The sequence below is a fragment of the Melanaphis sacchari genome, unplaced genomic scaffold (assembly GCF_002803265.2).
Source record: "Melanaphis sacchari strain LSU unplaced genomic scaffold, SCAv2.0 Contig487_pilon_pilon, whole genome shotgun sequence".
Classification (NCBI taxonomy): Eukaryota; Metazoa; Arthropoda; class Insecta; order Hemiptera; family Aphididae; genus Melanaphis; species Melanaphis sacchari.
The window spans coordinates 84721-228899 of NW_020271324.1; the positions used below are offsets into that span (position 1 = coordinate 84721).

Here is a 144179-nt window from a genome sequence, read left to right on the forward strand (position 1 = left end):
CTTGCGGCCTAGTTTATAATATAGTAAGAGTATAATCTAGTGTATTTTTTTTAATATTATGTAATATGGCATAATATTATAGTAATATATCACGGCAAAAACTAAAAAAAATTAGCTATACCTAATATTGTTAAATATCACGTTAAGAAACAATTTTAAAATATTCACTCTACGTCTTGAACTAAAGAGTTATTAGTGTGATTTTAATTAATTTAAATACATTTCATAATATATTATTATCTATTCAACAGTTTTTATCGAATGGGTAGTCGGAATCGTTTTTTCCGAAAGAATGACACACAGAATAAACTACGCACACATAACACATATTACTATTAGAGATCGGATTAATATTATCTTAATATTCTTTAGAAATTTCAAATTTATGACGTTTAAATTTATTTTATTTTATTTACAATAAAAAATAACTAATGCATAAATGGTACATAGACAAATAAAGAATAATTTAATTACCAATTATTTTTTCGGAAAATATTTTCAAAAATAAAAACATTGTTTTTAATGCTGAAGTATTCTCTAACGTTTTGAATATTATCAATATACATCAATACTAATTTCTGAAACATGCTTTTTTATGCAGAATAAAATTGGTTCTTTCACCTACTGTTTTTTATGAATCGTAAATATATAACTCATTCCCGTTCATTTAAATAGAAATAAATATATAAAATCATAAAAATCCAACTTTTAATTATTATTTATAAATACATGACTATGTATGTATATCTGTATAAGTTGCTATTATGATCACAACTTGTTTGATCGCACATTCCACTCAAATATTTCTCCGCTTTGACTGCTATATCATAGTTCTGCATTTCTTGTTAGTTTTATGTACTCCTTTATTATGACATATTTAAAAATAGATCAATCTAAAGTGGATATGACATAAGCCAGAAGAGATGTGCCGATTGAACAATTACGGTTTTTATGAAATCATACTTTTATTTATTTTGTTATGATAATATATTATAGGTACAGAAAGTGTAACAGCTCGATTGTCTGTGTTGATATTTATTTTTTTCCTAATTGATACTTTTGAAATATGATGTTGGACAATACTTTGGCACAGTATCGAGATTTACTATGGTTAAAATTTTATACCATAGTTATCTTCAAAGAAGAATTATTTATTATATTTTAAAGTTCAAAAGTAAAATAATATAGAAACTGTAGTCGTTTATTAGTTATTATTTAAATTTGAATAACCAAACATTAAAGATAAATAAACGCTTAATAGTGTATGCTATGGTTTTATTAACTTAACTTATTTTCTCTACGCAAAGTTAAAATCAATTTTTTATACATTTTTTCGTATTTATATATCCAATCAAATTAATTTCAAATTTTCATATTACACAGGAATACACTTTTGTTCACTAGGTATCATTCATAAAATTAAAAGATTGTAGAATATTGTTAATACTATAAGTAAAATAAAATAAAATGATTGAAAAGAATTTCATTTTTTATTTTTTTTATTTATTTTTTACATTATTACTAACCAAAGGAAAAAATTAAGTGACCATACATAATAAATACATTAATGATCTGCACGAGATTTAAAAAGAAAATCACGAATTGTAGTCGTTTCAATTTATATTTACATAAATTTTATTTTATAACTGCATTTATTATACATTTAAATATACATATTGGTATTTTAAACAGTTATACTACTTGTTTTTTTTTTTTTTTTATCTACACTTATGCGCTTAATGTCATATGATTTTTACTCATACTTAAGTAATGGCTTTTGATTATTTGTTTTTACACGCAACTTTTTAGACAAGGCCAATTTGAGAAGAACCTTGAAATCATATAAACTACCGAACTGGTAATACCAGTTTGTCACCTACCTAAAATATATTTCTACCTATAAATGTGTAAATTTACATTAACTATTAAATAACTTATTAATTGATTTATGATTCATTATAATTAATGATAATATACCGGCTGACATTAGACATTATAATAACAAAATAACAATGTGTTAGCGTTTATTCAACTCTCAATTAAGATATCAAATTCGTATTATTAATTAATAAAAGTTCTCAAACTTTAACAATACTAATAATTAGGTTATAATTACTCATAAACATATTACAATAAGTTGTTTGGGAGTTCGGGTTAGGATTTACAAACTCGCGCTGTCAAAATAATGCTACATTCATAATATAATTTTAAATGCACAAAATGCAGTACCTTAAATAACCCTTGTTTGGTTCAAATTATGTCACTAAATAACTTATTCATTTTTTTTTCAAGTAATTTATGTTCTCTTCAAATAATATAGAAAATAGTAAATTTAAATTATAATAAATAAATGTCGTACGTACTGTACTCTGTAGTATTTGTAATAATTAATTAAAATATATGTTACGTTGTTCATTTATTTGATCTCATCTTCGATCTTCAACACATAATTTTCAGTAGATATCGGATAATACGCCAAATCATTAATTTAGGATCTACTCCTTATAAAGATAACCATTCAATATCTTTTTATTTTAATAATTTTGAAATCGACTCAAGTAATCAACTTGATATAAACTGAACTGTGAAATATATCATTATATCACACGCGGTAGAAGACCATATATGTGGTTGAATAATGTTTTAATAAACAATTTTATTTATTTATACGAGCAATACATAGTAAACATTGTAAATATCGTAATTATTAATAAACAATGATCAATTTTGTACTACCATATCGTCCAATCACCGGCGATCGTGTAGCATGAGTTGTAAGTTATTATAATTTATTACTGAAATAATCTAATATTTACTCATATTAATTAATTTTCACAGTTAATATACTTCGGAGTTTTACGTCAAGATATTTGCATGTTATTATTTACCTGCAGTATTTGTTGGAGAAGCTCGATTTTCCGAATGCCGATTGGCAATATTAATATCATGTTCAATGAAATATCTGTTTATATATAAAAAAAAAAAAAACCAAGTGAATCAACAAAAATTTGTACGACGTCAAATAATATAGTAGTTGACGGCAACAAGGCTACTTTATTATATAGGTATACGGAGTACCGACGATGAATCGTTGCGATAAATAACTGTGAGTCTGTAGAGTACTTTGATAACCACGGATAATTGAATAATTCAATTAAACGACTGTGTGTATGTGTCCGTACGACACTGTGTATTATACTCCGAGCGATGACAATAAAACGCACTCTGATATTGTACGCGTGGTGTAGATTAAAAGGGTTCTACACGTGGAGCACCGACCGAAAAAAAAATATCGGATTTGTATCCCGTCCTCTGCACTCGTGTTCAGATTTCAAATTTCGGTGGACGACAAAAATAAATAAATTACTCGTCATAACGTCAATGTCGGCCATACGTTTAACTGTTTTTGGTATTTTTTGCGAATTATTCCGCTACGACGGTCTAATGGAAAATGCATATTATTTGCCACCGGGATCGCTGGGTACGCAAAAGTCGACGGCGAAACGTATAAAGTCACATTAATTAGCAAGAAATAATACTATACAATGCATAATGGAAACAATTATTGTTAGTAATGCACGGATAAATATTATTTTATAAAATGCATCTTCTTTGCAATGAGATTTCACGTTTCGTCTGTGAGTAATATTACCAAATAACATTTTAAAACAATAATACAATAATTATGATTTACGCGGAGTACAGAATAAAATAAATATTAAATATACATTACTAACATTTTAAATCGAATCCTTGGAAAGAAACAATAAAATACAAGGTATTATATACGCAACGGCGTTATTTAAATATATTTTATCAATTTTTATTAAATATAAATAACAATTAAAAGGAATAATTATATATATGTTCAAATAGTAATACACAATAGTATAATGATCGTTCGTATAATCTTTGTTCGCATTTCGGAGGAGATGTACACACGAATAAAGCTTATAATATTATGTATAAATATAATTATATAATATCATAATATAACGTACGTTATACAGACATAATTTATGTACACCGAAAATAATAATAATAATAATCAACACAAATTGTTTATCAACAAAAAATAATTTAGACAAAATTAAAAAAAAAAAAGGTGGAAATGTCATGGGGGAATGTTTTGTTCGTCGTATAGCCACAATACTGTTTAAGTACAATCGTATAGTTTATAATACATATAGAGATAATAATTATTCAAATGATAATACATATGTATATAGTTTACATAAAAAAGAACGCATCGCGTATTATTTACAAATCGCTGGATTTGTTTGAGCGCGACAAACTTACGTTTTGTTCGAACAAAGGTATACATGTTAATAATAATTGTAAGACAAAACGACCATCGACGAAGCGTGGAAGTTTTGTAATGGGAAAAATTTTGATCAAAATAAAAAAAAAAAAAATTAATCAAAAACAAAATAATAATAATATAGGAAGTAATTTTAATGTAATTTGTTCGTTAGAAGTCTTTAATGCCTCACGTGACTGTCCTCGGTGGCCAACGTCGCGTTATAGTTTTCAAATTGCCACATTTGCCTGGGCAGCATTAAGTCACATTCTTCCATGAGCAGCTTGTCTTTAGTGCTATTAATGGCCAGACACTTTCTACTACTACCGTGTCGTAGTTGTTTAGTCTACAAAAATGTCCAAAAAAATACATGATTGAAACATTTTAACAGTGAAATTTAAAATTTTTAAATAGAGTATAGATAATTTAATCTATTAAATTTTTATGAACTTTATATTAGAGAAACAAGAGAAATTAAGAATTGAAAAATCAATTTGACATTTTTTTGCCCTTAACTTTAAAACGCTTAATTAAATTTAATGCAAACCTTAGCAATTTCTAAGAATCGTATTAACACCGTTTCATCTAAATATTTGTATTATTTAAATCACGTTATTACTATCTACTGTCAAACATGTACTAGTCTTTTAAAATAACTTTGTATTTCATTTTTTTTTTTTGTATGAATAAAAAGTCAATTCCTTTATTCTTTGAATACTTTCGTTTTCAACAAAGATAAAAATAAATTATGCTTGTATGAATAAAAACAAATATTGGTACAAATACAACAAAGTAGTGCATATTGATATTATACATCCCCGCCCAAAACAAAAAAAAACTGTTATTTATAAGTTTATAGAACTACTGGTAAAAATAATGCTATAGCTGTTTGATCAATTCTCAGCTTTTATTATTACTATTATTTTTTTTCTTACTAATGTTTGTATATTCACCTATTTTAAACCTGCTCCTTTTTTTTTTTTTCACACGATCAAATAATTATCAATCCGTTAAGGGACCATAAATAAAAAATTTCACTGAATTTTAATACTCATCAAGAAAATGTGGGCATATTATCGATTAAATTAAACAAAATTTAGTCCGTAAACAAGCCGTAACATATAGGTCATCAAAAATGATAAAAGAAACAATTTTTTTCTGATACTAATATAATATATAAAATAATATTCAAAGTATAATTAAATTCATGGGTATTGTAGTATGCTATAATGTATGCTGTATTTATAAAATTGTTCATTAATACTCACTTTATGATTGTAGTTCCAATATTGGTTGCCCTTAGACCCATGGCATGGATATAAGATTACGTCACTACCAGCGTAGTCCAAGCACGACTCGTCCCTCCTGATCTCGCCGATCTTACTTAGCATCCAGTACTAAAGGTATTTAGCATAAAACAAAAAAATTAGTATAATCAGTCAAGTTGCGCGTGAGGCGGTGATGACATTATTTGAAAAGGTCAGCCGAGCACGGTAAAACCAACATCCAGGGAAAAATATTTTCAGACAAATAAAATTACTCGTACTTACGTATCATATATTTATGATATACATACACGCGTCAATATTATATAAATATATATAATATACATTATTTTCACGTGTGTACGTTAGTATGAAGTTAAATACAAAGTAGGTACCTACACAGGAGGAAGATGGTAATATTATTATGAGGAACAAGCATGCATTTGTGTATTAGTCAAATATTATAATAGCTTTTAAAATTAGGTACTGTATTTTTATTTTTAGAACATTAATTTTGTAAGAACCATGATTTAATCGAACAATGTCAGATCGCATGCATAACGCGCTCGTGCAGTGCAGTTTATTAAATGCGTTACAAAAAACTACCATTTTTTACTATATACGAAGTAGGAATTATAACACTAATTCGAGTACGAAGAAATTGTAGGTATTAATTATTATCGTTGTGTCATTTTAAATCATGTGGTTTTTGTTAGAACTTGAAAAATAAGTATTAGTTTTCGCGCACCTATCGACGATATGCTGTGCTTGTAATGGTACAAAATAATTCATCAGCGTTCTCAACTTAATTTTTTTTTCAGTTGTTAATATAAATTCTGATTTTTAGAAATTTTAAGTACGTTTAATACAATATTTAAAAGTACCTATATGGACTTTTTATACCATTTAATGAGTTAAAAATACAAATTTATTATTTTCAAACAAGAACTAACCTTTTTTACTAAAAATTATGCGGATAAAATTTTTTATAATGTTGATACGTATATAATCTAAATTAAAATTTGAACTAGTCATTTCTGAGATATTTAATTGTATATTAGTATTTACAATAATATTCCTTAAAAATAGTTCTATAATATTATGAACTAGATGTAAATGATGTAATTTTGTATTTAGTATTGATTATATTTAGACAATATTCATAAATTATAAAATGTTATTCGATTAATATTAATTACACAAAATTACACGACATTATTAGGAAACTACTCGTTTGAATTTTTATTTAAATTTAATATATAAAAAAAAACCATGTAGGTACCAAATAATTTACAACAAAAAAAGTTGATTATCATTTGTAAAAAGTTTTTATACGAGAGGATAGTCAGATTTTGAGTAAAAAACGAATTTGGAAGTAAATATTTAGCTGTATATTGAAATAAGATAGCATTATATTCTTAAAATATTATCTATAAATATTTAATATCATCTTACATCTGTACCTTCCATAGAAATGGCCGATAGTACAAACTACAATGAATATATTGAAATCATTCTACGATCACTGATTGTCGTGCATGAACATAAAAAAATATTACCATCTAAGAGTATGTTTTCATTACGTCATCGTTAAATGGCGCGATTGCCACCCTCTTTCATTAAAAGTCCAACGATTTTTGAAATGCTCTTACAACTATAGTGACAGTACGTAATGCGATATTGCGTTTGGGACAGGTTGGATGTACGAGCGGATAGAGTAAAATAAAAAAAAAAAAATAGAAAATCAAACAATAACATCACAAAATTTAAAAATGTGAATAAAACGACAGCGAATGCATACAAGATATAATTTTGTTTAAAACAAGAACTCTTTATCAGTTGAATTTTTTCTAGAATATTTATCTACATATATGTTTTAGTTAATAAAAACCACAAAGCACTCATTTTTTTTCTGTTTTTAATCATTAAAGTTAATATAAACATATATTTATTTATTAACGTTAATTAATGTTCTCTATTTTTTATTTTGATGTAGAACGTCATGCACATTATTCATTTTAAGTGAAGACATTGTCCATTTAATATTTACTCCAATTGTTGATTACCACAACTTTTCATAACACATCATTAAGTTGGAAAATATAAAAAAAAAAAAATAAATAAATACATAAATAAAATATTTTGCTTCAAAAATAAAATTAAAAAGTTAAAATTTTCATTTTAAAATATATATATAACTAATATGAGCCTATTTAAATCTACTATACCAATAATTTTGGTTTCATATAACTTTTAATCTTTCTTAAGTCAAAAAACAATGTAAAATAATATCCTGTATGCGTTAGCTTCAATCTTAAACCGTGGAAAGTATGTGGCAATGTATATATTTATATAGGCATATATACAACATACTAGCAAATGGATCGATGGGTTTTGATACCAAATTATAACGAGAGTAGAAATAGCGCGCGAGTTTAATCCGAAAACATTTTTAGATATTATTATTATAAAATGCACTGCACACTAGCGCAAACATTGCTGTGTGATAGGATTTAATTTTTTGCTCTCAAAATTGAAGCTTATTTTAATTTTTCGAATTACCAGCACCAACAGCTGATGTTATGCGATAATGTTTTAGCAAATATATATGCAGACTATACGCATAACAAATCGTTAATCGATCTAATCGGTATTTATTTTTTATATACCGTGAGTATGTGATTTTTTTTACCTGATTGCCACCTTGTTGGTGGCACTGCCACAAATTGACGGGCTTGTTGGCATCGCCTTTCGAGTCTACGCACATATTCGACACAATGTTTTTTATCTAAAATGTGGGGTTAAAAAATAAAACAAAACAAAATAATATGAATACAAGCAAAATAGAAATGGAAGAACGCGTAATTTTACGTTCGAACCAAGCGCGAATGTCGTGTATTGTAAGTGTACATGAGTTTGGTTATATAGTTATAGGTTAAAGTCATTACTCATCATAATTCATGATACATATAAGGTATAATTTGTGTGTTTATACTGAAAAAATCTTTACTACACATGCACAGTGCACAGGATTCACCTAACGTTTATTCCGTTAAAAACAAAAACGGATTGTCATCACTCCGAAACGAAAGTGTAAATAGGACGCGCAAAAGACAGGAAAACTTTACGACAGGAGGTGTTGATTCGTATTGTACCGGCTTGACCTCGGCAGTCATGTATGCAAAATTGCAAAACAATCCTCCGCCGTAAAAATGAGATAATATTCCCACCTGATTGCCACCCATTTTGTGACAGGGATATAGTCCGGCCGGTTTGTTGAGGTCTGTCTTTCTGGCCGGTGAGTCCAGACAAGTTTTGTTGCCGTACCCTAAATTGCGCACCTGATTCCCAATACACAAATTTAAATACAATACATTTAAAATATTACATACAATTAATATAGATTATATTATATTATACCAGACGTGTATCAATGATGTTAAATAATAGCGAGATATTTCACTACCTAGAAAATAGTTGTTGTTGTACAATTTTTAAATAATTTGATTGAATTTACGAAACATATGTTTAAAATAAACATGTCGAATTAATAATCGCATAGGAATAATTATTAGTATTATGTTTTTTACTTTTTAGTTTACTAATAATAATCATATTTAATCGTTGTAGTTGGTTAAACAAATGTTATTTTACTGCAGATTAATGATTTACTACAATCATTTATTCTATTAAGTCGGTAATTATTTAAAGTAGCTGAAGTAATTTATTTATTAATATTTTCAACGTTTATTTAAAAAGTGAATATTTTCATTTAAAACAATTTAATTGCATCAATTTGTTTCAAAATATTTGTACAACATTCGATATGGTCTGCAGGGATTCGTTTTATGTTTTGTTTGTTACGTTATACACGATTAGGTATGTAAAACATAAAAACGTTTAATAAAAATGAAAGTCAGATATAAGTAATTCGATATTTGAAAACGGTTTACTTACTGAAGGATGAAAAATATTGTTATTTATGTGTCTATATTTGGTATATAAAGTATATTGTGATGGGTTTGAATTATTTGTAATTATTATATAATTTCGTTTATGTATTTTCAATATTTGTTATGTTAAATAAACACGAAGTTTATAAAAATAAATTTAGTTAGAATAAAAGTTTGAAAATGTTTTATCTGATGAAAAAAAATCTACTTAGAAAACAGTCGGACAGTAATTGTTTTCTGTGGGTCAATAAAATAAAACACATATGAAATAGTATTTTCCAATCAAAGAAAATAAGAAAATATAACTGGGATCTAAGAAATTCGTAAGATAAACTTATTTCCCTAAAAACTTTTAAGTGTGCATGAGAGATGATGACTGTGACCTAAGTATAACCTCAGTCTTGAACACGATGTTTGTTTTTTTACCTCTCCAGACGCTACAGCATCGCCTGGTATGAAAAGTTCTGGATATATGTTTTCCAAATACCATTTGAATGACTTGCACTTCAATTTTCTTCTAAGTTCTTTGCGAGAAGTTATGTCACCGTAATCACCCTGTGTTAAATAAAAACATGTATTTTATATAATACAAAAATAGTAAAATATATTCATTTGGAATAAGTATAGTACAATAATTATTAGTTGATTGAACGTATTTATTTCCAAAGTCGATTTAAAATTAATAATACGTGTAAATAACAGTTTTAGCGTGTTCGCTTTATTAAACAAGGTTATTCAATTATTCGAAATCAAACTACACGGCTGTGGTTGTAAAAATCGTTTAAAAGACGAAGAAGTTGTACGAGTATTTTAATGTTTATTTATATTGTTTTTCTCGAATATAATTTAATGTATAGCCAATTAATATATTTATGCTTTAAATAGTGATGAATAAATTAAGTGTTGTTGATTTATTCAAAGTTAAAGCGCACGGCGAGTGAATATCTCTCAGGCAGATTTTTTTAATTCAACAACAAAAATAATATTATTGTAATCGACTAACGCTACGTCAAATCAATGATGTACTAAATTATGACAAAGACCATTTATCGACCAGGGAATAATAATAGGATATTGTTATTTGAAAAATTCAATTTTATATATCTTTCAATAATATTCATGGCACAACGACTTTATTTTGACGTTGAGTAATAACCACAGAAACCAACTAAAATATATTATTTGATGTAAACTTTATATATCAAGATATATCTAGCTATAGAGCTAGGTAATAAATTAATAGCAATTACTTCAAACGTCTGAGTTCTGTGATTTTTATGTTATATTGTATATATCAGTTCATATAAAAACTTTGTATAGCAACTTTAAGTGTTTTTGTACGTTTTTTTTAATTTTTTTTTTAATATTCTATGTATTTTTGAATACAAGTATGCTGCTCTTAAGTGGAGAGTTGTGTTAATTAAATTTGATTATTTTAATCATTTTTAACTCAAAAATACAAAATGATCAATAAAATAGAGTGCATATATTAAACTTTTTTTTTTATTATAATTAATTATATATAAATTATTACCTGTTTATAACAAAATATTTCTTTAAAATGTAATACTTTGAATTCATTTTTTGCATGAACATTTTTAGTTTTAAAGTTAAATTATTTTGTCAGCACTGAAGACTACTATCTAAACATTAGAATACTAAATTGATAGAGACTTCATAAAATTTAAATTCCATTTTCACCAGATTTTTGATATGATATTATTTTAATGACCTTTATACACCGTAAATGCATTACCGTCAACAATATAAATAGGTATATAGTTATCGAAAATTGTCGATAATGAAATAAAACGATTTCCAGAAGAAAAGGTACGAAATTTCATAATGATTACGAGTTAAACTAAAAAAATTTTTATATTTGCTAAATTTCTTACCAGATCATTGCCAATCCGTTCGTAATAGTACTTAGCGTAATCATCCATCCACACTTCGGCTAGACGGATGGAGTTCTTTTTCAAAACGTTGACACCCGTCCGCCACTTGTAAGGCGATCTTTTTCTGAATATATGACCGACATGTGAACATGGCACTATCTCCAACGTACCACCGCACATCCACGTCTGCGTCACATAAAAATACCATAAAATCGCTTAATAATGAGTACCATAGTTTTGCAATAAAATAGTTTGACGATTAATCACAAATTGTACAAATTATCCATATAGCAAAATAATATTTTTAAAACATAAATTAATTGTAAAAAAGAAAATTAAAATATTTTATTTTACTTGTCACAACATTTCAAAATATTCTGAAAACATAAATTGTAGCAAAATATTCTTACATTGTTTTCGTGTACGCGTATCTTGAGCACGATTATACAGTCATATTGAAATACTTCAGTTCAAAGGATAAATTTAGGGAAGGGGAGGGCGAAATTTTCTTCTGGTGTTTTTTGAGAAGATAAAATCATAGAAGGAAAAGAGGATGTGAGGTGGCGAAAGTAAATAAATGGTTCATGAGTGAACCTATATTTGAATACGTTGTTCTTTCAATGCCAGTATTTCGATTTACTATCCTATTTCTAAAATATTATTATTTTTTGTACCTCCTCACCTAGTATTTTTGCTTAGTGCCATTTTTTATCTTTCCATAGAAATAAAATAAAAGGAAAATGGATTGTTAATTAAACGACACTGTTGCATAAACATTTTGTGTGTTAAATTGAAATTTAAATACACGCGTGTCTCTAGGAATAGTTCAGAAATAATAAATTATGTAGGTAATAGATTATGCTATTCTAATTAGTTTTCATAATCCTAAAGTCGTCTGTATGGTGAAGATCATACTAGAGTACCCGCCATACTAAATATAATTTTCGTTAAACATACCTTGAATGATAGCTCTAAGTTTTCACCTCCCCATATGTCGAAACCACTATCATAAGTACCGAGTCGCTCAAAGAACTTTTTGTCGATGGCAAACAGGCCACCTGCCATTGTTGGTGACCATACTGGTTCCGCAGCATTCTTGTGACGCTTTTTTTCTCTGTCTGGTACGACGTGCCAATTGAACTGGAAACAAATTTAAAATGTTACAATACATTTTTTATATTATAAAAAATATTTTTTACATAATCGTCGAAATTTACAGTTATTAAAATATATCTTACAGTAATAATACAATTGTATGCGATGTAGTATAATTGCATAAGTACAATTTAATTATTTATAGTATCTATTTATACTATTTTATAATATACTATATTATACTCTTATCTAATAAAAAAAATATACTAAAATAAAATAACACTTTTAAATTTTTTTATTGATCTGCTCAAATTTTGTACTACGTTACATTGCGGTGTTGTAACTTGTATTGCATACAATTAAATATTAAATATATTCAAATATTCATTTCGAGTGTCTGAGTAACTATAAGTGAAATATGTAGAACTTATAGTTCATTTATGTGTATGTGTGTGAATATACGCGAAGAAAAATGTTGGAAAAAAGCAGCAACCCACGCTGTAAAATGTGTACACATAGAAATAAAATGCTTAAAATATTACGTTATTTTCTTCCTATAATGTATAAGTACATACAAGTGGCGATAGTCGAGGGGATGTTACATGTATATTTAATAATATGTACCTAAATATCAACGTTATAACTTGTAGGTTCGGTCAATGGATCAATGAATTGTTCATGTTTTGTTATTATTAATACATTCACTATAGTATATGTTCTTAAAAATATTTTTTTATATATTTTTTGGTGTACTTAAAAATATATCCTTTGATTTCGTGCGTGCTGCTGATGTCTGGTTTTGTTGTGTATAAGTAAGTTCAATATTATATGTTATCGATATTTTGGTATACTCGCAGAACGTCTGTGTGCGTCAGAACAAGACATTATAAATCTTATGCGTGGAGACTTGATTGCACATGAAACAAATGTAACTAGTATGCGCATTAATTAATTATTGTAATTATTGAGGTTTTGACGCTCACGTTTTTTTTGAAAAAAAAAATAACTTATTTCAATTTTAATTTTTATCTATACAAGAATGAAAAATATCGCAAATTTGGTCGAACATTGAATAAAACGAAAAATAAGTGATAACAGATTGGAAAGATTTTCATTAAAAATTAAATTATCAATAACGTTAATTTCTAAGGGTTTTAAAACGTAATAATATGATATTAAAGGAAATAAACTATTCAAGATAATCCGCTTATTTTAGATATATTATTATAATAATATTCCAAATTGAATGTACGTGTTCAAGTCATTATTATACAAACAGTGAACAAGGAACCAACTCAATATGTTTGTATAGAGAAGCTACCAAAGTGCGCATCCGTGAGTATGGTGGTGCAAATTTAAATGAAAAAACTGAGGGTGCTGAAGCACTTTTAATATTATTCTCTTTTCAGTTTTAAGAAAAATATGTATCACTTCATTCATATTAATTGTGTTTGTTAAGTAATTATTTATTATCATTGTTAATAATAAAACTATATTAATAGTATAGTACATTGGGTTTTAACTCTCTAAAAATACACCAAGCGCTGTTTTCGTTGAACGACGTTCAAGTAGGTGTTATCGCTACCGCTACGTTAACATGAAATAATCTTAATTTAAATTTTTCACTTTGATTTAATATTTTTATAAGAAGTATTAAAAGTTGTTTTATTATCGGCTGTATGCAGTATACACAAATACTTCATCACACGATTACATGAAATAATAAAATAAAAACTCTGTTTTTTTAAACATTCCGACTATTAAAATTTAAATTGACATGAAAAAATTTAGGGTAATAATTTTAAAATTGGGGGTGCTAAGTACCTCCCCCTAATTGCACTTATGCTAGTATATGTGTGTTTTAGCAAGATATATAGAATCATTAAAGTTGTACTACAGTCATAAACCCTGATATTTCTGGAGCAATATTAATATTTGATTGCTTTCTTTATATAACATATGTTTTCCGAGCAACATTGTTTTTATACTAATAGTTTTAAAATCTGTATATTTTAAAAGATGACTGAATTGTTTTTTGGTTGTTATCAACGTGAAAGTAAAATTATCAAGATTTTTACTTGTCATTTGATATATTACATAATATAATTTGAACTGTTTGAATAAAAAATAGTATTCAGAAAAATAAACACTAAATCTTTTAACCAAATGCTGTTTTATTGCATTTCAAGTTACGATGAAATGACTTCATAACGACTCCGTGATATTAATCATAATTTAAAATGTATTCGCAAACACTTTGATCGGTCGAATACACGGTATTTAAAACGAATTAATAGTTTGTGCGACGAAATACTTAACAAAATATTGTTTATGAGTTATCATATAGTTGAAAAATATCGACAACGGAAATACTTTCATTTCGTTATACGCAGACCGGATTCGTTTTCAAGGAAAATAAATTGCGTATTTTATTATGGTAGATTCACTATACACGTCGCTCCTTGGCTGCTAAATATATAGTGGTGAGTTTGTGAAACTTATATGCTTATACATATTACATTGAGGTGGTACTTGTTATGGTGCGGACAAATACATCCCCACAAAGGTAAAGTCCACGAGAAGAGACTCTATTATGTACACAATACATGCGCCATTTCACACACACACGTGCCCAACATACACACACGCATTCACACCGTTAAACGAGTTGTTGTAGATGTTTGTTCGTGTTTAATGGGACGAAACATGGGGCGATATTGTTGGTGCACCCGCGATCACTTATATATTATACGCGGAGTAAGTAAAATTTATTGCCAATGATCAATTTTCGACTTATCGAGCAGTACACCGTCGCCGTCGTCATTAGCTATACGGCAATTTGTCGGCTTTTGCGGAAAAATAAATTACACTCGAGTCATTCATCTCGAATGTCGCGAAAGATGAAGAGGAGAAGTTAAGCTACTTATACCACGTACACTCGCATAGTCGCGCATATATATATATATATATATATATAGAGAAAATTATATTTTTATTTAATATAATATAGATACATAATGTACGTAAAAAATAATGATTACGCTGTCACACGCGTTAGGTTACAATACAAGATGATTTAAATAATATTACGTTACAAAATTGTAAATGATGGTTGAATAAAATTATTATATATAATCTCACCAGCTATAACTATGTACTTATAGTTGAGTTGTGAAATTAACGTGACATTATATATTATATTTGTGTGTATTAGGTCCTTGGGGAAAGATTTCGATTGATAAACAGACCATGATAACTATAAAAGTAATAATTTGCGAAGAATCAATCGCTATTATTATAATAATATAATAGTAGGACTTGCACTTACTCAAGTTTTCAACGTGAAATAAAATAAGCAAATAATAACGATATCGCTACTGTTCAGCGGCATCATATTATTACTACGATCTATCATGTGTTCAAAATATTACACGTATAATATTAAATTCGTGTCCACTGGGTAATATATTTTGCCATTTAAATTAAAATATTTTACCTGAAAAAACTAATCGTATAAAAATATTACACCGGTAACCATGGTGTAATCAATCCTTTTCACAAATAATAATATTACTTCACCAAATACATCCACGTGTTTGGGCTAAAATCTCAATTATTGATTGATGGTTAAATTATATAAGGAATAATTTATTCTTGTTGTTAAATCTATACCGAATTTAAAATTCATAAATATCATTAAATACAAATTTTTTAAGTTTGTCACTACCCATATGAATCGATAAAATATAATAATAAGTTGAGACTTATAAAAATAAAGCCAAACAAAATAAATTATGAAAAATTATTGCATTTTTATTTACGAAATAAAATTTATTTCATTGATTAGTATTTTTCATAATCAAATTTGTTTTACTTTTACACAAATATTATATTATTTTCATCCATTAGTTTTACCAATTTTAATGAATGTTTGTTTATTGTAGCTTATCAATTTTAAATTTTAATCACTGTTTTTTTTTTCTTAACATTGTTTGTTCTTAAAAAAATATTATCTGTAAGCCTAACTAAAGTCGTTTAGTTATACTCAATTAGTAAAAACTAGAATGGAGCCAGCCAAAGACGTGTAGGGTTGTTAGTACGTACTTTGAAAAGTTTTTGGTGAAGTATAATTCATATTGCACGACCAGTGAGCGCGAGTTCTACACGATCCGTCGAGTACATGTCATGTATTACATAGAACTTAAGAGCATTCTCTCGTTTGTAGACGGCCTTACAACTGACGAATGACAATAATACGAGTATTTCATTATAACGAGGTACAATTATAATTATCCGAGATAATAAATGTGTATTATATTTTTTCTTTCAGACAAACATTATTTAGTGTTTGCAAATACATGTTAAAAATAATACGTGCAAACGTGTGTGAGTGTGTGTGTATTGTTTATATATATGCATGATGTATGTATATACAATTTATTATGTGATTATACTAAACATTACAAAGCATATTATATTTCATTAGTTTTTAATTGTGGAATAACTTTTTTAATATATAAACTATATATCTACAATATTTTGTAAAACCTTGTGATTTCTGAATAATATGAATTTAAAAAATATGTATACCCATGAGAGATTATGATTTACCGATAGGTCAACTGATAGTAATAAATTGCTTGAATATATAGTTCATACACTGCACAATTGGCAAAGAGGTGATTAAAATACAATACTTCTTAGGTTTATTAAATATTGTTATCAAGTGTTCAGTGTTTTTTGCATCATAGAAAAGACTAAACATAAGTTTTTAAATTTATTCTATAAAAAAATGTTTGATATAGTAGGTATATATTAAAATATTATTTACTAAATAGTAGCTATGACGTGTTATCGTGAAGAAAACTTACGATAAAAATGTCTCTAAATTGCCTAATTGAAATACTGTATAACCGTAATTTTTATACTGAAATAATGCATTAAAATAAAACACAACATGTGCTCTACAGTTATGGGTTACAATCGTTAATAGTTATCGGGAAAACGAATCTAATATGGGATGAACATTTCACATCGAAAGACGTTTTAATCATTTTAACGTATTTTATAAATAGTTGTATTTTTTTTTTTTTTTTTACGAGAAACGTACTTAATATATTATACAACTACTTGTGTGTATTGTTTATGTAACAAGTTAAACAATATTATAATTTGTTGACATTTTAAACAGAAAAATGCTTCACAATTGCTTCAATCGTACAAATAGTTAATGTTCAAAATTTTAAACAACGTATTTTCAAATGGTATGCTTTAATATTTCTTATGAAATATTTCGTGGATTAAAATTCAGTTGTGGTTTTAAAATTATTTTAAAGAACAAAGGTTAAATTTGATGGGGAAAAAAGTTTAAAAATATGATAATTTTTAAAATAGAAATGCATCTATCTCACATACTTGACATTATTTTATTATTATACAAGAGATAATTTTACACAATATATTTAACTTTGTATAACTTTAAAAATGTCATAATTTGTATACATGAATTAATATGTGCAGAAAATTGTACTATTAAAATGTAAAATAATTACTTTATAGTACTAATCTGTATTGTATTATATTCAAACTAAGTAAATCGAGTATAATAATTTGACGTAAAATATATATTTTTAAATAAATTTATACGATTATAAAAAGTAATGTTTATCAACACCCACACATATATAATAATAAGGTGATTAAATGATCGAAAATAATATATACATTATTATCAGTAATTCATACCTATCCAATTTACTAGCAAGTACCACAAAAAAAAAAATGATTTTTTTTTTCATGTTGAAATGATATTCAAATAATAATTTAATCTTAAATACTTTTTATGTTTTTGTGCATGAGTATATATTTTTTTTTTATAGTGCATTTATATGTAGTCATTGTTCGACGAAGAAAAAAGAAAAACAGTAATTTTAGATGGTTTAGCTATGTCAAAAGAAGAAAAGGGATAATGAACATGTAAAAACATAAGTATTTATATACATACTCTATATATGTTATATCGTATACATAATACATGTTTGTAAAGAAAAACCGTAATAAAGATAAATTTGGAAGGAAGCTGCAGTGGATAGTAAAAAAGAAGATTGAGATATATGTGTATTATATATTATGTCTAATACGGAGACCACAGTTAGCTGAATGTGAGTGCATGGATATGACAAGATAAAAAACTTGTAGATTTCTAGTGCTAATAGGATAAAAACGATCGTTTTAAATTTTTTTTTATCTTAGATCAATAATTTGAAAACAGAATAAAAACAACTATAAAAGAAATTCTAATTTATCTTTACTTGAACGGAATAGTTTATAATCAGTAAAGTAATATTAGTATATTATTTATTAATTTAATACTTAAATGCTATTTAATAAACATTATTTTTCTAACATAACTATGCACTTTTATATATAGTATAGACTAAGATAAAAATAAATATTTACATTAAATTATATTTATTTAAATAACGGTAATTTAAATGTATACACTTTGGAAGTTTTCTTAGAATGTTGGTGATTCGAAAATTAAGATTTATTAAAATACTTATGAAACACAAACATTATATACTCGGAAGGTGCGGTATATGAGTAGACTCGAATTGGTTAGAAAAAAAAATACTAACCACAAGCTTCCAACTAAAACCGCCGACACTTATTGGTCCATTATGGAAATGATAACGTAACGTTTTGTCGTCGATCGAGTCAATCACGGGACACACTACGGTAGTCGGATTCCTCATGATTCGGTCCAGCAACGGTTCTAGCCATCCTGATGATTAACAATATTATTTAAAACCCAAAACAATATTAGTTTAAGTCGCACACATAGATCGACATAAGCGCAATTTTTTGCTCAAAGTTTGATAATGGACAAAGTCATATACCATACGTGTCATTATTAATTATACACATGGGTGTACACAATTTTTTACAAAATCGTTCCCTTTGTCATTAAGCTCCTGCATTGAAGCGTATAACCAATTCCTGGTGTACACTAATCACTATAAAAAATTCAATGCAGATTCGCTGTATTATAATAAATTCAGTAGCAAACGTAATGTGTATGAATATAGTAAACATAGGCAAATGCGAAACGAAGGGATGTTAAAAAAAATACGTTTTACGACCAATGCCGTTTGAATAGAATTAGCTTTACCATTGTTAGGAGAATTAGATGGTTGGTAAAATGATTACGACTGTAATAACATAATAAAATAATTAAGCCGGTTAATTGATTTAAGATAGTAGGTTAAATTCACGTTAGTATATAAAAGTTTTAAAAAAACTTCCACACATCCAACCATGGTTAGTAGTTTTATACCAGGTATATTTAAGTACACGTATACACGAACTGTGCAGAACCACAGACAAACACACACACACACACAAAAGCAAATACCAGCGTGTGAATCGTTTGCAATTTTGGACCATTTACGCTGTACACAATATAAAACTATGCGTTTATATTATAAACAGCCTGTTAAATATTATGTACAGTGCAATGCAGTTCACGTTTTCAAGTGATTTTATACGATAAACCGAAGTGTATACGCGGGATACGTATATTGTATTATTGTAATACTAATAGCGCCAATGGCGGATGTGATTTATGGACACAGTTAAAAACAGACTGTGATTTTCTCGTGACACGCCGTGCGTATCATGTCATAATATTGTATTATAATAATATTATTTAGTGTACCCAGGGAGCGTTTACCGGGGAGACGATTGTGGAGCGTGAGTGAATTATTGCGACAGCGGCGGAAGACTCACCCGGAAATGGCCGGTTGTCGCGAAAAAAAAAATAATAAAATAACAATGTAGGCTTTGGTGCGTGTAAAAATGTGCTAGTGATTGAAAAGCAAGCGAAAATTACTGCTTAAAATACACATCAAAGAAATTAAAAAAAAAAAAAAATTATAACTAACGTCATATAGACGTCGTATTAGTAGGGGGGGGGGGAACAACAGACAAATTAATTTTTATAGAATTTTAAAGTTATTTAACAATAAGTATCTAAAATAACGTGTACATAGTGAATCTACCTATAATTATATAAACGTTCAAAAATATAATTGTGCAATATATTAAATGCATTTAAAAAAAGAAAGACATAGTCTTACATTATAATGTACAATCTATACCTATTAAATATTATCTGATTAAAAAAAAAAAATAAATATATTTTCAAAAGTTGAAAATTCATCTATATCTCACCATCACACTCAGCAAGTACTATAGACGTCCCTCTGCCGGTGGACGACGTTATTACTATAACAACCCAATTACGAGTTACTATGATAATATTATTTTGATGACATCCACAATATTATTCTATTGTCACGGCGATTGGATCGCGATGGCACCTATTATATATAATATATAGGTATATAGGTATTCATATAATAACATATTATGTATTCATACATAAAACGGAATATACATATGTACGCATTGTACTGTACATTTGTCGGTAATTTCTCATCCTCAGCCAATCGATTCACCCACTAACACGACACATCGTAGAGACCGGGAACACACACTATCATATTATAATAATATATATATTATTATGATATTATACATGGGAAAATGCGCATGCCATTCCGTCTCAGCGGTTTAGATATTATATTATATTAATATCGGTCATACGAGCGCGCGTCAATAACCGTTCTCTTCGTAACGTCATGTGACATGTACCTACGAGTGAGTAATAATACCGCGCATAAATAAATTGTGTATATACGGTGATAATAATAATACCTAACATTAATGCATATTACGTATACAAGTTACACACAGGCGATGGGTAAGGGGCATAGAGAACGGGAAAAAAACTCAATGCCCCAAAGCGCTTTAGAATATTTCTTACTGGGAAACATACAAATCTAAAATCGATATGTGCGAGAGGGGTTTTATTTAGAACTAAAAACAATACGTTCATTATTTTGTTTTGACTTTTTTTCAGTCCGTGAGATCTTTTCTTTTGTAATATCATCATAGTTGTGTACTTTCATATATTATTACAGCATATATTGCAAAAAAAACTCGCCCGTAAAAATATTTCGATAAAATCATTGTCAAAAATATAACATACAATAATTTAAAATGGAGTTGTGCAAACGTCTGGTCACGTATAGATTTAAGTATATAAAATTGCAGACTCGGACGACTTTTCGGGGTAAACACTGCATAAATGTATGATCAAAAGTATGTCCGCCGTTAGGCCCATAACTATAGCGATCGATCTAAACGATGATGATGATTTTATTATACGAAACCACTACACCAATAGTGCTCTGCCCGACGGTGTAGCAGGTAGGTAGTAGACAAAATGTGTCCCATCGTCGTCGTGTCGAAAATCGTCTTCTCGGGTAGGCTCGTACAACGATACAAAATCCGGCGTCGCGACCTCGCGCCGAACGGATATTAAATTTTAACTATCCGCCTTTGCGGACGGCGTTTGACGCGCATTCGCCGAAAATATTAAAACACAAGCGCACAATATATATTATTATATTATAGTCGGCGTGGCGTACGCGATAAACACATGCATCGTCGCTCATCTCTTTTGTATTTTGCGTATAAAACTTAACGACCGTAAAAACGTACACGAGCGTCAAACAAAATATTATTATGCGATTTTCGCGATCTCTACCCACATACACACACACACATAATGGTATTATCTGCAGTATAACACGATGCGATGTGTAATATGTTTACATCTCTGTGTATGTGTTATTCTTATGTGGGCCGGCTGTGTTCACGGCAGTGTTCCTGGGCGATTTAGCAATATCAAACTGTTGTCAGGCTAAGAGTCGTTGGTGGCGAAGACCTGAGGCATAACGGCTGCAGACAGCTGTGGTCCGCGTTTTAGCAATAAACGCACACGCCGCCATCGCGTTGTACTTTTTGCACGGCCCGCAGTGAGCGTACTACACGCCATACGTGCATAATACACGTAATATCGTCGTATAAACACAATTGTTTCCCTCTTCCGCCGACCGCTTTACGACCTGCAGTTCAGAGCCGTTCCCAGGATACACACGTAGTGCACACACAGTTTTCTACCCATCCCGACTGGAGAGTTTTCGAAAGCGGCGATGTTATATTTTATTCAGATACACAAAGTGCGCACATGGATATCACAACAAGTTAATAATAGCGAATTGGAATCCGACGCTCGTGGCTATGTACACCATACACACACACACACATGTAAAACGGCTACATTATTATACTCTGCACATGTCCGCGTGATATTCTTTCGGTGAAAATTCGCGAAATTAAAACTTTTATTGTGCGTTTGTTGAAATTGCTGCATAATTTTACTGAATGGCCGCTACATGCAAAACAGAATAATATTATGATTTATAATATTACACGGACGTATAATATTGTGCATGTTGGTACAGTCTCACGCAGTGCGAGGGCGTACATTATCATTACTTTCGTATGTATGGTATACTACTGTTATACATGCGTATATATGTATATATGAAACAGTCATCCAGGGTCAGGTCAGGTGTGACTCAGCCCTCCACAACAAAATACACTACGGGTACGCCGCCACCGCCACAATCGTCATTCATACATGGCGACGTCAGTATAATATTTTATTATTCCAAGCACGTTTCAAGAAATAGCGATTATGTTTTGCTGCAGTTATTACCTAACCACTTTTGTATTGCATTTCTGATGCATCACAATGTAGTTACGTCGTGTACATGTATATACGTATATGCGTTTTATTTAGAGTTACATGATTATTTTCAAACTTAATTTTCACTGGATACAATTTGATACACTGTGACCCTTCTAAACTGTAGAGGGTTATTTAAATTCCGTCACTCGAGGATGTATATGATGTTTAACATTTGTTGAGATTTCTTCTTCTGGGCTATAGTTTCACAAGTCGTCACAGTAATACCAATAGCTCATACGGTCCACTCAAATCGAAACAAGTTTTCAATTATCAATTTTGTTTGAAAAGACATAACAAACACCAATAAAATTAGCATAAAAACTCGTGGAATTTGGAATACCAATGTTTTATAATGAAATTAGACAATCGTGAGAAATAACATGATACTGAAATTTCAAAAAGTATTTTGTCTAGACCGCTGAAATCAGACAACGTTAACAAACGATGAAAATAAAATCTCGTTTTTCTTCCAGTAACCTGTCGTCAACGTCGTCAACAGCATTATAATTTTTTTTTATATAATTTGTTATTATTCCACTGTTGTCAAAAACTCGGTGATTGAACGTTTTGCTGAACGTTTCGCATTGACAAGGTCAGAGTCGTAAATATTTTAAAAGAAAAAACATATATATATATATTTATAAAAAAATAAAAAATATCGCTTCAGCGGGAATTGTGCCGTATAAAACCATGGCATCACGTACAAATCGTCAAACGACGATGCGAGAAATCCCTGCGGTCGATCCTGCACAGCTCGCCTGCGTTGCCGTCATCTTGCGGGCCTGATATAAAGTCCATTACGGTCCAGTGGATCTACGCAGCAGGTATAAAATATATATTTACAGTGAACGAGAAGATATCCGTGAGCATCTGTATACATATAAAATATGGTTTCAGAGAATTTCTGTTGGTCTTGTTGTTATTCTATACATACATATATAGGTATGTATGCGATTAGAACCCTGAGCCGAATAACTGACGATTGTTTATTGGCGAAACGAGACGATTTCCAATGTCTGTTTTTATTGTACCCCAACCTATGGTCTTCTCCGCGGCTTATATTTTTATTATCTATCCGACCCCAGTCGCAGTGCTGCGTGTTTAATGGATCGCGTGATTTTTATACGCAGAAAGGTCGCCGTATCAGACTATATTTAATATTATGATATTATTATTATCCTCATTGTGAACTACAAACAATCAACAAGGAATCGTGCAAGTCTCGAGCGTTGGCCCCATAATAGGTCTACGATGCGAAAAATCTCGACTATAACAAACGCGACGAAGTATAATTTGTTTTCATATAAAAATGATTTCGATTCATCTCCTGACAGTTCCTCTAATGGATTCTGTTATACAGTTTTACCACCGTTACCGTGTCTGAATAAGATAACATCAAACGAGTGCACATTTTTTCAGAAGTTTCGAGAACGATTTAAAAATAAATAAAGATAAAGGGAGATTCAAAATAGTCTTAACATATTAAAACGACATGCCATCATATAATTAAACATACAAGTTTCAACTTGAGTAAAAATTATTATTGAACTATAGAACGTGCACAGATTATACCTTAAAAAACTCCGTTTAAATGTGTCTACGACCTATCATATTTTTCATATAAAATGATCATAATGTTACATTGATTATACAATATATATATATATATTACATATACATATTAATATAATTTATATATATATATATATCATATGAACCATACAATTTAAAAATAAATAATCCAAAAAAATACAAAATTATTATAAAATCAAATTAGTTAATAATGGATAATGATTTTGTGATTGTAATGTAGAAAAACAATTTAAATAAGTCTTCAATGTCAAGTTCTGTAACCGTAAATACAAATTGTTTTCAAGCAGACTATTTATATACAATATTTAATTTTTAATTACATATAAATTCTTAATTACATGTTGTAGTTATAAGTTTAAAATACACTTTACGTTAGGGTAGATTTTCCAAAATTTGTCAGTAAAAATATTCAATATTACTTAAAGTGTATTTCCGTTTGGTTTATCTATATAGTACACCGGCTATATTGCTTAAGACTCACAATAACGTGTGCACATTGAACCATGGTTAAAGTCAAAGGTATGTTAAATCATAATATATAACATCAGTTCAATTTTTTTTTTAAATATTAAATATCAAAGTAAATAAATAAGAAACAATACATTATTATTACTATTTTTGCTATTATTTCTAAATGTTAATAATGATTGTGTATGATAGTGCATTTTAAATGTTAATATTTTATTGATATATATGTATGAATGCAGAGTCAAACACATTGAAACTAATTTAATCTAAGTTGATTCAATAACTTAATAAAATGAATGGTCAAAAATAATAGAACAATTTAGTATTTCTTAGATAAATATAAATAAAAATTGTAGTTATCACTACCTATTTAGATAAAAATGGGACTTGTATAAAAAAATTCTTTGATCAAACAACTATTTTAAGAATCTTTTTTTTTTTGACTAGAGAGAATTTCATGGATAATTATTCTTTTTGAAATACGAGTATAGTAATAAAAATCATTAAATAAATGCATTAAGTCATTATAATCTAAATCCATTTTAAATTATATATTTTTAGATTATTAACATAGAGTAATTTATGTATTGGTTTTCAATGATAAGTGTTTTACATTTGTCTATCTTCATTTTTCAGTACAGTAAAAGTACGCGAGACTTTGAGGATGGTTTTTGATAAAAAGTTAACAGTAGAGGATTTTAGGGAGGTCGAGGGGCTCGTCCCTTCTTTGACAGTTATATAATATTTGTAGTTGTAACACTATGAGTTAATAATATTATTAATTATTGTTTCAACTTTATTTATAGATTATAAATATTAATTGTAAATTAAATAATACATTTCAATTTTTAAAAAGAAAAAAAATTGGATTTACGCTTTAAATCAAAGCCTAACATCAAATACTAAATATTGTATTTATAAAATTAATTTAAATAATTTTGGTCTATCTACTTACTCTTCAAAAACATCTTAGTTCCGCCTCTAAAAGTAAGATTTTGTTGGTATATCAGAGTGAAAAAAAAAATTCTATTAGATTCCAAAATAATGGTGAAAACGAAAACAAAATTTAAAAAAATCTGGTATATGCAGGTACGCTATTATCAATATTCGATAAAAACGATTTTGTTATTTAGTCGAAATTAAAACATGAATAACTGCAGGTACTTGAAATGTTTTTTTTTTTAATATTTAGTTGTATTTATTACTATATATTAGACATAAAACAATTTTAAAAATATTTTAAGTTCTTTTAAGTCATTTGCAAATATTTTACTTTTTTCGCAGTTATTAAAAAGATTGAAACTTAAATAAAAGGTTCTTCAATCGTTATTCATATAACAATTAAAAGATATCCGAAATACTTTGTAAACATTTTGCATTACATTTCAAAATTAATTGAATTTTTACTTTTAATAAATTATAATTATGAAATATTGAATATAGATTTTTAATAAATTGTTCTTATATTATTCTAAAACTACATTAATTTTTTATAGCTATTTAAAGCTGTAAACACGATAAGGAGAAAATCAGTAGTTTATTATAACTGAAACAGCTATTTTTAGTTTTAACTTTGGTAAATTGAATAATTAAACGAATAATGATTTTAATTGAAAATAAATTATATTATTAAAGACACTTCTAACTTTTTATCATTATATTTTTTACTTTATACATAATGACATTTTCAAAATATTTAAACTAATAATTTTAATTTTTTATAAAACTATATGTATTTAATACAAAATTCAATGTTTTCATAACATATTAAAATTATTGTTGATCCATTAGATTATAAAAACTAACAGCCGTTACTTAAATTTAAAAAAATATTACGTTTTAATGTTTGATTATCATACACAATTTGTCAAAAATAATAAAAAAAAATAAATTATTGGATTTATTTAAAATATAAATAAGCTATTATTTTTATTTGATAATAGCGATGAAGATATTTAAATTTATATTTTACTAAATTTACATAACTGTAAACTAGGCAAACATAAATTATACACACATACTGATTGTCATCTTGGCATTAGTTCAAAATCAGATATATAAAAAAAAAAAAATTAAAAATCTTCTTAGTTGTGGTTTACAAGACTTTTTTAAATAATTTTTAGTAAAATAAATGATGAGGTATTTGTGTTTTATTTTGGAAATACATTAGTTGCGAAATTTCTGTAAAATATAAGTTATACAATTTTAGGAAACAACGAAAAATTAATCTCTTTAATATTGAAAAAATAAATAATTTTAATTACACATTTGTTATCCCCAGTTAATTTAGTATTTATTTGGTGTTTATACCAGTATAATTGAAATTAACATAAATTAGTTTTTAAAAGCGTACCTACAGTATTATTCATGATCTGGTAAACATTTAGGTGTCCAAAGTCTAATGGACTTAACGTTGTAGGCTAATGTCGTTTTTATTATTTACACTTTTAAAATATTGCAGATGGGGGAGGGGGGGGGGGGGTTAAGTGAAAAATAAGAAGGCAAATTGTGAATAAACGATGGTTTTAATTATACAATACTAAAGCGAGCACAAATAGAATGGTGTTTACAAAACAAGTTGACAATATTATACAGTGTATCTAATTTTGATGTATATGGTTTTTTGTTTTCAATTGATAGATTGATAACATGGAATTAAAAAAAAAAAAAAAAAAAAAAAAATACTTGTTTCTTTATTCTAAACTGCCAACTTTTTTATAAAAATTTTAAAATGTTTAAGTAAACAGTTGTACTAAAATCAAAACCAACTTTTTTTTTTTAATAGTAACGACTATATTTTTAATGGATTTTTATAATATTTTTTTTATTTGAAAATGTTTATGTTTAAAATCATACATTTTTGTTCTTTTGTTCACTGGCTTATTTAGTATGAGATCATAAACTTTAATAAATTGATTAATACATTTAATTTAAATTAATTTTTTTTTAGAGTAAAATATATATTTTTAATTATCTTTTAATGCAATTCCACACTTTTTTATAAACTTAAATTGAAAATCTTAACAGACACGCAAAAATATTTTTTTTTTTTGAGATATTTGGTTATAAAACTGTTGAGTGTATTTTAGTATACAATTATAAAATAAGTAGGTCTACATTTACTTTTATTGTATAACCATAAAACATCGATTAATTTAAAGTTTATAAAAAGGTATGGAATTGCATTAAACAATAGTTAAAAAATTTATTTAGCTCTAGAAATAAAATTAATTTAAACAATATTTATTAATCAATTTACTAAAGTTTAGGATCCCGTATTAAATAAGCCAATGAACCAAAATGCATGATTTGAACTTCAAAATTTTCAAATATCCGTTAAAAATATGGTTGTTTTAATTTGAAAATAAAATTGATTTTGATATCAGTACAACTGCCTGCTTAAACATTTCAAAACTGCTATACAAAATTGACCGTTTAAAATAAAGTAATATGGCTTTTTCTTTTTTTTTTTTTTAAATTTCATATTATTGAATTTTAATTATTAAAATAAACCCCGCATACAATGATATAAAATACACCCAGTATATTTCGTTTGTGCGATAGGTATTATATACATTGTGAGTGCATAATAATAATTAACATTAACGAGACAGCGAATTTTTAATTTCTATATTTCTTTTTTTTTGTTCTGAATTAAGTAAAGAGCACATTAAGCGGTCGTAAATGTTTATTTATTTTATTTTTTAAACCGTTAATAAAATCCATGACAAAAGCATAGAGGAATAAAGAAACGAACTATTGCGTACCGCGTCGGCATGGAATCAAAACAATTCAAGTGTAAGCTTCTGTGTAGCTTCTGCCTATATCGTAGTATACAAAGTAAACTCAAGCATTGACCATGCGAATGTTTTGAGCGTATATATACTGCGATACCGATTTTTCTTACCTAATTGCTAAGTCTTGTTCCGAGGACTTAAATGGGTAAAACACAATGCAATGGAATGAAATCAAAATGAAAAAATCATTACTGAAATAAAACATTATTTTTTCGTTTTCTTATTAAAAGAAATAACCTTCAATTACCTATGTCATTGTGATTTATAGTCAATATATATTATTATTGTAATCAAAACTGGCAATAAACAGTCGTTTACATGTTTTTATATGAGATTTAATGCTTATTTTTTGCTAGCAAAAAAGAGTTGTAAATTTGTATCATATAACCATGGTAAAGTTTTATCAATTTTTGGTTTTTGTGTGCTCTATACTTTTTTGTCTTAGTTTCACTAATATTTTTATACAATTTGTTTTTACAAAGATACACAAACATTCTCGTTTCTTTTTAATAAAAATTTTTTCGGAAAATTCTTTTAAAGTAATATAATACAATAAATGAAAATAATAAATACGAACGATTTAAAACACGTTATAAGTTATATAACTATAGCGATGCAGTGGTCACAGGTATATGAAATATTAAACTACATAGTAACAGAATTAAAAAAAAAAAAAAAAGAAAAGTTAACAAATAATATCCATAGAGTATTATACATGGATTTTTTTTTTTTAATAAACTAAAAAGAAACTACACCAACTACAGCAGAATTTAATTGTCACTAGAAAGATATGCTATACATATATATGCATTACTTCACCGGAAACATATACATATTATATAAATTATTATACATTTCAAAAAATAAAAACTTGGGGTTTTTAATTTTTACCACTTTTACACCCCGGTGCAATCATTTTGAGAATTCGGGTCATCATTATAAAAGCTCTAGAGATTGTTTGAATAGTGAAGAGTCGTATTATTATAATATATATACAACTAAAGGTACAAAAACGTTGAGTTCAATTTTTTCGTTTTTCATTTGTATTCTATAGCACAGTACTACAGTACTATGGCCATAATAAACCAACGAAGGATGATAAACACTTATTTTGTTTCGAATGGTTTATTTGTGAAACAAAGACATAAACAAAATAACCATTATCACAATCAAACGACTATAAAACCGCGTGTCGTCTACTACCTGATGACGTGACTTTTTTGCACAAAACTTTATTTGACAGCATTACTGTGATTTGCTACAACTCGACAAACAATATAATTTCGTGCGCTCATCAAAACAATAATAGGTGTCCTTTACACGTATATACTAAACAGTATCTATAATAATTTACACATTAATACAAAAAGAAAATAGTTCACTAACCATGCGAATATTATACATAAATCTTGTTCTTAAGTTAGATTTGCAGTGTCAACGAATGAATGCAGAGCCGGATTAAGGCGGGATAGAGAAAGAATTTGCACGTTTGGTGAAATTGTTTAAAGTATTAAGCTTATTATGTATGTTTATTGAATAAAAATTATCATTTATATTTTGATTGCGGGAAAAAATACCTACATTGGTCAGCAACATTTCTGAATATAGTAAAAATATCTGGTTAGGTGGTCGAACAGTGATATTCGTAATATACAAATATATATATATATACATATTTCGATCGAGGTTGTAGTAGATAGAGAAACGTAAAAATACCTACATGAGAAAAATTGAAAGACAAAAACAATGGGAAATCGCAATTTTATACATGGAAAACGAACATAAGTTTGATTACGTGGATGTGAGAGAACAAAATCAAACCAAAACTGACAATCAGTAAGCTTTGTAAGCTTTGCTGTGAAATGCACGGGACTCGAATTCACGTCTAAATGATAATAATTATGTTGTATACATACATAACAACCATGAAGTTATTAATTTAATGCGTTAAAACGACCACCCGTTGTCCTCTTATAACCAGACCTGTGCTATTATATATTTTATGACCATCGATGACGCACATACAGGGTGCAGGAGCCTTAGCACAAACCAAGTTTAAAATTATTTAATTCAGTTTATCTAATATTGATTTATTAATATTGAACTGTAGAAGCAATATACGATGTGGAATATTATTTTATAATTATTATTATAATTTTACTAAGTTAGTTTTGCGTTTGTAGTATTTAAATAAATTTTAAACAAAGCAATATTTGAATATCACTACGACGAGGGAGGTCAATTTAAACTTAAATAGAAGATTTTAATGAGAGTTTAGAATTGGTTAATCCTATTGAAAATGTTATAAATAAAAATAAAAATTACAGTTCAACTTGAGTATAAACTGTATAAGGTACATAACGCTGTAGCCATATAGACTTTTATAATTTTACAAGCAATTTAAGGAAGTTTGTATCCTGAAAATGATTTAAGAAATTGGTCAAGCCTATGTACATATTATAGTATCTAAAATTAATAACATAACTGTAGCCTGCACACGTTGGACAGTATCTCAAATCGAAGAAAAAAAAGCAACAATATATGTATACGCACTATATTACAGACACTGGCTACATACGCCCACAACCTACACGTTGGTTGCCAGGACGATGTTTAACGTGCACGCAGGGGGTTATTTCAACATTTCCCCGAAAACCTCGTCGTAGGTGTATCGCCCGAAAAGACCAAGATAATAATTATTCGCGGTCCACGTTATCAGGTATCCCGCAGCGCAGACTACCTATGGCAAAAACGCTCGCGACAAATTTGTTTGGCAAACACTATCGTGTCGAGTTTAGGCATATACAGAGGGATTCACTAAGTATGATCACCCTTTTTTCTTCTTCAATATTTTAATTATTTAAAACCTAGATTTTGGTATTTTTAAACAATATATTTTCAAATTTTTAATATTTTTGCACTATTTAAAGTGAAAACAGTGAATATCAAAACAATGACTCTTTAAATTATTTAAAATGAAAAAGAGAGATTCTAATTTAAAAACAAAAATTTGTACCAACTTCTATTGACTAAAGAATCCTCCTTAAGTAGTACAAAATTTCATGAACTCAAAAATATGGTATTTAATAATAACAAAAAAAAAAAAAAAAATTGAAAAAATTAGAATTTTTCATTACTAAAGAAAGAAAATGGAGTGAGCATGTATGATGAATCACTCTGTATACACACATATGCACCACGATACACAATTATACTAATATATGCATGAACGTATACATATCTATTATCTAAATTCTACACATCTATGAAGTATTAGGATATTTTTGGGTCGGTATGACCAACGCGTGACCGGAGACAGAATCGAAGAAACCTGATGTAAAAGCTGTGCCGATTTATTTAGCGATAATTAATTGCGAATTTTCGAATAAGACAGCGCGATGTTACGATTATATGTTGTTGTTAAACGATGTAAACTGGGGGAATTTCCCATTTTCCACATGCGAATCATTCGAGATCATTAACCACGGAGACGGTCGGAGTTCACGTAAATGCGTGCATTTACACAATAACTACGATTTAGAAAACCCTATATAGATATAGCCAACCACTGCTGTTTTGATAAATAATACGAAACAGATGGCTGTGATATCGTACGTCATGTTATTTATTTAGCGGCTTTGTATTGTACATGATTTTATATATATATATATTCTGAGATAACTGGTTTACGCAATATTATTTGCTAAATTTCCTTCAATTTATATCCGTGTACGCAGTGATGCATGTTATTTTATTTTAATCAAATAAGACGTTTTTGTTTATGACCACAAGCGTTTAATTATATCCAACATTTCCGGCTCGTCAACCAGTATATAGTGGCGAAGTCGGTGCTCCACCGATGATAATAATCTGTCTACAATACAAATTCGTGATATTTTAAACAATATATCCGACTCGAGTACCAAAATGCTAAAATATGAGCATACGTATTATCAATAATAATCAATCAAATATTTAGTAATTTTTTTTTTTTAGGTGCAATGGCTGGAAACAGGTTAATTCATTTGTATTTTACTATACAGATAATCACATCAACGCGCAAGTTGAAAATAGTTATAAATGTATATATATTTTTTTTTCTTTCAGTAATTCTATGCTATATAATTTTATTTTATTTTTTAATTTTATAGCATAAAATTCTGTAAGGAAAAACTTTGGTTTGGTTAACGTAATTCCTCATCAGAAGATTCGATTTTCCACCTTGTCAGACTTAGTTTTTTTTGTTAAAAACTCGTTGAAACGTATAATATCTTATAACAATATCTATGTTCATTCGTTTACTTATATGTTACAAACATTTAGCTTACAGATTTTTAATTAATTTATACACATTTCAATCTCCAATTTTAAAATCATCGCATTTATAATAATTTGGTTGATGCTTTAGTATATTATATGTAAATAATTATTGAATTGATAAAATTAGCGATATTACTATGCTAAATAATTATTATATATACTTTGAAAACGTGTTTAATATAATAAAAATGATAGTATAAGTATAAACATTTTAAAATTAACAAACAAATATCGATGTCATCAAACAATAGAGTAATACAGTATTAGTATAGGATTTAGACCTTTATTAAATTAATAGGCGTTTCCTAATTATTGTTTTAAAAATTGTCAATGTGTATATTTTTGATACGTTAGTAGCCTATCAATCGAATTAAAAGTAAGTACGTATATATTATATATCATATATATGTACATAATATATTATATTCATGAATTAGTTTACATTACGTGGAAAGTCAATTTAAGTATGTAAGCCTATACTTAATATAATGGACTTTACATTTCAAAAGACTCTAGTGGATTTCCTATAATAAGCCCGTACTTGAAATTAGGTGCTTAAAAAAGGTCCTATTTGATTTTAATTAACGCGAGCGCTAAAAGGAACAAAGACAACTTTTTTTTTCAAAAGACGTAATATCCGCAAAGCTAAGCGAATATTTATACAGGGGTATACCAGTGGGAGAGAGTCGTCTACAAAAGCTTTATTCAGTTTTATATATATAACATAATAATAAAAATAATAATAATAGTAATCATGATCACACAATATCTATTATACGTATTATAATATGCCGTAAAAAACATCAACCACGGTCGAGTGGCCGCAATAATTCAAAAAGTCTATCTCGACTTCTAAAATAATACATAGAAAACTATTGTACACTGCATTTAATATATACGTCCTTTAATATATTGTCTTTGAACTTAATAACGTTTACTTTTTTTTTTTTTTTGAATTTAATAAATAATTAGGTTTATTCTCATACCTGCAAGTTCCAATCGAATCCTCCCACGTTCACGCCGCCGGCGTCTCTGTAATGGAATTCCAGCGACGAGTCGTCGATTACGTCAATCACCGGACACACGACAGTCGACGCTTCGCGGGCAATTCGGTCCAACAATGGCTCAAGCCATCCTGAGAAATAAAAACAACAATAGCCACCAGTGTCACAAACAAGCGCACGCTTCATTCGCACGTGAACGTTTACGGATATCATAATGTATCCGTCTATTAGTATTACTATTAACATTAAATAACACCAAACAAGAGAATAAACAATTGTGACGAAGTGTTATGCTTCATCGTAGAACATTGTTTAAGTCATTTTAATTGAAAATTTCGAGAAATATATACCTAGTTTAAAATATTGATTCAAAAAATGTTACATTGTAGAAATATATATTACTTATATATAAGACCTTTTTCGAAATGTATAAAATTTTATATTTAAAAAAAAAATTAGGGAAGTGTTAAATGTAAGTAGGGTAGTCAACCTTATTATTATATTACAGACTTGCTGAACAATATTAAAATAAATGGTTAAATATTATACAAATTTAAGTGATGAAGTTTGTTGATTATTGAAATAATTTAATCGTTCTCTTGAATACAAAGTTTTTAAAAACATTAATATACACGCAATTTCTAAAGTATAGTTCATAAAATGAAAAACTTAAACTATGTGAAAATATTAGTAATTATACACCAAAAATGTATTAATAAATTAAAATAAATACAATGTTATTCAGAATGGGAAAACGTGAATTCGAAGATAAAAATAAAATAAAGAAGTCAAATAACATATTTGTTTGTGCTTAAGAAATTCAAACAGCGATAGCTGTCGTTAAAAAATACAATTTACCGTTGATATTAGAATTGATGAAATTTTAGTTGAAAAATAAAAAATGGAGACAAAAAAAAAAAAAAAACAATAAACAGAAGCCGTGGTTAAACAAATAAATATCTAAGTGACCACGAAGACGTTAGACCGCGCCTGATGGTACATAATACGATAAATATATGGTGTAAGCAAAGCTGCTGCCAAGTAATATGCCATTCACAATATCACACACGACAATACCTCGAATGAGTGTAAAAGCGATTTCGAATAAAAAAAAATAATAAAAGCCCATTTACTTGATATTATATAATATGAAGGTATATGTTATAATGATAAGCTGCAACAACGGACGTGCACGGGGGTCACATATTATAGAAATACACACACGCACACACATATATATATATATATATATATATATATGCAATAAACGACATAACATGCGATAGGCACATACGCATTTCGAAACAATTCGGACGAATAATGATTATTACGGGCTGCCGGCTGCATTATATTTCCCGGTCAGTACGAAATAATAATAATATTAATATAATGTACATCACGCGACGATATTAAAATTTATTGTTTTAAGCTCAGATATATTCGATCTGAGATTGTCGCTCGCATTTTTGTTATTGGCTGCTAAATTTTCGCGTAAATTACCGTTTCGAAAATCCGTAAGTATCCAAGACGAAATTAAATATAATATAATTATAAAAAACACAACATGGTGGTATTCTTACAAGTATATAATATAATTGTATACCGTTTTATATTTGCGCGGCCGACGAGACTTACCTTCGGTACACTCGCAATGAGAGTCGAGATAAGTGAGAACGGGTGCAGATGCGTACCTCGCACCCATCAACCTGGCTCGTATAAGTCCTTCTCTTTTTTTGGCGCGGACGATTTTTATTTTTGGATAGTTTTCCGAATACTCCTCAAGTTGGGTTTTGAGATGAGCTGAGGAAAAAATAAAATTCATAAACCATTAATGTCATTATATTATAATAATATAATAGATATATACATATTATTTCCAGGGACGGTGTTTACTTATAGTCATCATCGACAATATTATTTTCATATTTAAAATATTTTATTTCTACATTTTATAGGTTTACACAGCGATAGTGCCGCACCAGGATCTTCTTCCGAATAATTTACGTTCGCAGATAATTTATCTGAATAGTGAGACAGTGTATAGAGTCAAACATTACGTAAATATACGTTTGAAGGATGTTCTAGACACGAAAATCATACGGCATGACGAATTAATGACTGTCTGTCGTGATTTCATCAGCGCCTTGTGTGTATAGTGTTGTTAGTATGTGCATGTTAAACACGCGCTACGCTACTATTCAATAACCGGTGGAAATGCTCCGACGTGTAATTGAGTAATTCGATTTAGTGTACATTAATTATTTGAAATATGAAATTAATTATGCAAGACGTGCGCGGTTATCGCTAACACGAAATTTCCTATCAATATACCAAACACAGTTGTATCGATTTTGGAAGACACGGATTTAAATATCAATATATAACATCTAAAAGCAAATGTATCCAAACGATATCGGACAGGTATACGTATTTTGTATATTGGTATAATAATTATTATACTACGTATATAGTAGATGGCCGTAGCATAAATAGCTATAATGTATCACCTATTTACGGACGGTTTCAAATACTGACAAACGCCTATAAATCTTGGAAATTATTTCATTCACTCGGCCATATGAGAAATCAATGGACTTGACACTGCGTTTTTATTTCGTTATAAACTAAAAATTTCATTATACGAACGTTATAATCGGTTCAAATATTTGATGTAAATAAATCCACAGTAATACCGAAAAATTAAAAGATTAATAAATATTCTAAAACTCGGGGAACACAATAAATGGCTTTTAATTTTTTTCTCCAAAATTTCGGATACTAACTTGAACTGTATTACACAACAACGTTCGTGCAATTAATTTGAATAGAGGTACGCAAGTAATATATGATATTAAATATTATATAACATAAATATATTTATAACGTATTATTGCGTATATACTTTGCCACATTGCCACGAGAATAATTTCACTATTAAAATGTTGGTGGGTCGCATTGTATTATTATTCGCAGTGAAAGTACGTCGAATTTATATACTACACCACACATAAACATATAATATATGGGACATAGGTAGGCGGAATTGGTACACTGCTAATTATTCCGCAAATGTTAAATGGCTATGTTCGATTGATGAAAAATGCGTCTGTTAACGAAACACTGTGATTACAGCATTGTTCAGGTACATTGATTGCGATGCTTAGCAATCACGACAACGCTATAAATCAACAGTTATATATAAACGGTCGTGTGAGCAAAAACATCTTTAGCGCAAGGGACATGATATATTAAGTGTTAACAATGCAAAGTGATGTTTTACAATTCCCGTAAACAATGAACGTGCACAAGTGTGCACGTAGAAATCAGCCCATTTACATTGTTTGCATGGGTACATGCGTTCGTTCAAATTGAATTAATTTTTTTACCACCTACCTATTACCGTTTGTTTGATCAACACAAATAATAATTTGTGAGCTCGAATTATGTTTTCGATAAATCTGTAAATCCAATTTTTGGACAGTGCATTTTTCCTCGCTCGTTGTTTATTATTAATAAAAGACCTTTAATAAACAGCAATAGGTTTAAAGGTAAATATTATGTAAGTATTTTATATTTTTAGTTGTTTTTCTTATTACAATTTTGATCATAATAAATAATATATTTTAGATAAAATAAATAAATCTAAATAAATCGTTGATTCGTCAAAGCGTGAATAAGTACCGCATAAAATATAACAATGTGGATTAGATTATAAGATATAATTTGTGATAAGTACCAGTGGGTGAAATGAAGTATATATTATATTTAATAAGGCCAACTATAAATAATATGTATTGCTGACCACCGGAGATTGATATTCTGATCGCACGGCTATGTGGTAATATATATATTATTATTACAACGTCGTCGGAACATCGAATCGGTCATTCAGTTTGACTAATTGCTGAGTTATGACTGCGTCGTGATGACTAGAAGTAGAGCGTCATTGGATGACCTATCACTATTGTACATTACCATGCGACAAAATCCATGTTATAGGATACAATATATTGTTTTATCCTTCATTCCACTACCACCCGACCAACGACATGGTATGGGACGCTGGGTTATAGCTCACTCATACTCCGGAACGCGTTACCGCCCATTAAGTTTGTCCAAAGGTCAGATTTATGTTTGGTATTTCCTCTCTCTTGAAAATTTACCCGTGAATAAGACGTATCCGGCAACAACAGCAGCAGCCCGGGATTAATTGGGTCGAAAGCCTTTTAATGACCGGAAGCGGACATGTCCGTCTAAGATCGGCGAGAGAAAATCAAAAGGCCAAATTTATAGGAGGTTGGTGTGAACCTCTTTACCCGCTGCCGTTGGTTAGGTTATGTTAGGTATGTACGCACGCGTGCACACATATACCTACAAGCGCGGCGCACGTTTGTAATTGACAGCGTTCCACCAATCATGGTAGCCATTTTGGGTCGTTTCAACGTTAGTATTATTATTATTATTATTATTGTATATAAAATATATGAACCACATCACCTGTAATGAATTTATAAGGACATAGTCGAGAAAATTGTACAATCAGAAATGATGTTTGTGTTGTTATACAGAAATTATAAGCTAACTACATAGATTAAGGCAAATTTTGTTATGCGAATCTCGAATGCATGCAATTTTTCACACGTGACCGGTAAGAAAATTAACGTATTAATTATGCGCATTGACAATATAATAAAAATTATGTGTTTAATAGAAACATGCTGTACGATAGAACTTTGTTTTATTTTGTTCTTCCTCCAACGCCATTAGCTTATTTGTATGTATAATGTACTTATTATAAACAGCGTATTAACCATCAACGTAGTTGGTCCTTTATATTAAAAACGTCTATGTATATAAATATATATATATATAGAATATGGATTCTTTATAATATATTTCCCTAACTGTATTTGAATATTTGATGAAAATTAATAATTCGAGTTATAAAATATTCACATATATTAACTTTATAAAACAGCTATATCCAAGTTTATGAAAAGAATTTTTATTTTTTAGTAAACCAAAAACTATTATAATTTATAACATACATAATGGCATGATGGCTGACGACAAATATATTATATTTATCTTATGATATCGTATTTCAAATATATTAATGGGAAAAAAAGTTATTGACGTGGACAAAAACGGTGAGACACGCTGTGTACATAGTATAGGTTCTTGCGTTAAAATTGTTGGAAATATAATGATGTAGATTTTTTTATATATTTATATAGTATACACTATACAGGTATATATAAGGTTCATAGAATATATCAAACATAAATATCCACGTATCGACTCTGTAGGAAACGAAAGAAAAACATAAAACTCGCAGAGACCTTCGTTTCCCGCGCCACCACCCAGATACTCCGAATATTCAATAACGTTTGCGATATTGATCAGTCTATCTTTTAATAATTGTAAAATGTTGAAAAACGTTCACGACTGTTATTTATTTGTCGTATTCATCGCCATAATTATAGATACCTACACTTATTTTTCTCTTTTTTATTTTTTATATTTCTATTTTACTTTTAATGAAAATCGAATTTCGTCGTGGACTTTCTGCTGCATAGTATACAGGTAACTATGTATATATCTGCAGATTTAGAAAAATATAAACGAAGTTCTCGAGGTTTATATAGGCCTATTTTTTTATTATCTATCCCGTTGGTTTTAAAAATACTACTCTGAAAATTAACAATTTTTAATCTCTTTAAAATTATTGTTTCAGGAAATTATTGATTCTTCGAAACTACCTGTTTAGGAAAATAGTTTGTATCGATTCCGCCGGCTACTTTTTATAATATTTACACATCGATTCCGCTGGACATTATTTATTCTCTCCCCTTGAATATGTATTTTAAAATATATAGTAGTGGTTCAAATTTTTTTAGTTTATGTCATCCTAAAAATAAAAACAAATGAATTGCGCTTCTTATGAATACATAAAAAATTTATAGTATTTAATTACAAAAATATTTTTATTGTTATAACAAAATAAATCAACAATAAATGTTATTACATTTCTATTTATAGTACTACAAAATTTTTAATTTTTATGAAAAAAAAAAAACAATAACTATTAATATTAATATTTAATCTTAATGTTCACAATGGATCAAACGCTGGTTGGATATAGTAACTTTCCAAAAATGTCCGAACTAAGTATAATTTTACAATACAACTGTATTCAATTATTATTCATTTAAAAATATCATTATTTACCACGCACCTTGCGCCTTCCTTGTCAAGTGCTTGCGTCTCCCAAGGGAGGCACACCTCACAGTTCGAGAACCGCTGATATACAGTATATAATAATATAATATGTATAAAATGATAGTAATTGTATATTTCAAAACTAAAATGTATATCCTAATTAATATGTGTATGTGAATATATTATAAAATATTAAAATTTATAATCTAATTAATATAAATATAATAAAATGTAACTACTTTTGGTAATATTTGGACACATGTTTTAAATAAGTGATCTTAGAAATATTATTATCGTTCAAATTAAAGACAACTTTTTAATACATTATGTTGGACTATATTTTTTAAAATACGTTTACAAGAGAGGGATAAACAGTAGTCGGCGGAATTAATAGCCGAAAAAATCAATAAGTAAATTTTATGATGGGATCGATATAGGCCCTATTACTACAACTACGATTGACTAATTACTTATCAATATTTAGATCGTTTTTAAACTTACTTTAATCTGTAGAATAATAGATATAAACAGATAGTAGTCAATTACCGATTACGCGTTAGACGAGCAAAATGAAATGGGATACTCAGTATTTATAGAAGAAATGGACCATTTCATATACAAACATTAAAATCACGGTATATTTCTTAAATGCCAATATAAGAGAACGATCGATTGCTAATCAAACAATGACTAAAACCGCTTAACCCGCAAATAGAAAAATACAATTTTAATTTATGAAAACCAACAACATACACCCGTTTACGACACGACTAAAGCGTGTCATAATAAAAATAATGGATGTATATTTAAAAGTGCATTATTTCGACATCGTCAAGGTTAAATGACGGAATATCGATGCAGTGTAGAATGCAGTTTTATCGTATTGCGTATTACGATCTTAACCTTTTATATTATCATCATCATCATTACACGAGCAGCACGTCGTTGCATTGACCGCCAAGTACACTGATGATCTTAGATGGTAAAAGTAATAGTCGTCTGTATAAATGGATATACTGTACAGTACATACTGGGCACTAAGGTAGTAGTATAGTATATTATACATATAGTAATTCTGCGAGGAATACATGAGTGCACTGCAATTGCCTACTCTGGGCGCCGTCTTACGTGTTATCATAATGATAATATTATAATGTCATTATTTAACACTCTAAACACGCACAGCCGTCTCCCGCCGCAGGACTGTTTTCAGTTTTCGTCGCATCGGCGAAACGCCAAGTCTGTATTAATATATTATTTTGCGAATGCGCAGTTTATGGAGGTGGAGAGGTTAATACGTAGCCCGCGACAATAATTCGCCTAACGCATACGTAATTTTAGAGAACTGAAGGAACGGGACTTCAGAATTGAGGTCACGCCTGCTCAAAGACGAACATAGAAAGATAAAAAAAAAAGTCGCTAAAACAAAAAAAAAATAATAATAATAACGCAAGCCCTACGACACATACGCCTTTGTAAAGAACTAATTAAAAATATGTTTTTTATGCGTACCTACACGGAACAACTTAAAATTGCGTTACAAAAAAAAATGCAGAATATAATTTATCAAAAGACCAAATTTAATTGTCTCCTTCATTGTAAAATATAATAATTGGTGTCACAGAATTTCCCAAAACATGATATTTTTTCCTAAACCTAACTTGCAATGTAAAATCATAATAAAATAGATAATTATAATAATTTTATAATGATATTTGCTCATGTTTACACAAACTAAAATGAAATTATATGAAAAAAAAAATACTACTAATAAACGTTTATAAAAAACTCAGTTTATTAAGAAATTTTAGCTAATTTTTATTTAACGAATAAAAATTTCAGAAACGAGTTATTTAAAACTGATAAAAATATACCTCCAAAAATAATGTTCTGACATACGTAAAACATATTTTTATGTTTATATTATAAAATTTACCGTGACTTTAAAGATTATAACAAAGCATAATTTGACCCATATTTGAAAGTACAAATACTTTCATAGACATAAATATGAAATTTAATTGAATATGAAAAAAATAAGTATAATAAATTGAATGTTAATATTTAATTAAAACTATTTCTTTACTTTCATTTTTTAACAATTGTAATAAATTAAAAATACTATACGAAATTAATGTTACTGAACTATGTAAAAACTTTAAAATGTTATTTTTTAATCTTTATGATTTATACGCGTTATTTTTAAATTTAAATTAAAATGAATCGCGCGTCGCCACCGTTGCATATATATAATATTTGTTCTTATACCCTTGAAGCACGGCAGTTCGATACGGAATAATCCAAAAAGAATTTAACTATACCTATATACATTATAATATGTTCGTGTTCAGCATATATAGTTATATGTCACATAGACTATTGCATTCACGTAAACAGTAAAATTAGTTTGGGATTTTTTTTTTTTTATTATTTGTTTTTCGAAATAATTTACCGATAAAAATAATATAACAACGTAACTCGTTTATAATCTTTAAATAATAATAACTTTGGTGGTATGCGGTCTACGCACCGTTATTATAATATAATTTACCACCATCGTCTTAACGTCACATAAGTGTATATACACATTTCACGTTCGAAGAAATATATGTATAATACCGTGGTCTATATAGAATAAAATGTTTGTATTGTGACTCACGCATATCAGAAAAGTCGTCGACTAGAATGATTTCCCGTATGAGATGTTCCGGCGATCTATCCAGTATGGAATGCACTGTTCGCAGCAAGACGGACCACGCTTCGTTATGAAAACACACGATCACAGATGTCTGGGGTAAATTGTCCAAATATCTGCCTGGTTTTTTGCACCTAAAATACGGAAATAACGACGTTAGTTAACAATGTTAACATGAATATGATATTCACTATACATATATATTTATGTGGTATGTTATTGTTATTATATGCAAAGCGAATTATTATTTTATATAGATGTTTGTATACAACGTTATTCTAATCGGGCAACGTCTCTTCCACTCCAACCGCATCAGTCCACCAGTGTTTACCCCTGCATCAGCTTCATATAGCTGTTTTTGCCCGGCTAATGATTCCCAAAGCAATGAATATCAATTACATGTGTATCGCACGGACGTCACGTCATTAACTGACATATTAGGTCACAGCTTTTCATTATTGTATTATTTATTCCTTATACAAACACGTGCATACCACACGTTCACATATCATAAAATAACCTATGACATCAATAGAACCGTGGTTACGGTATAGTGTTCATTGTGTAAATTGATCCCTGACGATAACCGTTGTGACCTACATAATATGTGTACTATACTATAGGTACCTACGCCTATATGAGTACACACACGACATCATACGTTTCATTATTAAGTATATGATAATTGATAATATTATATACATATATATTGTATATGTTAGTTATATGAGTAAACACCGATTTTACAATGTTTATTAAATCAGTATTGCTAGTTAGCAGTGATCAGAGAGTGGATAAAACAATGTCGGGTCTTTGGTGAAAAAAGGCATCTACGTCCAAATAACTTTAACATTAAAGTTTTGTAAGCATGGGTTACCCCCTAAAAAAAAATACGTTTATTTATTATATGGAACTATATATGGCAGGTCATATATCACACGTGGGATTCAGTGAGAACCGCCTTTTTTCTAGAGGTTGAACAATGAACTACTAATTCACAGAGATCGATATCGAACGAACTATAATACGTAAACTATATTTATGCGCGCCCGTGTGTACACCGTAATCGCGTGGGGTCCAAAGTTAATAAACGGAAATTTGTAAAAGGTCCCAGGGTATGTGTTTAAAAGAGGGACTAGCATAGGGAAAAAAACAAAACGCTTTTCAACCGGTGGCTTTTTGATTTATTGCCGGATCCCGTCGAATTAGCCACCACGTTTAAATGCATGGATAAAAACAAAAAAAAAAAGCCGAATTAAACGAGAGAGGGTGATAGAAGGTAAATGCTGGACCTTTGTATTATGTGCGAACTCGAACGAGGTGAAAAAGGCTATTATTTTGAATTGCGCGACGTCAAAAGCATGCACAACAGGTGGCTTTTTGTGCATACGGTGCCCGGTGTTCGGGATGCTGAAGAAAAGTGTTTTAAAAAAAAAATTTGCAGTGTAGTCAAAATATTATTATTTAAAAATTGAATTAAGTTTTTTGTTGTTGTTATTTTAATAATAAAATATAAAAATTAAAAGAATTGGACACAACGCATAAGCTACTAGGCATATATTTACGAAATTAAATCAATAAATAGGTAATAAGAAACATATTATTGTATAAGGTATCATAAAAACACTGAAATGTATGATGATAACGTAATGGAAATACAAGTAGGTATTCCAAGTACTTACAAGTACTAGCACAATAATTTACCCTTTATGTACTATATTGACACAATAATGGTACTTGAAATGAATATTTCATAAAATAAATTGTTAGCAGATTTATTAGAAAACTATATCTGATATATACAAGTCAAACAATAATTAATAATATAATAATTGTTCAAAATTTGAAATTTGTGAATTTGAATAATTCAGCGGTTATAGATAATTTAAACAAAATAAATACACTCATGCGATTAATTATATTCTCTTTGATGAGCGAATACGCGTGTTTACGATGTTCAGTACTTATACAATATTCGAAAATAACATTGTTTTTATGCATTGTTATCAAACAAAGATAGGTATCTATATACCAACGATGTTAAATGTACTTGTATAATGTATATGACTCATCTTCGAAAATGTTAGTAATTCATATTTTACGTATGGTTTACAAATCAAAATAAATTCAACGTAAGCTTTATATTCAATTTAAATATTTTAATGCATTTTACAGTTTTTTTTTTTTTAATTTATTCTCTTTTTTAATAATTTTTGCTGTCCTGAATATCGAGCCTTTATATACCTTTAATTTGAAATATTGAAAATTGAAAGATATCTCAACATTAATTTGTTATACAGAATGTTATTATATTTTTTTAAACGTAATTTCAAACAACTGAGGATAAAATTAAATAAACTTCTACTATAAAAAGCATATCAAAAATATATAAGATTTATTATTTTTCAACATAATCGCCATGCATTTTTATATAATTTTAATTATTTTTTTAAATTTCTTTGTCTGAATGCATTCTTTTTTTTAAAAAACACATTTTTAGATTCAATAAGAAGTAGACATTTGACTGTTCTAGGCTTTGTCTTTTAGGTGTAAAGGAGTAAAACAACCCAACCAAATTGGTTAAAAAGTATACCTATATGTTATGATTTAATGAAAAAAATAATTACCTACGATTTCATACCGCACATCACATTATATTTTGTATTATTTATAATTATAACCAATATACCTATCTACAAATGTATATTTATAAGCATCTTACAAATATATTATTTCTAAATTTAAACTTATCTTTTTTCTTAAAATTAGAACAAGCAGTTATATTATTTTTATTAAAAAAATAATGACAATAAATAAAAAATAAAAATAAAAATTTAAATCTTTTTTCAAACGAAGATATAAAATTATATGCATAATTTATTATTAAATAGAATTACCTATTAAAGAGAAAAATGCTAAATAATTTAAAAATACTTATTTTATATGTTATGTAACGCTGATAAAAACATATTACTTATAACATGTACTTATAATATACCCATCATATTATATAATATATTTATTTATTCTACTTGAGAATAGTAAATTTATACTTAGTTTGATTCGGGTAAAATGTACACGTAGTAGACAGTAGACACCTAACAACATAATAATATTATATAATCTAGGTCAGGACAGTAGGCTAATAATATACATAATAAATCTATATAGCGTGTTTTTACTTTTTAACACACATATAGTGTTAATATGCACATCGAAACAACAATGATTATCGTGAAGATCACAAAATCGTTTTGATTTCAGGGTCAGTAGAAACAATGAGCAACTCTACGAATGCATTGTTTCAACCGTTATTACAACACCATCGACCTTATATTATCACGAATCGGCCGGATCCGATTGTGCATATGACGCGGCATTCGGCAATCGTGAGCGAGATGATTATTCGTCTAATACATGTGCATATACAGTATGTTTACATCCGAACCATATAATATAACATCATACTAATAGAGACAATGCTTACGTCTGCTGGCCTTTAAAACGGAATCAAATTATATTCGCAGCGGCGAAGGCCGCGGTTGTTCACGGTTTACGAAAACGGGTCGATAAATGCTTTACATTAGTCCGCCCCGCACGCTACCGCCACCGAAGTTTTGCTGACGGTTGGAGTGTGACATGCAGAGGTACCACGTGATAACGAATTGCATTTGTCTGTTCATTATTATCGACCACGCGTGTATAATAATACAATCAGACAACATGTGTAATATAATATTATACGTGTGTATTATGTACGCAAAGGATACAGAGTCAGGTGTGTACATATTATCATACGTTTATATATTATTACGGGGTGCAACAGTAAAAGGAAATACATGGCACTATGACAGTATACGTCACGTGTGACGACGACCTCGTTTACATTGTATTATGTATATTTTATTCCTTGTGGCGAAAATACTCGATAACCGATAAGCTTTCACGCGATTTTGATCGATTGGCGCGCTTTAAGCGTACAACGCGAGCACATGTGACGTCTGCATATTAGGTAGGAAACCGTGGGAAACGAGAAATCGATGGCAATGCATTATGATTTTTTTCACGTGACCGCAGTTCCAAAAATAATGCCGATTACGACGAATACTTGCTCATAATATAATCTTCGGGGGTGTTCGTGTTTATATGGAAAATGTATAACGTCGATTTGAAATCTCGTGAATAACCCAAGAAAATGTTCACGTCCAATTTATTTTAATTCAGTACCCACAGTATGCAAATATTCATTACGAAATATAGAGGATTATTTTATATTTATAACGTCGTTAAGTGTATGTGTGGCGACAAGTGGTTTGTGTACTACAGCAAATATCATAAACTGATAAACTGGTAATTGCATTACCTATTGCAGTTATACGTGGGTTTACTTATGGTTTGATTTCGCTGTCGATCAAAATCAAACTATAACTTATAAGTTTGTTGTCGTTTGCAGTTTCATATTACATATCTGATATTCAGTTTGATGAAATATTAAATTTCGACAGAAATAATGCACGCCCGGAAACGTCAAGCGAGGGCGAATTATTATTAATATGGTACTATATTATATATATTGTTCATAATGTGATATACTGTGCAAACTATCGAAAACACAAAATACAGAAAATACGAAATTTATCAGATCGCAATACTATATAATACTTATATATATATATTTAGCTATACACCCCAGTTATCTGTAGTAATGTAGTACATCGCATCAAAAGAACAACAACAGTTTGTGACAGATCAAAGTAAAATACACACAAACAAATACATAATTTTAGACATCATAATAATTATCGTTAATTATTCCATCAACGAAAATCGATAAGTGGGATTTGCGTGGTTGGTGGTAGAGACGTTTGCAACGAAGGGTGTCCCTAAACGAGGGCAAGTGTCAAAAAGTGTTTCTAACAATTATTTTTGTGCGATGGGTGTCCGTTGTCAAGGGTCATTATTATTATAAAATATAAAACATATTTTTGACAAAAAAATTCAACTTTTTTTCATCATTTTATTTTTTAATCGATTTATCTGAGTTTATAATTCAGCGAATACGTCACATACGCCGCCGGTAGCTAGTGAAAGTATAGTTGGTGTTTTTAATTAACTTCATTACATCTATCCCACAGCAGCCGACCATATCCACGCCCGCAATTTGGTACATATTCGGTTTTAATTAAACCCTCTGGGTCGGCCATTATATACATTGTGTGTTGTTTAGGACTCCAGCCCCTAACCGGCAAATTACTGGTACACACCCGCCAATAGTCACGCACAAGTGGGAATAAATAAAAAGTAAAAAAAAAAAAACAAAAAAAACAGCGATGGCAATAACAACAAACGAACATTAACTAGACAAACATTTTGCGTACATACACGCATTGTGCCGGACTTAGTAGAATTTATTCGGCGGGTGTAGTTTTTACTGCAGCCCGACACAAAATTCTATTTATTTATATTTTGTCTAAAGCCGGTTCACGCCAAACGTTTGTGGTGGTGTCGTGGCGGAAGCGATAAATGGGGAAGGGTGGTGCTGACAAATGGAAAGTTTCACGCCAGCGGTAGGATACAGTTACTGCGGAAGAAAGTTTTCGCGCCCAGCGAAGGGGTTGCGAAAGATGAGGTAGATGACGGTATATTATGCAACACAAATTCTACAAAAGGGCGATTTAATTTTTCTTCGTAACGTGTTGCCATCTATGTATATTTAATATGTATAGGTACATCATATACGCATTCTTATCACCTTACCTTTTTCGCGCCGAGCTGACCTCAACTTGATCGCTACTACAGCAGACAGCAGTTAGTTATCACGCCGGTACTTTTTCGATTAATGTAATGATAATGCGATAATAAGATGTATTGTTTCCGTTCATGACCCACGACGTTATATTAACTCCATTTTAACTACATGGACTATAATGCGTTCGAAACAACTGCAATGGATAATTTGTATAACACACTTGTTTTCTCAATAGATTTTTCTAATATTTTAAGAAAAAATCAAATACTGATCAACACTCTAATATTATTTATAAACAAAGGCGCAATGTGTTTTATACGAGTGGTTTTGTTCAAAACTTTAAAACATAAACGTTACATACCATCATTTTTTCTATGAAATACACATTTTGTGTGTAGATCAAGATATGCATAACTAATATCATGAGTACACAACTTACAAGCAATAATTTTAATTTTATTAATCTATTCGAATAAAATGAAACTAAAGTCGAATTTGTTTTTGAACTACTACAGAATATAATTTATGACGTACCGATGTATTTCAAAAAAAAAAAAAAAAAAAAATTAAAACAAAATTAACAAAGTTTGTTTTTATTATTTAATAAAAACTGCTACTATAATTTATAAATATGAAACTATATAATAGATTATGAAAAAATAAAAAAATTTCAAAATGTATTCACAGATGATTATACTCATTACTCATGTACTTCAAACTATAATATCATTACAATAATGTTTTCCAAAATTAAACAAATTTAATAACTAAACAAGTTTAGAATTATTAAATGTTTCAATATGTAGATACTTATACATTTAAATAAATATATTATATTTAAAAATCATAAATGTATAATAATTGAGGATTTGCAAATAGAGCATAAAATTATAATTTTCGCCTACTCTGCCAAACGTGCCAATTCATGTTGCTTAATTTTCTAATCGTAAACAAATTCCCATGCCGAAATCGTGCACGTCGATTTCCTAATAGGAATTAATTTAAAAAATATGATTTTTTACTTCAATTTTTTTCTTATAGCCATAAATGAGCTCGAGTTTTTAAATAAACATGCGCATTTTAATATATTTATACATTTATTTAAAGAATACCCGTTATGTTAAATATGATATAGCCAAATAGGTCCAATAAAATAATTATTTATATTATAAATGTAGCCATTTCGGTGGTTTCGTATAACTTAAATTTACAAAATGGTAGTCAATATATTTCAAACATTCTTTTTATAAAAATTAATTACTTATAATCAATGACACGTTATTGGCTATGATATATTTTATTGTAATAAATATTAATTAAACGGGTTGAACGTTTTATCACATAAAATTATAATAATATTATTCAATCAAATAAATAATAATGATATAATAACCTTGTATATTGTGATCACTATTATATTAAGAAAATAACAGACTCGTTATTATACAAAATAAATAATATTAGCCAAACAAAATGAAAATGATACATACAAAATAATATAACTTATGTATTAATTATTAAAGATACGCCAAATAAGATATAATATTATATATTGTTATATTTATTGATCATTTTTGTACATATTATAATAATTCTTCTGTACGTAAATTTAAATTTAATATAAAAATGGTCAAACTTTTTCCTTGATGAAGTCGAGCATAATACAATTAGAAGGATTGTCAATAATATATTATTAACTTCATTTTTTTCAGTTAATTTTAAAGTAATGATTATAAAAGTTTATTAAAAAATCAAAGATTTACCAGTGAACTAATAGATACACGAGTTTGTTCGGGCGGAGGTTTTAATCCATTTCTGATTCTATAGGTTAATTAACAATCAAATTATTAATTTTGAAAATATGTTAGCAAATACGTACATAAAGATGTAAAAGGAACGTTGTGTTGTCTGTGAATAATGATATATATAATTAATGAATTGTAAAAATTTGAACCACCTAAGAGATTTAATTTTAATAGGCAACGATGTGCACGAGAACATCTGTTATTTTACTTGTTCCCATGTAGGCTTAGAAAACAATAATTATAAAAACGAATAGCGAAAAATGCTGGTTTTGAATGATTAAAACAAATTTCAAGGAAAACGCCGAGCGGGATAGCTAATAAAGTTGATATGTTGGAAATATAAATCATACTTTAAATCAGGAAACTAAAAAATATTTATCCATACGCGTTACGTTTAATGTTGCATTAGGCAACCAAATTTAACACGGATATATTTTGAACAGTTAACGAAGTGCACGGAGATAGCTATAATATATACAATTTTTAATATGGATTGCGATCAGACAGCCGTAATCAATTCCCGTAGATATTAATTGCGTTATAATGTACGATTTTATGGGGGTCATAAACTCATGTTGAATATTGCCGGGTTCAAAAATTAATTTTGATTTTGATGATCTTTGTCATATATAATTAAATAAATAAGAAAAGGAATAACCGTTGTTTAATGCATTTTTATTAATTTCGGATCGTCAGCGTCACGCGTTAAAGGATTGCGTGCGTATTATGAGCTCATGTAATAACGTACATTACGCATCGTTCGTACCGTACGCAGGAATAATGATAATACATCGGATGCGCGTAACGATTTCGAATAATAATACTATAGCGGTGGCATGAGTTCTTTAGAGTTTCTGCCAAGATCATTATTCTATTAAATCTGTTCTTATATATAAATTTTTTTTTTTTAATTTTCTCATCTCTGATCGCGCAAGGTGTGACTAGCGATCGTTAAAAACCCGAGTTCTCAGTGAAAACATATAATAATATGTACCACAAGTATCGGTTTTCGGTGTAGCCGTGGTATGTAGGCACCTTCTCATTATCGCCCATTTAATAAAAGCCGTGTGTATCACATTCATATAATAGTCGCGTGTGGTCCATCGTGCAGTATTACATTTGTGACCCAACGGCAGTGATGGGTCGTACGTCGGAAGAAATTTAATTCGGCAGATCACAGTAGGTTCATCGATGCGTAAGTATTCGACAAGACGACGTGTGCGTAAATACCTATCAGTCAGACGACAATTAACGCGGTTCTAATCCGTTCGTATCGAAAATAGCGCAGGAACTATCGAAATATGCACTATACAATGGCCGTGTTCGGTTTGCGTGAGCTATTGTCAAAACGAAAAAAAAAAAGGATTATACCTGATTCAACAATACACGCAGAGACCAATCGCGGCCTTCGCGAGTAGAGGATTATGAACACATCATCACACGCGACGATGACGTTTAATTATAAGCGGACATGAAAATCCCAATCGTTTCGTGCATTTCGAGCAACTCGTCCGATTTGTAAAAATCCGATTCGTGTACGGCATGTAATATCGTCGGCGTTTTCGCGTGTATATACGTAAATGCCGACAAAAACTCGTCCGTAAGCCATATGTGTATGAATTAATATATTATAAATCCAAGCACGTTTTATAATTTACGCTTGTATAAATTACGTATATGATATAACGCGAGCACGCGTGCGTGGGCGCTCGTTTATAATATATACCTGTTATAATTGACAGAGCCGGCGTAACGTGCGCCAAATTGTACGTCCACTTAACCGAATGCGTTTCTGATAAATTGTATGTACGATTTTGCTATTTTTTCCCTCTCTAGTTATCGATAAAATCAAAGACACCATAAATTTCCCGCGCAATATCGCACGAGCTTTGCACACGAACACACACACACACACACACATATACATAATATATATTATGTATACGGACATCCGTTGGACCGAGTTCGCTCCCGCACGATATCCCTGACAATTCCTAAAGCGTACCTATCTCTTAAATTTCGTTCGGTTTGTTATTTTATTTATATTTATATTTATATATATATACATATATTATATTATATACCTACGTAGAAGGTATAAGGTGAATTTATACATTCAAGCAAAATACACATTATTACACAACATATTGTATTATTGTCGTATAAAATATATTTGCCCTATAAAATAAACACAAAACTCACATATGCGTAATTCGTATAGAAAGGATATATAATAATATGTATATAAGAACGTCACCGACCCTACATAATATGTATCTATAAATAAATTTATGTAGAGTTAAAGAATATTTCGAAAACGGCAGTGTAAATCTCATAGTACAATATTGCCGTTCAAGCGAAATAGCGAAACGTCCATTGTGATGATTTGTGCGCGCCATAGGGATCTAACTAGATTCCGTTGCATTGTAAAGTGGATGCGAATAATTTCGACGAAAGCCGATAAAAATTTAACGATAATCTTTCCGCGTATATCTTCGAGCTACTAGTTATATATATTATTTTAAATCATTAAAATCCCAATAAGGTAATTGGAAACGGGTTAAACGGAATTGTGCGTAATCGTATGTGCGTGCGTAATGTACTCGAGGTACATGACTCGTGACAAGGTCACATGATACATATCTAAATAGTTAAATATTACATAATTTACCTGTATGCCTACTCGCGTCGGCCGAGGCGTGATGGTATAGATTGTACAAGTTAATATTTACGTTTTTATTTTAACTGGCTGTCGATTTGGGAGACGTGTTTGACTATTATGCAATGAACGTGATAATAATATACTTGAAATATTAAATAAATTAATTAGGCACATTGCAACCCTGCAAGTTTTACATTATAACTTATAAGTCAAAGATGCTTAGCCATAGAATATCATATAGTTAATTGCGATATAAGTAGCATTTCCCGTATATGGTAATAAATAAAAACTAATAAGCATAATATGGTAATTTAAATAATTTAAATGTGGTATAGTGCGGACTACCAAAAAACAGTTAAGTTTTCAGCGATTTCGAAAAAAACCAATTATTTTCAAAACAATTTAATGGCCCATGCTAAAACCTATGATTTAAACGATTTAATTAATGAACTATGTAGTCAATAAATGACTATTTTTTAATTATTATAATATCTACATATTTTTTTAGAAATTATTGATAGTAATAACCGTTAGATATCTGCACAGACTAATCATTATTTAAATATGTTAAATACTCGAATAATATATGATATTTAAGTGGTAATAAGTATACTTCCCATATTATTTAAAGCAATATTTATATCAAATTATCACACTTAATATATTTCAATTTAGTAAAGTTTTTAATTTTCTTTGGATCGAGTTCCTCTGATAAGATATTGTAAAATTAAAGTCAACAAATTATTCTTAAATATTTTTGAATTTATCTAAAAACAAGGTATATTTGCAATATTATGTATCTAAAAAAATTCATATTATAGAAATTAAAAAAAATATAAAAATCTCATGAAGAAACAAATACATAAAATTCAAAAACTTTTTTATTAATAGATTATTTAATGTTCTAGCACGGTTTGCCTAATTATTGTAATGTACGAAATGCTATTTTATAATTAGAATGTTTCATAGTCACTGTCTGTTTTTTTTTTTTTTTTTTTTTGTTATCAATTTTTATAATTTTGGAAAATTAGCACCGTGATCTACAATTAATATAAACTATTATATTTTTTTGCTTATATAACTCAGGGTATATAAAAAAAAATAATATTTATTTTCAAATAGCTGAGTATAATATTCCAAAGTTATAGTTAAATTATTGATGTGAAAATAAATTAAAGTTATTGTCTGTCTAACCAATATAATATATAAATTATATTCTAGCATTTTAAATTTAAAAAAAAAATTAATTTTTTTCAGACAAAGTATAAGCTATCGTTTAGTTTCCATAGAATATAACATACACGAGTATTATCGTAGTATCAATAAATTGTATTAGTTATAATAGTAAAATTAAACTTAAATACAAAAAAAAAAAATAATAAATAAAAAAGAATACTATTAATAGGTAATTCAAACGTAGAGAAATATTCAAATTAACAAATTTTGATTATTATTATTTTTTTTTTTTTTTTTTAAATAAAGTATGCAAATAAAATTAATAATCTTGTTTTAATACTAAAAATAAAACTAGACTAGCAATTTTTTTAAATTACAAAATGTGAACTTTTAATTTGAATTGTTCAACAAAGTATAGAAGGAATAAATATATTAATTTAAATAAGTTTTCAATAATAAACCTAATAAATTAAATTTTAAATAAAATATTTTACAAACAAACTTAATAATTCAGATCTTACAATTACAAGTCTTAATAATTTTGGTTACCTTATAATACCTATATATTTCGAAAAAAAAAATAATATATACCTAACTAGAATAAAAAAAAAAAGAAATGTGGCATAGGTATATTATTATTTTTATTTGTCTACATTCAATAAAGTTCCATGACTTTTTAGTAGGTAAAACAAAATAAAATAAACTTCAGTCTTGCAATACACAAATAATATAAGTGTAGTCACGATAAAAGAAAAAGTCACTAGGTAGTACAGGTAGATATCACGTGTTTGTATTATTTTCCATATTTTATTAAAATTACAGAAAAGTGATTTATTAAAACATTTTAGCACATAAATAGCAGTTATGGAATTCCTGCAGTCAGTTATTATAACATATTAATTTTGTATTTAAAATGGAAATACCGATTGGTCGAGTAAAGCATTTTCTCGGTTGAAACAATATTATAATTTTATAAAGTATTCATTTATTTATTGTGCATGGTAAAATTTATCGTTTATAGAAATCTCTGCCCGCAAGCTTAGTAAATAATTTAAACAACAACATCCGGTTGTCGATACAGCAACAATGAGGTTCACGAAGTGTAAACGCAGTATACCTACACTATACCGTAATACATATTAAGGGTTAATACAAAAATTCATTTTCATTTTTTTTTTTTTATACATATACTAACCTAAAAGACAATGATTTCGAATCAACATTTTATGAAAATTTTGGTCAAAAAATGACCGTGTGAAATAGTAATATACACTATCGTGTACAAATCTTGAAAATGTTTATTTCATTTGCATAAATCGATTACACCACAAAAAGCACACTAGATTTTTAAAAAATAAAAAATAAATGTAAAATTAAAATATACGCGATTAATAAAATATGTTTATACTAAAGAAACAACTGAATTGTTTAAAATACAAACGATAATTTTTTTTTTTTTTAATTAAATAATCAAATTACATAAATTTTTAAGTCATGCTTTATTTTATATATTGCATCGACAAATTTTTGTCATTGAACTATAGTAGAACCCTTCTAATCTACCCTCGGCTGGCTCGCCGCTCCGGTTGATCCCACCATAATATAATTGATATGAATACTATGTAATTTAAAAATACAATTTGAAAAATTCTACTTTATAGAAGATATTATACAAATTAATTGTTGGTTTTATATTTCCCTTATCACTTGTCCGCTTTAGTACTCCGACCTCTCTCATATCGTTTCTATCGGTGTACATATTTTGGAATATTGCAGCTAAGTCTAGAATGTCATTTGCTAAACAAAAATCTATAACTGACTTTTTTCTAAGTAATGTAAAATATAATACATTTCTGATATAATCTTGTATGTAATATGTAAATAAAAAAATGCTCTGTAAATTCTGATAATCCGACCTTTTTCGCGTTCCGACCACACCCCCAGTCCCGAAGGTGACGGATTAGAGAGGTTTTTCTGTACAGGACTTTTATATAAAATAATATAATATTACCACATATGTTACTGTTTTTCGATATATTTTAATTTAAAGAAAATTAAACTATGTACATCCGTTTGAAAATGAAGAAAAACATAATGGTTTCATCGATATCCGGTTTTAATAAGTTGCCACTGTTCCGATACCGTTATAGAACAGGTTTTACCTATGCTGGCGTTGTTGTCAGAAGTTTTTGCTTTCGCTTTGGTCGTCTCGTAATAACAGAATGAAAGCAATAACATCAAAAATATAATATATAGGTGTATACAAAATAAAAACATGACATTTTTAATAAAATATGGAAATACCATGACCCATTATATTATTATGACTATAATAATCATTATTAGTGTTGAAAACGACGAGGTTATTATTGATGAATAATGAGAAAATAACAACGGATATTTTTATATATATAAAACTGTAAACATTTATAATATATGCCTACATAATTTTTATAAACTATTAACATATTTAAGCTATTACAAATGTATTCAAATTAGTTTCACTGATACTCTGAAATATAGAAATAAATATAAAAAACATGAAAATCGAATTACGTATAGTTGTATACGATGCCATTGAAAGAATAGTAAAGAAAAATAAATATTAAATTCAATTTAAACATTATGAATAGCCATATCAATCAAATAATAAATTAAACATAAAATGATATTATTAAAAATAATTTTTTATAATTTGTAAACAGTCATAAGCATCAACCGTGAAATCGATAGTAAAAAAAAAAATAATTATTATTAAGCACTATTATAAATCCAATGAAATGTTTTTAAATTTAGAATTTAAAAAGCTAAAAAAAAAAAAAACTAATACCCATGACAAATGTTTAAACACGAAATTTAAGAAACTTTTATAGTTTTAAAATAATTTTATGATAGTTTTCATATAGAATTAAATTACCAAACACAATCTAATTGTTTATAGATAACCATTCATAATTTATAATTTTATCAGTGGGGTAACCAAAAAGTTTTTGCTTACACGAATTTGACATGTTGTTTATATTATCGATACAAACGTATTAATATATAACTTATACTGTATTCAGTGTTCAGATGAACAAAATACATATACTATTTAACAAAAACCTACTTAATACATTACTTAAAATTAATTTAATAATGAATATATAATGTATTATAAGTCTTTAGTTTTCCGGTTTTTGTGAGAAATTTTAATAATATTTTTGTATAATGACGTGACGCACAAATTGAAAATACTTATTACACAATAATTTATTTGCAGACTCGACGAGATAAACAATAATATATTTTCAAAATATATTATTATCATATCGATGCCCAAAAATGTAGAAATTCGCTGTGGATTATAAATTTAGAACATAGCTATAGTAATAAAAGACGTATATTAAACTATTCGAGGAAATGTCGAGCTACAGAGCTACGGTTTTCAAATTCGAGGTGTCAGAAATGTGTCATTTGAAGTTCTTCAAGGAAGCAATTTATCTTGTCCTGATGCTCTTTACACCCGGTTCTCATTTATAAGACTAAACCGGCAACGCGTACACGTTCACCGAGGTAAACAATTTATCGTAAGTATTTGAATGTATATAAACGGAATATAGCTCTGTGAAAGTAAGTTTTTATATACTTATGGGTGGACTTAATAATGTGCAAGTGTCAAATGTGCATATTATAAATTATCGACCGATAAACTTTTTTATCTCATCATCTGCATATTAGGTACGTACTAAATAAAGATAATGTATAATATAATTATAATAATAGTTAATATAAGTGTCGTCGACTGTAGCCAACTGATTTTCGTCAATAGAGATTCTTTCACTTTGGAAATCTATTTGAAATATCAATACAATATATTATTTGAATTCGTGGCCAATAATAATATTATGACATATTTTCACATCATTCGATGCACCGTTGCAGTTGCACGCATAATATAATATTCAGCTAAACGATTTTTTTTTAACGTGTTAACAAAAATCAAATCTTTTCAACTTCCAATTTCATGTTTTACTTATTCAGCACTCTATGTATAATACTGATTATAGTGAAAAAATGAAAATGGTATTCAATATTTTTTACAAAAAAAAAAAAAAAATGTTTTCACTTTACCTAATGATTTTTTCACAGAAAAAAATTGTCATAATATATTTTTTTTAATACACAAATGAATCTAATAGTTATAATAAAACTAACAGCATTTCATCATTTTTTTTTTTTTTTTTTTTTTTTTTTTTTTAGGGGAAAAATAAATTGCAATAAGCTAAAGATCCTAAAGGGTACTCTATTCAAAAGTTATTTTAATAATTGTATACAAATACACATGTCGTTAAAAATTGAATTCATACGTACCTATAATAATTACAAAATACATACATATTTATTAATGGACGTATGCGATAAATTTATATCGGCACAATTAAAATATATTATTATACCAACTACTATCGGCGTATTATAACTATGTTTTTTATTTTTATTTTTTTTTATATCTCATATTACATGTTATAAAATAGGATATCAATAAAATATAGAATGTTTAAACTATTATTGAAATATAATATTTTATAGTAGCAGTATAATAATAACGACAACATAAAATATATATCGTATAAATATGATATACTGTATATAGGTGTATGCTAAGAAAAATTGTAATTTCATGCTCGGCGCATAGAAAACAATACATACCTAATTTAATATTTTCTTTTAATTAAAAAACCAAAACACTCGAGGGGGTCACGATATATACACTTAACAGGGTCTGCCATTAATGTAATGGATTGCACGTTAAGAATTTGGTCAACCCAACCCGCGTCTGAAATTAAAAATTTATGTCGAAAAATAAAATGCGATCATAAAATAAAAATAATAAAGGAAAAATAAAATCTCATGTATATACCTATATATAATTATTAACCAACCTACCTATATGTCTGTTTATTATAAGAATGGAATCTTAACGAGTAAAACCCATTAACTTTGTAAATATTGTATAATTTTTTTTATTTTAAATAACTTAAAGTAATGTTTCAAAGTTTGATAGATTTAAACTTAGATATTTTTGGTAGAATATTTTATTTACAAGTAACGATGAAATTGTTTTTAAATTCAAATAGGTTACGAATTTTTCCTCAAAAATGTGAAAACTAATTAAGTAAAAATAACATATTGCGTTAAAAACTTCGCCATATGTATTATAATTATAATAATGGACACGCATAATAGTTTAAAATAAATATTTTTCTTTTTTTTATGAAACTCATAATATATTTTACAAAGATCGTTATGATGTCATCGTACAACATTGCCGGTGTTTTATATATAGCAGTTCAGTGCATAGACACTGCACAGTTAACTCATTCTAAGGAAAGGGATAAGAAGAAACGTGATGAGGATTGTATAGCGGGCAAGAGACAGCCTATAGAAGGGGGGGGGGGGGTAAATTTCGTTTATAAGAAACTCGATTAATATCTTGACGGCGATTGGTAGTGAGAAGGTTGCAGTGGTGTGGTGTTATAAAGTGGTGACTCGTAAAAAATTACGGCGTGTAGACTCAAGTTGTGAGCGAAAACCATCGTACAATAGGGATCGGGAAAAACTGTGTGTGTGTGTGTGTATGTTTACGTATACATGTATACAAACCAACTTCTCTATCCATCTCATCCATGCACATTAACCGCACACAAGCGAGGTTTGACGATATTTTCGTTACGGTTTTTGCAGGATCGCGTCGTCATGCATTAATATAAAGGACCGCTGTAGACGTTGTCGGAGCTTATATTATATAGCATGGTTCCCGTCCGACTTAATTTTAAGTGGCCTTTGCGCGGGACGGCGCAGCTAACAGAACCTAACTAAGGAATGGGATGTGGAAGGGTGAGGAGGGTATAGTGTCGTATTTCAGTTACGGGAAAAAGACAAGTATAATATATAATATTTATATACATACAAAATTATATGATATAAGCGACACTATATAGTTCAGATATAAATGTATACCTATATAGAAAAGGGTCAACGCAGGATGATAATATTATTATTTCATATATTTATGCACCAGGTTATCAAAATGTCACCGGTTGTTAATAATCTGGCAGACCTTTGACTCGGTCAACCACTCTTCCGTCTCGTTTCAAAGACCGCTGCAGTATTTTCTCCACCTTCCTCATTCACCCACTTTTTATTATATTTAGCTGATAATGAGAGTATGCGTCGTAGTGCGTGTTTAAACCCGGTGCTGCTTTGACACACGCAGTGACTATATTTAAAATATTAACATAATATACATAACATATAATAAATATTTATACGGTATGTGGTAACTATAAAATATTTTGTACAATTGCATTGTATATTTTATAACATTATCAAATTAAAGCTTGGCAATTGTAGCGTTAAAAAATAAAAAATAAACCATACGAAGAAGACACCATTATACGCAACAATAATATATTATTATAATATACGCTCTTATGTAAACGCGCTCTGTGCGAGCACGCGCGCCGTTATACATAATAATATACGTGATACTAACCGGAAATGCGAAATCAGATTTGTTATCCTTTACAAATATTTATCAAAATAAATATTAAATAATGGTTGTTATTTTTTTGATAAACAAATTTTTATAAAGTTCCTACTATGGAGTATATGTAAATTAGCATCAGCGCAAAAATTTATTCGTAGAAAAAATTAAATATTTTTAACAATTAATATGGTTACAATTTAAAGAATGAATTTTACGCTGAAGTTTTTAAACAAAAAAAAATGTAGTTTCAGTATGTTCGTTCTCATTTAAATGATAAAATATAGCATACTATTTCCGCATGATATATTACTATAATCAAACAGTCAAAACATGTAATATTCAATTCCATAAAAATAAATAATACAAACATTTTAATTTAAAAAAAATCTTATTTGTCTAATACATAATATTAAAATACACTGATGCAAATAAATAAAAAATATTTAAAATTAAAGATAAATAAATATGTCTGTACCCTTAAAACACAAACATTCAATCTATAATATAAATAATATACTGAATAAAAGTACGCATCATAGATTTATGTTCATAAGAATATACAAAAATACTTAATTTAAATTAATCAAACTTTATTTAATTCGATAGTAAATATTAAACGTGAACTGTTATAAGTTTTACACCGTAAAATTAAAATTTAATACTCTTATTTTTTAATAATAATTATGTAAATAAAATAAAATAAAAGAATAAAATAACACTATATTTGCATTACATCAACAAAATAAAAAACTTAGACGGTTGAATAATAAATAATACATTTTATACAATCTATATATTGCTATTTTTACTATAGATAGACTCTGTAATTATACTATTAAATAAAACATTTTTTCACAATAAACCTAACCTAACGTGAGTAGCTGCTTTAGTTTTTAGTGAATTACAAGCCGTGGAGATGTCAAAGTTATAATATATAATACTAAATTTAAAAATCATTGTTAATTTATTTAAATTCTGATTTGATTATGAATATTAATAGGTGACAACTATTCAACTGGCAAGATACTTCTACTCAAAAGCATCTATTGCTTTATAATTATTATATCTATAAATTCATAAAAATTCCAAAGTGATTACGTAAAAATATTACAAACTAACTGAGAAGGCATTACTGAGATGACATTGATAAATATTTTTACAAAAAGTACGCATGTACAGCATCGTATAATAATAATTGTTCTGCGCATAAACGTGGTTTTTAAAAAAATATATAAAAAAAAAAACCATACATTGTTGAGAATTAACCGCCATTAAATTCTAGAGAAAATTGTAAACAAAAACGCATTTGCTTACGATAGACATGTGACCGTTGACTTATACCGCGGTTATAAATATCAAGATATTAACATAAACAATTTTAATTTACATACATGAATTTTATAATGCATGTACTTTATACTGTTTTTGTAAAAACTACGATTATACACCGAAACATCAGTCAGCAATCACGAAAGTCTCTAGCAATATATTTTATTTGATATTCTGAATTTAATAGACCATAAGAATAATCTATAATGATATTATTATAAATTGTATTTGAATATAATTTTTTATAGTTCAACCTACCATATTATGTCAGCGGATACATGTAATTTCAACGCTGCATAACATAAAATTAAGACTGTAACTACAATAATTTAATACTTTATATAATATCTATAATATCTCTGTAATCTGAAACCAAAACCACCGTCCTGCATTGCCATGTTCTTGAATTTTGTTTTTTTTTTTTTTATTAACTCGTTTTTTAATGCCATATTTATTTCTATACATTTTAGAGACATTCGATGGAGCTTAAAAATACCGTAAAGAATTTTAACGATGCGAAAAATAAAATATTTCAAATATTTCCAAAATGAAAAAAAAAAACTTTTTACGGTCCAGGAATAATTTGGGGTGGAAAAACTCTTCTTTTTTTTTTTTATCTTAAACCTACATAAACTCCTGATTATTCGAATCAACGAATATAAAATATTTATATATTATATTGTCACAAAATCGTTCTAGAAAATTATTCACTGACAAAATTTTTGGGAATATTCATTAGAAAAAATAATAGTTATAATAATCTCCTTCTGTGTACTGCAGGTATAGCGTAAATATAAGCAAATGAATGATAAAAAATATACATATTATTATTGTAAGTACTTACTTAAACAAATCGCGCGAGTCACATAGATTTTATTTTCGAAAAACCGTTAATTTTACCTTGAGGCTTTAATAACGCATCTACTTTGAATATTTCTAAATAGTTCGTATACAAACATAACATATATATGACTTATAAACAATAGGTATATACAGTGGATATGATGTGCCACCTACGTAAATATTTTTATAAGTTTTGCACGAACTGCAATTTGTTCTGAAAAATCTTTCACCGCAAGTGACATCAACATATTTGAAGAGCCATACGTGATGAAGTCACCACGACGAATAAAGATAACAGCTTCGCACTTACATATTACATTACATTTACACACTGCAGGTAAAAATCAGTATGTGTGTATGTTTGTGTGTATGGGAATGCGAAATGCCTATTATTTAGAGGAAGTTCGAAGGATTCACGCGTGACAGTTTACAGAGGAGAAAGTGAATCGTGTATGTCATCATTTTTCTGGAGAGGGACCCCAAACATAAATACAATATATCGGCTGCAACTTTGTATACATTTCTAAGGTCATTCTTAATTCCAGTATGCTTGCAGTGCGGTACCTACTAACAGGTGATTTTCTACCTATGTATATATATATATATATATATATATATATATGTGTGTGTGTGCGTATACTAAATCGGGATCATCGTAAACTTAACTTTCTTAGTCTATATAAATAAACACTTTGGAAATATTCCAAAAGCACGAGATCTAGCACATATTTCCACTGGGAATCCTCAATAACGACAATAAAAAAAAAAATCCGGAAAGAAACTAAATTATTATATTATACGATTAAAAATAAAAAATGATTAAAATATTTTCAAAAACGTATAATAAACAATTTTTTGGTCACATTTTTTATATCCACAATTATAACCGGATGTAAATGAATATTCGAATGATTACATGTATAAATATCAAATATACATTTATAATATAAACGATGTTGATGTTCACATAATTTTTTATTTTGTTGATAATTCATATCATCGAATACCTAAAAGTAAATAATGCTAACACGCAACATTAAATTAAATGAAGGTCAAAATAATTACTGGCTGTTTTAGATGTTTTTACTATAATAGTAGACTAATATAAAAAATAATTTAAAAAAATAAATAAAATACATATCTTGTCTGCGCTATATACTTGCAGTAATAAGTGTATGTCAATATTAATACATTAGTTGGAATTATTTCATTCAAACTACTTATTGAAATTAGATAGGTATACGTTTTTGTTGAAGATCATAAACTCTTAAAATTTGAACTCTGTAATAATTTGAAATTTCAACATAATTAAATTTTTGTACGTCCATCTAAGTAAATTAAATCACAAACTCACACCTAATATGATGCATGATTATCTATTAGGAATAAATTAAAATAAGTCATTGTAATATTATATAGTTGTATAAGAGTTATTTATATGTATGTAAGCTACAGATATACTAAAGACTACATAAAGAATACATAAGTAAATAAACATTACTATCGTAAAGTCAAGAATATTATGAGGTAATTATCATAATATTTACACATTTAATCAGTTAAGTAATGGAAATTTTTTATTTAATCGTAAATTTAAATGTTTATGAATAATTTTTATTTTTTTTTTTTTGCGGTTGAAACGTATGTCATACATACTACGTGCATATTCTATAGGTAGAACTAATACTTATAGTTAGTATATATGTATATACTGGTATCACATTGCTTTCTATAATTTGAAAATATATAATCTTTATACAACAACAATAATAATAATAATATAAATTTTTCGTTCCTACCTACAGAGTATATTATGATATTAAAATATATACACATATAAATAAAATAGCATGACTGATAGATTCATCATCAGCCGGAACTGCTGAAGCTATGAGTATGAAATTTGGTTTGTAATTTCTTTTATGACTCAGAGACTAACCCACTAAGAAAGAATTCCCGAAAATTCATCTCCTGAGAGGGTCAAAAGGTGTAAAAAAAGATAAAAATATATAACATTATTTCTTGTCTGAATTTTTAAAACTTAGCTCACATAGTACGTATTAAAATTATATATAATTTTAAGACAGAATCAATTTATTCACATTATTTAATTTATTACGGGCACCGTCATGTAATATTATCTGGTATAGTATATATTTATATATATTATATAAATATAATCGTAGACAATAGTTTAATTTCAAAAAATATAATTGGTTAATCATTGAAGAGTTTATATTATATTCACTCAAAACCATTACATATTAATTCTATTTCGATTACATTACATTGATGATTCATTTAAAATAGACGTGTGTTGCACAACCTGACCGGCTTCAACATCGAATAAGTAATACCTATGCTTTATTTATGTGATAAGAAGTGAAAAACAGTACTACGCGAATATAAACGTAGAAAATTGTGTCCGTGTTAGTTCGAGACAATTCTTTAAACCAGATACAGCACATGCGTATAATATATTATTATACCTATAAACTTATCGCCTGTAAAATTGTCGCGTAAACCACGCATACTGCACGCGCACGTACTTAGTTCGTAGGTGGAGGGGAATACAATAATGAAGAAAATTATAATGCTCATACCTCACAGACACGTGGGATATGATGATAATTATATTTTAAAATTTTGATATCGGTTTTTTGTTGTCGATGATTGTGTTATTCATAATAATTATATAGGTTTATTATAATTTATATTATGTAATGTATTTTTGAACATTAATTGTAAATCAGTAACTAAATTATTGCATTATTTATTCAGTATTATACTTAAATTGGAATCAAATTATAAATCAAATTAACGACATTGATGAAAACCACAAACGACGTTGTCGTATTGGCGTATCGCCCTGGAAACTATTGATTAGTTAAATATGGAACATATTAAACATTACTACAAGAAACGATTTAAAAGACAAAATTCGTTATAATTCATTTTGTTCATACTATAAGTTGGTTGTTTTTTTGTGCATCACCAATTATTGAAAAATAGGAATTATATACACACAATTATTGAATGGTGCAGTCTAGAGATTGATAAGTTTAAACAATTAATAATAGACAGTGGAAGCATCAAACAATAAATATGTATACATACACTAAGAATTTAGTTATTATAATATACTTCAAAGAGTCCCATAATATTATAAAAATATTTTATTGTTCGATAAACACTAAAAAAACTAATCAACATAAGACCTCACTACAGCTTATTATCCACAAACTTAAATGTATACTTATATATAATGAGAATACAGTTTACAAACTATTGTTGAGTGTTTTATATTGTCATGGCAACCAAAAAATAAATAATTAATTTAAAAAAAAAATACAGTTATAGTTATAAAAGTATAAAAATCATTTAAGATAAAACATCCAAGGAGGTCAACAAATGATATTTATATTTACATTATCTACATGGCAGTATGAAAAGGTAAGCCCCTTTTATCATTACCCTCTATTATTTTATATCAAAAATTAAAGTCAGTTGATAGTAGATACTGCAAATAAAATAGGAAAATATTATGATTACTACATACCATAGAGTGTATAAGAAAAATAAGCAAATAAATAACTTTTTAAGAGAAGTACACACTCAAAGACTTATAGTTCTTACATTAATGAACAAGGTACAGACCTAATCTAACCAAACTTGTCAAACAAAGTTATGATATTTTTTCTCCGTAAAATTCATACAATATATTTTATACAGAATGATAATTTTTGTTAGATCACAATAAATACTTTTTTGCTACAGTACTATTATTTTTTTTTTTAATCTTATTATTTTTTTTTTTTTATACATTTTTATTTATAATTTGATCATAATATTTTTATTTTTTAAATTTTATACCATTAGTTTCTATTAAAATAAATTTTTTCAAGTTTACATATATGTATAAATTAAGCCTAATAAATATATTAAAGACTACGTAGTTGTTTATTTTATATTTTATTGCTAATTTAAAACGAAATGTGTGATAATGTGTTTTGGTTGGTTATTTTATTATTTTCCTAATATTTGTTATTACAATTTCGAAGTTATAAATTAAAGAAATAATTTAAATCAAACGTATTTTTAATTGCGTAATTGATGTATTTTTTAATACACCAATTACAAGACATACATTCGTTTGAAAATAGATAGGAAATATAAATATATATATAGGAATGATGTTTTTACATTAAAGTCTGACAATGGATTAATTTACTATATTATTGAAGATTTCAATCAGACTGTACGAACGTTACTGAAATTAACAACTTTGCCAAAAACCTATGCATAAAATAAAATAAAATAAAATTTTTATGACAATTGATCCTTATATAGATAAAAACTAAAAAAAAGAAAAAAGAATTAACAATCGTGATGATATCGTGATCATGATATTCTCAAAAAGAAATTTTTCAAAGAGAAAAGGTAAAATAGTTGAGAAAAAAATTGCCTTGTAGTAGAGGGGGTGGGTGATGGGTAGTCGGTATGACATCCTGTAGAGTGTGCATCACGGAAACAATATCGCATTGCGATGGACTTTGATTAAAACTAAATATGGGACACTTAGAACTTCATATATACCTATGTGTATAATCCGACGTGGCACATCTAACTATGCGAACACGCATTAGTTTAATTTGTTTACATGCACGCACGCGCATACACAGGTCGTAGATGCACGCTTGGCATTTATCTATAATAATGCCATAACTGTTAGCAGGTACGTTCAACTGGGTAACTCAGAGCGTGTAGACTATTGCCATGTATATATATACATACATACATATTATTCGTATGTATGCGAGTAGATATACTTCTACAACTCATAACAATGGAACTGTATTATTATATTGTTGCCCAGAGTATAATCCTCTACTGTACTATAACGACACACCTCAATTCTGGTAAAATCCTGCGTAGCTTCTTAAATATAATATATTCAGAAAACATACCGATTCGACTGCCAGCAATATAATACACGGAATCGTCTTTATACGATATTACAGTACTGTGTACATACGGCACTGTTATATAGCGAGCTGTGTGTATTTCCAATACATACTCTATATATATGCAGTTTAATCACGATACCAGGTGGCAGGTACAACTGAATATCTCAGCTGTATGACTTTGGATTGAAATGGGGTTTTTGGGAGATGAATGAGAGTACTCAAATATACGTTTGGAGACAATTTCAAATTGTTAACCCTTTCAGTAAGTGCAATATACGTCATGCATGCGCAATACAACTTACTTTTTTTTTTTTTAATAAAAAAACTTATTTTTCTATATTTTCGGAAACATTAATTTTTTTTTTTTTTTTTTAACTATTTTCGTATAAAAAGTTTTTTCTATTTACAAAATTTACAATTTTAGATTAAGTTCGAATTTGAATTTATGCATATTTCATTTTTAACGATATTTAAATTATTACCACTAGAAATAATAAATAAAGTCTCATTATTTGTGTACAAATAGTAATTTAATAATAGTTATAGATTGCCCGGTCGAATATGTATTGAGTAGGCGATGATTCGTGTTAGGTTAATTGTTATATGATTACATTTTTAACTATTTTTACATTGGAATTTTATTTAGTTATTTAATAATCTTAACAATCATAAGACTACCAAATAATGTAAGTATTTAATTTTATGAAAAAACCGTTTTGCTTTAATTATTTAAACATGTAGATTTGTACCTCAATTTGTAAGTTATTAATCTATTGTCTGTATAATATCTGTTTAAGTGCTCCTATAATTTTTATGAAAAAGAATTTGGCTGAAAAATCAATTTGATTTTAATATATGGCGAATGTTAATGTAATTTTACTCCTAACTGGTAAGATATATATGTCGAACGATACTCAGAAAGATACAATAATTCATGTCATAATTATGTTTTACGACTTTCGTAGGGATAAAATCAAGAAAAAAGATTTCCGAGCTGATATATCAAAAATAAAGGTTTAGAGCAAATATTTTTGACGAAGATACAAAGTTACAAGTATATAATAGGCATATATAAGCGCCAATCCACGTTAGTTACTTAAATATGTTACTAGAAAAATTGAGTTCCGTGTGGTTTTGTTCAAAATTCTAAAAAATACACAAAGTGCACCTATATAAAGTGGATTTTAACCAATTTTGTATGCAGGAGATTCTATTCATAAGTTGGAATTTATAGTCTGGTTAAGTATTTGATTTAATAATGAATCTTTAATTGCTAATCATGTTTCTTGGAATGATAAATCAAAATTTACAAACAATGGCTCATGAACAAATAAAATCATCAATACTGGGATGGTATAAGCATAAACTGGTCAAGTAAAATTAATTTTCAAACGGGTTGGGTACGGTGTGAGTTAGTCGATGGAAAGCTTAAAAGACCGTACTTTTATAATATAAATAATATAATGATAAATAATAGACTATATTTAAATTTTTTAAACAACGAACTAGGTATCAATACTGTTAGATGATATTCCCGTTAAATAAGCAAGAACATGTGTTCCTCTAGCAAAATAGAGCACCAGTCCACATGCAATTATTGTTAAACAGCGTTTGAATTGAATATTTCCGAACCACTAAAATGGAACTTATGGCGTTGTTCCTTGGCTGGCATAGTCTTCAGATTTGACGTCCTTGAACTTTTTCTTTTTTTTATGTTTAGAACACAACAGAGAAAACTTTCAACAATTCATACGATGAATTTATTTTGTAAACCTAATAATTAGTGCCGGAATAAGTGCGAAGATGTATACTGCACATGAAAATTGGATATAATAACTGTCCCTTAGCTCTTGACAAATATATGGTTATAACTTATAATACATTTTATTATTTTTTAAAGATATTGTAAATTCTAGAATAAAAAAAAAAAAAAAAAAAAACAATTCCAAAGCGCCTCTTAATTGAGTTATGATTTTCTTAACAAAAAAAGTGACAAATTATAAAACGTAATTGTTTAAAAATTACATTTTTTAAAAATACCTTTTTAAAAATCAATGTCGATGAATTTTAAATTCAATAATAAATTTACGACTACAAAACGTGAAGAAAACTATTATTCTTAGTATTTTGGTCGTCGTTATGATTTTAGTATGTAAACTGTAAAAAATAATATTAATTAAAATTTTAAAAATTACATAAAACTGCGATAAGTATTTAATACGTTAACGGCAATTCACGGGTAATATTAAAACGTGAAAAATACCATTTAGTTTTCTTCAAAAGCACCGCAACCATTTTCACGAAAGCTCATTGATAATATTTATTCTTTTGTAGTGTTTTATATAACGGTAAATAAATAACACTTAAAATAATTAAAGTTTATTTTATATAGTCTTACATATACTACATTAGTCATTTATAAAGCCATATTAAAAATATATAGATATGTATTAATACCGTATACAATTACTTCAATCTTAGAAGACTTAATAATCAAATTGTCCTATGATATTATTATTGAGCGTAAAAAATACGATGTAATTTTAAATTAAAGTAATTAAATTCTTTCCTTAATATATTCATTATTGCCGAGTTAAAAAAACAATGTGATTTAGTAAAAAACAATTTAAAGAATAATATATCAACGTGTTTTATGATATTATTACAAGTTGAATTTATGGATATCCATATTATTTCTGTAACATAATCTCAACGCTAAAATTTGTTAAAAATACTATATAATACTATAAAAGAACATAATATAACTTCACACGATCCACTAACAAACACTTCATAGTGTTATAAAAAATTTTGTAAACATAAATGACAAAAGAAAAAAAAAACTTGTAACCAGAATCTGCCTGCTAATTTTTAAATATATTAATCACTTATTATCGTTTGTATTTTTAATTTATTTTTATTTATCAAGATTATTTGTCAGTTTTTATTTTATTTTTTTGTATTTATTCATAAAATTATAGTTATAAAATTATAAGAACCTGTTATATAATTTCTGTAAGATAATAATAAGTAAAAGTATTTCATAGTTTGCTCGTATATGTATAAACTGTATTATTGTAAATAAGTTCAATACATTTTGAACTATGAATACTTTTATAATGAATGATTAAGAGAATGGTTAAGAGAGTCCTCAAATTTCAATTGCATATACTATACATTATACAGGTTCAATTGGTTTAGTTAATAATATTTGTGTAAAACACGAGTTTATTGATAAATATTTAAGAATATTTAGAAATGTAAAACTTTTGATAAAATACAATAACAATTATTATAATATCAGCATGGTTAATACGTATGCATATTACCTGCAATGTCTACAACAGTTTTAGTATTTATTATTTTAACATAAAAAATATTTTCCTAAAATTATAATTTAGTATGTTGAACCATTCTGACACTCTTCAATCCTATTATATAAATCGGTAGACTTAATCAAATGATTTTTTTTTTTTTACCGTATTTATAAAAAAAAAAGTTACCTTTACATATAACACAACGCGTAACTAATACGAAATGGTCGAAATGTATAATGCAGTATAATGCGAGTACCTATATTTTATTCATATCATTAAAGTCTTCAATCTATCGTTACTTTTTTTTAAAGCACATTTAATTATAAAATAGCTATAGTTATTACATTTTTGTTAAATTTGCTTAAAATATGATATCGTTAAAATTTATCGTCGTGGGCGGTGGGCTGCAATCGTAAAATAAATAGAGCATTTACAAACAATATACAATGGATATTAAATTATATAATAGACAGTGCAGGCGGAAAACTGTACATATTATGTATTATATATTCCTGGTAATCGCAAATAAATATATTTTTCTATTTGCATATGTCGTTATAAATAATTAACAAAATAAACTAGTACACTCCATAAACAAAAATACAAACGTAGTTGTAAAAGTACTTGATGATAATTTCAATGTAAGTAATTTATTTATAGTAAAATAATTGCATAATTGTAATAAGCAATCTTTATGAGCTGATTTATAGTTTCAATAGGTTTGACTTCTTAGAAAGTATAAAAAAAATATAATTACTTTTCATTTAATTACATTTCAAATACAAATAGAAATATCATTATTCCAAACTTTATATAACGAATGAATGAATGAAAAATATATTTTTAATATACTATAAATCCAAGAGGATTTATTTGACAATTTAACAGAAAAAATAAATTAAAGTCTGTATGATAAATTACTGGATAAAACTATTTTTTAAATCAACGTAAATCTATATTATATAGATTATTATTAACTTATTTAGACTAATCTTTTTTTTCTAAGAAAAGGGACTTACTTCATCGTCGGACATAAATAAAATAAAATATATACAATGGTAAAAGCAGAAGTTACTTAATCATATAATGGAAGACAAACTTAATAAATAAAAAATATATACTTCTTTTTATAATATAAATGCATTTTTTTTCAATTTTACTGGAGTAAAGTTTGCTTTAAATTAAAGAATATATTAGGTTGTAGAAAATTATTAAAAGTATAAAGATGAAAATAATATAAATATGTCAAAAGATAAATGTCACAAGATCGAGAACAAAAATGATTTTATACCGATCGATAACACCTATACATTTCTAAAATATAATATATATATATTTTTTTTTTTTTTGTAATGACAAAATAACAAATACGTGATGGTAATATGTGATGGTGATGTATTATATTATTATGCATAATTTGTCAAAACTACGTATATTTAAGATTAGAAAAATTAAATAAATGTATGTAAAACAAATATTAAAATTTAAAATATCTATAATCTATAATATAGTATAATCATAGAAAAAAATATAATATCTATTCACAGTAAGTCTTCACTGAATATCATTTAAATGACAGAACTGCATACCTAATAAAACTGATCTAAAATCAAAGTTTTTGACAACTCCCGAGGCGAAAATCGAAGGAGAAAAAATTCTGTACATCAAATATATAATATAGTATATTATATTTCTAAAATAAAAAATCAATACTATTCTCAACTAGTTTTTAAAAGTCTAATAGAAACAGTATTTATACAATATTATACTTTCCATTCGCATAGTCATCGTAAAAACTGATATTATGAATTATAAGTAAAACCGTTTTTTTTTTACTCGCATTGGTAAAGGTACTCAAGATTCAATTAAAAGTTTCGACATAATGTAATTACCATAAATGGCGATAAATAGTTATCATTAATAATTTTAAAAGAAACTTATTAAAATAAATGTTACAAGAATATAGTTGTAGGTGTGGTTGGTTAAGTTAGCGATAAAGATTATATTTCATTTCAGAGTTTGATGATGACTCAACTGTAGCGCTACGAAACGCATAGTTCATAACAATATTATGTAGCTATAATAATGTATTAATATCTTTCTTGCTCTTAGTATAATATACCTAATTTACCTTGCTACGTAGTCATAATAATTTATCCTCCATTAGTCATTTCACATACATCTACTTATTTTGTAAAACGTTTAGTAAAACACATGATATCACATTAGAAATTTGACACTATTGTATAATAAAATATTTACTGCATATAGCGCGATAAGAAGCCGTGCCCACAGTATTTATTTCATTGATAATAATATTAAATTAAACTTATCTTATATTAGTATATAATGCAATGGATACATTTTTTATTAAACAAACGTATTTATTTAGTTGTCATCAAGATAAAACATTTTTAGAACGTTTAAAATATTACAAGTTTAAGATATCGTGAACTTATTAAATGTTATTATGTTGTTTAACTGAATGCTTTGTTAGTTTACATAATTTAATAGTATTAATACATCATAGCCAGATTTTATTGTATGCTATTCAAATGCGTTTTTCATTCAAAATAAATACAACTAGAAAATATTTAATTAAATATATTGATCGCACAAATATAAATTAATTTCAATTCGTCGATATTTTAAATTCAGTAAGGGAAACCATAAAGATAATGCAATTGGCACTTAAGGTTTTTTCCTATAACACTTCATATTGGTACAAAATAGTTTAAAAGATTCACGTAACTACTATAATAATGTTATTATAACACTTGAAAACTGAACATACGTAGTACTTAAGAACTATATTATCAATATTCCCAGTAGTTCTCGAGAAAATTGCTATAAACCAATAACAGTTATTAGATAGACTATAATCTCTTTGTTCCAAAAATATAATACCTATAATAAATAATATGGTGACGTCTAAATCAATAAGAAATTGTATAGAATTTACTTCATTGAACAGCAAATCTAAAATGTCAGAAATTGACAAAATTATATAATTTGGGTTAACAACTACTTAAATAATACGTCTAGACTTAATAATAAAAATAATATATTTATAATTATAAAATATAATTATAATATCACATAAATATTAGGTAATTCGCCAAACATGAAGCTAACCGCTAAATTTTCGATTTATAATTTGTAAAAAATATCAAAGTATAATAAGTATAAGTACCAAATTAAATATTGAATCTATTTTACATTCTTACATTTTAGTAGAACCATTTTAGAAACTGTTATCTTTTTTATTTATATTTTAATTAATTTGAAACTAGCAGTTCGAACTTTGATTTAGATAACATTTATATTAATATTTTCAAAAAACAAATTAAATTTAAAAAAAAAGTTCAGTAAAAATCGTTGGTTCTTTTAAGAAAGAAAAACAACATTTTTTCACTACAGGACACTTTTTAAATGGTATAAACATGTAAATATTTAAAAATAAGGAAATATACCTGAGAATTTAAAAAAATAGAATTTTAAAATATTCATTATTAAATGATAAAATTATGTGCTATACTTGGTGAATAACCTTGTATTTTGTGTATTTATACCTTGTTGGTTTTATATGATACAAAAGAAACAACTGAAGTTAAAATGATTTTTAGAGTGATGATTATTTATAGGAAATGATAAATGATAACTATGCAAATCTACATAACCTGCGTTCACCTATTTTATGTACATTATGATCAACAATGAGGCGTATTCCTCTTAAAATCAAAAAATATTTATTTCATTATATATTATTCAGAAACTATTAGATGTTTATTCAATAAATGTGTGTCATTATTTGTTTAAAACAAATAATCATTTAAACTAAATTAAACTGTTGATGATTGTAATTGCTGCTATTATAAGTCGTTCTAACGTCTGCAAGTATAAACTATGAAATTGTCTAAATTTTTTTAATTTTTTTTCTTAATGACCAGGAGAAAAATGAAATCATAAATAAATTAAATAAAAAATAAAATACAACTATCAAAAATGTTTAGTTTTAATAAGCCTCGGGCTCTATCAATAATCGTTGAATAAATGTAATTAAAGTACAATAAAAGTTTTGTCCAATATGGCAGATAAATATATATATTGTTGTTATATACTCTTATACATATACCTAGTTAAAACTCTAATCCTCAGAATTAAACGCATATAATCTAAAGTGAATAAATATGTTTATTTTTAAATCCCTAGAGCTCTGCTAAAAGGATTGGTTACGATGGAGGAAATAAAATAATGTCTCTAAGTTCACGTTCAGACGTTATATGTATAATCATATTAAATAGTATTTTAATTCAATTTTAAATCAAACCTTTGCGAAAACGTAAAAAAAAAAGTTTTTAAGATCTAGTAGCTTTATTACATACCTACTCAAAGTATAAAATACTCAACGGAAACTTGACTTTAGTCGATTTGACTCAAAATTATAATAAATGCAGTTAGCTATTTTGAAAATAAATAGAGACATCATATTATAAACATATAGTTGAGGCTTTTATTTGATTTATTTCATACTGGTTTTCTGTAGCTAGCAATTATTTTCCTCGTTTTAATCTCTATTACCAAATGCAAAGTGATAAAATTTGTTATTTTTTGTAGTGATTTTAATGACAAATGACATGGTATGAAAGAATTTTCTTTAGATTAATATTTTAACTTTATAGTTTTAGCATTATTTATAATAATTACTTTGAAATTATAATTTGAAAAATTTACTAACAAACATCATATATTTTATAGCTAATTATCATAAATTTCAGGATTTTCAGAAAACATAATAACTTAAAAAATTAACTTTTATTAAAAACTTATAAGTATGATAAAATTAAATATTTTAAGTTTATGAGCAATTATAACGTGATATATACACTATAATCACATTTTTAGGCAATAATCAGCAATAAACATAAATATAAAAATATAACAAACTAAAAAAGGTATAATGCATTTGAATAATTTGAATAGCAAAATAAAATATAATGTCAACTCCGAAAAGAATTGTTTTTTTTTACGCCACGTAAATGTTTAGATTTTTACTGTCATTTTAAGACCAATTTAGTACATAAAAATAAAATTACTCGGAATAAAATTTCAATTTTTCGTATTCGTAAAAAAAAAAGGTATTCAATTGAAACGAAATACATATTAAGCGTCACATACACGGTCCCTAAGTTGTCATAAGAACCCAAGTATTCAAAAACAGAGTTTTCGAGCTTGTATAATATTATGGTAGAAAATTCCGAAAATCATAACCTGCTGCAGGACGAATAATAGGTATCAATAGATCGCAGTGCGACATTTATTAAAAATGTGTAGTTTAAGTACGACAAGACCACTCACCATTCGTCCCTCGGATCTGGCAACGATCTGTGCAGTGATATGAGATCACTGGCGTACTGATTGAACGCGTTATTCTTCCAGCCCTCGTCGACGAGCTTCCTGACGTCGGCCGTCAGGTTGGCGGCAACACGACCGGTTGCCCATTTCGCCGTACGATTTACGGCCCGTCGTCGGCCTCCCTGTTGGGCTGCGGTAGGACCCCCTCGCCGTTCTGGAGCCCCGCGGCGCCACCCTGGGATCGCCTCGACGACGTCCGGGCGCCGGGCTGCTGCTGGACGACCACCGGGGCGGCCGGTTGCTGTTCAACGCCGCCCTCCAGCGGGAACTCGTCATCCAGCAGCTGGTTGTCGGCGTCCATGTCGTCGGGGAGCCGCCGCTGCGCCGCGGCCACCGGTTGCTGTTGCTGATAGACGCCGGCCGCGGACGGGTCGTTGGACGCGGGCGTGATGCGCCTGTCTTCCATGAAGAGCAGCACGGTGACCGTCAGCCAGACGGTGCATCCGAGCACCAGGCCTTTGAGCAGTGCCGACTTGCGGCGGTAAAGGTACGACGCGATTTTCATCGTCGGTGATCGTGGTGACTTTTGCGACCGGTATTGGTGGTGCGGCTATAGTTCCGGTGCCTCGGCACTGTCGTTGTTTTTGTGGCAGTGGTGGTGGTGATAGTGGAGGCAGTCACGGGTCGGACGCTGACGGTGGTGCGGGCGTCGGGCGCGTTAACGTTGTAGTGACGGCGTTACGCGATACTAGCTATCAGTAACGACGTTGGAGGACGGACGATGACGGCAGTGGCGGTTGCGGCCGAGACGTACGCGGAAAGGTCGTAAGCGACTCCAACCGTGGTTGTTCCCTCATGACTGGCCTGCAAAAAACAAAAACTGTCATAAGTATTTACACTCCTGTGAATCGTTATTTGACGATGACTCACAATGAAACGTCATTATTAATTATTTATCGCTATGAGAAATTGAATAATAATTATTATTATAACATATTATATTATGTATACACAATAGTCTGTGGGAAGCAACAGTTATTGTCCGCAATATCTCATTGGATTAATCATTTGACCAGAGAACAGTAAACAATAAATGGTAAACAAAGATGAAGTTTGAACAAAGATTATCTCGATAAAAGTCTACTCAAAATAATATTATTCGTTAGTATTTGGTGATTTTAATTTTATTTTAATAAAACTAACTTTACGAATTTTAGCATTTTACTTTTTTTAATATAGGTTAATAATGGTTATCATATCATGTTGATTAAAAACACATTTTAATCGATCTGAGATTTTAAACGGTAAAATGCGCATAAGACACATAATATTAACATTAAAAATATATTAGTTATTATATAAATATTTTTTTTTTGGAACACGTGTATACTATAATTATTAAAAAATCAATACAATGTCATGTTATCATGTTGTAAGATTTTTGATTTTAGAACTTCGATGTGACCTAATCAATAAATAAAAGTATATAATAATAATTTTATAAAAAACAGGAAGTAAGTTATTTTCTTTAATATTTCTATTATCGAACCGACGAAAGTGAATTCAGAGTTTTGGTTTACTAGTGGATTTTTGAAAGAGAAAAATTATGTGTACCGTAAGATACGGTACCGAGTTTTAAACTTTTTTTTTTCTATAGTCAAAACTAATTTCAAATCATTCGTATGTTCTCAGAGGTACTGCGCGGGTTCAAAGACTGATAGACGTATTTGCAGGGCGGAAGGATCGTTGAGATTTCATTAAAGGTTAATTCAACGGCGTACACATTTTTGGCCGAGGGACTCGCTACTAATGAGGTTCGAGACGTGATGGAACTTCGTCCCTTAAGGTTTTTTTCCTTTTCCCGTGCAGTGTTTCATAACGCTTTCTGGGATTTCAATGACGTGGAGATATTTCGGCAGGACTATAAGATGTCCTATTGCTTTCATTGAACGGTTTATATATACTCGTCGAACGTAACACGATTTTTCCGGGCGTCTGCTGTAAGGCGTTTTTCTCCATTCATCAATTCGTAATGATTTCGCAATCGTTTACGTATTCAACCGGCGACGTTAGAACGTTGGACGTATATATAATATAATAAATGTGTAGTACTCGTCTCGTATCGACACATATAATATTATTACAGCAATAATATCAAGTATATTTTATTTTTTATATTTTTTTTAAATAAGATGTTCCTAGCCTTGGCTATCTACATCTATTGATGATTACAATGGTACAATTTTTAACAATTTTAACATGATAATTATTTAGAATAATAAAAATAGAATAGTTAGTAAGATATAAATTACTAACTAATATATACTATATGTACAATATTGAATATAATAATATAATAATAACATTGGTAGTAGTTACGCTGAGTCGTAGCTGACTATAATTAAGTAACAGTGACTGATACAATAATAATTAATAATAAAAGTATAATATAACATAATATAGAACTTACTGCTCAGATTGAGATGAAACAGTTATAAATTATTATTTTTTATGATTTACTGTATATACACGCCAACTGAGCGAATATCGTCACAATAATGATGTTATATAAAAGCACGAATGTGTCACCGTCCTAAATGATTTATATGAAGCCACAATATAGAGTCTCACGCGTGCGATCGTCATAAGTGAAAACTGTGTTTGACCTGGTGTTATTTTGTTGTTATTGTTATTATTAATATAACTGTTTTTCCGCAGCAAACGCGCACTTGAGACGTCGGGGATAGACTAATTATAATATATATATAATACCAAAATCAATTTTTTTGCTGCAAATCTTCAATCTAGTGATGAAAAACGTAACACGCGGCATCCGTAATTTTTGAATCGATAAACCAAACTATTAGCAGATTTACCTTCTGCGGAATAACTCACTATAATTTTGGCACAAAATAATACGCACAGCTAAGTCGCGTAATCCTGATGTTACCTATACCAAACAGCTAAATGTTGGATTACATTACTATTTCATTTTAGAAGGTCCGAAAAAAATAAATACAATGAAAGTTACATGACTTAAAAGCTTTGAACACTTATTCGACTTCAGACAAACTTTTATCGAATTAAACAAAACAAGAAAAAAAAAACAATATATTGGACAAAGTTTGAACCACGGTGGTTGTTATATTATTATTAGCTATCATGTAGGTAGTAAATAACAAGATTAAAAACTAAAAATATTAATTTAAAAATTAATGAATTTAATTGGTACCTACATAATGTATAATAATTTAAATAGGTATATAATACAAGTTAATTTTTAACGTTGTGCGTGTAATATCATAATTTTTATTTTAGACAAAATAATTAAATCTTATGAAGACCAAAAAAACTTTTATCCTTTTACTGTTAACTAACGACCTTACTTTTATATTTTTTTATAAGAATTCGTGTTGTATACTATTATTTTGATGTATTAAATGTCTAATAAAAAATATTTTTCAAAATAATGGCTATAAAAAATGGTAATGGAAACAAAAGACTAATTAAATTTTCTTAGCTTACGAAAATTAATATTTTCAATAATATGGGTAATTTTTCAATTTTTGTCCCTAATAATTATAACGTATACCTAATATATGTTTTCTTTTATCTCCCATTGTATTATTTATTAGTAATTATTTTAATTATAGAAATATAAAACCAAGATTTACCTTATTTCACTGATGATTGACGAAAACTGATCAATAGACAATAATAATCGTCCGTCAACCTGATGAACATCATTGAACATTTTATATAATATATACCTACATTAATTTAGATAATTTTTATATCATAACCAATTACGATTTCTACATGAAAAAACCTTCCACATATGAAATCAGAGTATACTATAACGTACATAATAAAATTACCACACCAGAAACAGTACAAACTACAAATGGATTTTAATCAAACGTTTTAGCACACACAAAATCATCACATTATCACAATTACCAATAAAATCAATTATTAAATTGATTTATAAATATTATATTTTGTGATACTCTTATGAAATAGAAAAAAAAATACGGCCAATGTGGGGGGGGGGGGTTAAACCCCATGAATCCCTTCCCCCGTGAGTACACCACTGTATACAAATTATATAAGTGTTCCGATATAATGAGCGTTATGTAGATTCATATTATAATAGTATAACCATAATATGCTATATTATGCATTATTATAAAGCATGACCGATATTATAGATATCCGATGTTTTTAAATAGGTAATTATATTGAATAGGGTGATTTTTTTTTAACATAACTGATTTTTTATTTCAATAGCTATTAAAGTTTTTGAAAAAAAATTCATTCATCAATTATTAAAAATAACATTTTTTAAAAAGGATTATTTTTACTACTTCTTATCATTATTATTTAAATAATTCTTAAATTTTTGGAATAATATTATTTTTGTAGTATAATTTTGATTTACAGAAATCGTTTTATAATTATTTTAAAGTTTAAATGAGCAGAGTGAAGCGACATAATTTTCGTATTTTTAATGAATTCGAATTATGTTAAATATAGTTTTCAAAAATGTTAAATAGTTCAAAATATTGAGTTTTTACATTGAAACCAATCATTCTATTTAAGTTCTGCACAAATTTTTCAAATTGTTTCATCACATATTAAATTGCCACTGTGACAATGTACATATGTTGGAAACATTTACTCATCGTACACATCTAAATCGTCAGCGGTAATTGCAGGTAGGCTGCTGCTCCCCACTTTATTACATGTCTTAAACGTTTTGCGAATCACAAACCTATGAAAAGGTTACGTGGTTCATAAATGACCATAAATTACTACATAACAAATATATTATAGATGACCATAACGATTAAAACAGATAATAACGGTTCGTCAAAAACGTGATCGGTTTTGACATTGACGTGGTAAGTAAGTATAGTAGGTACTACATGTTTAAAAAAAAAAAATTAAAATTAAAAACAAAAAAAGTAATTAATTTTATCAAAATTACATGCGTTTATAATTTATAATAGTAGGTACCAACATTTTAAATTTAAATCATATTTTAGACTTAAAAATGATTGCTCAATATATTTATATACCTATTATACTTTATAATATGTGCATGTAAATGTATCTTAATTTATTTTTATCGCGCTGAACGCGAAGAGTTAACTTCCAAAATAAGTTAATTAAACACGATTTCGATGTAATAGAATTATGATTATTGTATAAAATACGCCTGTATGCACACGCTTAAGGATCAGTATGCGTCTTCAAAAGTCGAATGTCTGGTCGTCACAGTTATACGAAGGAGAATGTTATCCTTTTCTATTTTCCTGCAATACACACGTATCACACAAATATACACGTATAAATATAATACACGTATTAAATACATTAAACAGTTTATAGTTTTTGATCATTGTTTTATATGTATTATGCTCGTGTGTATTATATTATGAGCGACCGTGAAACGGAAAGACAGCGTTTCGAGATTTGCGTAGGTAGTCGGCGTGTTTGTTACGATAGTATTATTGTATATTATATAAGAATTATTGCTATCGCTCATATACATAGGTACTATATACACACACCGAAAACAGGCGCTTTTGTTCTCGCCCGCGAAGCGTTCCCCGTGATACATACAATTCGAATGGCAATTCAGCAACGGCGGGTGTGAGTCGGCGTAACGGAAACGACAGTGTGTATATGTACACATCGAGCCGGAAGTCAGACATTTTATTCCGGCGGTGTTGCAGGTGCCAGTGCTCCGATCACCCTGCAGCACACAAAAGTCATGGCCTAGTGGCTGATAATTCACGACTTTGCTACGAGGATATAAAGTTTGCCGACCATGACAACCCCTCGCTAACAACCCTACCTCCGAAAAACATACACACCTTCAGTTGTGGGCTTTGTCTCTCCCGGATTTCTGCGGACGGCAATTGCAGAGAGGCGTTCGTGTTTTAGTCAATTGTCGAGGTCGAGTGAGAGTCTGATCTTACATAAATATAATATTATGATAATGTATGAGAACTTTTAAAAGTCATTGTTGCAAGAAAATTTTAAATCACGTCTTTGACTGGAACTTTTTGTCCGGGAAATTATTAGTTTGAAAAACCAAAAGTCAATTCGAAGATCGTTAAAAATATTATCAGTCGAAAACTATGCATGACGAATATTAAACACAAAAAAAATTAAAGATTAAACTATTAAAGGTTGTTATACGATTTATTTATAACAAATATTATATATAGTTATTACAAAATCTAATAACTTCAACAGACGAGTACAGGTCAGCGACTTGAGCAAAAATGGATTAATTTAGTATTATATACGAGTATATAATGAGTATATGTGTAGCTGCGGTCGGTAAACGTATTATACGACTAAGTACCCTGAGGCGAACATCAGCGCTGTAATACGACTGTCATGATAAAAAATAATAATAATATTATTGCTGCAGTCGGATAACTATAAATCTATTATTCGCATATAGTTATATTGTAGAATGTATATTGTATATATTATATATTATAATAACAACGTATTTACTCGCAATAATATTTGTGACGGTTTGATTTTTCGGTTGTATCTGTCTCACGTTAATATCTCTCTGTTTCTATTTATATATTATAATTTATTACAAACTGAAAAGACGAAATGCAAACATGTTATGCCCACCTATAATGTTACAATAACTATATAATAACAATAATAATAATATCAGGAGGCGTATCTACTATATTAAAAGTTAAAACTCATGCACAATTTTTTTTTTTTTTTTTTGTTATTATATTATAACATACCATACCACAAACTTTAAAATATTTATTTTCATTAAAACATTTTATAAATAAATTATTACAATTCGATTTTTAATTTTTTTTTAAACTTAATAAGTATTAATTAAGTTTGTGTGTTATAATTTTCAATTTAAAAAATACGATATTTAAATATGTAAGTACTTGGTATATTTTTGTACTATATATACTTTAAATATACACTAATACTAATAATAGGTATAATAATGTTAAAAATAACGATATTTTGTTAGAAACATTTTGAAATAAAATATAACTACAAGCGAAGTCTTAAATATATTATGCAACGGATCTTTGCTTCGTACCAATGATGTAGCTTATTTAAAATTATTATTTTTTTTTGTAGCTTTTTAACAAAATCTTACAGATAATATCCTTCAAAACAGTACTAAATAGTATTATAGTAACATTTCTCTTGAATTTAAATAAATTAATCACACTATTCTACAATGTTACTTGTAACATACAGAATGATCAATACTGAACAACTATTTATTTTTTCAAAATATTTGATTTGACAAACTAAATTCAAAAGAACTCTTAGTCAACTACTAAGTTGGTAGTTTATAGTATAATGGAAAAAAAGTATTGTTAGTTTGTTTTACTATCACATGTTCTGTACATTCTGTAGATAAGTTGTTATATTTTTAAATTATATAAATTGAATTAAAAGTCTATAACTATTGAAGTTGCTATACATTTTACTTGTAATATTTTTAAATACCATCTAGATGCCGATGCTATAATATTTGGGCCACGAGTAATGTAAGAAATGTATTATCTTTTGCCGATTTTAACGTGATCGTTTAAATCACATTTAATCACCTAACCTAACCAGTATAATAGTGAATTATATTATAAATTATATATATATTACAGTTATTCAGATATACACATCGGCGGTTAATCGATGACAATTGTACAACATACGCTCGCTCTGTCCCGGTACAATGGCTTACTGTGACAGGGCAATGTTTATCCGGAATTGGGATTGCACGCTACTGCGGTCGATAGTGTTAATTAGACCGGGAGTAAACGCTAAGCCGATACTTGGCACGCTGATTCGCCATGTATGCGGCGATACAGAAGTTCGTTTTATATCTTAATCTTATATATACGCAAACACAAAAGTTCAATCAGAATTTGTGTGCACCTCTGCAACACGGTTTGATTGTTACTAGACAATTAATATTGTCATCATTCACAAGATCCAATAATATATTGCATAATTTTGACATGAATGATACGTTTGACCCAAATGATCGAGTGAAAGATGATTATCATTAATAATATACAATAAAAATTTTAAATTCCTAATATCTTGCATACAAGCAACTGTAAAAATTGCTCGTTAAAATAATGCAGAAACACGTCGATCGATAAATTACTAGTGTTTGAAATTTCAATCGAAAACTACATTTTTATTATGTATAAGAACATGGTAAAATTCATCGTTTTTACGACAATTTTATTTTCGAACTCAATTTTACGACATCGTTTATAATATGAAATTATTCGTTGCTCGTATCATATATATGTAGATGTATTAAGCTTTTACAACGAAGACTGCATATCTCATCTTGCAGTATATCATTTAGTGTGTGTGTGTGTGTGTGTGTGTAAATATATGTATATATGCTTTGTATAGTTGTTATATTAATGTAATAGGAAGTTTAGAAAATACCGGTAATAAGTTCTTACGCATAACTATAGTATTTCAATGATCTTATGTACCTATACTTTAAAATACATTTTAAAACCGGACATTTTATTTTACCAGATGACGCCATACAGTTCGCCTAATCGAACATATCAAGACAGGTGTGTTTAAATCATAAAATAATTAAAAAATGTACTTGGGATAGCGAACAATATTATTGAAAATTTATATTATAAGTTTAGAATGTGCATTGTTGGCGTTGCAGTTACATGAAAAACAAATCAACTTTGCGCATATAATATAAGACCCGTAGATGTATATTCAACCAAAACCCGGTCTGCAATATACAGTATACACGAGAAACAATATAAAAACCACAGCAGCTGAGACTTAGCTTAAGACATTAGCAAAATCGGTAGCGAAATATGTCGAGACACACACTATACAATACATATTATTATATATAAAAACAAAATTACAACGTCATTGTTTATACGCACGAAAGATGGCGCAGTGCGTTTCTAATTAACTGCGCTGTACAAACACGCGGTTGGCCGGAAATCGAGAAACCGTCGGAAATGAGAATTTCTGCTAGGTCTGCAGCGAAAAAAAACATAATGAATCACTCACCCTTGAACTTGACTACCGGGAAGTAGAATAAAATTGAAACCCACCGAAACATAAATCATATTTTCACGTTGCTATTTACCGACGTTCGCACCAACCAAGTTGATGTCCCGGAGTGCTAGTGTGCAACGGTCCTGGTAAATTCGCAAACACATAATTCATTGTCCGTTATTGTTTGTTATTTTCTTAATCTATTTTTTTCGGTCGTCATTCAAAAGAATTACACACCAAAGATAAATCATACATTATTATTCGAGATAACATTATATAAAATGATATAGTTTAAAGAAAACTCAATACATCACCTCATCTACCTCGGGAATAATGTAACATACACGCATGAAGCCGTACAGTATACATATATTTTAGCATGTTACATTATAAGCGATTAAAATAAACTATCGTTTAAATGTAAAACAATGTTCTAGTATTTGAATTTCAAACATGTTTGCTCAATGTATAAAAATAAATACTTGCAGATACATATCCGTACATTGCATATTAACGTAAAATACTGCTCAGATATCGCAATTCACGATGTGTCTTAGCTATTATACTATATATTTAATACGTAATATAATTTTAATTGTAAATCATTACATTTACATAATATCATCTTACAATACTATAAATTTGTATATTTTAAAAGATATTTTTTTCCATCGAAGTTATCTTAAAACCAATCAAGAAATTTTTGCATGGTAATACAGTGAATGTTCATATATTTTAAATAAGTAAGTATATATATATACATACATATAGTAACGTATATGAATAAAAAGTATTTAATGATTATAAAATAAATGAGTTGTAAACACTAAAAAAAAATCATGATTAAATTAGATACGAAAACCAGAATGCAAAAACATTTAATGTAAATTTAAAATTGTGGTAATTAGTTTGCATGAATAAGAACTACACTACACGAATTAAAAATCTAATTATTATAAACTTTATGAATACTTGATAACAATATTATATTTACTAACCCCCAAAAAACTATAAAAGATTTAGAACGTGCTATATTTTAATCAAAGTAAATTGGATTCAGTAATTGTATTCAGTTATTGTCAGTTTTGTATGACGTATTGACAAAAAATATACATACAATATATTTATAAAAGAGAATTTCGTTGGATAAATTATTTCGAAGTTTGCACTTAATCTCCATTTACGTTATTATATCAACAAAAGGTGGCATACTCTATAATACGTTGTTGGTAAACAAGAAACACGGCCACACAAGGGTTAGAAAGAAGAAAATAAAGTTAAAATCTGTGGTAGGTATATTAAATAGTAATAATATATGAGCGGGGAGAAGGATAAATTAATATTAAAAAAAACAATAATAATAATAATAATAATCGCATGTGGTACCTACGTAAGTGAATTGCATATACAGTAGAGCATGTCTCGGTGTAACGTATACCGCACGTCAATAGTATTTATAACGTAATAAATAATAATATACTATTAGACCTCAGATTTCATATCATCAATTGATACCTGCCGCTGTCTTTTGTTTATTATTTCTTACGTATAATTATTAATACGTATTTTTAGTATTTTATTCTAATAACCATACGCTGCACGCCGAGTTACGTCAAAAATATAGATGCATCTCTCCTATCTACCGGCCGATTGTCATTATGGACCGAATATGTTAACACGAATTCCCAGTGCTGACCGCCGCGGGGGTGTAGTACACATATGAGTCGCGCTCAACCCCCTCACTCATCAATCACTCGCCTCGGTACAGGTTATGCGTATGTCTACCTCGAACAACATATTCCACAACCCCATCACATCATCACTGAAAAACACATACACGTACGCACGCAAGAATGCATGTATATATACACACACACACACTCGCTGTGCACATGGACACATCGGTGGTATAAGTATAGACCAAAAATAAATCATCGTTACGCGCACACAAATCCATAAACGGTTATAAATCATTTTCTATAAGTGTTACTCGACTAGAACAAATAGCGGTTACCGATATATATATATATACATACCTGCACGTATAATATATTATGGTGTACGCCACTGTACTGGTTACTACATGGAGTTATTGGGTACAATAATACTACACACTTCGGCCGGGATTGTTTAGACATGAAACTGCGATTGTCGACGGTGAGTCCCGCGGCCGACAATCATAATCCGATTTTCAGTACGCAGGCGGGCTGTAATTGATGTGACGAAATACTGATCGGTCGACCGACGAGGGTGTACACAATAAAAATAAAAACAATTCTTCGAGACCATAAGACGGATGGCTGCGTATTTTTCTACGCGATATAGTAATAGTAATTTCTAACGAACACACTACTGCAGCTGCAGGAAAATTCAACCAAAATGGTACGATAATGTATACGTTTAATATCACATGTCGAATCAAAATAAGAAGCAGCAAACGCATTTATAGTTTCTCATTTTCATAATGTTGATTAAGAAAGGTTTTTTGAATGATAGTACAGTTCATATTTTTAAGATTACAAACAACACTTGCATAAAATACCTTATACATTTATTAAAATGCATATAATATAATATGCGGTTTACAATATTAATACAATACATTATAGTATATATATATTTAAATTTTAAACTTAACGGATGGATCACATGCTAGTTATAAATGATGTATTCCCATATATTATATATATTTATAATTAAAAATTTCGATATTGAATACATATTACATTTCGACCTACTGCAAGTTTACCAATCTTAATATAGAGATTTACGTAACCAAAAGCCTCTCAGAACATATCCTATACTACATATTGTAAATTAATTTATTTAGGTAAGTGTACCAACGTTTTTATATTCAAAGACAAGTTGAAAATTGATCGATATCGGATGTTGTCGAAACAAAACTGTACTACTAGTGTACGTGAAGTATATAATTATCTATGAAAGTAACATATTTATAAGAATAATTATTGTTTTCTCTGAATTCGTATAATATAATAGGTACCAAAAACTTTTTGTGCGATTTAATTTTTAAGCTTTAAGCAAAAATTGTTTATCAAATATACGAATTTCCGCTAAACTTTTAAGATTATTATTCGATAAACTTTGAACAGTTAAGCAGCTAATGTTTTGTGTTCCAATATAATTAGTAAAGTTTTCTTTATAATACCATACGGTTGAGTGTTGAACATTCTTAGTGGCGAACATTCTAGCAGGAAATTCAAATGCATCTATAATGTAAGACAAATGGTAGAGAACAATAAGGTGAATAGAAAACAAAATAATAGTCAAAAACACAGAGAAAGGCGTATTCAAGTTTTATTTAGCATTATGATAGCCTAAATTAACCATAATAATGGTATTTTTAAACTACTCAGTAGATAGTTGACATGAAATATTAAAAAAAAAAAGAAAAAAAACGTTAGGTTATTATATCATACAAATTATACAGGGTTATTAAAATAGTATAAGTGAATTCTTGTATCTTAGTTTTTAACGAACAATCTGAGTAAATCTGTACGTATAGGAATATATCATACCATGTATATTGGTTGTGTTAGATAGCTTGCATATTTGTTAAAACAATTAAATGTGTTACCTTTATACAATCAAACTCATCAAATAAATGACGAACATTTTGCTCCAATCGCAACTAGGAAAACTGCTATATTTTAAAAACCATTAAGCAAACGAATATTATAATAAAAATTATTTTAAATTGTCGATTAAAAAAAAAAAAAAAAAAAATATGTGAAATATATATTTACTAACACAAATCGTCAATAATGTATCCGAATTGAGATAAATTACAAATAAATTCAAGGATTTGAAACAGCGGACGGATTTTATATTTCCGTAGAAAAAAATTTAGAATATATAAAATTTATGAATGTTAGCATTTTTTGTTAATAATTAGTTTAAAATATTACACTAACCGTCATGATATTAAATTACTACGAGTTTGCAGGCACAACATTTTTCTACTCGAATTAAATATTTACATAATATGCGAATGACACAGTGGCGACTCGTACCTAGATGTGCAAAACCACATAAATTAATACCAATAAAAAAGTAAAAATGGAATTTCAATTTTTACACAATTTAAGTTTAATTATAATAATTGATTGTATAATATTGTACTAATTTAAACAAAAAAATTATGTTCGCTTATATACCCAAAAATTTAACACTAACAATTTATTGAAGTTATATAATAAATAAACATCATTTGGTGTGCAGCTCAGTCAGAACACCGTTTGTCTGTGTAAATTTGTTAGGCCATTGAGTGGGGGAAGGGATTGACGAAAATTAACCGTGGTGCGCAACGACTGCTGCACAAGTGCACACACGGTAACCATATCGTTCCATATCGATTATTATTTTATATAGAAAAGACTTGAATTCATGTATAAAAATGTTAAATTTCTTTTTTTTTTTGTTAATCAATACAATTTATAATAGGTTACAATTTACGTAAATTATTAAGTTTATAAATTATTTTTTAAAATTTTGTATAAATATTTGAATACATATTGTACTATAATATTTTAGATTTTAGATAAAGACTTAATTTTTTTTTTTTTTTTTAATTAACTTTTGCAAGAATTGCACACCACCGACTTTAAACATCACGAACCACCACTGGAATGACAAATAATAATAATAATAATAATAATAAGACTTGAAAAAGATAACATTTTTAATTACGATCTTCGTTATCATACTATGCACTACGACGTACCTGTAATATAACCGATGGCACGTTATTTAAAATTTTCATTTTGTATCATATGATGTATAAGAATGATGTGCATTGCACTTTGGGTGTAATTAAAATAGGTAATATATTAGGTACACATTGTCAGTGGCACGTGTATTGGTTATACATTTTTTCTCATAAACACACACGATAAATTGGACTCTGTCCGCCCGTTGTCATTTGATAGTTACCGAAAAGAATATTATTCTACTTCCGGTGTTTGTGCACGATGATAATAATACTAAAAATACAAAATACACGCACAAACACACACACACACACACACATATATATATATATATACATAAAAAATAATGTATAAGAAAAACGCATTCTTTCTTGTGCAATGATTCGTGTATATTTATATGATAAATATATTATATTATATATGCATATATATAATATAACGTATATAATAGTGTTATGAAAAACAAGGGTCTCTCCGTTTTATATACGGTATACAGTTGCGATAGGCACCTATCATAAAAAATAAAAACAAAAGAAGAAAAAAACCATCCAACCTTTAACCGTATGTACATATATATAAATGTATACCCGACGTATTAAACGCGTTCGTATATATATTATATTATATACACCGAGGAAAGGCGAGAAAACGAGCATTAAATTTTCTCTCGCCCAACCGGTAAACAATTATTATTAATGCAAAAACCTTTAATTCTCTCCGCGACGGTACTATTATTAAAAAACATAAACATAAACACACGCACATACACGTACACCTGAGTGAGTGCATACACAGAATACAGTAATTATATGACGAAGGGTGAAATTATTTCACGAAGATATTCTAATGCTATATGCCAACGCATAATAAAACAAGAGAACATAAAGATTTTTTTTATAATGATTCTTTTTTTAATAAGGCTCCGAAAAGGCATATATATATAAAGGACCTGTAATAGTGAATAAAAACCAATTAAACGTAAAAACCGTTAACGTTGTTTAAAGTGAACCAATGACAAAATTTGTCTTGGCACAGCCACTCAAAGTTGCTTTCTTTTTTAGTCGACTTCTTTAAAATAATGAAATTCAATAAAGGTTACAGATGACAATTATTACAAAATGTCAACGACGTTTTCAAACTCTAATGCGTTTTCTAAATTCTTTAAACACTTCCCTGTATATATATATATATATATATATATATTTATAGTACTCTTATTATACTGATTTAATTTTTCAAGACATTTTGTTAAAGCTTTTAAAAAATTTTCAGTGATATTTTTTAAGGTAATATTATTTTATCGCAGGTAAAATTTTAGATTTCAATCCGTACCAATAACAAAATATTAAATTTAAGATTTGAATCAAAAAGCTTAAGTTAAGTATTACCAAACGATGGTTATTTCATTTTTCGAAATTAAAATAAGTATTAAAAGATAAATATTTTTTTATTATTTTAAGCATTATTAATGAATACCCAATATTTCAATATTTAATGTCAATAGCTAAAAAATTACTATAGTAACTTAAAATGTATTAATTAGTCACATTTGTTATAAATAAAATTATTATATCACCTATATTAAAGAAAAAAAAAAAAAATCAAAAACTACGAATAAATGTGATACTCACTAAAAAATTATAGAAACTTTATGTAATTGTATTTAGTTCTTATTATTTTTCTTCAGGCTAACATTGCATGCATGCAATAAAAAGCGGGATATAACATAAAACTATAGTATTTTACCGTTGTAATTTTGAGGGACAAAATGTATTATATTATGCATGTATGTTTTTAATTACCCAACTATTATAAACACAAAACACAAATATATACGTATAGTATATTATAGTTTGAGGATAAAAAAAAATTCCTTGTCGTCTAGTTTTCATATTTGTACAAAATGTGTTATACGATGATATCACATAAATACGCGTGTCATTTCACTTTTTATTACTTAAAATTGCAGTGTTGCCGACACGCCATTGTTGCTCCTTCGTGACGACCGACGTGGACGAGTATAATGCGCAAAAAAATATTAAAATTATGCTCAACGCCGTCTTGGCAGTACTCAGCGACGCGTGAAAAACAACGCACAACGTGTTTCAATCCAACGCGTGTTAATAATATGCCTAAGACCTAACTATATTTTAAGTGCATGTGCGGTGAATAAATTCGTGATATATCTGAAAGATGAACCATAGAGATGATAACGCGTTTACTTGGGTACACAAAACATTCATTGTCGTCTTCAAAATGATATTATAATTATTTATTATAAAGGATTTCGCACACTGGCATCGTAACGAAAGAACAGAACTGAAATTTTCCAATCGACACCCCAATATGACTTTTATTCGAATAATTCGATTCGGAATAATTTAAAATTACATGAATAAAATTAAAACTTAGGCTTGACAAATTTACTAGAACATGTTTTAATTTTTAATTGGTTGTTATACCATATTGTATGTTTGTACGTCGTGTACTTCAAAGTATTATAACAGTTTGTTTTGTAACATTTGACATTGTTAATTTTAGAGTAAATTATAAATTATTAAATATTTTTATAATAATTCAATACAATAGAAATTATTTTCTCATAATGAGTGATAAACGGTATTACACAGTAACCAACATAAATTTCAATACTAGATAGAACCATATGGTTTGAAAATATCTATACATGTAGCGCTTTGGATGCAGACAAAATATTTTTCTACATTATTTCCATTCCATTCGATTTCGTTTCATTTCATTTCAAAGTGTTTTAATAAGCTCCTGTTTAAAATAGCAAACAAGTATTAAATATTAAGTTGAACGTTTTGTCGTTTGATCAGTTAAATTTTGTTCCGAATTATAAGTATTTGACAACCTTTAATTGCACTTCCGATGATACACAATGCTCATTTTTGTGGGTTTTGTTTTTAAACACGCAGTAACATAAATATTGGAAAGTCGAAAATTCAAAAACGCTTTATAAAAGTTTCGAGAAAGAACCATGCCGACTCATCAAGAACATTTTTCCGTACGCGATTTCACAATTATTAATAATACCAACCACCACCAATAATACCATCAACGCTTTAGTCTTATCAAATAGCGTTTACGACTTGTACGTGAAAAATCCCCTTTGTTCACGTCTGGCAACCCCTTTTCGTTATTTATATTTGGTGGATTTCGATTACCTTATACGTTTATTACAATATTACATTTAGTTAAGATTTTTATGACTTCGCTTAAATATTATATGTCTATATCACCTATACCTACCTAGTAACTACAAACCAAATTTTATAATATTCATGTTCACGACAATAAATATGAATTGATTGATCTCTTTACGGAAACGAAAACAAGAATTCGCGTTTCTGCATTGAAATGAGTATCTGTATTGATTAGGTTATAGATTTTAAAATTACGTGCCGATCGATCGGTCACGTGCGTTTTGTCCTTGAATGTATATATAGCAACATTCACTCGTGTTCGATAGTTATGGTATAACTTACACTACACAATATCATAATATACGTTATAATATGCATAATATATAATAGCTAATAGCTATACAGTATAGTAAATTATGATTTAGTAGCATTTAATTACAAATTTGCAACTCAGCAGCTTATTTTGACTATGTGAAAAAAAATAATTTACGAGTAAACGTAATTCAATATTATGTTAATTGTAAGCCTTACTAATATATCTGCCATAAATACGTGAATAAATTGCATGTTATTAATTCATAATATAATATTTTTAAGATACTACGAAATGCATATATACATAAGAAAAAGCATATTTTTTTTTTTAATAATTAGACAACTATAATATTATGCATGTATTTACTAACAATTATTAACATGAAGATAATTCAGTTTTTATACTATATTGTCGTAGTGATAAAATTTTACTGTCGTGTTGAATACGGCGTTTATATAACTAATTAATTCGATATTAGAATGATTAAATAATTATTATAGCTGATTACATTGCATATACTTTACCCTGTTTAAACAAAATACAAAAAATATAAACTCAAATGAATTAACATTATTAATAAAATACCTAAAGTAAAATAACAGTTTCATAAAGCGATAAAGTGTTTGAAGTTTGGTTTGCAGAGCAAGAAAAAAATAAAAGCACGATGAGAGATGGAATTACAAATTTAATTAGTAGGAAGAAGTAAAAGCCAATCGGTTAAAAATTAAATTACTATTTACTACAGAGTATCACTATGCGGTAGCTTTGAACTATTTGCTTAGCTTAAGCCCGTTACCTACATTACTATTTATATTTACATATAGATATATAGACTCCAAGGAAACAATCAAAATCGTCATCACCAAAATTTAAACATGGATAATATTGTTTATCGTAAATATAATATGAATCCAATATAATAAAATGTATAATTTTACTCTGTTAAGTTTCGTGTACTATGAGTAAAGTAGTAAAACCTACATATTTAAAAAAAAAAAACTTTTTTACAATTTGTTAATGATCTATTTATAGGTTGAAAATAATTATTTGATAACACATAATACTCAACTATTACTTATAAATAGTAATATACTTTTTAAATTATAATTATGTATTGTGAATTTATATATAATATACTATACTATAATGTCTATAACTAACACTATATAAATATTAAACTAAATCCATTATATTGCAATTATAAAAAATATTAAATTTATTTCTTAACTATTAAATTGTAAATTGTATTATACAATATATGACATTATTTTTTTCTAAAAAATCTATTATATTGTCATACCTAGAGTCTGTTTATGTTTTCATTCCGATATAATTTAATTTATTTAGTTTATCATAAATTATAACTCATTTCTGTACCAACTACCATAATATGGAAGTATATACATGATTGGTATTCTAAATACTATGTTTTAATTTAATTTAAATAGAACGGCACCTATGTTGATACAATAAATATTTAATTCTAGTTTCTTTAAACTTTAAAGTAATATATACATGTGATAAATTACAGCATAACAAATACTAATGAACAAGGATAAATACAATTCCATTAAGTATTTTAGTATTTATGCTAAAAACTTTGGAGATAGTAACAATATGTTATTTATCAAGCAATTGTTCTATAATTTATAAAAAGAAAGGACATTTTCTTTACACGTGTACCTTTTGAGTTCACTGGACAACTCGTAGCCGGTCATCACAAAATGTCACCTGATATGTTTTTCGAAGTTTTTCTCGAGGAAAATGACAATTTAAACTCGACCGTCATTATATGGCTTTTTTATAAGGCCAATAGATTTTTGTTCAGTAGCATCTGTTTTTTTCTTTCTTATTTGTTGTTTCACTTAGACCTTAAATACTGACTTAATAGCCTTCCTCCTTTGATTAAAAATACTAATTGATCAGAATCAATTATCTAATCTTCTTCATTACTTTTTAAATATCGTAGAAACTATATGATATACATTTAATAGGGAACACGTTTATTCAATATTTCTGTTCAAATAATGTGTAAATACTAATTAAACTAGGAAATTCGTTGATATTTACAGGGAAATATAAGAGCTATACACATATACGAAGAGAGCGTATAAAATAAAAGAAAATTATCAAGCTGGGTGACCTAAAAAACAAAACAGTAATAATATTATACGTTTTGGAATGTAATAGTTTAATTTTCTGTTTTTTTTTTTTTTTTTATTTTTAACTAAATTTATAAATTAAAATAACTATACAACCTAAGTATTTCGAACTATTTATACAGTACAGTCATAATGCACTTAATATCATAAATGTTCACTTTTATATAAACATAATATCTTTATATGAAATTAGTGAGTTAGTACCTATTTACTTGCAATATTTTTAATTTAAAAACAATAAGAATTTATAATTTATAGCTAAATATAATATATCAAACTGTATTATAACTTTTTATATGTATAATAAAAGTTTTAATAGTTTTTTTTTTTTAATTTAATAGCATAATTAATGATGATTTTACTTATGCATTTTATATTTATATCATAACATTATTTATTACGGTAGTAGGTATTACAAATTGGAACAAAAACGTAAAAATAATTAATTGCCTAAGACACTCAGAAAAATTAATCAGTCATCCACATTTTTCAAAAAAGTAACCTGAGACAACCTATAACAACGTTTGAATTTGCTTTTACGCCTAGACTAAATAAACATATGAAAGTCATTTTTCTTATTGTTTTTGATACTAATTTTTTTTCAAAAACATTAATTACCTATGTAATTTAATTGTTCAATTTTTCAATTACGTATCTTTGTATAGCTTCCAATTCTTCCCTTCGTTACAAACGAAAATAATTTAATCACTGAGCAAATTCGATAGGTATTTATTTTATGTACATAGACAAAATTTTAATTTAATTATATGGACAAAATGTTAGAGGTAAAACATTTTTAATTTTCATACCCATACTTAAAAGTGTATTTTCCACTGGGGCATTCAGCAAATGAACAAGTTCTGCAGAAATATTTCTACACTGCATAATTAAAAAATATATTTATCGGCCCTCTTGAGTTTACCTGGATTATTTTTTTTGACAGTAACGAAAATAATTTAGTAACTTTTATTTTTTTTATACCTTTAGGGTACCTAATGTCAAAAAATCAAAGTATTCAAAATAATATTGTTCGTAAGACAAATAATCTATTAATGTCGCATATCCTAATCTAACACTGTACACCTACGACTCTTAACATTAAAATGTATATGCTGAAACATTTACTTTTTATAAAAGACTCCACTTTAGATTTACTTTTTATCAAAATCCCTACATATAGTCATATTTTGTAAGAAGTTACCCGATACAACTAAAAAAATGATCTTATAATCTACTAAACGATTAGGTAAGACATAAAAATTATACAAAAATGAAAAACCAAAAACAGTATGACCAATGCAGAATGGCTTCTTCAATCAAATAATTTAATGTTATATTTATATATACTTTACATGTTATTAAAATGTTCTATAGGTTACTGATTATAAAGTATTTAAATACAATTAATTGTTATACTTATGCAAGTGAATTTGCAATGAACAAACCCTTTTAGTTAAACAAATTTATTCTTAGTGTATAGTATCATTTTTAAGTCATATATTATTGTTAATTTAAATAATTTATAAGTTTATATGATTCAAAAATCTTGAATTATTAAAAGTGAAACATGATTAAAATACAAATTTACTAGTACCTATCTAACTGAAAAATCAAACACAATTACTAAACCATAATATACTGAAAAATAATGCATACAAATTATTGATGAAACGTCTATGCATTAGTAATAGAAAAAAAACAGAAACACCTAAAAGAAGATATCAATAACGAATAAAAACTGCTATGCTAAAGTAAGTTGTCAAAACTTTTTTTTACAATGTAAACTTTATGCATAACTTTTTCTGTAGAACGTAAACTTACAACCATTACATGGTGCACACAATTATTTAATATGTATATCATATTTTTATTACATTAAATATGCAACAATAATTTCAGAGAGGTCAAACAAATCAGAATTGAAAAATATGTTAACCATAATTATTATAAGACAAATATCAGATATTCACATTTAATTTACATTATATAATGATAATAAACATTTACAAATTTAATATTTTCAATTACTCATTGTTAAATAGAAAAATATTAATATATATATTTAGATAATAGAAGTTTTGAAAATTAAAGTAACTCAAAGCACATGGAGGTATCAAGATTTTTTTTTTTTAAGCAGTTAAAGAGACAAGACGTATAATGACTACGTTGGTTGTTAGAATAACTAGTTATTTTATTTCTTAATAACAGAATTGTGTCCATTTTTTTTATATTTAAAGTATTTATTAGTTTTTAAGTTTAAACAGAAGTTCATGGTGTACGCTATTTGTAAATTGATAATAAAAAATAATATAAGTATAAAATATGCGTACCTACTGAATAAATATTAATAAAAAATATTTAAAATATTTGAAAACATAGTACCTTCACACAAATATATATTCATTAGAAACAACATAGTTATCTTTAATAAAAAAAAGCCCCGCAAGTTTAATTTTATAGTATATTTTCAACTCAAATAATCAATTTTCATCGATTTAATAACTATTCATATATACAAATGGCAGTATAATATTAATGTGATTATTATTTATCATGTTGAATTTTAGTAAATAATGTAACAAATCTAACAATTTATAAAAAGTACCATACACTATAATAGTGAAATCACATTTTCATAATATATATATATAAATTAAATGTAATTTAAGAGTAACTTAATGTATACATTTTTAGCTATCAAAAATATTTGAAGTGAAGACAACAATAAATTAAATGAAGGTACAACATTTGCTCGTTTAATTTATTTTTTTGATAAATTATCATTTCCATAGAAGCAGCCATATTCAATAAATGTCATAACGGTTAATTTTTTTTTTTTTTTTACACTGCCTAGATTATATTAAATACGAAGTATATTATAATCATACAGAGTTTCGCGAATTTGGATCTTATTAAACAGTATATTGGTTAGTTTGAAATCATATTTAATCAATATTTCATAAACTTATTATAATTAATAATGATCAATACATTTTAATCTAAAAAATACATAAGCTTATTGTTATAGCTGGTTTTAAGGTCCAACTTAAATAATTCATAATGATGATACAGTTGATAGATAATACATTTAGTAATATTTATCACCATAAAAAAAAATATGTAAAAAAAAAATTGAAAATGTTTATAATACATAAATAGTATAAGATTAATGAGTTAAATAAATTATTATCATGTATATTGAATACGGTACCTAAATTACTATAAGTATCACAGTTCACAATACTTTCCAACTAATATACCATTAATATGTTTACAGCTTTGATATGCACAGAGCTTATCCAATAAATACTCTATTACCCAGCTTATATAGGACCGCGAACATATCGCGTGGCATTCAACTAAGTAGATCAATGTTTGTTTATGCTAATACTTACAAGATAACCACACAATCTTATCTAATGTAAACTGTACTCATTTTTCTATAAGTTTTAAAGTATATATTTAAAAGAATACAGTTCGAATTAACTAGCTTAATTAATGAATAATAATACTTACAACAAAATCAATTATAGTCAATCAATATATACATATTACATAAATATAACAAGGATTTAAATTTTATAAAAATAATTCGAATACAACCATTTGGTATTTATAGGAAATAAATGTTTTGCAAAACGTCTTAAAATCCCAAAACAAATTTTAAATCTTTAAATTTAAAAATATTAGTTTTAAATTTTAATACAGCAGTAAACAGTTCTATATTATCTCAGGAGTCGATACACGATTAAAATTTTCCATTATACCTATTACTTGAATTACGACGAATGACTTATTTGAACAACATAACATAAACACGAGTATATATATGTAAAACAAATTAAGGAAATTGATTATATTGAAATTAAATTCGGTTTACATTATCCACCTATTTATTTTTATTTATTCAAATAATATATTGCTTAATACCCACAAAAATAACAATATAAACAAAAAATCATTATTGCCTATTTAAATACGAATAACAAAAACGTGTTCTTCTGTCAGGTAAAATAATGAAAGGTATATTGTCTTATATTTTCGAAATATAAATCGATCGCAGCTCAGTACGTTAACCATAATGCAGTAATACTGACTTACATAGATTTATCTGAAGATTAAGGTGTATAAGTCATACTGTCAAATAACATACAAAAAAAGTTCTCACAGAAACCGGATGTGTGGTCCAATAATGTAAAAATCTACCCGGCACGTGGGAGGTCTGTGAATCGTTCTCCTAACATCCCCATCACCGTGAAATTTGAATGAACGGTTAATATTAGGTTCCTTAACGCCGTGGCCAATAGTACTTTGAATATTATTATAATTATTATTATTATTATTTTTTTTTTTTTTTTAGTTATTACTTGTGCCAGTATATCGACCCTTATATAATATATATCCCTTTTTGGTTGTAATAACAATCATAATAGCATGGTTCCTTCTACACGATGTACGTGTGTACACACACTCGTGCTACGGCACAATTGGCCTTGGTTCAAGTCTCGACAACAATAGCGTCTGTATAATGTATATAATATAATAATGCTTCCAAATAAATTAAATAACACCCGAGACCAGTTTATTGAACTGAAGTGATAATGCGAGGGCAGCAGAGAAAATATATTAAACAAACAGGAAGATATAAAAATAGAATAATTGTATACCAATATAAATTACAAAATTGTGATTATACCTAACTTAATAATACATGCACTCGTTTTTTGACTCTATGTAAAATAAACAAATATTTATTATTATTATCATTTTTTAAAATTTTTTTTTTATTATTATTATTATTATTTATTATTTGGAATATATAATGTAATAAATATATGTTTATTAATAGATAAATCTAATTCAAATTTTATAGTTACTTTTGAATATTTTCTAATTTGTATTTACTGCTCACTAGTAGAGTAATTACTGACTGAATAATTTCAGATTTAACTAATAAAATTATAATTGATACAAGTGAAGATACTGAAAATCGTGGAATTCTCATCATACATATATCTTATTACATATTTTTTCACACTTCCGAATAGCACTGATGACGATTAAAGTGGTCGAACAGAGTTGTACGAGTATACGTGTCACAGTTGAGCTGGACAACGGGAAGTACATGTTTGCTTCAACGCACGTGGGTCGTATGTGTAGTAACATGATTGACACGAGTGATTTTGTAACCTTAAATATATTGTTGAATAGTATACTCGTATAAGTTTCACGTGTATAACACAAATAGGATACCACAAAATCCTTTCATAAGTCACTTTATTTCTTACTACATTAAAAAGACGCTTTATATACAAGCATACAATATAGTAAAAACCATTTCGCGTGGGCAAAGGCCACTCAGGCTATAGTTCAAGGTAATCAACTACTAGAAAGAAGAGATTTTGGACTGTGCAAAATCGTTTTAATTTTTGTTCGTATTAGACATATCAAAAAATTAATAAAGATTTTGTACAGCCAATATTTTCCTTTAATATATTAAAAATTGAGTTAATTATCTTTGGATTACAGCCATATGCGTAATTAGGAGGACTTGGGGACGTATCTCCCCAATTCGGAAAATATCCGAAAATGCAGACGAAGCACTTCATGAGTTGGTGCATGTCTACCCCTGGGAAGGGCAACAGCCCTTCCAAAAAAATTGATCACCTAACGCCAATGATTACAGCCCTACAAAAAAATAGTATAGTTCTTATCTGCGTGAAATTGTTTTTACTATATTATGCATTTCAGACGGAGACAAAACACGTGGATGAATGATGAACCGTCCTCTTAAATAAGCTTCAATATGCACGCGCAGAGTAATACAACATACGTTGTTACTAATACTATTATTATTATTATTATTATTATAATTATTATGTTTTGCTGGCTATAAGTTCTCAAACTCGATTCGTCTGGATAGTTTTATACCTGCAATGCGCTATATATCCATTCTAGAGTCATGTAATATTACAGTTAAACCGCGATTATATCATTCGATATTGGCATATATATATAAGTATATACATATATATATGAGTATATACATATTATATTCTACATAAATCCAATCAATATCAATTAACTCCATACCACATTTACTCTCACTAACCATACATTTTTGTTTCATTATATCCATTCCTCTACTGGCACAAAATCAACTTTTGATTAGACTTACTATAAAATTGTAGACATAAGTATAAGTGCGATGTGTATGCATATACCTATCTCTATTACACAATTGAAATCGGAAAGTTTGATTACATACAACTGTAGCGTGATGGGCTTGTGTAGCATATGTATATTATATGTATATATATATATATATATGTATATGATCATGGGATACGAAACAACAAAAGTAAATAAAGTTATGTAGACACAACCTAAGAGGGGCTACCATCCGAAAAGTTTTAATCCCGTTAGTTTTTTGTGAAAAGTTACATAGAGGTTAATTTTTGACTTAGCCTCCATATGGTAATAATTATGAAGATACGCAGCTCCTGTACCAGGTATACGAATATAGATGTCATACAAGTAGCAGAATCCGTGAAATTTATATCAGTAACGTATTTTAGTTACTATAACTACTTATAGGTACTATAGTGCATAATATAGATCGGTATATATTCATATATATATACATATAGTTATATACTAAATTATACAGGACAATTATTTTATCAAACAACACTAATTATTTCGAAATCTATTAATGTTTTTGAAAAAAATATTTTATTAAGTTTTTACTCTTTTGAATGATAACATACATTTTTACTTTCATATTCTAAAGCAGAATATTTTTTCGGAGTATTCGAATACATAAAAATTGAAATTCAGACGAGCGGTTTATGAGTTATAAGTACCTATGTAAAGTTTAGGTAAATTGAGTGGTGAAATACAGAAATACCTAATAAAATGTTGGTTTACTACTCCAATTATCTATAGATTAAATACTTATACTCATAAACTATTCGTCAAATTTTGATCTTTATGTAACGAAATACTTTGAAAAATTTCCCGCTTAAAATATAAAAATTAAAAATTAATTTTGTCATTTAAAACATTATAAACTTAAAAAAAATAAAGATAAACAATACTTAAATTTTTTTATTTATTTTGACTTGGACTTATGTTAAATAAATATGCCTAAAAACATTTATAGATTTTAAAATTATGAATGTTAAGCAATAAAAGAATCTCTCAGTTCGTCGTACTCTTGTAACTAATTAATTACAGGTTAAAATGACGAGAAAAAAAACATCTAAGCATCAAAATAAAAATAGACTGTACCTAAGTAATGTATGTATGAAAGCTAGAAGACCAAGATTCTCCACCACTATAAATGTCGTCCCATATAAAGTATAATACAATTTAGTTAAAATACAAATAAATAAATTAAAATAAATAGCTTTTATTTTTATCAAGAAATATAAATGGAATATAAAAAAAACATAGAATATCTTTATATGTTAAATAAGAAAATAATCGATGATAAAATATCTATTAATATTATATTTAACTTGATTAAATGGTAATTATTAGCATAATATTATATATATATATATATATATATAGTATAATGAATGGCACTATGACTGTATTGTTATTTTGCTCATGATAAAAATAATGGGTGATATGAATAATATGATATATAAGTCTATGTATGGTTTGGAACGCCTATTATACCATGTGCAGTGTAAACAAGAACAAATTATTTTAAACACATGGCGTGGACACGGTAATTAATTTTACTCATCGTTTACCATAAGCAAATGGAATGGACATTTCTGAATTTTCAATTTTAATATATAAATAAATAGAATATTTTATTTTCAGCTATTTATTGTGAATTTTCAAAATAACTTTGACAAATCAATAGTAATAAAAGTTTAGACATAAAAATAAAACACTTAATTATTCTGTGAGATTTAATGTAAAATTGATCATGATTTGTTTTTGAAAATATTGCATCATGGTAAATCCTCGAACAGGTGTTTTAGACAAGTATAAGAGGAGTAAGCATCATCAAAGTTACGATTTAACAATATTTTATCTAGTACATTTAAATAATTTCGAAAAGAAAAATATTGATATTGCTTCGTCATTCTTTCTGAAAATAAAACCCTTGTGGACATCATTGACGCGTAGATATCTGTTAGATATTGTGGCACCGCAGTCACAAACGTCAAATATTTATTTTACCTAATATTTTTTGTTATATAACTTTTCTCTGAAGCTTTTTAAACTTAGAAAATTATTAATGCACTAAAGTCTTTCTATCTCTTAGTCCCATTTACGAGTCTTTCGCATTCTCATTTTTAGGTCTCTCTCTACCTTACTCAAACATTACTGTACATTTCTTTTTATTCACATTTCAAAGTATAGTTGTCACTAAACCGTGAAATTGATGGTGTGGGTGTCCAACTATTGATAAAATTCCCAAAGGTTTACAAGCTGAATAACTTTATATACAAGTTCTGAGAAAGACAAACGAAAAACAACAAATTACTACAGCATACAATATAATTTCAACTGAACAACAAAAAGCTACCCCGACAATACCATCATTTTATCAAATTTTTTGGATCACTTGCATACAACTTAGTAAAACAGTCAAAACTAATTTTTTGAATTTAAATATAAGAGTATGATAGGTAGACAATTTCAAAAGCAACATAATTTATACATATTACACATTTTAGTCGTACTTAACTTTATATTTTTCAAAAAATAATTGAAAATATAACTACATAGGTAATTATACATAAAATCGCACACTTTAAAAAAAATAATAAACATTTTTTTTTTTTTTTTTATATAACTAAATAAGATTTTTAGTGCTGTAATAAAAATATGAATATTACTTTATAATTACTTTAATTACTCAATTTGATATTTTTAGGGTTAAAAACAAACGTTTTGAAAATGTGTAAGTTTATATTTTTTAATACATCTACAAGTATATGAATTGAGTATTTTTTACATTCAATAACATGAATTAATACACAATGATGACTTTTGCTCAAGCGAACGTATATAAAATATATAAATGCATGTCCAAATACCGTTATGTATTCATGTATTCTATTTGAAAATTTTGAGTGGGCAAAATATGTTTTTATCCATTACATTTAAACTTATATTACATATATGCATTATATAACTATAGTTAAATATAGCAAATATATAATTATTATAAAATGTTTGTAAAAAATTATTTGTACAATAAATAATAATACTCAATACCTATAGCAGATAAAAAAAATTGAAATATATTTGGAATGGATCAAGAGATTAATAACTTTAAAAAGTATGCATATACGGTCCGAATTCAAAAGCCACATAACAAATTACATTAGTTACACTTAACTATACTATACACTTTGTTTCAAATGAATTACTTAAAATATCTCACTTCAGTATTGTACCTGAATACGTTAAGTATAAAGAATACAAAGATATTTTCATGTTTGTCTGACTTATTACTAAATGATAAAGTTTATAGTTTAGTTATAAAAAATAGGAGAAGTAGGCGACTAATCTGCTGTGAGAGTCGAGTGTATCTTGTCATTGAATAAGTCATTGTGATAGATAAATTAAATTAAAATTCAACTATAAATCATTACATATGAAAAATGTATAGTCTATTAGTTTAGCATATAATAAATATATTACTTTTAATTATTACTCTAATTTATTTTACTATTAAAAATGATACGAAATTAATAAACTATAAAATAAATCTACATGTTTTAAAAAATTCACTAAATATGAAAATAATACGCGCGAGTACCTGAGTACTTACATAGAAAAAATTTCAAATGCCTTTAGAAAAAAAAAGTTAAATTACAAAAAAATAAATCGGCCAAAATGAAGTTTTTTCGGTTAAATGTCGAATTTTATCCAAATTTGAACTTCAAATATTTATAAGAAAAATATAGTTTTTATATTTTCCAGATTTTGGCATACATTTATTTTGAACTATATTGGAAATTTTAAAATTTGACTTTTTAAAAAGTACAAACTAGAACTAATTTTCAGTTGGAAACTACCCACAAAATTTTGGATTATGAAGCATTTTTCTACAATTTATCATGTATTTATTTATACAAAATAAACACACATAATTGTAAAATCGATACATTTATCATTCAGTTTATAACCTAAAGCAGAACATAATGTAAGCGTTTATGTAATTTTTAACTGAAGTTTAATTTTTTGTGATAAATTTTAATCACTTGCCACGAAATTTATTCAGCTTATCGTAGAATTATTTAGTACACAATCCAAACAACATAGTAAAAATCAGGAGCCAAAGTTTAACATATAGACTTTAATAAATCCCACGTCATTAATATACTAAAATCACAGAAACTATAGACAACTAAAAATTAAATAAGAATAATATTTTACATACATTTTTTTCAATATTATGACATTATTGTTGTTTATTAAATTAATTTAACTACTTATTAAAGATGACAATGTAATATAAAATAACAAATATATCAATCATTGACGAGCATATTATTGAAAACTACAACCACTGAGTTATCTTAGAAAATAAAAGTAAAATTATCAGGTAAAAGACATTGAGTATATCGCCTGCCAAAAAAAAAAAAAAAAAAAAAAAATAAAAAAAAAAATAGCTTCAATAATAATTAAAGAAAATCAAGAATCAAAATGTTGTCGGCAACAGATAAGTCGTCACTCACTCGTTAAATTATTGTCATTATCGATGATCCATATAAATAAAAGTTTTATAAAATTTCTAACTTCCAAAAAGTATTCGTGGGGGATGAACTCCCAAACTCAAAAAATTATATATGTGTATGATTATTATAATAAGTAAATATCGGAGAAAACACACGAGAGGTATAAACTTTACAGGCATATTGTATACTTTTAAAAAATGTCGATTCTCCATTTCTATTCAAAAATATATACATATACAATATAAATTATAATTCATTAAAAGTTCAAAATGAGAAAGGTTTATCCATATCCAATTATTAATTATAGAGATTTTTATCTAAATCAATTAAATCAATTAAATCAATTTTTTTCTAAATTAAAGATATAATTTTTAATAAAACATCTATATAAATTTTGATAAAATATACTCGGTAAGATTTAACACTTAATAATTGGTAAACATATCTTGTTATTTTCTAATTTAGCTTAATCTATTCACGGTATTGTAATACTAGTTTAATAACGACCGTGTTAAGAATTAAGATGAAAATATAGGGAGATAGGAAGTATTTATAGATAGGATTATAAATGAGATATATTATTCTATTTTGATTTTGGATAAGTGGCTTAATTTAAAATGTGTGTGAATATAAAGCCACCAAGTATCATTAAAGTATTATTATTTATTTAATAAACTAATTGTGACTAAACAGTTTTGGTAATCGACGTTAATTGCGAAGGTAAAGCGAGGGGCTGCAAATTGTTGGTTTTAAAATGCCACAAAAGAAATTTATTATATATTATAATATAGTATATACATGATAAATATTAATTTTTTTTAATTAAGCAATCATAAATATTACATCATAATATATTAGTAGAATAATCTATGATAAATATTATGACTACAGAGTACAGATTCATAAGTATTTAGTATACTTATATTTTTAAATACATATTATCATATTATATTAACTTTGAATAGTAACTCGGGTATAATACGTATTATAAAATAATGTACTAATTAAAACAATAATTAAAGATATTATAATAAAAATATTTAAAAATCTGTTCACAATAAATAATCATTAAACCAAGAATAATTGGTATATTTATTATAACTACAACTGCATTATTTATTATAAAACATATTGGAACTACATTTTAAATCATAATAATTTCAATAATAATACACTAAAAGTAGACTAACTATAAATATTAATGTATCCATTATATTATCATTTAAAAGACGCATATTATTTTAAAACCGAATGTTTCATAGTTAAAATTCTAAAATGAATTATAGTATATATCTTATTGATAAATAATATAATAATTTAGAATTAAAATGTAGATTATGATTACCATACAGATATATGTATATATATTTTTAACATTTAATCATCATTCTAACTTCTTTAAAAAATCTTAAACACAATTATATAACTTTTAGAATAACTTTTAAATAAATATACAACAATTATAAGTAACAACATTGAGTATTTGTCTAATACGTTTTTATTTAGATCATCTTCTGAAACACGAAACATATGCGTTCTATTTATTTTACGTTTTTATAAACAGATTATCTTTTTATTTCACTGTCAAAGAAAAAAAAACGAAAGTTACACATGCAAAAATAAATCAGGTGTCCCGGACTATAGACAATGCAACAACCTTGGGCCACATGGTCATACGTTGGAGTTGTGATCGTCTTCGATAAAAAAAAAAAAAAAACATATTATTTTCAACGTGGACATATGGACATAGTCTCGCAGGGTGGGGAAAGTCTTCAAGAATGTTCCACTTGGAACCGATAAAATATAATGTGTATACATTTAAAACCAGACTCTCCAATCCTCTTCTGGCGTATAGAGTATCTACTCTTACTTGTTTTTAAATACTACCCAAAAAAAACCAGTCTGTCTCTTAACCGGTTTACCACGTGCGTTGTTTAAATTTCCGTCGCACCGTGCCGCTGCGGCTTTGTAATAGTATTATTGTTGATTTTGAACGGCTTTCAAAGCAAGTATCAGCAGATTTAGTGGACGAGCGACAAAAGTTCTGATAAAAAATGTATGACTTATATCAGTGGTTTTCAACCGGGGTGACATGGATCCAATATAGGGGTGACAAGAAAACCTTGGGGAAAAGTTTAAAAATATAGAATTTTTTATAACACTTGTATTTTATATAACTATTTTGATGTTAGGGAGACGTAGTGTTGAGTTATCGTGAATGAGGGTGACACGAATCCTAAAAGGTTAAGAACCACCGACTTATATCATAGTCATTCGGAGTATACAAATGAAAATCACACAATATAAATCATTCAGAACTTGGATAATATGATATATAGTTATGCAATGATCAAATTTATAAAATTATAGAAAAAATTTGTAATAGGTGAAATAATAATCTTAAGAAATCATAGTAATGAATGTTAAAATCTTGAACGAAGAATCCACTCAGCCCAACGCTTTAAATTAAAGAATTAAGTTGTGAAACTGTAAATCTGCAAACACAAAAATAGGACTCAAGCTACGGCAGTTAGAAAGTCGATTTCGAAGCACGAATCAACAAAAAATAATCAAATTAAAGGGAAGATAATTCGACGTTTTCGCTGTTGTTGTCATCAATAAAAATAACACAATACTGCCGGGATACACGACTGACAAACAAGTTGTGGTCGTATAATATGTAATCGAACAACCACAACGCATCGTTTCGGGTGCTCCTATACAGCACGCCGATATTGCGGAGAACCGTGGGAACAACACGACAGACCGTGATTATACACGGGTGGTAGATAAGTCACGATCATTGATTGCCATCAAAGAATAATATAGAAGGTACCAATATTACATACAAGCATATATTTATATATATATATATATATATATATATCGTACAGGTAGTAGTTATAAATAGTAAGTAGTCACCAAGACCATTTTAAACCCCTACTCTGGAGCTTGATAAATGGTTATTAGGGTGAAAAAGTATAGCGTCGATCTATATTTATATCGTAATAGCTTAGACAATTGCCGGATCATTGCATAGTACGCGTCGTTGTATGCGATAATATTATAATATGTTATGCGTGTGATATATTTTTCTATCCACATAATAAACGTACGCCGTTATTCACTTGCCCCGTAAATAGTGAGTTTGGATTGCGAAACGCTGTTTTTAAAAAGTTTAAAATCTCACGGGCGACATCAAATATATGATAGTGGAGTGTACAGATAGAACCGGTGAACTGCAACACACATAGCCCCTTTACGACGACGAATATGAAACCTGGACGACAGCAGTTAGCCTGCTTTCACCGTCGAATCCAGACAATTCCTTCCACTTACTTTTCTTTACACGAGAAGATCGACCCGTAGAAATACTTGACCTCTAAACTCTCGCCAGCCAATAATCATTTACAAGGATTCGAACGTGAATAATATCGATCAAGCATTTATAATAAATAAACTTTACAATAAAGTGTCCTGATTAAGTAATTTACAAAATGTTTCTCGTAGTCCACATGAAAAGTTCGAGCAATAATATAATATAGAGATCTATTGGACACCGATTCGTTGGAATTTAGACCGTCGACTATTATCGTATATTTGTTTTTAAAATATTACTGTAATAGTGTACATAAAAAAATTCACGCCATTCTACCTATCTATGGTTACAATTTGACAATTCATATACACAAATTTAAAATCATATATTTTATACAGTCTTTCTTTTAGATAATTCTCACAAAAATACAATTTATAAATCATTAAGAAAACAAGAAAAACGATATGTCGCCTAAATTGTGGCAATATATAAATTAATCTACCTATGTGAATATTTAACGTTAATATCACAGCCATCTAGAACTATATAACCGTAGTTATAAGTACTTATAAGTTATAACACTACTTGAATAATAGTAACGTTGAGTGTAAACAAATCAAACATAGATAATATTTTCCCGAAAATATAGATAATAGATATACAGAGTGTGTAACTTTCATCATAATTCACCATGTTATACAAAGGGCTTAAAAAAGACTAACTAAAAATAAATAAAAAATGTATAAAAAAACATACATTACAGTTAAATCAATACATACTTAGCTCTATTTAGAATCTAAAATTTAAATTGATAAATAATTAATAATTATTTTTCTTTGTGGAATTTTAAATGTCATATAATTTACAAAATATACAACATTTATTATTTTAATTATTTTCAATATAATTTAATTATTAATAGGTTTTTTGATGTTGAAACAAAATAATTTTGTGTAAATATTTGATAATTTCGGTTGTAATTTACTAATATAGTACAATTATTCTATAACAATAAAAAAACTCACCTCGTACAACATTATAATATATCATTTGTTGATTCTATAATTAAAGGTTTCATTTGATTTTACTTATAATACGAATGAGCCATAAGTGAAGTGTTTACAGTTCTATAAAATTATGTAGATAAGTAGATTACATTTATTATAATATGTAAATTAGGAATAAAAACATTTTTTAATTACAATATAAGCATTCATTATTTATAAAAATCATAATATTATAACCAAAGCAGTAGAATCTTCAATTATATTAATTGTTAAATATATAGGTAGTAACATTTAAGATATGTATACATTCATTAGAAATCTTTTCATTCAATATTTTCATGTTATTATTTATTACTTATTTATTTTATCAATTAAGGTTATTCTTAAACTCTAAAACAGATTGCATAATAAAGAACTAAAGTGTATATTATTTAAAATATAATAATACAAATAATATTATAACTTTGATATGTGTTTATGATTCGTACAGGTTTAAACAAGGATAATCATATAAACTCTTAAGTTAACTAAAATATGGATTAGGCACGAGAGAAATTAGATCAAAACATTCTATAATCATAAGCATGTCTTAGGTTAATAAAAATTAATAAATATCTTAATCTCCTAATTTTTATAAATATAACATCACGTTTGAAAAAAAATTTGATGGAACGACGCACAGCATCCAATCAAAAATTAAAAAGCTCAGTGCAATATATTGCTACATAGTAGTAAACACAATATAATTGGGAATGCTTAAAGTTACAGTGAATTCGTAAATAATAGGATTCATTTGAGTTTTATATAAAAAATATTTTATGTCATTATTGATTTAGGTACTAGTCATTTTTGATAAACAAAAAAAAAAAAAAACAAGGAAATCAAACTGCTACGGTTCATTCAACATAATATCATTGTGATTTAAACTTAATACCTCCATTCGTGTAGTTTTAGTCATGTTTAATCGCGTCCGGTACTGTATTTTTTTAACTGCAGTGACACACCGCGTTGACAATTGTGTGATCGTGAACAACGAACAGGTCATAAACGCTTTTTTTTTTTTATCAATAGTCCCCTGGGAGTAGTAAGTGCCCACACTAGAAAATGGTTTAATACAAAAAAAATAAAACTAACCTCCGTAATGCTTTGAAATCCGAGCTATAAAATATTTCCAAACAAAATAGACGAGATATATTCGTTAAATGTAATATCAAGTAAAATCGTTTCCATTTTTTTCAAGGATTTAATGATATAGTAAAAACATAAAAATCCTTATCACAATATTACCTAATGTCGTTTTTTGAAAATCTAGTCTCAAGCAAAACGGTTTTATTCCAAAACCCTAAAATTACTATGTCGACTGATAAGTTCACACGTGTTTACTGGTAGGTATATATATTTTTATATTCATAGAGAAAGATACAGTAATGATATAAACATAGTAAACTTGGCCTTTTTTTTAATTTGCATAATGTAAAAAATCACATCGATACGTGGAATGGTTATATTCGTATACAAACACAAATCACCAACAATAACTTTATATGATCGTATATGCTCCATTTTCATTTCCCTATTTCCGGTATGATATGTAAAACAGCTTCAAACAATAGTAAATCAGTATCTTATTATTATAATCTCGCGATATTGCATTTTACATAAATTATAGAATGATTATCTATACAGAGTCTAGGAGCTAGAAATAAAACAATGCAAAATATTCTTGTATTTTTTTTTTTTTTTTGTAAAATGATTATTATATTTGGATGACCTGCTAAGTAATTCAAAGATTGAAAACCTGTTCGTATCGAAAAATATGGTCTGAAAATATAAGAAATGAGATTTACACCTATTTTTGAGTATATGAAATTCTTAATTTTAATACAACGATAGTTATTACATTCTTAAATAACTTATATATTCAACTAAGAACTAATTTCGGAGGACGCTATATATCCACACATTTTAATTCCGTCTACAAATTCATATCATAGTAAATATTATGCTTTAAATAGGTAATCTATTTTATTCTGTTATTTTTAATCTTGAAGTCTATTGATATATTAGAAAATTTAAGGTAAGACTATTATTTAGGTCACATTTTAGTTTTCTCTTATATTTTAATTTTGAAGCAAGTAATAAGCATATATAACTATATATTTTTATTAAATTTAAAACACTCATAGCTTACTGGAAAGTTAAAATATCAAAAGAGCCTCTTGAGTAGGTACTCTTACTTTTAAGTTTTATAATAAATCAATTTACTCTAATATTAAAAATAACGGAATTAAATGTATTATTCTTAACTTAAAATTTTCTTTAGTGTGCGTTCGTAATGGAATTACAGAAACAGTATGTATAGTAAGTATTAAATCCTATTAACAAATATAAATAGTATTTGACACACGGAAGCAAATATGTTCGTATAAATATTATTTTATTACATAATAGTAGTTACAAATTGCATTACATGTTTCTGGATAATTTCTCAATAAATAAAAAAGATATGTTAAAATTGAATAAATAAAAATAATAAATCAGTGAAATAAGTAGTACATTGACCGAATAAAAATTACAAATAAACATATAACAACATGTATATGATATATATTATAAACATGTATAGTATATACTCAAAAAAAAGGTAAATTTTTTAATAACTCATAACTCACTATGACACTATTATTATAAATCCTAAGGTAAACAGATATTTATAAAAACTTAAAAATACATATTGACTTACCTAAGTCCTATGATAATCAAAATTTGATTTTCTCGTTTCAAACTATATGTAATTCTGAAAAATAAATAATAATAAAATATAAAAAAACATTGAATTTATAATTTCACGATATAAATAATATAAGTTGTTATAAAATTTATTGCACATTGTCTTATTTATTAAATACCTATTTTATTAACATAGTACACTATACTCGTATAATTATTATATGCAGGTTGTGCATTATTTTTTTTAACAAATTAGACATTATTAAAGTATAAACGGATTGTACAAATAAATTTAAATTTTGGTTCGTGACTTGAAGGCTTATAAAAACCTAAATAAATATAGGTAATAGAAATAATGTTCTTAACAATTATTTTTAAATTTTAAATTGAAATGCTTACGAAGTATGTTTAAACAATAGTTTTAACTAACTATATAAATGAAAAAACTCTTGATAATATTATGAATTTGTTTTTTTCGTACAGTGTATTATTAAGATAATAAATTATTAATATTTTAATAACTTAAGGACGATAAAATATGTTGAGAAATATCCTTAGAAAAAGCTAATAAAATGTAATAATGGATACAATAATAGATATAACTTAAGATATAATATAATTGCATCTTATCCATCGGTTCATCAGTATCCAACTATTATTAAAGAGTACCTACATAACTGAACTGTTTCACTATATTACACCTCGTAATTCATTTTTCCTTTCTTTCTTTGCTGTTAAAATATCTATTTTTCTGAAATCTATTATTAATCTCACATGTAACTATATAGTATCTATTTATTTTTAATAGATTTTACGCGAACATTTTTGGTACTGAATATTAGGTTGTCTGATAGATAGTAGCTCCACGAATTATTTTTTTGATTTTTATATTTAACAAAACAGTCTAAAACTTGTCCACCAAAATGAAAGTAGATGCAATAAAACGTTAAATGACAAAATAATCCTAACTATTTGTATTATCTGATTTTTATTTCACTCACATACCAAAAATCTGTCACACTAACCACTGACCCTATCGAATCGGTTAAAATTACCAATAATTTAACAGTACATAGTCAAATTGGATACGATGACATATTTATTATTATCTCAAGTATATGAATAAAATCAATGGTTTATTAAATTTTAATACAGAGATATTATAACCTATGACCTTTTAAAAAAATTGAGTACTTAACTATATTGCAAACTAATTCAAAGAATAATTTAATGCATAAAATAAAATAAACTCATTTATTAACATTAAAACAAACAAATTCAATGTAATATTATGATCTGTAATATAATTGATGAAATGTTAAACAATAAATATTAAATAATTGACAATTATTAATATAATTATTATGGAAATAGATTTATATTTTACTGATCTATTAATATATTAATTAACACTTTATATACATTTGCATCATGAAAAGAATACGCTATTTATTTTTAATTATAAATGTAGGTAAAATTTATATTCTAAAGGTAAATTATTGAATATAAATATATATTATATTAAAGTCATTAATTAAATAAAACATAAAAACACTTAACTATGTATACAATTTATAATTTAATTATTGTATAATACTACTCAATCGTTTATTGGAGTAACAAATACATATCTGAGTTAGAGCTAAACAAAATTTAAAAAAAATCTTGATTATTTATTAAAGGTAAGTACTTTTCAGTACCTACACTTAGTATATTTTTTTACGTTTCGATTGTATACACAGTTAAAACCTAGATTAAAATTTTTTTAAATAAAATTAAATTTTGCAAAATAAAATCAAAATGCATGTAATATATTTTATTTTTTTACAAACACATAAAAATATAAATAATTCGATTTTTTTGAAAATTTCCAAAAATACAGACATTAAGAAGGTTTGGTATGCCTTTAACATCAAATATAGATCAAAAAAAGCTTTAAAGTAGCCATTAGCTAATAGGCATATTATAACGTTCAATCTAAATATTTAGTATCTATGTTACTTATTCCTTATTAATATATTAAGTTTATATTAATCAACAGATTTAAAAAAATATATATAATAAGAATAATATTTTAATTTTTTTTTATCATTATCATTTTATTTTATTTTTCAAACCAAGGATGCACTGTGACGATCGTGACGGTTAGATGAGAACCTGCCACCCATTTATACAATATATTATAAAAACCGAAAGTCAATAGTGCGCGCGCGGACCTAGGCCGCGAATGGTCAGACGTGACGAATTGTTTATTCCATTATCATGTCGAAATACGAAAAAAACCCTTTGTACGGCACAAATGCAATACTTATACAAGTATATAAAGTACGGAGTATAGAGTTTTTCAGAGAGGAGGAGGGGGTAACCTCCGATTTGTATAAAGCGAGCTGTATCCATTACACGCGTAGAAACTATCGAGTCATATATATGTATGTAGATGAGGGTCTTTCTCCCGATGGTCACTGTCGTCGTATCCGGTCACGACCTTGAAGCGATCATTACATCTATATATCTTACTGACCGTGTCCAGCTAGTCGTATAATACAGTATTATTAAACGGACGTGCACATGTTGACGTGATAGTGTACAATAATCGACAAGGAAGAGATTGATGACCGCTGCAATATTAATCGCGTACTAAATAGCAACGACGATAGCAATTACCACGACCAGACGGTCAATAATGATAATAATGACGATTATGATTCACGATGATGATGATGATGATGATGATGATGATGATGATAATAATAACAATATATTATAACTTAATATACTATTCCGAAATGATTGTGCGGTCCAGAGAAGGAAACTCCTGCTGTGGGAGGGGACTACAAAACCACCGGTCGACATTGTCATCATATTACTATGGACGTATTTGCACTCAAGGTTATAATAATAAAATATAACAGCAAACAAAATGTTTGTATTTGCAGACACCTAGTTTCACAGCACAGGGGAAGCTCGAAACCAAAAGACCGTCTATTAAACAAAAATCATCACTCCCGATGTTGCCATATTTTTTTTTAACATTATACAATATACTATGTAAGTTTTTTAATTATTCCGGTGATTGTAAATACAATTAGACTTTATCGTGTAAAAGACAGTGAAAAAGTGAGATGACTTTAAATTGTTATTAAGTTTTGTACTAGCTATACGCTGAATATTTAATAATCTGTATGGTAAGAATCTAGATACATATTCATAATAATGCTTATTATTAATTTGTTTGTGTTTAATTTTTGCTTAATCAATAATAAACATTTAAAAAATAGAAATACAAAATACACTCGATAGTGTTATTTAACGATAGAAGTATAACTTTACTTCAATTAAATATGTTTTAAATGCATTTAATATTATTCAAACTTTAAACGTATATTAAAATTGTTTCAAAGTGTAAAAAGACTATTATTATAAGAAATATAGTTTCTTTGTTTATTCAGTGATACTATACTCAAATAAAATTCCAAATAAATTTGTATTACTAAACCTAAATTGTATTTTAAGGAACCTCTGCAAGTTAAATAATGGCCCAATTGGTCCGACTATATTTAATTGTTTATACATCCGAGAATGTAATTAATATGACTCAAGTTTAAATTAATTAATTTTATATTATAAATAATTTGTAACAAATAAATAATCATGACATTTAATAGTTAAATTAGCTTTACATTTTATTTTATCAAATTGTACCTACTGTTTAATTTATTATTATAAATATTATACCTCCATAAAAATAACAGATTATAATAGTTTAAGTTTGGGCACATCCACAAGTGAACACTCATAAATGAAAGTATAACACCATACACTTTATAATATAATGCGAAAGATCCATTTAACGTAAGAGTAAGATACTCATTATTTCAGAAGACACAAATATTAAAGAAATTATTGTTTTTCCATAACTTGAAATCCTTACAATACAACATTTTTGGAATATATTTTTTATTATTTATAAGATGTTGATTCTTTTGAATGACAACATACATTTCCAATTTAATATTCTAGAACAAAATATTAATTAGAGTATTTTGATTTATAAAAATCATATTTCAGACTAGTAGTTTATAAGTCTTAAGTTTATAAAGTTTTTATGAGCGGAGTAGTGGAACAACATTTACGAGGTACTCTTTGAACCATTTATCAAAACTTTAAATACTTATAACTCATAAATAACTAGTAAAAACTCAATTTTTAAATATTGAAATACTCTGAATTTTTTTAATTTTAGGATAACGAGTATATAAACTTTATGGAGGTAAAATATTGATAATAATAAATTAAACAGAACAATTTGATAAAATTAAATATAATGTTAAATTAACTATGCATGTTATCAATTAAAAAAGTAAAAATTACCATTTTCTATATGTTTATAAAGTATAATAAATACAAAAAATAGGAATCTAGCAAAAGACACAGTTGGTCGATTTTCTTAATTTTTATTTTCTTCGCAATGTTTTACACATATACACAGATACACAATTTAATAAGGAGTTACTTGTATGTACGTAATATGTTTGCGTGATGTATGCATATGTGACCCCAATTTCAAATAATATATAAGGTACAACGATGCTCGATTAGATCCGAACAACAACGAAAACGACGATAATGACGAATTACGTGGGAAAAAAACATCACATTTGTGTTCGTGGGAGAAAAAATTATGCAATTTCAAGGAAATATGGGAGCAAGGTTACATTGAATTATTTGTATGTAATGCCATGTTATACAAATTGTGTTATAAAATTATGTTTACATATACATTAAAATACACCTCTAATATGTAACTTTATAAACAAGAAATTTAGTAATGAGAAAATATATAAAATTTACCTACCTATAGTAGATAATCCACATTAGTGAGAGTAAGCTTATTTCATTGCACAAAAGATATTTGTAATCCATACATGGCGTCCTCAAGGGGGGGGGGGGCGAATGAGGCAGTCGCCCTCTCCATGACCTCTATTTTCTTTCTTAAAATGTTCATAATTTATATTAAAATATAGTAATTGGTGTATTTTCATATATATAGTATATATATATAGGTGATTTATTAAGTTCGCCCCTCCTATAAAAGGGTCTAGGGACGCCACTGAATCCATATGTACCTTGTGGTTTAAAAAAGTAACAAAAAATACGAAAAATAATTTCAAGAACATTAAAGGTATGAATAAAGTATGATATAAATAATACACCAATAGAGTTAAGAGTAAAAAATTCAACAACTGCAATATCAAAATTCTAAGTGAAAATACAAAGTTATTCCGGTAATCAACATAGGTATTAATCATGGTTTATTTAAAAATTATAAAGCGTTAAATATTACTAATTGAAATTGCTTAACTATGTCTTGTACGTATGGTTAATATATTAATAATTAGGATATAAATATTACTTTAAATAGCTGTATGTACAGTAAAAAAAAATACTAAACAAAAAAATAATTTACTATACTCCACGACAAATATTTAGTACCATATGACGTCTAAAGTCTAATTAACATATATAATATAACATACAAACAACTATTTTATCATAATAAATATTATTGTATAATATGCAATTAAATTACAATTCCATAATGGTAAATAAGGTTTATATATTGTTACCAATCTACAAACGAATAACTGTTAATGACACATCAAAGGTCATTGTAATGAATATAATTAATATAAAATACACATACAGATATTAATATTATCTGAGACATTAGACATATTTTATTTTCGTGGTTATATTTTGATATACATTGTATATTATATCATCGAGCAAATTATAAATTATAATATTATATGTACACAATTTTTTTTTAGAACAACGTGTGGTTAACCGGCTGACGTTGAATTGAGTCCCAAATATTAAATTGAGTCCCGCAAATATTTTTGGGTTATCGGAGTTGAATCCGACCAATATTGTTAGGTTATTCGAATTGAGTCCCTTTCTTTAATTGTAATAATAAAAATAAAGAGTCAATTAATTTAAAAATATTAAAAATAATAATAAATAAATGTAATTTTTAACTAAAGAATATTTTTTAATCGACAGTTATAGAAAATTACTAAAAAAAATTGAAAATTTGTCATACTTATAAATATTTCTAAAAGAGTTGAAATTTGTTGGAAATTTTATTATAATGTAGGTATTGAAAATAATAATTTGGAAATTTTAAATACGTACTTATCTTATTATATTTGGAAATACAACAAAATATTAAAAATTGTTTGAGGAGAAATAAGTATTTTATTTATAAGTTTTATTTAAGAATATTTAAACATACACTCCATTTTTCACTCGTAATAATTTGATAATTAAGTAAGTATTAACTAATTGTGAGTCATCGACTGTATAGGTAGTCATGACATTTTATCTATCGAACTCAATTCAAAGATATTAAGATAATAAGCTGGACTCAATTTAAACACATAAAAGTAGCATGGACTCAATTCAATATCACCGGGTTAACCATATTGTATAAAAATAATACAATGTATTATCCCATATGGTATTTATGATAATAAATATAAAATACCTTAAATGATTCGTCACAAATAAATGGATATTGTATCGATCGATTCTAATTTTCATTTAAAATCATAATAAAATGTGAAATTTTTACATACTTTTATAATTAATAAAATGTCTTTTCAATAATATTTAAATTTAATAATTATTATGTACTATTGTACGAATGTACAAATAAACCTTATGAATATGTGAGTACCTAGTTAAAATAACCAACAGAAAAAGGAGAACCGAGAACTCAATTAGCCAACATTATAAGGTTAAATGCCATGTATAACGACAAAAGTACGTACCTAATACATAATAAGCAGTATTTGAATCATAATTCATAATATTATCTAGATAATATTAGTTATCAATAAAAAACTACAAGGTTCGTACATTAGATTAGATAGATCGATGTTTTAATAATCTCGCGTATAACCAACGGCTATACGCCGTAACCAGTCTTCCTCTGTCCACCACTCAACAATTATGGTAATCTTGGTGCAATACGAGAGCGTTTACTACCAAGTTGAAGTAGCAGAAAGAAAAAAAGAAAGAAACAAAAATGGATAGTGAAATACAAATACATTTAATGTACTTATGTATATTATAAACCGGAAGTTTATCAAACAATATTCATTATTTCAAAATATACTAATGTTTTTAAAAATATTTTTTTTTTACTTAACTTCTAGTTGAAATAAATCAAAATTTTAGCACAAATACTTATATGTTTTTAATATTTTTATCATGATAACTTTTTAAAGTTTACTTTTTTTAATGACAACATACATTTTTAATTTCGTATTTTGAAGCAGAATATTTTTTGGAGTATTTTTATACACGAAAATCGAAATTTGGATGAGTAATTTATATGTTATAAAATTATGAGTATTGGTGAACATAGTGAAAAAGTACAGGGATACTCCGCAAAATGTTGATTTACTACTCAGTTTATCATTTCTTTAATTACTTGTTATTCATAACTACTCATCTAAATTTGATTTTTATATATCAAAATATTCAAAAAAAATATTGTGCTTTAAAATATGAAATTAAAAATGTATTACATCATTCAATAAAATAAAACTACTTAGATAAATATAACGATAAAAAATATTAATATATTGTTTTATTTCAACTGGAAATTATGTAAAAATAAATATTTCCGAAAATGTTAATTCATTTTAAAATAATAAGTATTGTTTAATAACATATTCGCTCGTTTATAATGATAAAACACTCATTCACACAATATACTCATTTTTATTCGTATACGAGTATTTGCAAAGGTATATAATTAAAACTATTAAATCATTATCATTATTATTTTTTTTACTATAGCGTGATCTCGATTCACTGACAACGAGCAACAACAAAACCGGTACGACATGATGAATCCATCGATTTATTTGCCATTATTATTATTTCTTTTTTCTTTTTTTTTTTTGTTCACTATACATCTGCAGGCTCCTCCACCAACCTAACTCGTTACAGTAAACACAAAACATTGAAAACCGTCTCGACGGACAGTGACTATATACCTACGTATGTATACCACGGTACATACACTGAGTGCACGCGCGGAGGACGTTGACTCAATGTATGTACATCCTACACGGTTCGCCGACGCATGTAGCCGGTCAGTCGCGGGTATAAAGGATAATAATGGTTATGGTTAGGTCTATGTATATTATGTATGTGAGCATGTCTACTACCTGATGCGATTTTCGCGGGTTCGTATACCTACTGAACGAATTTGTTCACGTTTAAGAACGCACGGTAGGTGCAAAATTTGACGAATATTCGGTTTTTTTATTTATACATAGGTACATAATATTATATAACTTTCTTATACTATATTTAATTTATAGCATATATTATGTTACATGGCTATTACCTCGTTCATTTCAATAAAATAGGGTTACTTATTTGAAGAATTTGTTTTGATATAAATCTCAAAAATAATACGAAATTAAAAGACATTTATTTCAAAGTATGATAAAAACAATATAGGTACATTATACTATAATTTATAACTATTAAATAAATTTGGGATATTGTCATGTATTTCCAAATTACAAATAAATACAAATATACAACACTTGTGGTAATATCCATATCCATGATATTTCAGAATTACACGATATTTTTTAAACTGATGAATTATTGGATTATAAAAGAATATTAACTTGAAATAATTACAATATGAATTCCAGACTTAAGTTTGAAAAACATAGTTTCTTACAAAATTTGAGTAATGGCACCTATGAAGAAACGACAATTTTGATATTTATATTGAAACACGCATTGATCATGACGTATTATGAATAATAAATAATATAATATAAGATATTTAAAGCATATATTTAACATTTTATCAATAGAATTTTAAATATTCACTAAGTTGAATAATAATTATTTAAAATATTAGTTTCATAGTGTGCTGATTGTTATCTGCAATTTATTAACTATTGGATTTATATATGTCAGTTAATTTCGATAATAATTAAGATGTAAAAACAAAAAAGCGCTTTTGACCTTAAAAATAACAAAACTATAGTATCACATGTTGATATTATGTAAATTAAGAGCTTTTGTAAAAAAAAATTTAACATTGGTTATAAAGTAGTCTGAAGCCCAGTTAGAAGTATTTCATATTATAAGTTTTACTTAAATGTTCCTTGAAATTTGGACAAAAAAATAAAGTTATTATCGAAAAAAAAAGTGATTCTAAAAAAACTGAATTGTTAGCAGAATTATTTTAAAACCTCTATACAAAAAAAAAAATAAAAAATCTTAAAATCTATTCATTATAAATAATTAATTTATTAGTTATAAATTTAACATAATATAATATTTATATTGTCTATACAGCCGTCTAAATAATTGTTTTCTCCAGGTTTAAACAAACTATTATGCCAGGAGAACTACTTTCGTAGTGCTTCCTTGGCATTTCAATCGTTTATTAAGAAACAACAATACATACTAATTTGACAAAACATTGTTGACATCAGCTTTAATGGCTTGCGCCCTAGCCCTTATTTAAATATTTTATCACAATTATTAAAAGTAAATATTCAAATAATATTTAAATAAATAATTAGACCACAGTTACAAAATTAAGGTAACTTAAGTTTGAGTACTAATATTAATACAATAACATACATAATATTTCGACTAGATTAATTTAAACTAGATAGCATGGGTAAATGCATTAAGAATAAAAACCCTGATAAAAATCAATTATTCTACTTAAAATCCTAATAGTTAGAATTGGAATATTAATATTTAGTATAAACCTACATTTTTTAGTTACTATATAGAACTTTTTGTACAAATGTCATTTATATTATTACTATGATAGTATTGTCTTCCCTGCAGGGGCAATACTTTTGCTAAAATATATTCTCGCACCATTTTCGCGGTATATAAAGAATAATTTTATCCTTCGTTGACCTCAATGTTGTCTCATTGGCTTTAATTTACATCGAAAATAATCATAAAATTAAAGGAAAGACCACAAACATATAAATATGTATTTATATACAATACCCCTGTTGGTATTAAATGATAAATTTTCCACTTTGATTTACAAATGTGTATAGATAAAACATAATTAGATATCTGTGGCGTTATGAAATTTTAATATTATTTTGTCTGGAGGAAATTTTAATCAAAATATATATATATATTATCTACTACACTGAATAAAATCTCCAAAAATCTCAGGAGAATACGATTTTATCCCATGGTATATTGACAAGACATAATATGTGCTATAATATGGTAAAAACTAAAAAGTTTAACATACAGAAAAAGTTATAATGGGTTAACACAGCCTAAAAATATAAAAAATATGTTAACATATAAGCATAGGATAACAAAGAAAACTGTGAAACAAAAACTTTTTTCTTACATAAAATACATCTGGAACTTTGTTTATATTTTATAAACGTTAACAAATACCTATTTGCTTAAAAAAATAACGCAGGTTTATATGAATAGTTATATACATTTAGTTGTATATTATAATTATATTTAATTATAAACTTATTAACTTAAAGATCCTTGTTCAAAGTACTCATAATTAACACCACTCTTTCATTCCTCTTTACAAAACCAATTATTCTAAAAACAAACCTATAAATTAGACTCTAATCCTTATAACGAGGATTGCCAATAACTATTATGCGATATAAGCTTATTTTATTATTTTTGTAATTATTAAATATTTATGTATAATAAGCACAAGCTCGTTTTTCATTTTGCTTTAATAAATAAATAACTTTGTATAATTTAATAAAACTGCTTGTTTTAAACAGGTGTATAATTACATAATGTATAAATAATTATTTAAACCAATAACGCGGATCACCAAATTTCTTTATAATGTATGTTTAGTACAGGGATGGAGAACTGATGGACCGTGGGCCGTATTCAGCCTGCATACTTTTTTTATCTGGTCCAAAATTTTATAGTTAAAAAAATTGGTCCTCTAGTAACTTTGAGTCGCTCATCCCTACTATAGTAAATTTTATATGTGGTAAGCACACCGTAGGGTACTAGGGCTCGGATCTGAATCCAGATTTTTACGTATAAAGAATTTTACATGTAAAAAAAAAAAATATGATAAATGAATGATTGATAATAAATATAATAATAAATAGTTATTATATATCTCCAGCGGCTGCTTTTTAACATAGCTAAAATTTAAAAAAAAATTGGAAGGATGTTGAAGGAGTTTCCCTGATATACTCTCATGATTATGTCATACTATTTTTGAAGCATTTAGGCACTACTAATTTAAAACTACAATAAATATATCAAGATCTAAGATATTTTTTAATTTTAAGACAAAAATAAATAATCCTTTAAATATAACTAAAATTAAAACAAATTTAATTAAAGAATCATTCAAAAAAAAAAATTACTATCTTGTTCAATTTCTTTTTTTACTATTACTTCGAAAATTACGTAGGTATTTACATAATTTAATAGCAAACGATACAACAAATGCTATTAAGTCATCAATATATAATTCAATATTACATTATCACGTTTTAAATCAGTTTTTATCAAACATGCCATGTAGCATGATATAGGTACTCTCCCATCTACTTCAATAGTAGCTTGAACGTAGTGGTAATAAGGATTCGAAGTACGTAAAGTAACATAAAACATATTATACACACGCATCTAATGTACCTACGATTGGTTTGAGCGTGTTAACCATAGTATCAGATCTATGACGTTTAATCTATTAGAATTAGACCTAAAGAACAGCTGACTAACCGATAAATCGAAACTTTTTAACCTAAAATCTCATTCACTTCCTACTACTTTAATTGTATATATAATATACATTTATATCAATAATCTTTATCTAGATTAAAAATGTCCACGTACTTGTCACAACAATTCACATACCTACTATTGATACCCATTTTTATTTGATTTACAAATAATATTATAGTTGTACTTAGCTTTCTAGCTAAACGTTATAACTTGTTAATAACACTAATGACTATATGGTTCATTCAATAGCGTATTTGATTTATTATTTATTTTTTTAATAACCATAGGTACAATTTTTTAAATGTTAATTAAAAAAACTGTTTTCATTATTATTATAGAACTGATATTAAACTTATACACTATTTTACAAATAATTACGCCTGCAAAGGATTTATTTGCTCCAAAAGTATCTGTATTTGTCGACCATTCACCACGTCATAAATGATGCCTCTTTTTACTCAAATACTACTCCCGTGTGGCCCAATTACGATGTAAATAATAATCTTGATAAAAAAAAAAGAAGCGTAAAGTTATTTTTATTATAACAGCTCGAATTTTTTGGGTAATTTATAATACACATTTCTTAAGTGTATAAATGAACGGTTAAGTAAAATTATTGTTCATCGTTTACAAAGAATATATTAACGACAGTTTTTTCGAAAAAAAAATTATTTTATAAGAAATGCATACATTTTATAATTATAGAGAGTATAAAATATAAATACAAGTCATAATGATAAATTGACCATAACAATAAACGTGTGAAATAATATAAATTAACAATAAAGCTATTGATATTAATTATATTAACACGTTGTACCATTAATTATAGGCGGAGCGAAAAATGCCTCCAACAGCATTTGTGTTAAGGTCTAAGAAACAGGATTTGATAAAGTTAAGAATATTCATTAATTGAAAAAAAAGTCTTTTAATGGATTACGCGTAACCATAATAATAGAGAACGTCTGGAAAGATCGTTTTAAAGAAGAACTACTTGACACAATGTTATCAATCAGTAACCGGTCGCCGTCGAGCCGAATTGATTATATAAAACTTGTAATTCGTCTGCGATGCGAGTTTTCCGAAGCGCAAACAACTTTGACGGACACTCTAATCGTTTTTCTGTTTCAACTTCCATTCAACTCATCCACATCTGTCAATAACTCACGTTCCGTAAATTTCCATCTTAGTAAAACAATGCGTATGCGAGTCAAAAAATCCAACTTGTTCCTTTTATTTTATTTATTATTATTGACAAACACATAAATACCAATATACATAACAAATAAATTATTTTCGCAAAGCTCCTTTAAGTTGTACTAGTGTTAGAGGTATAGATCTTAATATTAGATTCAAATTAATACATTATTAAAATATGTTAACATATATCACTTTAAAAGAAGAAAATTTAAACATTAAAAAGTAATAATAATTATGATAAGAGGTAATAAGATAAAATTAGATAATTATTACATAACATAAAAAAGTAATATATCTAAGAACTTAGATTCATTTTAATAAGCTATGACCACTTAATATGAAATACTTTTATATCCTTATAAATAAAATACATACGTATTAGTATTTTTATAAATCTAATTTATGTATTAGGTGTTATTTTTAAATTGTTTAAATCAATATCAGAAGTGCGTCCTTAAAATTTAATACCATAAGAGATGTCGATTAAACAAGTGAAATGTATATTATTCTAAATTGGGTTTTTCAAGTATATCTCTAAGGTTTTAAAAAATAAAAAGAATTTACGAATTAGTTAACAGCCTATAATATTACATGTAATATTTTTTTTAATATTTCTATTAAAGTAATTTATTTTACTATAATAATAGAGTTGTTTGAATTAATGTTGTGAAAAATATTAGATTTTAAAATATATTTGTTTACGTAAAAGTTATACGTTACCATGCACTACGAATAATATTTTTAAATTAAAAAAAGTTAATTATTAACGTTGTTCGTAGTTCAAACATGCAATTATGTCAAAATTTAAACTTAAAAAGTTTTTAAAAAAAAATCATATTTATATATTTTTAAGATTTTTCGATTTCAGTATAAACTATTTGTGAAGAACTTTTTCTTATATTTTAAAGCCTATAATTATAAAATTACATATCTTAAAAAATTTTTAATTGCAAAACAATTAACAAATTTTCGTATTTTGGTGAATTTTGTCAAAACTTGAACTTCAAATGAATTATGCATATGTATTCTACTTATATTTACAAATCTATAAAAACAATTTACGTAGAATCTTTTATTAATTTTTGAAGTTTTTTGACCAAATGATAAAGTTTTATCGACATTTATATAAAAAAGAAAAATGGAAAATTTTAGATAAATAGCTCAGAGTCTAAATGTTTATAAAATTATATTATAAATACACAAACATTTGATAAATATTTCAAATACCTACAGTTTACAGTTATTTGTTTTTAAGTTACACCGAAATAAATAAAAACAACTTTGACAAAAACTGAATTTGCGTAAAAATTACCGTTTTTAATTTATTTTTTATTTTTTACCGATTATTTAGAAAATTATAGAGATATCACTCTTTGAGTTGAAGATTAAAGCACTTTATCATATATTAAGACACGAAAAAAAAAACAAACATCATTTTAGTATGAATATTGAATACATATTATTGATCTCTCAGCTCAGAATCTAAAAATAAAAATCAATGATCAATAAAAATGATTTTGTTCAAGGTATATCATAATATTCATTAAACAGTAATGAGCACATAACTAGACCTTTAAATTCAATGCACATATTATATAATTTTAAAGCATAATGAATATGTCTAATAACATAAAGTTAAACAGAAATATAAATAAAAATAATAAACATAACCAAATAAATAATAATTCTGATAGTGTAACTTAGATAACAGAAATATCATTACGAATTTTGTTGGCATATAAAAGTACTTTTGATGGCCACCTTTATTTCCGATCGTTTGGAATATTGCGTCCATTAAAAACAGTGGGCGCTTTTTATGGTGTGCAAAAGACCTGTATAGTTTAATTTAATCAGCTCAGCCACGAACAAACGGACTACAGTATGTATTTTACAAGAAGCAGGTGGGCTAAAGCTACCATTAGAGAACTAATGTTTATATATACCAGCTTTTTATACATATATATGATATGTGTGTAAATATAATTATATCGCAACGCTGGAAGAGTAATAAAAATCATAAATGGGTTGTAGTTGTTGTAATAGAGTTTCTCGACACTCACTAAAAGAAAAATTAACACCTAGATTAAACGAATTTTGTACTCAAGATGATTGAGTTTTTACAAAAAAAAAAAAATATATATATATGACATTAATATTATATATATAAAAAAAAATTATATATATATTCAATAAAACCAATAATACATTCATAAGCAATGCACACAGATCGGTAAATCATTATCAAACATGCTTATCATAATATTCACGACAGACTTTGGTATGATGAAATATATAATATTTTATACTCTTAGTACTGCAGTTTCAAATAGAAAGATTACATTTTGAGCTTGTTACATATCAATTATCAAACAATCAATTTAAAGAGTATTAACAAACAATTGTTAATTTCTTCATATATTTTCACTAAATCAAAAAAAAAAATAGTCTTGATACCTTATTTACATCCTTCATTATAAAGGTAATTAAACATATTATGTGCTTATAATATTGAATTAATATTTTAAATTAAGAGTATATTTATAATTCTAGTTTATGATTCGAGCGACAAAAATCATGTTAAACCTAAATACAAATAGATAAAAGGTATGTATGTATAGGTATTAGGTAATGTATGAGCCATGTTTATTGTATACGTAATACGTTTACAAAATTTATAATTTAATAATAATCCATATACACCTCTTATAAAAATATATGAAATACAATTCTACTACAAGAGCGAAAACATGTGGCTTCAGTTTCAATTGTTACCTAGTAAATTAAATTACAAGGAAAAAACTATATTAACTAAACAATACAATATATTAGATATATATTTTGTGTTACAGAAACGTATTTAATAAAGGCAGGCATATCGTTGATTATAACAAATTTACAATACCGAATAAAGTAGACAGCTTTATAAAAAAAAAAACATTAAAGCATAAAAAAATAACTATATACTATATAGATAGTACATACCTATACTATAATAATATATAATACTAACTACATATCATAATATATTAAAATACTTGCATATAATAAACAATAAGTATAAATTATATTTCAAGCAAATATTTAAATATTGCATACCTATGTAAATAATTTTTCAAACTAACTTCGTTTTATAGAAAAATAAAGTTATTATAAATTTTTGACTAAAATGTATATATAATATACCTCATAGCGAATTTATCTTAAGTAAATAATTTAAACCCAACTTTTTCAATTTACTAAATTAAATAAGGATCGTTTATTTAATAAGATAGGTACCTACTTTTATTTTTATTTAATTTAAAATTGTAATCTTTTTAATTGTTTTTAAGTTAAATGGGTATTAGTAAACATAATACAGTAAAACCTCTGAATAGCGGACACTTACGGGACCGACCAAATTGTCCGCTATTGGGAAAAATTGATAAAATAATATGTATGTAACGGGACTATGCAGGGACCGGAAATTTTGTCCGTTATTGAGAGGTGTCCGTTAAGAGAGGTTTCACTGTAGTGTATACTATACATCTATACACCATACAACTATAGGCAATATAGTTACTTAACTTACTGTCCACATTCATAATAAATCATTTAAATTAAATACTTATACAATACCTACCAATATGTTTTTATTACTTAACGTAGCTACTTAAACAAATTATTAAAACCTATAAATTATTTAGAAACGACTATAACAAATCATTCATCTTAAATTTATTTTAAACATTGATAGGTAATTAGGTATACCTATATTTTTATCATATAGTCATTTAAAACCCAAATTTGTTTTTTTTTTCTATTTTTGACCATATTTATATAAAATTGATATCATAAAAACATTTAATTAGTAATCAAAAAATTCTTGATAACTATAACACACTTACAATTATTCATACTTAAATGTAAGAATACCGCTCTATAGTAAAAAAAAAAAAAAAACTAGTAAATACAATTGGTATCTAATACGTAAAATTATTAATTTTTGTACATAAAATTATTTATGCTTTTTTAATTAGAATATTTATTATTTATCTACCTACTTGTCACATTATTTAGAAAATGTACTTATATTTTTGTTTTTCAAATAATAAATCCTGAAATTATGTTTTCTTTAAATTATTGATAAGAATTTAAAATGTAACTTTAATAATCCTAGTAAAAATAATCAATTTTTATGAGCTTACACCGATAATTCCTGTAATAATTCAATTTAAGTACTTATCATATTACTTAATATTTTATGAAAATTGTTTTGAATCATGTTTTTTAATAATACGTATTGAGTAATTGTAATGACAACTTTAATTATTAATATCTATTGTTAATTAATAACTACCAACTTTTTTTACATACAAAAATAAATTAAAAATTAAAAAATATATACCTCCACTTACTTTTATAAACATTTTAGTGTAAATAGATATTGTATAACCTAAACATTCCTAAATACGGTACAATGGTATCAAATAATAAAGCTCATTATTTGAAATTACAGCTCTTGCATAAAATAATAAGGTTTTTATAATAATTTAGTTTTTTTTACTTTGATACATATAGGCTATCACAAACTACTTATATAAACACGTTTTTACAGCTAAATTTATTGTTATATTATTTTAAAGTTGCTATTTTTACAAATAAAGAATACAACTTGATATAAATATTTTATATAATACTTTTATTTTTTTCGTTCACTCTGTAGATATGTATTATCTAGAACAATTAAGACCCAGCCAAACGTAATAATTTATATAAACTCTATTAAAAATCAACTATATTGTCATTTTATGTTAACATATTATTTAATTTAATTTATACATTTATAATAATTTTATATTTTCCTATTAACACGGTTTTAGAATTCGATGATACAATATGGTTTGTTTCCACGAAATGTTATTGAACCTTATCTTATATGGCTTCTAAAGATAATTATTGCGATTATTTTTTTTTTGAAAAATAACAGATACACAGACTTTTTTAATTCATAATAATGTAATAAACTGACACGTTAAAATTTAATATGATTACTAATTGTAATAACTATTATAATAATAAATCATAAAAATATTCAAAAATATTAAGTTTATGACCCTATTGAAAAATAAAATTCATATTAATTTAAACTTTATAGATATTTAAAATTTAATACATTCTCAAAATAAATAAACAAATAGGTACTTATAAAAAAAAAACGTACTTCATGAAATCCAATTGGAAAATATCATTAACTATGTTATGAATTATAATGAATTTTATAAAAAAAAAAAAAATAAAAATATTTTGTTTAGATTTAATACTTTCTATCTTTTATCAATTTATATCGGTAAAAAGTTTCACGATTTTTTAGAATATCTTCTACAGTTCAAAAATAAATTAGCTGCTCATCTAATGTATAATAAGCAAATAATGCAAGTAAATAATCAAAAGCACACATTTATTTACATACCGAGTTGTAATAATACTTAATATTTTTTAGTACACAACTTTTATAATATCAAGCAATAACGATAATATCAAAGTAGGTACCTAGTACCTACAAACAAAAAAATATTTTTATTTTTTTAATTTTACATTACTATTAGGTACCTACCTATAATTATAATTTGAATGATTTATGATTCATAACGTTTTGTTTAAATTACAAGGGAACATTCATCGTTAAAAAATTAATCGACTTACATGTAAAGCACAGAAATGTTGCGTGCCTTAGATAATTATTAAATCAAGATAACGGTGAAATTGGTTGTTGTCGTATACGAACAAACTGCAGCTTCATCAATTAATTCAAATGTATACAATTATTATAAGTTCACGACTGCAGTGAACACTTGCGTTACAAAATAATAAGTAAGTTGTACTATTATCGACAAGAAACTGTTAATTTTTAAAAGGTTCAACTTCGTTGAAAACATCTCAAGATCAAACAAAAATAATTAAAATACAAAATCAAATCGATCGATACGACGTTTCGTCGTTTCGATTTTGTCACCGAAAATAATACTGATAAAAATACGGCGATTGTCGATTAATGACGGCGGGGAAAAAGGGGGTGAATTGAAAGGTCATCGTCGAGATAACAATAATAATCAAAAAAAAAGTAAAAAAGTCATCTATATGCGAGTAGGTACATCATTATTTTTCGTGTCGTACTCACCTAACCGCCAAAAGTTCGTCAGGCGTTTTTTCGTCGTTCGGAAACAGACACCACTTATTGCGAACACGATAAAGGGCCGACACGGCAGTCTAAAATAACAAAAAAAAAAACCGGTAAAGAAATGGAAAAAAAATTAAACAACTCCCGATCGAGAAACACGGAACGAATTCGTACGCGACCAACAGAAGAAGACGGCGACGACGATAACACGATCAGCGGACGAGACCGAACGGTCGACGAACGTGAACTGGTCGCGCGACGCGGGCGAATAAAATCGGACGGGGATAGAAACAAGGAAAAAATATAATAATGGAAATCGCGCGCGCTCCTCGACGGCAGTGGCACACCGACCGAAGACTATCGGACGGGACGGCGGCGGCGGCGGCGTGACGACGGCAATGCCACCTACCGCCGACACCCGGCAACTGTTCTGAGCGACCACGTCTTCTTGGGACTATATTATTATTATGCTCTATAAAATATTACATTATAAGAATATTATAATATGTCACGTCGTTATTATTTGTCAATAATAATAATAACAATAATTATTATTATTATTATTCTGCTCGTCATCATCATTAACCCCGAGCCAACACATGCATCTTCTGCAATCGGTCGTCGCGATTTTTTACCGCGAACCACTCCACGCCGGTCTACCACCGAATGCGGTTCGCGATTGTTTATCGTCGAAACTCGATAACGATATTATTATTTTATTACGTCATAATATATTATAATGACATTATTTTACATTATCTCTCCCGTTAACGGATTGCCGTTATCGTAATTTTATAATAACAGTACGCGTAAGTAGTTATCACCACAAACATAACATAAAACAATTTCTTTGATAGTCGTAATAATATTACTATATATTAGGTACCTTAGAGTGCGCAAATGTTACTGTTGTTATTTAAAACAATACATCTCATAGTATTATTATTACTCAGTGCAGGTCTTAGGTCACGCGCAACAAGTAATCGCAAGATGATAATAATATTATTTTCACATTTGATCCTGCCGGAAAATGACTGGACTTTTATTTAGCCACGTCTCCCCCCCCCTATACATTACATATGAGATGCCCTTACAGTATTCCAGTGTATTGGTTGTCTTATAATGACTCTCAAACCAGATTACACCGTTGTTGTGTTTGTTTGTCACTGGCTAGAATAATAATTCATATTTCTATTTCTGTTGCGTATTTGAATTGTTGTCACTAACTGTTACATACTTCCCAATGAATTCGTTTTGGAATTTTATTGATTTGGATGTTTTTCTCATTGAAAATTACAAATTATACTATGATTTATTTTGTACATTTTTATTTATTTAATAAATGCGTCTGCGGGGAACAGAAATTTAATAAAATATATTTTATAACGAATTTAAAACACAACTTGTACATTTACTTAATGCAAATAAAACATAATAAAACTGACTCACTTTGAGAATATTATTTTGATTTTAACTTAAAATAATTTATACGATATATTATGATTATGAATAACTTATATTAAATCCCAAATTCCCTAACCAAACTGTATTGATTTACAGTTTTCACAATTATTGTGGAACATTTTTTTAGTTAAAATGTATAAAAGCCAGAAGCATCTATTAAAATTTGTAAAAATATTTATTTCAGTGACTGGTTTTAGTGTTCGATATTACCCAACAATTAAAATAACGTAGGGTTCATTCATAAACTATAAGAATAAAAAGCTATTGCAAAAAAAGAATAATATAATTTATTAATTAATTTATTTTATTTAGTTCATTATTTTTTTATTAAGAATACGTCATACCTGTGTATTATTCTGTCTTCTTCTTATTGACGTACGAAATATACAATCAATTGCGCTCAATTGAATCCATTTTAATCATTTTATGCTGTTAACTTTAAAATTAAATCAGTTTAAGAATTATCAAGCTTAAAGATGAAAACATTATTCAGGGTATCTCTTTGACTTTAATTAATATTTTAATTTAAAACTGATGTACGATATTACAACACAAATACAAATGCTAATTTAATAACAATCCACTGAAATGCCCTAGATAACATTATAATTATTACTTGTTGTTAATAGTTAAATCGACTCTAATATTAAAACGAACAGCATAAAATAGATTATATTAAACACAAATTTGATGTTGTAGGTAAATAAGAGGGAGACAACACATGTGAATACATCGGGTACGACGTCCTCTAATACAATAATAATTAAATACTTGCACTAAGCTAGATATATGACATTTTTTACAAAAAATAGACGTTTAAATTTCTTATCTTCAAATATTTCACATCACTATGAACATCAAATGATTTATCCAATAAAGTAATATACTAATATTTAAAAAAAATATGTTACAAATTGAATATTTTATACAATAACCATCTCATTAAACTATATGATGAAATAATAATAATAGCTAATAATTCCACAAGAAGAAGTAAAAACATATATTATTTTTTTAATAATAAGTTTTGTATTAAAATCAATTGATCACTATAATTAAATTTAATCGGTTATAACAAGTGAATATGTGATTAAGTGATTTATATTTTATTTTTAAATAATATATTACACATTTTTCCATTTATGTACCACAATGTTAAGAGAAAAAATTCCCATTAAAAAAAACAAAATTTTTCCAGAATGTGATTGTACATACAGGTAACCCGTCCAGATGTCCGAAAAAGAACTGATACAAGAACTTTTTTCACTAGAATACTCATTATTTACTATTCCTTAGGAGACACCGTGATAGACCTTCTATCTTACTTCGTTTAATTGTATTTTTAATGCAATTTTATTTACTCGTTGCATTGTAATAAAGGTTATAATGTTATACAAATTATAAATAAATACTGTTTAAATTATAAAATTTTAAAAAATGATTCATATTGAATACTTAAACAAGTCAAACAGGATTTGAGACACTGTTGATTCATTTTATATTTTAGGAACCTATAGTATATTTAAGAGTAGATACAATAATTATTTTTTTTTGTATTCCCATGATTTATTATAGTTAGTTCAAACTTTTGAGCCATGTTCAAAATATTTCTTTCTGTCTGTTCAAATATTTACTGCACATCATTCGGCATTCTTTAGATACAAGTATACAACCATTTTCTCTATATTTTATTCATCATTGTTTACGTAAAAGAAAGAATAGGTACCTAGATATAAACATATTTAAAAATTAAACACTTTTCTTGTATTTCGGTCTTCGGAGACAAATGAAATACTTCTTCGTAGCGTTATTAACTCTGTTAACAAGAATAGCGACCTATCTGTTAACAATAAATTGATCTATACATTTAAAACTTTTATCTAACGTATTATTTCTTACAAATTACAACAAAGTAATAGTAAATAATCAAATATAATAAATAATAACTATATAATTTATTAATTATTATTAAAATCATGTAAAATGACTTTTTTTTGAGATAATTAAATCGAATCTATTTAAAATAAATATTAGATTATTATTGTAATAATAATACTACAATTTGTAAATAATATAGTTTTAGTATAATTATGATTTATTTTTAAATATAATTGATAAAAAATCTAATTTTAATTCTTATAATAATATACATTTAAGAAAACGTTATTTAAATGATGTACACTATAAAAAATGTTTGTCTGCGATACAACTTTAATAGCTATAGACGATGAGTTTGAATAAATGGTGTGGTACAAATAGATGAAAAACTTCACAGCTTGAATAACTTATATTTTTATCACGTTTTTAAAGTTTCTGTCAGTGTCTTAAAATAAAAGTATGTTAATTAAATATATGGTTAAAATTTAGTAATCTTAAAGCCAATAAAAGTGTTTATGATATGATATAATATATTTATACATATATATATTATTATGAATATTATTTTTACGATATTAAAAATATTATTTGGAAATTTAGAACCGTTGAATAAGTATTAAATTTATTTAATTAATTTATTATGTAGGTATACACATTTGACATTACACAATGATAGTACCTAAATGTTTTATATTAGTATAAAAATAAATTCAGTTGTTTTTTTAAAATGTTTTTGGTAATGTGTGTATGGAATTTTATTTTCCATAAATTTATAGTTTATAATATTTATCTAAGAGCTTTAGCATATAAGTATATTTTTAATATTTTAATATTTAATAATTTGTATTGTATTATATATTTATTTTATATCAGGTAAAATTTTAGGTACAATATACGCACAAATACCTTTACTATATGTCTGTATCTATATATTCATCAATCGATCAATTAACTACTGTACAAGTACTCGTATATGTAAATATTAAATTACATTAAAGCTAAACGTAGTTAATAAGGAATTATTATTTCAATCAAGAATATTATAGTAAATGTAATGATTTTAAATTATTAGATCACTGAACATGGTTAAATACAGCTGTTTTTCTGAAATTATGAAATCGATTTTATTATCTTTAGAAGATAGGTCGTACACAATTTCAAATTGTGGCAGCATTAGGTGCAAAATAATGATTTTTTAATAAACTGAACGAGCAATGTCTCGAATGACGTATTTCTACGTATATGATTTATATTTAATCATATATACCTACAACAGTACGACACACCATCTACGAATCCCGTGTCATGTATGTAATTTTGGTCGAATCAAAGTATATAGGTTCTGTTAACTCGACCGGAAAAATGAACTAACGACGATGGTTACCACCTTACAAATGAAATGTAAAAAAAACAAAAAAACTAAATGAATTTAATATTAATTATGAGATGTCTAAGATGAGTGTACACGACGTTGGTTTAAAAATAAACTATACAAGTGAGTTGTAACTTTGAAAGTGTGCATTGAATATTTTATTACACGCTACACTTAATACATTATCGTTATTTAAATACACATATTTTATCATTTTATGCTCTGGTGCATCTTAACGTGTCTATGTACTGTATAGTGTATGCCTTATTTTGTGGAAAAATTGGACTTACAGGTTTAGGAATCAAAATACGCTATGAATTAGATGCAGCACTAAAGTAAATTTTCGAATTTTTTGTGTACACGTAAAAAGTTAAAAGCCAAAAGCTAATTTTTAATAACCAACTGAACTTTCATAAAACACTCACTTAAAAATATAAATAAAAAACCATTCCAAAATAAACTTATTCTATTTAATTAAATAAATAATACTATAGATCACATATTTATTTAGTACACAATGTCTATGGTTTTAGTGGTCACTTATTCAATATTTCAAAAATGTACTCAGTGTATTTATTGTATCTATAAAGTTTAATTTGTAAAAATAGTATAAGACAAATAACTTGAATAACTTGATGTGAAAAAACTTCCTAAAAATAATTGAAAACTGAAAACTAATTTTAACAATTTCAAAGTAGTTGTTTTTGAAATACTTTCAGTTACTTACCATATTTCTATAGTTTATACTAGGTAAGGACATTTATTATTTTTAAGTTATTTAATTTATTTTTTTTCCATTTTAATAATACCTTCATGAAAAAATATTTTTACAATGCAATTACGTATAATATTTTTTTTTTTTTAATACTCCATCTCTCAGAGATATGGTGGATATATCTCTACGCCATTGATGGAACTAAAATAAAGTATATATAATTTAATATGTTTCCATAAAAACATAAAATAATACTTTTATTGGGTTTGCACGATATTTGTCCTTAGCAAAATGTAGCAAAGCTTCTATTAGAATATCTGATTAATATTCCATAATAATAAGTTTGAAAATATTAGTGTTATGATAATTTAAAAATTATAGTAGGTAATTAGTAATAAGATTTTTTACAGTTTATTAATATTTTCAGAATTAAATCACTACAAACTATTACTAAACTTTGCACATCACATTTTCTATTTCATGTAAAAACAATAGATATATTATTCTTAAATCTTTGCACATCTTATAACTCAAAGACTACTTTTTCAATTACAATTTGGATGAATACATTACAATTTTCAAAAAAAAAATCGTATGTTTAACAGTTTATAGTAGACAATTATGGTTTTAATTAAAAAAAAATAAGTTTGTATCATCACATGAAATTCTATAAATAGTAAATAAAATCTTACAGTATATTTACGTATTATTCAAATCAAAACTAAAAAAAAAATATATTAATAAAAGATAATTTGAGAGTACTTGCTCTGAATATAGTTTTTATTATACGTTCCTTGTTAATGCACCTCACTTACAATTAATACCCATCATACTATACTAACACTTAGTATAAATAAAAAAAAAATATTAGAAAATTAAAGTTTAAAAAAATTCAACAAAATTAGTTAAAATAACTGTTAATAAAAAAATTTTGAAATAGGTTTTTCAAATTTAAATGAAAAATAAAAAATTTAGTTATTTTAATTTAATTCAAAATATATTATTCGTAATAACATGAAACATTTTACTATAAGGTACTACGTATATTATTATTTAAACAATATATTCTCAAAATATTTAAACAAATTTTAAACTATTTATATCATGAACTTATTCACACCAATTTTGTTCGGTCATATCGGTTATGAATTATAAACTAATAATAAACACTAGTTATAATATATTAGTTACAAAAATATATAGTTACAAATTACTTTCTATGAAATTTTTTTTGAAAAATATAATTCAACCTACACAGTGTTTTTAATAATAATAATAAAAATAAATAAATAAATTACTATAATATTAATATCGATATAATATATTAATTAAATATCATTAAAAATATAATCTGATAAATCGTTTACACTTCAAATTATTTTCTCATGAATGTATTGATTTATTATTGAATTCAAATTTAAAACATCCGTTATAAGGGGTACCTATAGTGATCAACTTTATGACTATGTAGTATGTATATTTTACAGCTATAACCATAAGTTGCTACTGTCTACTACAGAGCTACTATAGTACTACACTGAGTTTCCTGATATTTTTTAGTCTGCTTATCTATAAGTACCTAACGCATAAAATAAATAATGAATTTAAAAATAATATACACATATTTTATAATTACAACAATTTGTTAAGCCTAATGAGATACAATTATTTTAAATTTAAATACTAGTAATATTTTTTTATTTTCATTGTAAATAAAAATATTTAAAATAAATAAAAATACAATGTATACTATTATATTATTTTAACAGAAATTCTCGTAGGCTATTGCGTAATAAATTTACCTGATTTTCGCAAGTACGTCACTATATATTAATACCATTTTAATTATAATTTTATTATAATTTAAATCAAAATATACCTATCAATATGTTAAATTTATTATAACTGAGTCATTATTGAATAAAAAATAAGAAATCGTGGTTTATGTATGCAGTATCTACCTAGGTAATCACTAATCTTTACATAATGTGCGTCACGTACTTACTAATATTTTTTTAAGCAAAACATTGAAATTATTCATCATTATCTAAATATTCTTAATGATATCATAACCAACTATTCAAAATTATTTTAAGTCAATTTCTTACTGAATACTATTAGTTTCGTCTCATGTATAAGAATTGTGATAAGTGACTTAAATATTTATCTCGATTGTCATAAGTAATGGAGTTGATAATGGATAAAAACTTAATTCAGAAATAATTAGCTATTAGTGTATTATTATATAAAAATGTTTTTTGATATTCTCTTTTTGAAAATTGTTTTAACCGAGTGATTTAGTATTAATTTTACCAAAAAAAAAAAAAAAAAAAAAAAAAATCAAAAAATTAGAAAATAATACAGATTTTTCTAAAAATAATAAATTTGTATAGCTCCCAGTTACAATTTTTCTTCTTTTTAATCTTAAACTATGATCACAATAATTATTTCCATTGCGTCAAGTGTGGAGATGATCATTTCCTAGATTTATGTTTCGAAGTAGGTGATAATATAAGTGTAATACGCATTGCTATCATTTACAGAACCTAATCATTAGTGTTATAATAGCTGATATTTAGTATGTCTTAATTATTATTATTTAATAACAAATTTTCCATCTAAATAGAAGTTACAACATTTTTTTGAACTATGATTTAGAAGTTGACACAGTAATTTTCTATAGTTTTATTAATTTACATGTTTAGTTATCACGTAGAAATGTAATATACTCTATAATCAAATCAAACGATAAGTTGTAATTTTATTTGTATTTTATTCATCCCCAACAATTTACAGTTGCTATAGCTACACTATTATTTTATCTATATTGTATTTTTGATACCTTATACAGATAAGGTTAGTATCGCAATTGCGAATAAGACGAAGACGTGAAGTGGGATAAATCCCCGAAATCTTTTTTATTCTTTTATAATATCATCAACGTATTACGTGAATACGTAACCTCGATATACTTAATTTATTTTTATGCTGAATAAACCGTATTATATACAATATACATGATATATCTTGTCAAATATCAATCATGATTACACTTACTCTAAAAATATTTGAGTTAAGATACTAATATTTTCTATCTATTATTGTATAATATTACAGTAGATAAATGGTAATTTATAAAAAAGAACAACTTAAGCATTTTTAATGAATAATAATTTTATATTTTTATTTTACGTCAATATATATGAACAAAATACTCAAGTATTAAGTTTTTTTACCTTTTTAATTAATATAATAACTAATAAAAATTTAACTTCTTCATTTGAAAAACTCAATTAATATGTATTTACATAAATTTATAATTTAATTATATAATAATTATATTAAGCTTAATAAAGTCCAAAAGAGTTTACTTATTATATAATATAGCATATTATATTCATGGGATATTTTTTTGTTATTTTAAGTTAACTTTACTTAAAAAGATGTTTATTTAATTTAATATCAACTTACGGTGTTTTATTGTTAACTATTATTAGTTAAACATCAAGTTAAGAAAAATAAAAATTTAAAATAAAAAAAAAAAAAATAACATCGCGTGTATTAACAAGTTTATATTTTCTTGTCCCTACTAATAGCAGTAATTTTATAATACCTATACTGAAATGAGGCCAAGACAGAGGTCATCACGTGACATTTTAAGTAGTATATTTTTTCTGTTTAGATTTTATGTATTATATTTTTAATTATTAAGTTTCTTCGCGATTTGTGAAACTAATGCAATATACGTATATATGTGTAAAATTATTATATGGGTTATAACTTATAACTTATAATTTAAAATAGTTACCTAGGTAGGTGCATATTTTATTCTGCATCTATTTTAATGTTAAATGATATTTATGAAATCTCTAAATTCAATTTGTAATTATACTTGTATTTTATTATTTTATGAATATACAAGTATTAATTGTATTCAATATGCGATACAAGTTCAGAAGTTTTTATACCATAGAATATATAGATTAATCATTAACTTTGTTAAAATAAAATAAACTTTATAATTTAATATGAAAACATTTTTTTGAAATAAACTTAAAAAAAAAATTAATCTTTAGATATCATAAACTAACTTATAAAATATGTAATTATTAAAACTTAAATTAATTTCAAGCTATTACATCACGAACTTAACCAATATTCACATACATTATCGCTATTGAGTTATAACAGTTGATTATAATGATAACAGTTAACTGTTAAGTAAAATGATACAAAAAATTCGATTTTAATTCATAAAAATTTAATTTAATTTTTTTCTAATAGAAAAAAAATTACTAATAAGTAATATATGAATAACAATTTACATTTAAAATGAAATATCCTTATAAATTACGCTGGCAGACAGACTTTCATTCAGAATCATTTTTCGTAAGGAATGACTTTTCATCGATTTAAGATTTCACGCATTCATTTTAGTTAGTTAATTCAATTATGAATTATACTGGATACTTATAATACGTAGAGCTCTTCGACTAAAAGTGTCTGTAATCTCTCCCCCAGGTTGAACTTCAACTAATCCACTAGCATAACGATAAATATAGTATATACACATGTATACACAGGCAAATGTAAACTCCCTTAACATTTTATAAATTTCCCTAAATATATCTTGTTACCGTATTACATTTACATAAATTCCCCTAAAAAATTTCAGAACTATTTAGTGTACCCCAGAGGACACCACGTAGAGACGGTTCTAGATATCCTCCAAAAATATTTGTATTTTTAATTACATATTATATATTTCTTTATTCATATTTTATAATTAGAAAATTCATATTCATTGTCATACTAGTTTTATTAAAAATGTTGATGTTGATTATTTTTTGATGGAGTAATAATGTGAAACTGTTTTAATATAATGCAATTTTGCAATTTTTTGTTCTTTATCATTTTTATCAGCTGTTTTAATAATTTTTGACATCTTATTAACTTATTATCATGGCAACTATTTGATTTGTGAATACTTTGTAATTTTATGTAAATTCTAATTTAATATTCTTTAGTGTATCAATAAACATAAAATATTTGCATGGTTACGGTTAAAATTTGATTTAAAATAGGCATGGAATGACTAACAAACATTTGTGGATTTTTTCCATTCGGAAGAAGCTTCTGCCCAAACTGTAGGTGAAAAAATTACTCCTTCACCAATATATGTATTTTTTAAATTATCATAAAATGTATCTAGACGGTCATCGTTTAGTTTAGTGTTCTACAAGTCAATACTAATACAGTTTTCAACATCATC

General features: G+C 26.9%; 1 protein-coding gene across 1 annotated transcript; it reads right to left on the reverse strand.

Moving 5' to 3' along the window:
• Positions 1 to 4030: 4030 nt before the first annotated feature.
• Positions 4031 to 77630, reverse strand: LOC112598386 (putative polypeptide N-acetylgalactosaminyltransferase 9). Its single transcript, XM_025344820.1, has 11 exons — positions 77483 to 77630; positions 77069 to 77366; positions 43295 to 43464; positions 36049 to 36213; positions 34396 to 34544; positions 12371 to 12553; positions 11414 to 11599; positions 9945 to 10073; positions 8796 to 8906; positions 5569 to 5697; positions 4031 to 4646 (listed from the first exon to the last, which is right to left on the reverse strand). Exons 1-11 carry the CDS (start codon positions 77628 to 77630, stop codon positions 4482 to 4484), a joined length of 1833 nt encoding a protein of 610 aa, XP_025200605.1. The 3' UTR covers positions 4031 to 4481.
• Between the last annotated feature and the right edge of the window lie 66549 nt (positions 77631 to 144179).

Coding starts and splice junctions, on each gene's coding strand:
- LOC112598386 (XM_025344820.1), bottom strand. CDS start 77,630: ATGAAAATCGCGTCGTACCTTTACCGCCGCAAGTCGGCACTGCTCAAA. Junction 10,074..11,413: donor AACGGATTGGCAATGATCTG/GTAAGAAATTTA, acceptor TATTTAACACAG/GGTGATTACGGTGACATAAC. Junction 4,647..5,568: donor ATTGGAACTACAATCATAAA/GTGAGTATTAAT, acceptor ACATTTTTGTAG/ACTAAACAACTACGACACGG.